The sequence below is a fragment of the Protopterus annectens genome, chromosome 12.part0, assembly GCF_019279795.1.
Source record: "Protopterus annectens isolate FY-2018-M chromosome 12.part0, PAN1.0, whole genome shotgun sequence".
Taxonomy (NCBI): domain Eukaryota; kingdom Metazoa; phylum Chordata; order Ceratodontiformes; family Protopteridae; genus Protopterus; species Protopterus annectens.
In genome coordinates, this window is record NC_056746.1 from 727,597,753 (window position 1) to 727,741,931 (window position 144,179).

Below are 144,179 nucleotides of genomic sequence, written 5' to 3' on the forward strand. Positions count from 1 at the left end.
ACAGTCAAAGAAGTCCAGAACAGGTGAAACCAGCATTATTCACCCTTGTACTAATAGTGCCTGCTCTGAGAGGTAAAACGACCACTGGCAGGAGTAGAACACGCAACCATGTACACAATCACCTACCACTAAGCTACCCGAGATGTACCAATGGCAGGTGTGTATTTTGATAGGTTAAAACACAAAAAGGTGGAGTTCAACAAACAGTATACACCGCCATGTACCCAACGAAAGGTGTGTACACTCTCTCTCCCTCTTCCTGTCTATATATATATATATATATATATATATATATATATATATATATATATATAAAATAGGGATAGAAAGGGTGATAGAGAGATGTATGTCAATATATACAGATATACATATATTTGTGAATATATAGACAGGTTAACGACTTGTACACAACCATGGAGGTACAAATAAATAGGATACTGCCATCTACCGAATGCTTTAAATACCGACACGTGTAATCAAGAGGCTTAAAGACCAAAAGACCACAGTACCGGAACGCTATAACCATGAGTAATATTATCACGATGTTAAGGGACATTTAGTTATTGCTACTGGTGCTGCTGTCCAGGTAGGTACTGTGTTTAAGTGTGGTTCCGATTGCTGTAGTGTGTGCAAGTGCGTGTTGAGAGTGCGGTGTGTGTTTCTGTGGGACTGTAATGTGTGTGTATGTGTGTTGTTTGCATCGTGTGTCTGTTCGTACTAACTCGGAGGTAGATTATTACAGTAGTTGTGGTTATAGCCGGCCTTAGGCATATGGTTACCACCTGTCCCAATTTGAGAGGGACAGTCCCTCTTTGGGCAGTTGTGTCCTGACAACAAATATTAAAAAGGGCAAATGTACCGAGATTGTAGGATATAATGATGTCCCATATATTATGTAATAACTGCATTAAATAGTTATTTCTGTATCTTAAATACGTAAATTGTACAAGAAACATAATAAGCAACTAAAGTGCTACAAGAATAAGGTTTTATTTAGGAATAAGTAAGTTCTATCCTTTGTACTGACAGTGGGTATGTGTCGGCCTTTAAACCCTGATGTGTGCCCTGCAAATGTCCCACTATGGCTATTTGAAAATGTGGCAACCCAAGCCAAAGAGGTTGATTCACCAACACAACTGCAATGAGTGCAAATATCTGTGACAGAAATACACGAGACAGCTTTCATGTAGCAACATTTCATTACATATCGATGTATTTCGGAGGGATTGAAGGATCAACATCACCTGCATGCTATATAGGAACCAATTAACAATGGCTTAATGAATAAGCCTGCAATAACCATAGTATTAGTCTACTAAATGACAGGTCTTCAATTAGGGAAGGGGCCCCCACACACATATAGAATATGTATAAATGCAGTCCCCACAAACCTTTATCTGCTATGTACACCCACCTACATCTCCCCCACACCCGAAACAATTGCAATACAGACTGTAATAACATCACAAACATCCACTCACTCAATGACATCTGCAGAAGTGTTAACATGCCTTGTGAGAGACACATTTGTAATGGCACCATGTGAAATCATTGCTGTTGTACAATGGAACAGACGCCGATTTTACAGGTTTTGTTTGCAATAGTCTTGTATCAGACAGTTGAGATAACAGCTACACTCACATGCAGAACTATATACTCTAGCCGTCACACACAATCCACGGGGGACATGAATTCAAAATATCTGTGTCTCTCCATATAGTAGTTGCAATTCATCACAATAAAATACATCCAGACCGTCTCCCTTGAAGGTAGGGCAAAAGGACAATGGCCAAGTGGAGTATTCAATTATACCCCACTGTTGCCATGTAATTGGCCAATGGAGTAGCTGCACAGCTGATGTGCATGTAATAATTTACTCCAGAACACCAATTGGTGGCAGGATACCACATGTTACAGGTATCCACGTATAAAACGATGGCTTGCCATACATTCAAACCGTATGCTCATACCATAGAACTGTTTAAAGAGGAAAGGAGTAACACAGATATTATCATAAACTCGGACCACTAAGAAGGTATGTAGAACACTCAGTATGTTAGTGTATGTAGTGCCTGTTCTGTATTAATGAATGTGTATGCAATGCATACAGTGGGAAAAGGTATTATGTAGTGATGTCTTGTTGAGAATAGTAAAGCTTGTAGAAATTGTGTGTACTGCTGTGGGCCACAAGGTAAACATCTCATACACCACAGGGGATGCTACATAAGGGCTTTAAACATAACAATTCCACTCCAGCCACTGTCAGTGGTAGGGTTTGTCCAAGAAGTACGTGCCATAACAGGGGATAGTATATGTTGATATACTGTAACAGTAGGCATATGTATGGGCATATAATGAGAATAACATGCCTAAGGTGGTCCTACTGTGCAATTATGCTTTGCATTTTGGGGTATGGTTTCAAAAATGTGAAAAGTATAGTATTGTAGGTAGATATGTCAAATATTTTACATAGCATTACTGTTATATTTTGCAAACATAAGGTATGTCTATTGGAATGTACAATACACAATAACAGGAAACATATGTCTTGTAGTCACCAGACAGTGTAACAGCATGATAGATAATTGAAATGGAAGAGCTACTCAATTATCCATGCACAAAGGACATGTAATAGCTTCATAGGTTCATAGTTAGGTACTATGCTGTCTGGCCAAGTCCATTTGTAAGCCCAAATACAGTGTTTTCACTGGCAGCACCTCCTTAGGTTAGTGTCCTGTGCCTGTGAACAGCACAGCCTTTTGTTTCCTGCACCTATGTACAGTACAGCCACTGCAGTGATCCCTGGCGTACATGTCTGTTCCCCATCCACCCATCGAGGTATCTCATGAAGAGTGCTAGTGAGGGTCCCTGCCTGATGTACATAGGAATCATGTTCCAAAGCATGGTGAGTGTCCATTTCAGGAATGTATCCCTCCAGCATGTGATACTCATCGTTGCATCTGGGTACATATCCCAGAGCATGTTGCTCTCAGTGGCTTTTGCTTATGTTGCTTATGTGGAGCATATCCATCAATATTGTTGTGGACATGGGCCTTGTATGTTCAGCAGAGGTCACCTCTGAGTATGCAGTATGCCAATGACTACAGTTGGGGTTTCAGTAGTTGTGCTGCATACGTCATCCTTTGGAGGTGAGTAATACTGTTGGTGTGTTAATGTTGTGGTATTTAAAGCTGTTGCTGTTCCGTAAGGTACACCCCAAATGGTGTGTTGTACCCTTGAACGTGTTTCATAAGTCAGGAGTATAGAGGTACAATGGCAGCCTTTGTTCCGGCTACAAACCCATTACAGATTAGGGTGGCCATGTAGAAGGATATCCATGCCCCCTTGGCAATAAGGTTATCAAAGGAGTGGGTGCTATCTACGTGATGTACTAAGATCCTTTATAATGTCTTATGTGTGTAGGGGACTACCACCCATGTGATAGTCACTGGATGATTGTTGTAATCCAAAGGGGATGTCTATGCACCTTGTGGCATGCTGCTTGAGGCCATGTTACTGACACCAGGTATCCGTCACAGTGATACCCTTATGGAGGGTGTGTGTATTAGCTGGTGAATCAATCATAGCCCCTAGTTTGCAGTCGTCTGGAAACCTATTCAGGGAAAGTCTTTCTGTGCTAGATTATACCTCAGGGAAGCATATAACAAACATAAGAGGCCCTATGACCATGGACTGAGGTATGCCAATTGTAACTGATGTACAGTAGGAACTGCAGTATGCTACCCTCACTGCGTGTGTCCTGTCTGTGAGCCACTTTGCATAACATCTCAAGCCGTATGGGTCGCTGTGCAGGTGGATGTGTATACTGACAATACCAGAATGGTGAACGATGTTGAAAGCCAATGAGAGGACAAGGTAGGCTGTGTGGACCTCCTTACCGTCATCTACTACCCTGATAATTGTCTCAAAGGACTCCACCAGGTGTAGGAGCCATGGTTTGGCCCTAACAAATCCAACCTTGGTGGTATCAAAGGTTTGGAGGCCAACAATGTCTCTGTGAATGACTTCCATGATGATGTTCTCCATAACCTTGCAGAACAGTCTAGTCAGGCGTATAGGGCAATAGTTCCTCTGGTCCATTGTGGCGCCACCTTTGTGGAGTGTGATAACTGTTGCTGTGTGCCATTCAGGGTCCACAATGCCTGATACAAGGCTATTAGTGAATCTGGTGCCCAAGTGGGGAGCCATGTCATTCTGAGGTTTGTGTAAATCACAGCCTGGGATGTTGGACGGTCACATGGAGTTTGTTCCAGGCTTTAGAGAGAGCAGGTTTGAACCTCGTAGTTGTGACCATAGGGACTCTGCATTGATCCTGTATAGATTTGGGCCCTTTAGGGTGTGAGAGGGGTGTAAAGTTAGCTGCCAGGATGTTGCCAATATCAGTCGGTTCTGTAATGTTTCTGCCTAACTGTTGTATGTCAGAGCAGATGTGGGTATTGCCATCGAGAGTAGTGACATACCTCCATAACACTTAGTGGTAGTCCTTGGAATGCATCACAGTAATGTTTACGTAGCTAGCTTTGGAGGATGTGATAAGGGATCCCAGATTCCTACTGAGGTTGACCAGGGAGCTACCGCACCCATGGGAGTGTACCCTACTTTGCAGTCTCCTTCTGTCATGCATTATGTCCATGGCAGTGGATCCCCAGAGTGGCATCCTTTATCTGGTGGGTACCGTCATGGCTCTGTTTGGGATAGCATGATCCATGCAGTCGTGTAAGTGCTAATGAAGTGCAGTTGTGAATGTTTCTGCGTTTGTAACTATATTGTCCATCTGCACGGGTGTCATGGCGTTTACTACTTCTGTCATACAAAGCATGAAGTTGGCTTTGTAGAAATATTGTACTGTGTTTTCCATGAAGGGTGTGGTGCTGGGATGTGGATAACAAGGGTAATTAGCATACATTCGGAACTGACCAACGAGGGGATAACCCCAGGTGTGTAACACCAGTCACACATGTTGGTAATGTCCAGGTCTAGGATATTGTTGGCCTTGGTGGTGGTGTGTATAGGTTGATCCAGCCAATTGAAGTTTATGAATCCATGAAAGTATTGGCCTAATGTGTCAGTACATGAGTAGGTATCACAGTTAGGTGTGGGGTAGTGTCAGTCTCAGATCAGTAGTTCCTGTTTGAACCCTACTTTCCAGTACACCAAGAAATGAGGGCCGTTAACCATGGAGTATGGTTTGGCATCCATAGCAAGCTACAATTTGCATAGCAGTTCTGGCCACAGTTAGTTGCACTTGGATTGCCTCTGATGCATCGTGCTAAGCAACCAGCATGGAGGTTTGTACATCTCTGTGAAATATGGACATACCTCTGCCGTGGGTGTTCCGGTCCTGGTTACATGACTGAAAGGTGTGGTCTGTGTAATAGCCTGTCAGTGCAGGGGTGCTCTCCGGAGCCTAGAAGCAGGTCATAGTCACTGCAGAGATATCGAAGTGGTCCATTATAAGGAGTGCCTCGGATGAGTGCGTTTGAGATGAAGATGTCAAGCATTGAGTAACATTACCCTCAGGTTTTGCTTGCCTGTACCTGTTCTGGTGGTGAATATGTTATTTGAAATGTGTCTAAAACAGGCAGTATAGGAGCAGCAAGAGCCTTAGATGTTATCCATAATCCAAGGGCTGACAGGTGCAGGCCATCTGTGCCAAAGCATTGTGGTTTGTCGACCATGTCTTTCAAAGCAGACAGATACTGGATACCCTTGGAATGACACCAGAAGCATAGGCAACTGTTGAAGTGAATAATTCTGCTGTTGTACTGTGTCATCAGTCTGGACTAATGCAGAATGCTTCTCAGGACTTGGGTGATACCTGCCTGGGCTACAAGATCAGAGAGCTATTGCATGTCCCTGTACATGTAGTCCAGGAAGTTACATCTCAGGGCATTCACACTAACGTGGAGAATGACAGTCATATTGTACCTGTTGAGGAGTGACCTGCGTGTATAGGTTATGTTGTGGATCCTGTTACCCGACAGCTAGATGACAGTGACTATTACCTTGTGTGGCCTGCTGAGTGGGACATCAGTGTGACCACCTACAGAGTCACCTATGACTAGTGTGTTGGGTATATTATAACACCCTGTTGGCTGTAGTTGATGGGCACACATGAGTCTGTGGGCTATAAGTAATTGGTGTTGTGTTTGGTGATGGGGGCTGCCTCTGTTGCCTACACAGAGTAGTATGGAGAGGCTCCGCAAATGTTGTACTCTTACTATGTGTGGCCTGTGTTGGTGGAGATCTAGTGAGACTATGTGATGAGTGGGGTGTCCTGCAAATGTTTAACATCCCCACATGATTGTCAGGTTAAGTCTGGGTTGGAGAGAGCATTACCTCCAGCATGGCTGCATATGTGCATCTCCCACAGGCTGTAGTGTCATAGATTAGGAGGTGAGCATTGACTGTGTACATGAGACAATTGCTATATTGCCTCATGTTGCCCACATTCATCATATAGACAGGCAATAACACTGGTAATTGACATTTGGACATGTCTGTATATTCAACCATTTCTCACAAGATATGTGAGGTAAGTGTGTACAACAGCTGTTGTACTGTAAGCATGCTGGAAATGTAAGGACAAACAGTGTTTACCTGTAGGAAATGAGTAGGATTGAGTGATATAGTAATTAGTAGCTCATGAAGTGCGTACATGTTCTGAACAAGTGCTGAGCATGAATAAGCAATACAGATAGGGTGTTCGATAATATAAACTCACTGCCTCCCAAACAGGTACACAATCACATATCCATGAACACTACAAAGCCCCTGTAACCATAAATCTGATGGTACAAGTTGCACTCAGGCTGCATGTGACCTGCTCAAATCCCTGGTCGTATAATAGACATATGGCAAAACATTTTGCTCCACACATACACTTCCATGTAAAACATAGGTTCATGGCAGTCTGTGAAAATACTGAATGGATCACACTAACAGTTATCACAACCCACAAAGTGGAGACGCCACTCATAATGGGAGACACAGCACTATTACCCTCCTGAGTATGGTCTGAAAGTCTATGAACCTTAATCAACATAGATGTTAGCAGTACAGATGTAGATGGCAGTACCGATGAATTCACACTGCATAGCATACCTATGACAGGTCATAGGACATCGTCACCCATACTGTGTTCCACCTACACTCAGTATACTACATGTACCTTCGTATGTCACAGGAGTGTTCTACCAGTGGCCTGTTCACAGAAGCAACACTACAAAAGGTGTCTGAGTGACATGTGCATATCACACCAGTGGCAGCTACAGTAAAACAGGGTTAATGTTTTGTACTCCCCGTCATTGTAGCCCATACCACACAAACAAATGGGAGGCATCTGCATATGTGAGTATGTGAATGGCCATGACCTAGGAGCAATAGCTGACTCAGTGTTGTGGACAACATACAGCATGGGCTTTGTGGGTGAGGTGCGTGACATATGTGCACAATCTGACAGCTGCTTATTGCATTGTCACCGCTATGTTAATAACTCTGTACCCATTAACTACCACCTAGGCAGCGGTCAATATTATGGACACTGTGTGTAAGGGATGGTGCTGTGCAGTTTACCTCCCAGAGCTAATGACATCACCAGGCCTATTAGGTAGTCATAAGAGGCAACCCAAGTCATGACAGGGTGCCATCCATGAGCATGGAGATCATTGGACAGCCATACTCAGCACTCAAGTGACCAATATCGGATCACATATCACCTTTAAGGGGTATTGGCCATGCTTTGATGGGCGACACCAGCCTTCAAAATCATCATCTCCACTATGCAGCATGCTGTCTACCCTGCATAAAGACATGTGCAACACTGTGATGTTGGACATGCTACACATACATATCCTGATCTGAAAGACATACGTCATGGATAGCTACCTTCCTAGTACAAGGGTCGCCACATGCTGGACAGATCCCTGTGCCATACATGTGACATACTCCTGCCAAACCATGCAACCTTGTCCAGCAAAGCTGCACATGTCATCTCTGTCATACATGGTGCGATGACCACATGGTAGATGTATCAGTAACTGTCTGGATCAGTAATGTGGCACTGATTCACCTGTCGGTGGGAACATGGCTGTCAGATACAGCTAGAAAACCTTACATCCTATGCCCATACATGGCCCAGGGCATACACACTACTACATGATCTTGGCCGTACATGCTATAGTTGATAACCATCCCTGCGAATACCATCTGGCTAGCCATTGTCCCATGTGTATCACATGTGCAACACAGGCGATATGTGGCAGGATGTTGAACTGCTGTACAGTGCTGTGTAGAAGTATATGGCAAAACACATGCATGTAAAGGTTTCCGTGCGCATTTCTGCATTATCATTGCCCATGTCCGTGAAGGCAGTGTATGCAATGATATGTGACATATACACAGCATCAAGGTCAACAGCATTAATGTGCACACATCCAGGCATGTGCTGATAGGTAAGAACACCAGTACAGGCAAACAGACATGCCCACATCAAGACAGCATTCACATGGAGTATGAGCAATGTAATGAGGTGACACACGTATATGGTGATAATATCCAATCACCATAGGGTGCTACATGTATGTGAAACAAACATGTCAGTCGTGTCAGTGTCATGACGATTTGCAAAGACAACTGTTCATAAGTACTAAATGTAATACACATGAATGTGCATCTGTATCTCTGTGCATCTCTGAGATGCTGTGACCTGTCTCCATCATTATGTCTTACAGATAATGCCTCGATCATGACTGCTGGCATATAGCCGCTTGGAGGATGATGCCCTCATACCATACCTCCAGGATAACTATGAGGTACTGTTCAGCCATGTGCCACAGCATGCCCAGCAGCGTGATGACCTGTGGCAGGAACTTCGCAGAAGGGTTAATGATGTGGGTGGCCATAACCGCACCTACCAGCAGGTGTGCAGACACTGCACGGACCTGATCCGGCATGCGAAACAGCGTTCCAATGCAATCACCAGGGAACAAGGTAGAACTGGTGGTGGGCCACCAACCCAGCCCCCACTCACACTTACCGAGGAGCTACTGGCCATCCTGGAGACCCCATCAGAACAGCATCCACAAACTCTAGCTGCCATTGTGGAGGTGGGTGTCTCCCAACCACAGAGCCTGGAGTTGCCTGGTAAGTCACTACTGCACATATAAATATTATATCCCATTTAGTTGCATGTAACACTGTACACTATGTAATGTAACATCATATGCAAGGTATGTTTACACACATGCCGCATACTATAGTATGCTACCCTGTGTATGCACACATGTGCATACTCCATAGTATAAGCTATTGTACTGTTGAATGTGTTAACATGCAAAGTGCACCCTGTAGCTGTCATACAGTCATGGATAATGATCAAACTGCTGTGTCACCCCTATACAGGTACCTCTGGCATGCTGCAGAGACAGCAGTCCATTGCAGGTGAGACAGTTATCAGTATCAGGCATGTGAATGCACAGATCTATTCACCATGTGGCCAGTTAACACATGTACACATAATGTATGGTCCAGTCACGATATACAGGTCGCAGCTTTCATCAATCACACTGGCTACCCATGTGCAATATATACAAACCAATTGAAACACCAACATTAAACCACAGTAACTGTCATTGCTAGATGTGTGGTCAGCTGTGCATACAACGGTGGAGGCGTTGTTCAATGTAGGAATATGTACTATACATCAGAACAACACATGTGGGGTACACAAACAGTACTACACAGTGAGCTGGGATATGGGAAGCCCACATGATTCACCATTGTGGAATGTGCCCCTGCAATGAGTGCAGACATTGTGATGTGTCATCTGACATGTCCCAGACATGTAGTGGTCCGGCTGCAACATTGTCATACTATCCCATAAAACATACCCCACATACCAAACATACAATCCTTTGTCTGTAAAACCCTGTGGACACTAGAGTATCTGACATCTATGGGTGTATGTCATATGGGACAACACAGACATGTGACATAGATGGCCATCACACACATCTGGCCAACACATGTTCACACATGGCCATGGAGGATGGCCAGAGGCATGTAATAACACACAGTAGATGTGATGTGTATGTGTGTACACCCTGTTGCAGATTGTCTACACATGGTCCAACTATAGCCTTTGTTGAATGGTTATATAGTAGATGTGGAACACTGGACATCCTAACAGCCTGTGCACAGCTTGTGGAGGTGTCACTTAATTCGACCACATACAATGTGGTTGCACATCATGACTGTGTCACAGCATGAAAGTAGTCACCTGTACAGCTTCCACATACATACACAGACACCACATCAGGCCAGAGATACCGTACATTTCCCTTGCTGCTGTTGGACATCACTGTCAGCCATGCACCTCGTGTGTGTGGTACATAAATTTCATGTGGGACATGGTGTATTGACCAGTCTGCCATGTGTGGACACAGTTGCCAGGCAGCTAAGAAATGTTAGCAGTTGTGTAGGGGTGTCATTGGTATGTCTTCCAGTTAACTGTCACACATGACACAGCATGGTTTAATGTGTATACACCTCAGTGACGTGGGTCACAATCCACAGTATGTATGTATTGTGTATGCACGCAGTCATGGCTATGCACTGCATGTGTATTCCACACTGTATAGCAATAGAGACGCCTCATGAATCCATGCAATGGCACTGTGTCTGTACTTCACACTGTATAGCAATATAGATGCCTCATACCACCCTCAATGGTCATACACATCTGCTAAAAGTGCATTCTATCTGAAAGGCATACAGACAACACTGCAATGTGACACCATTACACCGCTGTACATGTGTCAGGACACCATTGTGTCAAACATCCATGCATGTCACTGCACACATCAGCAGATTACATGTCATACTACATGTTAATGTCAAGGACATATGCCTCATATCAGCCATGTGTACTGTTAACCTGTGCTGGTCCACATGGTGTATCACAGGGATGCATGCTTACTACCATGATTGTGTGAAATGCATGGCTTCTGCTATGACACATGCTTGCTGTTGTGTGCAACCCACGGATGTAATCTAACTAACACTATTAATGTCTGAGCTGCATGGCGTCTGCTGTATCACATGCATGCTGCATGCCTTCTGTCATGTCACATGCATGGTTGTCTGTGTGTGTCTGTGTGTGTGTGTGTGTGTGTGTGTGTGTGTGTGTGTGTGTGTGTGTGTGTGTGTGTGTCTGTGTGTGTGTGTGTGTGTGTGTGTGTGTGTGTGTGTGTGTGTGTGTGTGTGTGTGTGTCTGTGTGTGTGTCTGTCTCTATTGTAATGTAGAGTCTTTGTTTGCCTTCACAGGTGATGTATGTGCGTTGCCCTCCTGCGGTCTATCTGATGTTAGTGTCCCCACAGACTCTAGCAGTGATGAACATATGCTTGAGGTACAGGCAGGGTTGTCAGGGGCTGAATCTGTGCCTTTGGTTGCCATCCCACCTATATCCTCCTCTTCCCCACACACAGTTCTCATGCCAACACATACCCCATCACCAGTGGCCATAGTGGAAGGACAGTTACAGTGTGTTAGCTTGGAACAGGAATGTGTGGTGGCTACGGAAGGTGTGTCTTCACACCATGGTGTCAGTGAAATGGCTGCAGATGTGCCACACAGGCATATGGCCAGTGCTGCTCGTAGGAGGACCTCTGGCCGACATACACCTGCACGACAGAGCACAGCAGCTGGTGTCACCAGACACATGTTTCAGACTGTAATGGTGGCACAGGCATGTGCTGAACAGCAGAACAGAGAATGGCAGAGGCTTCAGAGGGCTGCTATCCATTCTTTAAATGAAAACATCCAGGCATTGGCAAATGCTCAACAGCAGATTGCTGACATTTTGGACAGGCAATTGGGTGACGTGGTTGGAATCCTTGACTGTGACATGGCAATCCATGAACATGAGCTGTCTGTGCTGGAACATCTGGTAGGAATGAGGCGTAGGCCACATGGATGTAGGCCAGCTACACCACCTGGTGCAGGTCTACGCGAACAAGCTACCTCACATGCCCGCTCCCATAGTGCCGGTAGCAGCAGCAGTGCAGCTGGTGCTGCGCTGTCCACACCAGGACACAGCAGGCCACGTGGATGTGGCCCTGGATGTTCTCAGCGGGGACACGGTTCCAGTGGACATGTGTCATCAGACAGTACCCAATCTGTACCTCTGTCTGGTAGTGCCTGTGCAACCCCTGGCAGGCACAGGTCATGTGGCCATGGTCGGACACAGTGAGCTGTACATCCTGGTCTGTATAATCTGGAGCTGTCAATAATACCCCTGTGTAGGCTGGATACATGGCAGAACTGTGTGCACACATACATGCACACACCAGAAACATCTGTAGGGCACCAACACCCACATGCATAATAACCACACATGTCCAAGTAGATCACAGGCCTTAACCCACACCCATGATGTCATCCACTGGTGCAGCCTATGCCCCTGGCAAACATTATCACCCTGTGCATATGATGATGCCTGTGCTGCATCCCTGTCATCCACACCATTGGTGCAGGGACATGCTCATATGGTCTGATGCACAGGGTGAACAGAATAGTGAGATAGGTGTATATTACAATTGTTGTGTACTGTTGGCACGGAGCAGACATACCATGTAGTACAGGATTAGAATGCATTGTTTTATGTTCACAGTATGTGTCTTGGTAACAACAGTAACAGCATGTTGGTAATGATGCCCTGCATCCCTCCTTAAGGTCTGATTGTATGTGTCATTATGTAACAGTGTTTGCAGTTAGAGTGCATTGTTTTATGTTCACAGTATGTGTCTTGGTAACAACAGTAACAGCATGTTGGTAATGATGCCCTGCTTCCCTCCTTAAGGTCTAATTGCATGTGCCATTAAGTACCAGTGTTTGCAGTTTCACATGTGTAAATGTGGAGTACTCACAGGCATAAATGGCAATACCAGCATGCTATACGTAGCCACAACCTCACTGTTAGAAAGGCTGACATTCCATAGATCTCTACACATCTACTGATCCAGGAGCATGTGAGCTGTGTACTAGGCTACAGTGGCTAGAGATGTGACATCCATACTGGGTGACATCACAGGTACAGCTACATGGTGCGGGGGGTTTACACAGCGGTCTAGCTGATGTCAAGAGTAGTGGCCAGTTGACAGCATGAGGACTCACTGTGTAGCAGTAAAACACTGTCACATTACAGGATGTGAACACACACAGACATACACAGACACACACAGTAACACACCCACACTCACGGGGTCAACGACACTATAACACACACTTGATAGTGTTGAGGTGAGGACCCCTGCCTATGTGGTAATCACCATTAAAGTACTGTGCACCCACATGATGCGACACAGAGAATGAACATGTACAGGTAGTCAGTAATGCCTAAGACTGGCAGCATCAACAGGGTAGTAGATTGCATCACCTTGAGGGGTTAAGGGCCCTATCTGTTCTCAATGGTAGCATACATCCTCACTCCATGCAGCAGACAGCCATACATACATGCACATACACACACTAGTGTCCACAAATGTCATGCACATACAGATAGCAAACATGTGTGTGATACACACACCACCCCTGCCTATGTCTTGCTTTCTACACTGCAGTATGTAAAGATCTCTACAACAGTGTACAGGGGTGTGTAACAATTGGGATGTATTCCCCACTATACGTGGCATATATGGTCACACAAGCAAACACACATGGCAGTAAGACATGCAGCAGTATTGCCCGCATTACAATATGTACTGACGCTACCTTTGGCAATTGTGCTGCTATATACACACGGAGGACTTAAGTGTTACAGGTGTCAAGTGATTTACAGTCAGTGACACCCTGACCACTGTGTAGGTTGTATATCCTCATCTTCAATTACCAGAAACATAGCTTACTGTTTGCACATGTTATGGTAGGACGGCTTGTGACACACCTGTGAACCATCTTCAGCAAACATCCATCTGCAAAGGTGGCCCACCACTTTATGTACATGCATCCATCCATACCTGATGTACATCTTACCGTACTATCAGTATTTCACCATATACAGGTGTCAATGATGGGGCTGCATTGCAACTGCATGGTGTAGTAAGACACAGATGAACTGCAAACATCAGCTACTGCTCATGCATGGTAGCTGAATGCACACCACTACATGTACATGTGTATAGGTCCTACATTCCTGTCATGTAGCCATGTTTGTATGCATCGCAAATGGTGAACATGTGTGATGACATACATGACACATGGACTGTTGTATGATATGATAGTTGTCAACATTGCTACCTTATGTACTGTTAGCAGTCAACAGCCATGGACTTACCTTCCATGTGCATGCGTGTAATCGCTGTAGCCACGTGTCTGCACGAAGGACAGCATTAGCTATGCTATGTACATATATGTTGTGTGTGTGCGGGGCATGTACATTTCCACGGCGGTTACATGTATGTCACATCCAAACATGGGTGTGTTACCTGGTGTACAGCAACAGTTATCTGTTACAGCTGTATAAGATCCAGGGCCCCTGTTATGTGTACAGCCGACCTGGTTATGAATAGTGGTATCAGTGCATTGCATAACACATGATGGAACCCTGTCAGTATATGGGTAGTCTGCAAAGTTGCTGTAGAGCTAGGTACAGTCCACTGGTCATGAGTAACATGGTGTTGTACTAATGTATGGATGTGTTTTGCTGGTCCAAGGACATGGAGATGTGTGAGGGCTACATACTACAGTGCGGCATTCACCACTGTGATCTGCACCTGACACATCTGTGATAGCTTTTGAAAGTGTACTGGTCAGTACATGTGAGTGGCCTTCATATAGGTGGGGACACTAACACCTGGAGCAGCCCGTAACGGTCTTATGGCCCACATGTCTGTATCTGAGATATACATTGGTAGTGCTATTGTGCACAACTGAGCCTTATGTCAGGTGTTCCTCACTGCACAGATGTCAGTATTCCCCATTGTTTGATCTAGATTGGCAGCTATGATTATGAACGCTACACATCTAGCACTATTTAGCATACACATACAATGCAGTTGTCCTGTAGGTGTCAGGGTGTTTACCTGGTCTCAGGTTCTTCATCTATGTATGGTACTACATGTGTGAAGTACCCACTCCTGCCAGGACAACACCACGGGTGGCATTAGTGTGCCAGGTTTAGATTGGTACAGCTAAGGTGATGGACAGCAGCAGACATTGTGTAGAAGACCAATGTCAGACGTATGTCGTACAGCATTCATGCTAACAATGATGACTATCGACACACTGTGCCCTTCCGTGTTTAAAATCTATGTGCATACAAGACAGCCCTTTGCTACTAAGTGTGTGAGCATGCCCAGTACGCCATTGTGTAGATGGATACATAGTGCATTCCAGACTGACGTGTGCTACTAAGTGTGTGAGCATGCCCAGTGACACCTTCTGTCGGTTGTGTGCCTTTGTGTATGGGCATGACCATTGTTATCCTGTATAGCGATAGTGGTCATCCAAGCAACAGATAGCCATACCCCACTTCAGGCTGGATTCCTACATTTAACACACTGGTTCACAGGTATGTACACCGTAACTGCCAGCTTCCATGTCGATGTCTGCATTCCTAGAAGGTCATATTGACTGTCTTGAAAGGTGTACTGTCTGTGGCGCGTCTTGTATCTATGTAGTTTTGTAATAGTGCTCCGTAGATAGCCAGTTGTCCTGCTCACACCACTGCTGTGTGTTCATCTCCATCTGCCTTGGGACAGTAATATGCTTTTAGACTGATCACACTCCATACAATCCCTATCGGCGTCTTTGAATTTGCTGATGATGTCACCCACATAGAAGTATGCCTCTGGGAGTGCTGTGATTCAGTAATCTCGATAGCGCATTCTGTAACTGCGTAATGCTGTAGTGTGATAAGATAGTCAGGTCTATGTTCTAATCGCAGCCCTGCCACGTCAGTGTCTGTTTCCAGCTGCCTGGAGACAGAGTAATGCTTTTAGACAGCTCACTCTCCACACAATCCCTATCGGTGTCTTTGCCTTTGCTGATGATGTCACCCACCTAGAAGTAGGCCTCTGGGAATACTGTGCTCCAGTAATCTCTGTAGTGCATTCTAAAACTGCATAATGCTGTAGTGTGTTAAGGTAGTCAGATATATGTTCTAATCTCAGCCCTCCCATGTGTGTGTGTTTGTTTCCAGCTTTCTGGGGACAGAGTAATGCTTTTAGACAGCTCACTCTCCATACAATCCCTATCGGCGTCTTTGCCTTTGCTGATGATGTCACCCACCAAGAAGTATGCCTCTGGAAGTACTGTGACCCAGTAACCTCAGTAGCTCGTTCTGTAACTGCGTAATGCTGTAGTGTGATAAGGTAGTCAGGTCTATGTTCTAATCTCAGCTCTGCCATGTGTGTTTGTTTCCAGCTGCCTGGGGACAGAGTAATGCTTTTACACAGCTCATTCTCCATACAATCCCTAGTGGCATCTTTGCCTTTGCTGATGATGTCATCCACCTAGAAGTATGACTCTGGGAGTACTGTGATCCAGTAATCCCAGTAGCGCATTCTGTAACTGTGTAATACTGTAGTGTGATAAGGTTGTCAGGTGTATGTTTTAATCCCAGCCTTGCCATATGTGTGTGTGTGTGTGTGTGTGTTTGTTTCCAGCTGCCTGGGGACAGAGTAATGCTTTTAGACAGCTCACTCTCCATACAATCCCTATCGGTGTCTTTGCCATTGCTGATGATGTCACCCACCTAGAAGTATGCCACTGGGAGTGCTGTGATCCAGTAATCTTGGTATCTCATTCTGTAACTATGTAATGCTGTAGTGTGATAGAATAGACAGGTAGGTGCTTGATTCCAAGACATGACAGATGTGTGTGTTTGGCAGTCATACCCTATGTGTTGGTATCTGTGGGTGGCTAGCTTGAGGATGTGTTGAGTGTGTTTTGTTGCTTTCCTATATAGTGTCCACAAATCTCATAATTGCCCAAGTCACTGGGTTGTCAACACATACATTCGCCAATAGATCTGGTGAGTAAATGTCAGCAGTCCTACTCTTACCCTTAATACAGTCTGACCCATGTGACACAATGAAACACACTTGCCTTGATAGTAACACCACTACATAATGCAGGTGGCACATGTGGTTTCCTTTTCATTCTTGTCTAAGGCTTTGATGTCATGTGGTCCGCTGTTGTGATATAAATGCAATGTCTACATATGTGTGTGTATATGTATATGTGTGTGTGTGTGTATGTATGTATACATATATATATATATATATATATATATATATATATATATATATATATATATATATATAGACATAAATATATACATATATGTATGTGGACATTAGCACTATTGAATATTTGTGCTGGATCATCTGTACATGATCACCTTGGATGTATGTATATCTGCCATGGCGTAGTGGTAAAGCACATCGTCTGTGGTGTGCAGGGTCCTCGGTTCTAGTCATGTAGACACCGGTTATTTTGTTGCTGGGAAGACCAAGGGACATCGAATACGGTGATAGTAAGGCACTTTTAACCAGTTGTGTATGGATCTGAGTGACAGTAAGCAGTGGTTATTAATTTGGAGGGTCAGTATAGGTCATATAACTATGCATTAGAAGACTATACTATACAAATGAGGTTGACAATAGTTAATCCTGTTTATCCGAAGGGTGTGATGCAGATCACAGGAGTGTATGTTTGTAGATAGCCGGGTGCAGGGCTCGAATATAAGTGAAAGCATGGGAGGGGGGTCAGGCATACTGTACGTACATTGGAGACCTGTGCCTCAGGATTGCTCCTGCCTTAGCACGCCTAAGCTAGGGGTGTGTCTATACCTGCCTGGTGAAATTGGGAGGGACAACTGAAGTAGTGGAGTAGTCAATGTGAACAGGCTGCACAAACAGGTGATAATCAGTACAATCAGCAAATTACATGGCCATCCCACCCCAGAACACTATGGTAATGTGAGCAAACATCATACACACAGGTTTCTTCCACATTCTACACCACCAGTGTATACATGTGGGGACATTTCTCAACACAGTCCAAACAAATGAGAAGGGCTGCAGCAGGCAACATAGACCAACATGTGCAGGAGGCTGAGGGTGGTGAGGATGTGTATGCTGCCGAACAACCCTTAGTGAGGTGACATAAGACTTTACAGACCCAGGGTAACTTACCAGGGGCTACTTGAGCTGGAGATAGTGGAGCACTATGGGGTGGACAAAGACCTCCTACAGCAGCTTGTTGAGCTGTGCCGGCCACACCTGACACATCGAACAGGCTGAGGGAAACCCATCACAGTGGATACCACAGTATGTGTTGGCCTAGGTATACTAGCCACAGGTACCTCCCAAAGCACAACTGGGGATATCATGGGGATCTCACAGGCATCTGCATCCAGAGTATTGCACAAGTTCACAGACGCCATGTCAACACATGCCAGTGAGCACGTACATATCCTCAACACACGTGATTTGTTGACCAGAAATATGCGTCTCTTCCACCACATGGCTGACTACCCTGGGGTACTGGGTGCTATAGCCTGCACGCATGTATGCATCAAAGCACCACCCGGTGAGCGAGGTAGGGCTTACATTAACTGCAGGGGACATACCCTCCAACAGCTAGGCCATATGCGATGGCCAGGGCATTAAACTGAATGTGTGTGGTGTCTGCCCTGGAAGCTATGACGATTCTGATATATGGCATCTGACATAGCTGTACCACACCTTTGCCAATATGGACATCCCCTACAGTCTCCTAGTGGAGGATGCTGGGTAACCACTGGAGTCGTGGCTGATGACAGCCGTTAGCAATGCACACACACCTGAACAACCACATCATAATGAGGCAGACGCACAGACAAGACATATAATTGAGCATGTGTTTGGGATGCTCAGGTCACGGTTCTGGTGTCTGGACACATCTGGTGGAGCCCTGCAGTATTCACCAGCTACATGCACCCAAATTGTTATGGTATGTGCTATGCTACACAATCTGATTCTGCGGTAACAGTTGCAGCAGGAACAGCATGGGGCAGGGCCACACAGCCCCCACCAATGCCAAGGCCTGTACAGGCACAGTGTGACTTGGAGGAGGAACTACCTGAGCTGGGCCCAGTAGGTGAAAGGGCCGTGCACAGTATGACCTGCCCTTGGCAAAGAGGCAACACATGGCATATGCACTGACACAGTAGGTACCCAGGGATTTCACCCTCTCTGACTCGCACAGACAGTACAATGGATGCCAGACATGACACTACCTGTACTCAGCCATGTATAGGAAGTGCACTGTGTGCATCCAACATAGGCAGCCCTCCAGCACCATCATCAGGTCTGGAAAACCCCCAAGGTAAGTCAATCGACCTACCAATTGGCAGTTGTATTAGAATGTGTATTTACCCATTGCTATGGTATGGATGTGAGCATACAAGGGAATTTGTTGGCCGACTGTTAGGGCAGCAGACAGTACACATCCATAGTGGCACCATGACATCTGTAGCACATACTGGGGTCACAATAGTAGCCAGTAGTACACAGGGTGTCCTAACCCACTGCAGGTTATGGGCTGAACATCATGTGTGTCCATACAGCCCACACAAGTGTCATACAGCTGGACAGCTGTAGACAATACCGACAAATGCTATACAATGGCCTCTGGATATGCCCAATGAATGACCCCAACCCCCACAGATACACACAGACTACAGCAGGCCAGGCAGTTGGATGTAGGTTGTGAAGGCTAGGACGTCCGACACCACTATGCTGGTAATTAAATCTAGGATCTGACGTACACTGGTATGCCTCCAACCAGCAATTTAGGTAGGTCCACACACTGAAATGGAGTACCTGGCATACCAGTACAGTAGTGGCAAATGTGTACAACTGTCAGCTGTGCCCCCCTTCCAACGTACACATGTGAGAGTCATGTGCGTCACCCCCGGTGCTGTGTAGGACTGTGGATACAGTTGGATGTCCCCCCACACTGTGCAGAAATGTAGCAACTGTCAATGCCACATGACCATTAGCTACCCTGCAGACACAGCATGCCACCTGTCGGTGTACAATGCAGGGGTCGGTACCACAGTACTGACTATCTGGACATGTGACACATGCAATCCAGATGACCATACTTGGCATGCTCAAACACATGAAGGTATGATGGTAATGTCAGTCGACAACATGCATAACAGTCATACTGGGCATGCTCACACACTGAAACACAGGACGGCCAGGTCTGCAAACACCAGTGGTCCGGACATATCTGCCAGTACATTGCTATACTGTTGGATGACTGTGCTGTATGGTATGTGTGTGGTACTGTCTATTGTCTACACATATGCCATGGTGTATTGGTAATTCACATGAGCTGTGTGCGCAGGGTATTGCTACCAATACGTGCAAAGGATGGTTCTTTCTTTGTGGCCAGAATGACGCCTTTGGATACGGAGTGGGTAAGGCACATTCCAGCAGGTGGGAGCAGCTGTGCGTGGGCTTGCACAGTGTTAAGCACTGCTGACCTCTGGTTACAGCTCCTTATACTTGTTTAGACTCCACATTCCTTTAACAGTGCAGTACTGGCATACTGGTAGACAAACACGCTTACACCCACTCGCTCACTCACTTGCACGTGCACCGACATTTGTGCTTACATTTGTCACTCACACTGGGTGGGCACAATCCCTTGTGATGCCTATTACATCCGACTACATGATTACAGTATCTGGTATGTCTAACAATTAGGTGACGGCAGGCGTTCAACTGTACGGACTCGGCGGCCTGTCCAGTGACATAATCATATTATATGCGTGTTCCTCATACAATCTGCTCCCATCTGGCTGATACATGGGAACCGATACTCTGCAATGCTGACATGTAAATGTTCTTTGGGAAACGCAGCTCTCTGCTGGGTCATGCTACCGCATACCTATTGTAGGTTTTCCACCTTTTAGATTGGACGACGGGAGACTCTAGGAGTAACACCTTTCCCACTTTGCATGGGACAGTCCCTCATTAGGCATATGTGTCATGAGACAATACTCTAGCCATTGCAACTGTCCTGATTAGAGGACATTCTTATATTCTATGTGTCTGTAATAGTTGCATGTAACAGTTATTGTATACATGACATGTCGATATGTTATGTGAAGTAGCATAAGCAACTTGACTGCTGCTAGACTAAGCTTTGATTTGTGCTAATATGCATATTTCTGTACTATGCATGGCTGTAGGTATGTTCTGCCCTGGTACGTCTGACATTTCTACAGAGCAGGTCCTACTTTGGCCATTCGGAATGGTGGCAGCCCTATAGGACCTATATGTAGAGCTATCACATTTGGCAAGGCAACACATACCCACAGCCTTTAGTAAACTGACTACTTCACCAGTTTGCATATGTTAAGGTTATTCTTGTAGCATTATAGTTGCTAATACTGTTTCCTATAACATGTAGCTGTTTCTGATACAACAAATCCATTTTATGACACCACTACACACAATATATGACCTCCTTTCCCGAAATCACAGACCATGTGCCATAACATTCATTTTGCAGGACACAACTGCCCAGAGTGTTGTGTCCCTCACAAAGACGAACAGGTGGTAATCCAAATCTATTATGCTATCATCTACCTAAGGTGGTCAGCGGAATATGCACTTTCCATCACTAGCAGACCTCACATTCCAATGGGGGAGAATGAACACTGTATCAGGGACACTGCATAACACCCTGAGGGACACATTTAGATGATTGGTTCTATTAACCAGACACATTGTCAGTCACAGGGCATATGTATTCATTCACGTTTGTCGAGGTACATGCTGTTTATGACTCATACATGTTGTCATCAGTCATTACCTGTATTCCGCCACCTGTCCACCTAATATCACTAGTTCTGAAAGTGTTTAGTTGGACTTTGTTACATTCTGATTCATAAATATGGACATCCATGCTAATTGGGTACACGGCACTGATATAGTCCCTATGTGTTCCCCCAATGGTTTACAGACTATCCAGTAGATGTGCTTTTCAGGTTTGGAAGGTATAGGCGTCTGCTATGCCCACATAGGAATATTAATTACTTCCACTGGGCGGGCCTACTACATCTGTGCCAACCAGCACCTGCACACTTAGGCCCATTATTGCATATGCATGATTCACCTACCTGGCACCCCTCTACAGCACTCATGACAAATACTTACTGTGAGCACAGCTGGGGTATGAGCACACCCCTACACATTGCCCACTCTCCCCATCTCGGGACACATGTACATTTTGTCAACCCATGTGTTATTACACCTGCACAACCTACTGTTCCATGTACACCTACATCCTGCTCGCATCGATAACCATGGGCTCGCATGTAAAGTGAATTTTTGGTGTCCCGCAAGGGACCCCGTTATCCATGTTTAAAGTGTAGACCTTGCAGATCTCTCCCACTGGTACTTTCCTGCTGGTGGTTTGGAAAACAGCAGTGTATTTATCTTTATTGCCTGTCTGTATGTCTGACCAGCCTAGCTTGGCGGTGTGGGAGGTAAACATTTGTTTATTGGACCTCGCAGTAACATATGCCCGGTCTGAACATATGTTACCCATAATTGATGTAAAGTAACCTAGTTATGTGCATGTGTATATCTACAATGACATATATATTTGTTTTGTGTGTATATGTGTATATATCAGCAACTGTTGTATGTGTGTGTGTGTATATATATATATATATATATATATATATATATATATATATATATATATATATATATATTTTTTGTGTGTGTGTGTGTGTGTGTGTGTGTATGTGCATTCGTGTGTGTGTGTGTGTGTGTGTGTGTATATATATATATATATATATATATATATATATATATATATATATATACATCTGTGTGTCCGTTAACCAATACATTTCTCGGACATACCCACTTATACATGCATATTGAGTTTTATCTCTGCTTCAACAGCATACTATTGCCTTAGTCATTATGACACCGACGCTTCACTCTGGTTAACTTGCAATCAGTATACAGCACATTATACAGCGGACAGATGTCACACTTTTTTCATGTATGGAGTACTGCTGATAAGTGTGATGTGATACAGTGTCATTTGACCTATTTCTCATCTGCACAGCCTATTATTCTTGTTACTGTATTTGTTTCTGTGCATATTCATATTATTTATGTTAATAAATGGAGTGCATGTGTTACAGAGAATGTACGTCAACATATTGATGTCTGCATGTTGTTGTGTCTTTCGGCTTTTCCCAGTTAGGGGTCGCCACAGCAGAACTCTGGTCCACTAATGGTTGGTAGATAGGTTTTATGTGCCGAGATGCCAGCCCTGACGCACAACCTTCAATGAAGGTACGCCCATTCACACATGTCTCCACGCAGAAGACACTCTAGCTGGAAATCGCACCTATGTACTAGCTGACCTACATGGGCCGCTCCATTGCAACCGGCGCAACCAACCCTGGCACTCCTGTGTCTATAATCGCATAGCCATAGTTTCTCCAGCCCACCCGTGTTGAGTTTCCACACGTAACAGCCATTATCCACCTGATATCGCAGCCATGACACACCTTTACACATTGCCCTCTCCAGAGCGTTAGGGACCCTACACAAATTTTGTACCACCTCGTGTATTCACAGGGTCTCCCTCCATTTATATTTGCACATACGTGCCTTTCCTAGTGTTATAGATTACGAATATTTTGTGGGTTACAAGTGTAGGTGGTCACAACATGAACTACTTTCCGTCTGTGTGTAATGTTGACGTACCACTTCAACGATATTATGGCCACTGGTATAACCCTGCCTCTGGTGTGAATAGCGGTGCTCTACTCACTCTTGTGCAGCTTTATCTGACATATGCTGCAAGCACTTTATAATACCTTAGTTGCTCTAGATTCCCTTCACAACCCTTGTGTATGCCTTGTCTTTCGGCGTTCATTCTATATATATATATATATATATATATATATATATCTATATATATATATATATATATATATATATATAAATATATATATATATATATATATATATATATAAATATATATATATATATATATATATATATATATAATTGCATATTTCTTTTATGTCTGTGGATATTTATCTATACACACATATCTATCTATCTATCTATCTATCTATCTATCTATCTATCTATCTATCTATCTATCTATATATATAAGTTACATCTGTACAAAACAACATACATTTGCTATGCTGGGAGCTGCTTACACCCGCACAGGTGCACTTGCATCTCCTTATTGTGAGTTACATAGGTTTACTGCCACTTCTTTGTGCTTACATGTGCCTTATTCCTTATGATAGTACCACTTTGATTGATGGAATCCGGTTAATGGCCCCATGCGAAGCACGCATTCTCCTTTACATGTTTAAATGTTGGCTTTACAGCACAGAGGCATTCATTACACAAAAAATGATATGTGCTATAGTCTTACTTGAACCGGGAATGCCTTTACGTTAGGCGGATGCTCTAAACACTACATTATTGGTGTTCTGCCTCATTTATATGTATACCCATGGTTCATAGCTACCCTAACATATGCCTCACTGCTTCACTTGCACAGCAGGCATCCATTCTCCTGCTGGGAAAACCACAGTACTACACATGCGACATTCCCTATTCCCTACTGCTCTGGACCTGTGCTGCATGTTTACTCACTCCAAGGATATTCAGAACTCCAACGCTTATAGTCCTGGCACATACGTGTGTTTGTTTGTCAGGGTGTTCCATGTGTTGCTTTGGGTTTAGGCTTGTCTGACTGGTGATTGGAACTGCTCTGTACCTGTTCAAATGTCAGACGTAGCACATGGGCAGAGTTGGTCCCAATTTTAACATTCTACCTGTGTTTACAGACGCAGGGGTTTGGGCACCTCTGACCAGATTATTAGGTCGGCACTACATAATATAGTGTAGGGGGTGGTTCCACTACATAATACAGGGTGGGGGTGTTTCCACTGGTGCTTCCCTTCACATTTGACTATTTAATTCATTCATATATATGATGAATATTATTCTGGACATCACTTATGAATTCACTACAGGTATGCAATAGTACTGTCAACAAATGTGACAGTTGGTTGGATTACATATGTGTATGGACCTCTGTGATACTCAGGGACTAATTTCAATAGTGAGAGGGACAAGGTAATGACAAATCAGGGACAATCATGGACACTTCTACAATATTAGTACTATTAACGTGGAACGTGTTGACAGATTCGGAGACATATGTATTACTAATTATTTTCTGCAGTTAAAAGCATCTATTACTCTTAATTATTGTCATTAGTCATTTTCATTCAACACCTTTCCTCCAAAGGTCACTGGCTTTGTGAGTGATTAAGAGGCTGGCTAGTTACTGTGCGAATGCTCTGATCATTAGTAGGGTTGCCACATTTTCATATGTACAGGATGGGATATATTCTGGAGACACCAGATTGTTTAGGCCAACACATACCCATGGTCAGTGCAGGGTTTAGAACATTCAATATTTTCCTAGCTGAGAGCCTATTCCTTTAGCACTTTAGTTGCTTATTCTGTTTCTTGTATGAATTACGTATTTTATATCCAGACATGACTGCTTTAGGCAACTGTTACATGAAGTATGGTACATAGTTATTTCCTACAATCACAGGACATTTGCCATTGTATCATTCTTGGTCAGGACACACCTACCCAAACAGTGACTGTCCCTCACACAGTAGGTCAGGAGGTACCCTGTTTACGTCAGTGCCTTAATCACCCTATTTCCAAGTGCCACTATGCGAATGTGTACAATATATTCTCCTGATTATTCATGTGGGGAGATGTGCGTCATGGGCAGATATTTGATCCTGGGTAGTAGGTTCTGCATGACTGTCTAGAGGCTGAACAGTCTCGTGCACCACTACTGCACATTCAACTTGTGTCCAGATGTCTACAGGACTGGACATCTTGTCATGATACCAAGTCTGAAGTTTACACAGGTTACTTATCCCATGACGGATATCCAAAAATTGAACAAGCCAAATACCGTCCATTCTTTTGTATTTACAAAAATGTGTTAGGGTTTTACATGCAAGGGATACATAGTTTGCAATCCTGACACTGCCTGGGGTGACACTGCCTACTACATATGAGTAGTGGTCACTATGTGTAGATATGGTTGCGCCAAGCTAGTAGCCCGAGTATGGCTGGATTTGGTGGACGGTCAGGTATGGGGGTGGGTTGTGTGCTGTGGAGGAGATGATAGGTATTCAATTATGCATCCAGGTGTGTTGCATTTGGATGGGCCATTTCCATCCAGACCATTCTGTGGGTATGTGCCAGTGACGTTTCTGTACATGTGTATTGCACATTTTAATATTCATATGTTTGTGTGATTGTGTTCTACAGTATGGCCTGTCAGGTTGTATTGCAGATGTGTATACTTGTTCTTTGTGTTTCTTTCTGATTCACCCGCTGCTCCCTCATACACCTCCAGTTCATCTATTGTGCATCCAACACAGTCTCGCCTTTGTGGATTATACCATTACCTATCCCCCCCACACACATATTCCTGACACTCCATCCATCCCTTCTTTGATTGATGGCCCATGACACGGTCAAGGGAACACATTGCATACACTACATATGTCAGGTACCTGTATGGTTGTGTGGACTTCCCTGGCATTTTTCACCTTCCACATGCTGTACATCATGCACATAGGTACTCGCACATACTTAACTTTCATGACATGGTTGGTACACCCGGGTAATACCCGGTCAACTGTGACACATCCTGACAAGAATGGCTTGGACCGCATATGGGTGGATTTTGGCTGAATGCTCTGACCATTGGTAGGGTTGCCACCTTTTCATATGTCCAGGATGGGATATATTCCGGACACAAATCACATTTTACTGGACAACACATACCCACAGTCAGTACTACGGATAATACTTTTGTTTTCTGCCTACATGTTAGCTTATTGTTGTAGCAGTTTATATGCTCCTTCTGTTTCGTTGTCTTGCTTATTCTATTTCTTGTCACATGTGGTATGTTACATATAGACTTACCTATTGTATGTGACTATTACATGTGATGTGGGATATAGTTATGTCATACAGTCGCTGGATATTTTACATTTATAATGGTTTTGGTATGGACACAACTGCCCAGCTGTGTACTATCCCTCACAATGTGGGACAGGTGGTAACCCTGACCATGGGCTAGACGTAGCTATTGGTGGCGCGCTAACATGATGCGTTTCACTTCCACTTGGTATAACTATCTACACTGCGTTAGAATACGGGCACATGGTTTTAAATGTCATTTGTTCGAGGGATGGAGACTCGATATTCGCTACCGTGCATTTGTGTTTGCTTCTTAATTTTGTGCTTGCAAGAAATGTCTTGCATGCTTTGCATACGTTTCAGTATCCACGGACACTGACAGGTGTGATTACTATTGCAGGCAAATTGTTATATTCAAGCATTTTAGGTTGCATGTCGACAGCCGACATTTCCACGCCTCCGTGCGGCACTTCGACACGCCCTATGCACTTGCGCTCATTTCCTATGCACGTGGCTGTGGTGGCAGTGCACCTTCATTAATATGCATATGGTGCTACTGCACCATCTACACACTGCACGGTCGGCGCAAGCCTAACGCTGGCCTTGCACCGAGCTTCATGAATCCCGGGCATAGATATAGATATACATGCAGGTAATATAATTCCAAATATGGCAGTGACTTGTTTGGAAATCCCTAGAAATGTTTGCCTGTACTCTGTGTAAAATACATTGAAATAGACTGCTTTACAAATGTTCATGTTGCAGGAGCACAAACTCTGCAGAGATAAAAATAAAAAAAAAAGTAAATAATTATGTTCAAGCTCAATGCCAAACTGCACCAAGTAGGACAAAGGATTTTGTGTGTGCTATCAGTAACTGATACTGTAGATCAAGAATGCTGCCTATCCAAAAAGTGCTTCTGTTTAATTACTCAGGTTTACTGTGGCTTATTTCTCTGTAGTCTTTCCTCCAGTAGCTGTAACAGCAATTTGTGAAGAGGTTTGCAGATCTTAGCACAACTTGCAGATGGTAAGGATAAAGAGTTTTGTAATGATGCTATTAGAATGCATCAAACTAGCACCTGTCTCCAAGAAGTGTACATTTGGTAATTTTAGAAGACAAGATTTTAACAGCTGATGAATTTTAGCATTTTCATCCCAAGTGGATTAGACGTTCCTCCATAAGATATTAGGCCCTTTCTTTTGCTTTGAAACTGCTGAATATTGTGCAGATTTGGAATTCTTCATTTCCTTCTGCTACTTCCTCAGCTGTTTAATCACAGTTCTTTGCGCTTACCCAAAGAACAACCATCCTGTGTCTGATATTCTCTAGTTCATAATTCTTAAGATACCAGATCAATTGTTTTGTGTTATGTTGCCCATTCAGTTCATGAAGCAATTAAACAGTTCTATCAACATTTCATTCAGATGCAAAAGCTATACCATGGAGTCAACCACAAACAAATATCCAGTTCCTCATCTTTAGCTAGACAAAATGATTAGGCTGAGATAGTTATCTGTTGTCACCCTAAAAATCTTCCAACGAAAGTGGGATTGCTGTTGCTTTCCCTCTTCCATTCTTTGACCTGCAAGATAATCTGTGGAAGTCCTGACCAAGCTTTTATTTTTTTTATTTTCTCCTACCTTTATTTTTACAGTGTGTGTGTGTGTGTGTGTGTGTGTGTGTGTGTGTGTGTGTGTGTGTGTCTGTGTATCTGTGTGTGTCTGTGTGTCTGTGTGTGTGCAGTAACCTTTCCAGTTGTTGTAGATGTCTTGTGAGGTACATACCAAAAGGGGCATTGTACTTTATAATGGGTCTAATGAGTGATGAGTAGAGAGGTACAATGACCTCTTTTTTCCTAGATGAGAAACCTTTTGTTATGAGGTGTGCCACATAGAAGGATTTCCTGACTACTGTGGCAATGTGATTATCAAAAGAGAGACTACTGTCCACCTGTGTCCCAAGGTCTCTTATCACACTTTTGCTGTTAAGTAGACTACCACCTATGTGATAACTCATGGATACAGAGTTTTTATCAAAGGGGATGACAATGTACTTTTTGGCATTGAGCTTAAGGCCATGGATTTGACACCAGGCATCTGTCTCAGTGAAGCCCTTTTGTAGGATGTCCACATTGTTAGGAGTTTCAATTATGGATCCTAGTTTGCAGTCATCTGTGAACTTTGTCAGCCAAAGACCTTCTGTGTTATCCTGTACTTCAAAAAAGTAGATACCAAACAGGAGAGGACCCAGGAGTTAACCCTGTGGTACTCCACTTGTCACTGGTCTGAAGTTAGATATGGAGTCTGCTGCTTTAATAGTGTGGGTTCTGTCAGTGAGCCAGTTGGCAACCCATCTTGTGACGTAGGGATTTATACCTAGTTTAGTGAGTTTATCTATAATTCCAGAGTGGGGGATGGTGTCAAAAGCCTTGGTGAGATCTACATAGGCTGTGTGAACCACCTTACCCTCGTCTATGGCTTTGGTGACTGCTTCAAAGAAGTCTATCAGGTTTAGGAGACATGATCTGCCTTTTACAAACCTGAACTGGGTGGGGTCCAGAGTTTAGAGATTACCAATGTCTTTGTTTATAAGTTCTGTGATGATATGTTCCATGGTCTTGCACAACAGACTCATCAGGGTAATGGGGCGGTAGTTCTTGAGGTCCGTGGTGGCTCCCCCTTTGTGGAGTGTGATAACCGTCGCTGTGCGCCATTCAGTGGGCACAAAGCCTGAGGTGAGGCTATGATGGAACATGGTGCTTAGGTGGCATGCCAGTTCATTCTGTAGTTCATGTAGAACTCAGCCTGAGATGTTGTCAGGTCCTATGGATGCCATGTTCTTGACTTTGGGGAGTATAGGTTTTACCTGTGCAGCCATGATTACAGGAATTTTGCATTCTTCCAGTATAGAGATGGGCCTTTTAGGGGGTGAGAGGGGGTTAAAGTTAGCACTGAACCTATCTGCCAGGATGTTGTCAATATCATTTGGTTCTGTATGTTTAGTGTCATTGTGCTGTAACTCAGAGCAGATCTGAGTGTTGCCATTGAAATTTTTGACATAGCTATAGAATGCTTTGTGGCTGTCTTTAGAATCAGTGGTGATTGTGTTTTCATAACTAGCTTTGGAGGATTTTATGAGGGATCTCAGCTTCTTACTGAGGCTGACCAGGGAGTTCCTCCAATCATGGGATTTTACTCTTTTTTTGCAACCGTTTCTTTCTTCTGTTGTAGAGTTTGTTTATGGCAGGAGACCTCCAGATTGGCATCCTTCTTTTGGAGGATAGCATCTTGGTTCTGTTAGGGATCCATGTAATCGTGTAAGTGCTTATAAAGTGCATTTGTGTAGGATTCAGCAGTCATACCTCTATTGTCCATCTGCATGATATAGTTGTCCTTTAAATCACCTTATTGTAAAGGATGTTTTTGAATGCAGTTTTACAAATAATGAGTTTCTGTCAGATGCCATCATCAAACTCAGTTCTTTGACATATAACATTGGCAATATTCATGTTGGCATTATCCACGTTGACAGTAAAAGAAAACTGAAGACAGACCCAGTCTGTCAGGATCCATCTTGAAACAATATAGATTCCAAAAAGAAAAAATATACCTACACTAAATATTTTTCCCGTCTTACACTCCTCCCTTCACAGTATGTATACAGGCATATATGCACTTAAGTATGGTAAAAGAAGATCAGTATGGTTTTAGTGTTTTGGACTGGACAGCCATTTCCTCACTTCTAAACCCTGACACAAAAACCAAGCCTACTCTGTTTCCTAATAAAAGTCAGCTAGATAAAGCCGATCTCTTTAACACCCAGTTTATCAACACTCTATTTAACGTCACATCCAACTTCACCCAACACCACTCAGACTCAAACAGTGCTACTACAGTCCCATCATGTCCATCTACTATGTCCACCGATCTAACACCCACTTTTACCTTAAAGCCCATTTCTACAGTCACTGTAAAATGACTACTCCTCAAACTCAGCCAGGGTGTAATGCAGCAGATGATCTCCACACCGAATACCACAGACATGCTGCTGATACAATTGCTTACCTCATTAGCCTACATATAAATAGATCCATCCTTTGAATCTTACATCCCTAAAACCTGGAAAACACAGACATTTATTTTACCCCTCCACAAAGGTGGTGACCCCGCAGATCGCTCTAATTACTGTCCTATTACTATTCTATCTCCTATCTCCAAGATTCTTGAAAAATGTATACAAACTCAACTTCCTGACTTTCTCACCAGCAGCAAAATTCTATCACCTACACAACATGGTGTCAGACCAGGTCTCAGCCCAATGACTACCTTCATTTCTTTCATGAACATAGTTAACAAGGCTAGAGACTTTGGTAAATCTGTCTCTTCAAACAAGAAAACAGTACCAAAGAAGTCTATGTAAAAGTCTAAAGCCTGAGTGGTCAAAAAACAGAATTTATTAAAATTGTAATAAATTTTGTTTATTGACCACTCATGCTTTAAACTTTTGCATAGACCTCTTTGGTGTTGTTTTGTTGGTTTGTTTGGTGCATTTTTGGTACCTTTTCCTCCTTTGGCTTCTGAAATCTGTCTCTTCCCTTTTTTTAGGCCTTTTAAAATCTTTCAATACAGTTTTTCATCCACTTCTTCTAAATCGATTCTCGCAAAATGGACTCTCCTCCTTTTCAATTAATTGTTTCACAAGCTATCTATCAAAAAGGCAGCAAGCAGTTAGATGGAACTTCTCCCTCTCTTCTTATCTCCCCCAACTCTACCGGTGTTCTCCAGGGGTCTATAGTAGGGCCACTCCAATTTAGCATCTTTAATAATAATTTACACTTATCTCTCATTCATGACTCTCTCATTCAATATGCAAGTGATTCAACAATCATTTGCTGTGCTGAATCCATTCCCAAACTCCAAAATATTAATCAACTCACCTTCTCCTCCATTGAAAACTGGCTTACTAAAATCATTTGCTACTCAAGCCTACCAAAAAAAAATCTTATTGCTTGTCCCCAGAAAATAAACCCTCTTAAACAAAGACTAATTTACCATATTCTCCTAGAGCAATACACCAAATCAAACTAGTCTCACACACTAAATTACTAGGGGTTATAATAGATGAACACCTAAAATTTGATGTACATATTCAGCACAACATTAAAAAAAACTCACCAAAAACTGGACACGCTGTAAAGGAACTAACACTTTCTTAGTCCTACTGGTAAAAATACCCTCACCATCACATATGGACTACCTTCTCTAAACTATGGTGCTCTATTGCTCACCAATTTCTATCTACGCTAAAAATCAAAATTTGAAATCTGTTACAACAAAATCATTAGATTTGCTGCTAATGCCTCCTATTCCACCTACCATTGCACAGCATTACACTCACTTAATTGGTTTGAACTGCCACACTGTTTCTCCTACATACAATTAACTGTACACAAAATAGTATGCAAACCCTTAGAATGTCCTGCCCTCTCCTCAGTATTCAGCAACTACCTACCAAAAAATCTCACTTACATCCAAAAATCAACATCTTCTACAACACACAAACCAAACCTACCTGCAGGCCAATTTTCATACTCTTATTCTGTAGCCGGGAACTGGAATGTTCTTCCTGTAACAGTTAGATAGTTAGATTCAACCTAAATCTTGCATCTTTTAAAACATCCTTACATAACTACCTCTCTTCTATTTGGAGCTGTAACTGCTCCTTACCTCCTACTTTTAAGTCCTGACCACTTCTACTTCTCTACCTCCTCTCACACCCTTATGCTTACTAGTCAATTGCTCTACTTTCCCTCTATATGTAACATACGCCTGACTACCTTGTTCCTCACCACTATTTCACACTTTCAGTTTAGCTGGCATTAACTGTATTAATCAACGATTTCCCTGTTACCTCTACTTCCTAGCAGTTGTGTACATCCAGACAATAAACGTATCTTGAGAATTTCCTAAGATGGTTATTATTCATCTGTGTGAGTTTTGCATGTCTCTATATACACTTATATGTATAATTAATCTCTTGAATTTAACTTGCTTATTCTTCTATTTAGTATACTAATTGTTTCAATATTGTTACATGTACTATGTCTTCAGAGCTTTTTCTCTTGAGGCCACCACTGAAAATGGGCTCTTACAGACCAGTGGACTTTCCTGGTAAACAAATGTCAATAAATAAATAAATAAATGTTGACATCTGCATGCAGTGATGTCTGGTTTCACTGTATTCAGATTAAGTTGTGTGCTATCCACAAGGTATGTTATTGTGCTTTTGCACTCTCTTTCTTGATCTGCCTCAGTCAGTGAAACATGAAATTGATTGGATTTAAAGTTTTTCTATACTGTATTAAACAACTGAATTGAAAAATTAACTCAGTTGTTGATTTTGTACTGAGTGGCATGTGTACATAGCTTTCTTCTGTAAAAGAGCTTAACCAGTAGAAATTTTCAAGCTACCAAATTAAAAAAAATGAATAAGTAAATAAACAAACAATGTATAAGTGTATATTATAATGGTTTCTTCACTTTATTAGAAAAGGCTCCGGGCCGGATTCACGAAACCTCCATGTAAGACTTAATATGTCTTACTCGGAGGCTGCAGTTGAATGGTATGACATCAGCATGCAATGCATATTCATGAGGGCATGCTGAATCATACCCTAGGCTAACACGGTCCATGTAGGAAAGTAGGGGGCGTGTCCGAGAGGCCTGAAAGTAAACACCCACGAGCGAGTCCTTAGAAATGTCAAGGAACACAACACCACACATCCCCACAGACTAAACCCTACTGAAAATGTGTAAAACGTAAAAATAGCGGTTTCATTTTTTTTTTTATAATTTCAAAAATGTTTGCCCGCATTTGCGCTCGTTTGCCCGGGTATGCCCTTCGCTCAGCCACAGTTAGCAGACATTGAAAAGCATATAAGATCTACATATGCAAATTAAGCCAAGTAGCAATAGCGTAGTGGTAGAGAAGTTGGCCAAAGAGGAGGTAGTCACGGTTCGAGCCGCCACAACATCATTCGCCATTTTTATTTAAATAAGTATGAAACAATCCCCTGACATATATATATATATATATATATATATATATATATATATATATATATATATATATATATATATATATATAAAACTATAATTTAAGTAAAATGTAATGAAATGGGCCATGTATTTGTGAAGAAATCCGACAGAATAATTTATAAAAAAAGGATTATAATTGCCCATAGCTGAGCAATGCTTTAGCAAGCTGAATATGAGTGCCCGTAGGTGAGCAGCACTTTAGCAAGCTGCATATGAGTGCCCGGAGGTGAGCAGCGCTTTAACAAGCTTAATATGAGTGACCGGAGGTGAACAGCACTTTAACAAGCTTAATATGAGTGCCCGTAGCTCAGCAGCACTTCACCCAGTGTAATATGAGTGCTCATAGCTAAATAACGCGTTACCCAGCGTAAGCCATTTGTGCGGAGCTGCGCAGCGTGCCAACCAGCTTACCGGCGGGCAACATTGAGCAAGCTGTATCAAAGCCGCCTTTACACAGACTCACCTCCTAGCCTATCTAGACAGTAGTAAAATAAAAAAAAGCAAAGCCAAGGGTCAAACCCGGGATACTGTGCACTATAGCAAAGTACTGAACCACTAAGCCATGACAGTTGTACTGAGAAATACAGTATTAGCATATATATAGGAATGAATGAAAATAGAACCATGGCAAAGCAGGTTTGCTTTAAGCTGATAAATATCCAAAATGGCCAATCACAGATAGGTGCAGGAAAACTGGCATATATAACCCCCATAGGTGGGAATACACACCATAACTGATTGTGGTACCCATTTGCAGTCAGGATGGTAGGTGCAGGAGAGGGAAATCGCTTCAGAGCACAAAGGTGGGGTGTTGAGGAGTCAAAATATATGGTTTGGCTCCTAGTCCATGATCATGAAGCACAACTCATGCAGGGCCAGGTCCAATGGGGAGCGTATAAGGCAGAGGCATGGAACCGGTTGGCACATGATCTCAACAGTGCCACAGGCATTCCGAGGACTGGTGAACAGGTCCGTCACCACCGTGCGGACCTGAAGCGATGTAAGGAGGACCAACTGAACCGTTGGATCCAGGAGGCCCGCCAAATGCCCAATGCCCCACTACTGAGTAAGTATCCATGTAACTACGTATGTAAGAAATGCTATCCTAGCCTATAGTATGGAGAGGTATGTTCCAATATTCCTTTATTTATATTACAGCTGCAGGTGTTCATTCCGTGAATCGGTGAGCCTATTCTGATAGGCTGCTGAGATTGCACCACCAGGCAGGTTAGTAATTATTTAGCTGGTATTGTTACAGAATATAAGTGAGACAGATTGTAAAATAGTTCAGTGTTATAACCCAGTAATAAAGGTGGAATAAGCCTAGAATAAAGATTCTGCTAGTATTGTAAGATTAGATAAGTGATGCAGCCTGGAAAAGAGTGTATTGCAATCCAGTAATAAAGATTAAACAAGTCTCAAATAGAGTTTTCACCTGTATTGTAATATCAGATAACTGCTTCAGCCTGAAAATGAGTGGTAATCAATCAACAAAGGATAGACAAGTGTCAAATACATCCTTGTAAATTCTGCCATGTGAAATAAGTGAGTCAACTGGAAATTATTGTTGTAACCCAGTAATAAATGTTAATAAAGCCTAGAATTAAGTACCATTCTGAAATGTAAATATAAAATAAGTGAGAGAGTGTGAGAAAGACAGTTTGAAGCTACCAAGAAAGCTGTAATAAGTCTGGAATAAAGATATACTGCAGTCACTACATAATGAAATGAATGAGACAGCCACAACCAAAGAGTGTAATGTCTTAAATAAAGTACAGAACCTGGACTGTGTCCGTCCCACAATTTGGATATGTTGCTGTACCCTTGCATTATGGAGATAGTATGGTTGTATGAAATGCTGAACATCCACAGTTGTCTAGACCCATATAAATCAAATGTAGCAGGATGCTGTACCTGAACACAGCCAGATATGAACATATATGAATAAAAATGGAATGTATATTAATGTAGCAGTAACATCTCCATCACCAACATTCCTAAGGTTACATACAGGAAACTCTACTAATACATGTAGGGGATATATATCTGCATCTACTAGGAATGTACAGTATATGTATAGGTAGTGTAAGTTGTTAATGTAATATTTCTCCACCCTACCCTATTTTCACAAATTATGCCATTCCACACCAAACTGGGTATGTGTATTCACAATTAATTCCCATGGACATTTGTCCTGTTGGTTCATACATATCTGCATGTACGTTGATGCATGTGCCCTGTTCACATATCCAAACCTGATGGCCTGTTGCCACCAATCAACCCTGCATGCTGTTGGAATGTGCACTGTTGTTCTAAATATGCATGTGTTATGCTTGCTGCTCAATGGTCAGAATTCATGGGTGTTTGGTTAATGGGAATACTGATGCATGCTGTTACAGCTAATTTTGAATGGTGTTGTTTGTTACTAACCCAAAATGCCATAAAATACTGCTAAACATAGGACAACAGGGAAGGCGGGTTCTAGCAGACCCACCTCTCCCACCTCAGCTGGCGAGTGCACTGGCACCAGTTCCCAGGCCGGGACCTCCTCCTCCGGTGGCCCTGTGCCACCTTCGGGTGGAAGCGCTGCAGGGGATGGGGGTCGTCCCCCCTCTGCATGAGTGGCTGGAGGAGATCCTCCACTCACCCTCCATAGGGTCTGGTCTGTGGTGCGTATTGAGATCAGGCGTTCTGTGACTGATCCCCTATGCCAGCTCGAGGCGAGAGTGGTGCAACTCACGGGTGTGCCTGCCCATCCTATCCAGCCCCCAGCACAGCCCTGGCCTGGGCTGTGAAGGCGCAGTGGTAACTGCCCATGGGTGGCGATCTCAGTTCCACTATTGCCATCTGTGGGCTCATGGGCTTGCAATATCCAAATATCTGTCCCCATCAATTGTGTTTACCCCCCACATGTGTCATACTCCGCCCCTATATGCGTCTTGTTTGTCTTGTCTGTTAACCTCCTTAACCTACCTCCTCAAATATACCTACTTCCTGTACCTCACATTTCACTGTCACCTGAAAAAAAAATAAAAAAAGGGCACTCTGTTCCCACAAAAATATTACGCCCCATACATAGCTGCCCAATTCGCACACATGTCCGCTGGACATGTAAACTGATAATTCTAATTGGCAGTACAACATATTTTGTTGTCCTCACCCCTCTCTCAGGGGTGGAAGGTTTCACATTTCACACCAAATTTCAAACATATGCACAGCTGTTGCTGATAAAGAAATGGGCAGCTATGGACCTTCCCTACACCCAACCTGCACATCCCGAGCTGGTTTCCCTACTGTCTTTCCCTCTTTATGCCCCCTTTTTCACCACTTTCCTATTTCCCCATTTTCTTTTCTTTCAAAGAGATTAGCACAGGTGTTAGCGGGAGTAAGAACTTTTAAGCAGTAGTCATCGGGTGTGCGCATAGCTAAGTGTAGCAAAGCATCGTGCATACTCACGCAAACCCACTTACAACTGCTTAAAAGATCCTTAGTCACTCTGTATGACAAGGCCTGCAGTCTACTCATCAGCAAAATAAAATACCCCTGTCAGTCTCGAACCCTGGACCTTGGAAACACTAGTCTGCATGAATTAGTACTGAGCCACAGCGGATATACAAGAACTTGGTGCTGAAAGAAATATATCATGAAATACAAGGAGTGAATGTAAAGGGAAAATAGGAAGGCCATTACAGAAAGCTTGTTCTGTGTATCTTTACTGGCAATTCTTGTGGAATTGCATTACATTAGTGTGAGAAGACAAACAGCCATGCTAATAGGTAATAATGTTACACTAGCACCTTACAAACCCCACACAGTATCAGAGCAGGATAAACACCGCCATATTTGAATAGGTAAGAGGCCAGACCTCCAAACTGTGACTGATTTACAGGGATGTCCCTGATTTGCAAACAACTGTTACATGTGCCCCACTGACTCCCTGTGAAATGTACTAACAGTAGGCAGAAAGGTGGGGAATCCCACGTAATGGTAACTGTCAATAAGTTAAAGTAGACACTACTTGCATGTCAGAAATACTGTAGTAATACATATGCTCAAAATACCCCACAGTCACAACTGCAGAATATCTGAAATATATCACGGGTGTATCCCACTGATATGTACCTTTCCCTGAGGCTGGTCAAATATATACCTGAGAGTATCTGAGGCCTGCAAGTGTCAGAAACACACAGGCATATCAGCCTGTCTGCTGCTACATACTCTGCGAATAGCTGTAGAATTACTTCCACAAGCATGCCCTTATGTAGGAGTACAACACAGAAATATCAAAGGATGTAGCCATCTAACATACTAATGACAGTATAGCAGTTCACAAGCAATGCATGTGCCTGCTATTCATAATTGTTAGCACAATATACTTAGTTGTCCTCACCCCTCTCTCAGGGGTGGAAGGTTTCAAATGTCACAGCAAATGTCAAACATATGTACAGCAATTGCAGTTAAAGAAATGTGCAGCTATGGACCTTCCCTACACCTAGCCTGCACATCCCTAGCTGGTGTCCCCACTGACTTCCTGCTTCCTGCTTCCTGCTTACAACTGTTTAAAAATGCCTTATTCACTCTGTATGACAAGGCTCTAGTACTGCTCAGCAGCAAAATAAAATACCCCTGTAAGTGTCAAACCCCAGACCTTGGGCTCACCAGACTGCATGAAGTGCCACCAAGCCACAGCAAACATATAAGAACTTAGTGCTGAAAGAAATATATCATGCATTACAAGGAGTGAATGTAAATGGAAAATAGGAAAGCCATAGCAACACATTCCAGTAAAGACAAATATCAGGCATTCAAGGAGTGAATGTAAAGGGAAAATACAAAAGTCATAGCAACACATTGCAAGAACTACTGTTGTATGCCAGTTAATCCTCAAATCCCACAGGTAAGTACATACTCTCATGTAAACAGTGTTAGCATTAGCAGGTGTGAGTTAACATACACACTGAGAAGAGTGAACTGGAAGAAGCAACAGTCAGGTTTCAGTACAACATGCATTTCAGTGGCTACAACACAGCATTAGATATGAAAGATATACCAACCTTCTGACTCACACAACAGTGTCCAAAGCAAGCCAGCATGGTCCCCACCTTGCAAAACTGAAAGGCCTACGCCTACCTAACCTATCATTTTATAGCAGTGTCCTGAAATCACAGTGAGAGCTGCAATTACCACACAGCAGGCTGCATGCAATTACTAAATGCTAGCCACCAATTGGTGCAGAGGCCATCACATGCACATGTGCAGATACCTACAAAAGCAGCCTGTACTGCTAGTCCACACATGTAATAATATCATTGCAGCAACTGGAGGGGGAGAGAGAGAGAGAGACAGAGACAGAGACCAAAAAAAAGAAATAAAAAGCAAGCCAGCCAGCAAGCCAGCCAGCAAGCCAGCCAGCAAGCAAGCCAGCAAGCCAGCAAGCCAGCAAGCCAGCAGAAAAAAGCTGTCAGAGACAAAGGTAATGTAAACTACATAATCTAATAATCTACATACTGTGAACCCTCCATATGTGCTAGCAGTCTGTATCTATATGTATATGCAGATGTGCATAGGGCAAGGGACCTACTGCAACTGTTAGTGAAGGCTGGACATACATATGTAGTTGAAGGTTGCTATGTGCACATATCAATGTAGGTTGTAGTGTGTGGCATTGAAAACAGCATGCAGTGCAGGTATATGTCATGTGGTGGTGAACTTCTGTGGGACTGAGCCAGTGAGGCCTGCTACAGCTATATTGGATGAGGACAGCATAATGCATTATGCACAACACTGTGCAATATCATTACAGAATGGTATGTCTCACAACTGTTTCAGAAGTGATATTCCCACCATGAAAGGTGGGCAGTCTATGTGCCTACATGTGCATGTATATGTACAGCAATGGATGTTTAGAAGTGTGTGTATATATATAGATATATATATAAAGAGACAGTGAGAGAAGGGGACAAGGGGGCAGATGTACTGTAACAGGTACCTGGTGACCAAGGCATGGACTGAACACCATTGTTGATACTGCAGTACCATACCCCATTCCAAAACATGTTACCCACTAACTACCACATAGGTGGTTGCCCGCCTACCACTGGAGGTGTCAGAAGGGAATATGGGACACAGGTGTACAATAGCCTCCCCTTTGATATCTACAGTGGCACACTAGTCTTGTAATCCCTGTACATGGTATGTGTCATCACAAAAGGTGTGTCAACTAGGGAAATGTAAGTCAGTGTACCCCTGTACACCTCACAATGTCCTATGCAGTATGTACCTCCCATGAGAACTATAGCAAGTGGAAAGGCCACAGATATACCTAACAAAGACTGATAATGCCCTGAAACACATTCCCTATGCAGACTGACTCTCAAAACCACAGCTAGAGTGCCTTGCATACTTCCTACACAGAGGTTATCACTGCTGGACATACACAGTTATGTCACACTCATACCAGTTGGCCAACCACCATGGCAACACCTCACAATCTGTCCAGCCTACATGACCTAGGGCCCTAATCCTTGTCACCACATTAAACAGCACATGCTGGAGGTACAGGTTTCTATACACAAATATGCCATACCCTGGAGTAAACCACCCAGCATTAACAAACAAGGCTCCTTATTAGCAGATGTCATACATACCCCTGATGAATGTTATGGAGATAGGTAATATGCCCTGTGAGTCACCTCTGTGTAACCATTTCACAGGAGCAAGTAAAATCACATTACATGTGTCCCAAAGGGCAGGGTAGCATATGGCTAGGCTGCCCTAGGCCCAGGGCCAATAGCATAGTACCTACCTATGACACAATGCACACACACATGTACTCAGTGCAATACCAGCTATGTGATGTTGAATGAGTGTGACACTAATTGTGTGCAAGGTCTGTAAAGGTGTGATAGCTTACTGTGAGTTTGTGTTTGTCATGGTAGTTGGTGTCCTTGGTGTGAGGCCAGAGAAAGATGTGTCAGTTATCGGGATGCAAGCATAGTAGATTGGCATATGCTGTGCCATACTTCCCTGTGTACGACTGAGGTGTCCCATCGTAGGCAGAAGCAATACATGTATGCTCAGTAAGTGGTACTGCTGTTGAATCCAGCTCACATATGAACTGTTGTACTACCTGATGTTGTAGGCCTAAACACTACAGTATGGTGTATGTTCACATTCCCTGGTAACACTGTCTGGTGTGTTTCCTGTAGTCTGCACAGATTACATACCTCATGCATAGGTATCTGTAAGTAGGGGCACACAGTACTATAAGGTACACAGTTAATGCTCATCTGTGTTGTCATACATTTGGGTGTTGTATGTATGTGTAATGTGTGTGTAATGATGCCTGTACCATGGCCGCAATCACATGTGTGTTACAGGGTATGTGTGTGTACCTGGCAGCATGTAGACTCTGTGACAGCAGTATGCTGGCTATAGTAACAACTGTGCACATATGTCAGGTAGGGGTATGGCATCAAAGACTAGGGTGGATTACCATTGAAACTGTAAATGTGCATTGCGTTAATTGCACGGGATGACAATATTCTTCATCCATTAGCTTGATACATACCCCCAGTGTGAGGTTGTGCATTGTATCCCACACAGTGTGCCGAGTGCTTGTGTCTACTAGTTTGTTATATGGAGTGTGGCAGGCACTGTCAGACAGTTGTGGGTTGAGCACGGATATGTGGTATTGAACTTGTGTATCCCCTGATAGACAGACAGATGCTATATATGGCAGTTAAGTGATATCTGTACATTAGAATATTGTGTGCCACATGACTTGCTCACATATTTTTCTTTTCCTTCCAGGGTGATGGTGCATCAGCGAAACCCACCTTATACAGCAGCAGAGGATCAGGAGATCTACCAGAGCCTGGTGCAGAATTACTGTGCGCTGTTTTCCAGGTCCAGCCAGAACCAGCATGAGAGGGCTGCACTGTGGCAAGATCTTGTCCGTCGGGTAAATGACATAGGCATGCATAACCGGACATATGAGCAGGTACGCCATCACTGCAGTGATTTAATTAGACATGTCCGGCAGCGTGCCTCTGATATCCACAGACAACAGCTTGTCACAGGCGGTGGGGTACCTATCCACCCCCCCCTCACCAGTGTGGAGGAGCACCTCCTAAGTGTTGTGGCTCCAGGCCAACAACAGTAACATCCACAAACATGTGTCATCATGGAGGCCGGAGCCACTGAGCATGTTGAAATGGAGCGTGCAGGTAACATGCCATATCTGTAGTTGACTGTTATCTGTACTGGTAGTTTATGCATGTGTGAGATGTGTACTGTTTGTGTAGCTGTTAACCTGCCTATTCTTCTGCAAGATTGATATTCTGAGCATAATCTGTACACCTGTGAAAGCCACCTGTTGTATTACTGTACTTTATCATACTCACAGTATCAATGGTGCAGTTGTGGCCACTGGGAATCACTCTCATATTTTTGCAGGTCCCTCTGGAGTGACAGCAAGGTAGCCAATCCATGCTGGTGAGTGTGTCATAACAATACTATTGCTAATGACATGTGCATGTCATATGGAGGTGTAGTCTGTGCACATGTAACACACCTGCGCATAATGCATGCTGTGCATGTTTGCTGTGAGACTATGCATATCCCATTATTCTCAATAGCTGCCTCACTCACATGCAATACACAGAGCATGACACATGTGTGGCAAAACAGTACTGGACATTGTATAGGCATACCTGATACACATGTACACAACACACCCATGTTTTTCATACACACTACACCTTAGCCTGCTACACATGTCCAGTTATGACACCTGCTGTATGGCCACCCTTCAGTATCCCACTTATCATCTACGCAGCACACATAATATACCTGAGGGGTAGAGGCCTATCATGTCTTTGTGCAACAGTCTTGAACAAATAATACATTCATGTTAGGCAATGCTCACTACTGGCCACCTTACAAACCCATATAACAAGTGGCTGTGTAATTGTGGATGTAGTCATGTTACTGCATGTCAGCTACAGCATGCTAGCTGCCTGTCTGGCACACATTATTATTGTTGACTGACCACAAGAAGCATGTTGATCATGGCTCACGTTACTACACCACATCCAGTTCCGCCGACCACAAAAGTACACATAGCAGTCATTGTGTAGCACCGTCATGTGTTTTGTGTGTGTGTGTGTGTGTGTGTGTGTGTGTGTGTGTGTGTGTGTGTGTGTGTGTGTGTGTGTGTAAATATATGCACCCATAGCTTGTAACACTTGCACAACATTGTTATGTCCTTGTACACATTGTGTCCCAGGGTGGAGACAATCACTGAACAACTACACACAAGCATCAAGTACACGTATACTGTTATTAACAAGGGCTGTCTACACTTGCACTGCATGTTCCTGTGCAACACATAATCTGCATGCTGACACGTGTGCAGTGATGTTTTTCCTTGTGATACTGTCACCCACCCTAAAACAGTATTGTGTATGTGTTGGATTGCAGGTGTGTCTGTGTTTGTATCTGCTGTACTGAGGAGTGTGCCTGTGTGCATATGCACCTGTGTGCCTGTGTGCATGTGTGCCTGTGTGCATGTGTGCATGTGTGCCTGTGTGTATGTGTGCATGCCTGTGCATGTGTGCATGTGCGCCTGTGTGCATGTGTGCATGTGTGCATGTGCACCTGTGTGCATGTGTGCATGTGTGCCTGGGTGCATGTGCGCCTATGTGCATGTGCACCTGTCTGCATGTGTGCATGTGCACCTGTGTGCATGTGCACCTGTGTGCATGTGTGCATGTGTGCATGTGAGCCTGTGTGCTAATATTGTGTACACATTTGTAAACTGGGGTTCCTATCTTCCTCTCACAGGTTCTGATGTTGCTCTGGTGGAATGCAGCAGGGAACCTGAAGCCACTGCTGGGGATAGTGATTATGATGAAACATGTGTAATGGCACAGGGAGGTGTGACAGGGTCTGTCATTGGTCAGCCAATTGACACTACACAGCAGTCAACCCCAGCAATGTGCACAGTCATCCTGCCAATACATCCATTGTCACCAATGTCCTTAGCAGAGGGACAGCATACAGTGGGCATTGACCAGGGTAGTGTGGTATCATTGGCACATGCATCCCCTCACAGCAGCCATGGCCAGATTCCTGACATGGTACCACACAGGCAGATGTCCAGGGGTTCTCGTGAGAGCATCCGTGGTCATACTGCCCCTGTCAGACGTGCCCACAGAGGTCTTTCAACCTCAGCTATGTTCCAGGCTGTAATGCAGGCACAGGCACGTATGGAACGATACACCAGACAGGGTCTGAGGGAGCTTAGAGCACATCGAGCCGCTATGAATGACACTATGCGTGATGTTGCATCTGCCATCCGTAATATCAGCGAAGTCATTGATAGACGTTGGGGGGACACATTAGATCTCTTCCACAACTGCATGTCCAGGAGCCAGGACAGTGCAGGACGGTTGAGGAATGGACGTGGACTTATGCCAGCAACATTATCAGCTTGCAGTCGTCGCGGATGACAACAACCCCGCAGCCGCTCCCATAGTGCCAGTACCAGCCCCAGCAATGCTGGGTCTGTGCTGTCATTAGACCGTCCGAGAAGACCACGTGCACGTGGCTCTGGACAGTCCCAGCAGGGACATGTGTCCAGTCAACAACCCACTACTTCTGATGACAGTACCCAGTCTGGCTTAGTACCTGATACTGTCCGTAGCACCCCTGCCAGGCACAGGTACTGTGTCCGTGGCCAGAGACAGTGATCTGTATGACCTGGCAGGTACAGTCTGTGGCTGTCCACAAACACCCGTATATGGCAGCCATGTGGTGGAACTGTGTGCATGCATACACACATGCATAATGCTAACAACTAGGGCTAACACATACACACATACATTGCAGCAACATTGCCCCATGTTGTACTGTTGTCCCTCATTAACACACACACACACACACACACACACACACACACACACACATACATGTCAATTGGATGTGTCAATGGCAGACTCTGGAAAACCAAGTACACACCCTGTGCATATGATGAAACTGTGCCACCTCCTGCCATCTGTAACACTGATGCAGGAACAGGGTAGCATGGTGCTGATGCATAGGGTGACTACATAGCACTCTAGTAATATTATCATGTTGTTAACAGTACAGTGTAATAATATTGTTGTGGGTATATTCGAGCATGCATGATGCATTACCTACGTTTGTCATTGCAGTTTTGTATACATCAGTGTTAATTCCCAAAGTATACTGTCTGCACATGTGCCACATGGCTGTTGTGTGTACCTGTGCCTGCATGTGTTGGGGTGTGGACAGTACATGTGTGATGTTTGCAGCACTGAGTTGCAGATGTACATTTGTGAACATGGTTAGCATGGAACATGACATGGTTTGACAGTATGCTGTGGGTGATATGGTTTCCAAATGTCAATGGTCTGCATTCTGGTAGTATGCACAGCTTACATAGCCTGACATTCAGTGGTCATTACATGGTGTCTCCTCAACTGATACACAGATGTAGGAACCTGGTGTCAGTGATATCCCTGCAGTACTACACTATACCAGTAGCCATTCTTACTGAGCCCCACACATCCCTGGGAACAATACTCTTTGGCATATAGCAGTCTCACATACATGCCAACACACTACGGATATGTCCATCCATGACTGCAAATACATACAGTGGCCTACAATGCATTCTACACATGACACACCTAACCACCACAAGGGTATCATACAGACAGATACCTGTTGTCCAAGCCATGCTGTATTGCTGTAATGCAACTGTGGCATTGGCATCTGCATGTAGTTAACATAGTATTCCAACAGTACCATGTAGGTGGCAGCACCCATCATGTAGAACAGGTAATGGTGTGTACATGTGGACAAGTGTTATCTTGTCTTTCCTGTGATATTCACATTTCCAAACGTATTCTGCAGTCCCTCAGTGTATCACCTAAGCAAGAAGGTGTCTGTATGCATATCGGCGACAGTTGCCATACACCTACACTGGGTGTCCATCACTCACAGACTTTGCTGTGTTTTAACATGTCTGACATATACTCCAGACATGAACCCTCACCCACATTAATCTATCAAAGCTTTCATGGGTGTGTGTCACATAGTTGGCCTAGGATGCAGATCACTGCAGTAGCCTGCATTGTCATCAACATGCATGTATGGCCTAAGGTCTGGTAAGCTGCGGCACATGCTGACAAAGGTAACAACTGTATTCATATGGGGCAGGCTTCACACATAGGAACTATTAAAGGTCACAGGTACATATCTGTATGTGGCACACACATACCTGATGTGTGCATTGAAATTACTGTTATAATAATGTCATACAATAATAAAAGCAAAACACACAACACATTGACAAACTGTGTGACAAACGCACACATGGCATTTGTAGGATTCAAACCCCTACCTAACTATGTTATGATACTTGAGAGAGACGCATTAGCACAGCACGCTATTCGCATTACTGGATGATTTCATAGGTTCATAGGTTCATAGGTAGGTACTAGGATATCGGCCCTAGGGTCCATACAAGCCTAGCCAAGAAATGTACCCTGGCTTTCGCCACCCAAGAAAATTATTTTCCTGTGCCCCTGTTGAGCAGGGCCACAGAAGTGATCCCCGGGGTAAATTTCCCATTTCCCATCCAATCATCAAGATTTTTCTTGAAGAGTGCTAATGAGGAGCTCTGTTTGACATAGATAGGTAGTCTGTTCCAGAGTATGGGAAGTCTCTGGGGCAGGAAACTATCCCTCCAGCATGTTCTGTTTATTGTGGTGACAAGGTTAAGGTCCCTAGAGCGTGTAGCTCGGAGGGATTGGGATTTCTTTAAGTGGAGCATGTCCAACAGCTCTGGGTTTGACATAGCTTTGTATGTTAGGCAGAGATCGCCCCTGAGTAGGCAATATGTGATGGAGTAAAGCTGTAGTTTTTTGAGACGGTCTGCATAGGGCATCTGTTTGAGGCCAGAAATCCTCTTTGTGAGGTATTTCTGTGATCTTTCCAGTTGTTGTAGATGTCTTGTGAGGTACATACCAAAAGGGGCGTTGTACTCTATAATGGGTCTAATGAGTGATGAGTAGAGGGGAACAATGACCTCTTTTTTTCTGGATGAGAATCCTTTTGTGATGAGATGAGCCATGTAGAAGGATTTCCTGACCACTGTGGCAATGTGTTTATCAAAGGAGAGACTACTGTCCACCTGTGTCCCAAGGTCTCTTATCACATTTTCGGCATTAAGTAGACTACCAGCTATGTGGTAGTTCATGGGTACAGAGTTTTTACCAAAGGGGATGACAATACACTTTTTGGCATTGAGCTTCAGGCCATGGCTTTGACACCAGGTATCTGTCTCAGTGAGGCCCTTTTGTAGTTTGTCCACATCGTTAGGAGTTTTGATTATGGCTCCTAGTCTGCAGTCATCTGCAGACTTTGTTAGCCAAAGACCTTCTGTGTTGGCCTGCAATTCAGAGAAGTAGATACCAAACAGGAGAGGACCCAGGACTGAACCCTGTGGTACTCCACTTTTCACTGGTCTGATGTCGGATTTGGAATCCACTACTTTCACAGTGTGGGTTCTGTCCATGAGCCAGTTGGCAACCCATCTTGTGACATAGGGATTTATACCTAGTTTAGTGAGCTTATCTATAATTCCAGAGTGGGGAATGGTGTCGAAAGCCTTGGTGAGATCTAGATAAGCTGTGTGAACCATTTTACCCTCATCTATGGCTTTGGTGACTGCTTCAAAGAAGTCAATCAGGTTTAGGAAACATGATCTGCATTTTACAAATCCAAACTGAGTAGGGTCCAGAGTTTGGACATTACCAATGTCTTCATTTATGAGTTCCATGATGATACGTTCCATGGCCTTGCAGACCAGGCATGTCAGGCTAATGGGGTGGTAGTTCCCGGGGTCCGTCATGGCTCCTCCTTTGTGGAGTGGGATAACTGTCATGGTGCGCCATTCAGTGGGTACAAAGCCTGAGGTGAGGCTATGATTGAACATGGTACTTAGGTAGGGTGCCAGTTCATTCTGTGGTTCGTGCAGAACGCAGCCTGGGATATTGTCAGGTCCCATGGATGCTCTGTTCTTGGCTTTGGAGAGTGAGTTTTTTACCTGTGCAGCCGTGATTATAGGAACTTTGCATTCTTCCAGTATAGAGATGGGCCCTCTAGGGGGTGAGAGGGGGGTAAAGTTAGCACTGAACCTATCTGCTAGGATGTTGGCAATATCAGTTGGTTCTGTATATTTAGTGCCATTATGCTGTAACTCAGAGCAGATGTGAGTGTTCCCATTTAGATTCTTGACATAGCTATAGAATGCTTTGTGGTTGTCTTTAGAGTCAGTGACAATTTTGTTTTCATAACTAGCTTTGGAGGATTTTATGAGGGATCTCAGCTTCTTACTGAGGTTGACCAGGGTGTTCCTCCAGTCATGGGATTTTACTCTTTTTTGCAACAGTTTCTTTCTTCTGTTGTAGAGTTTGTTTATGACAGAGGACCACCAGATTGGCTTCCTTTTTGTGGAGGATAACATCCTGGTTCTATTAGGGATAGCATGATCCATGCACTCGTGTAAGTGCTTATAAAGTGCATTTGTGTAGGATTCGGCAGTCATACCTCTATTGTCCATCTGCATGGGTGGCATGAAGTTTGCCACTTCTGTCTTAAGAAGTGTGAAGTTGGCTTTTGAGAATTTTTTTTACAATGGTTTCCCTAATTGGGGCTGGGGGCGGGATGTGGATGTCTAGGCTGATTAGCTTGTGGTCGGATCTGACCAACGAGGAATTGACCTCTGGTGTGGAACACCGGTTTCCCATGTTGGTAATGACCAGGTCTAGGATATTGCTGCCCCTGATGGGGGTGTGAATAAGTTGATCCAAGTCATTGGAATTTATGAATTCTAGAAAACGTTGAGCAAAAGAGTTGGTACATGAGTAGTTTTCCCAGTTAATGGTGGGGTTGTTGAAATCACCTATTATTAGGGTGTTGGGTTGTACCCTAATCTTTCCAGTGTATCAAGAAATGAGGAGTGTGAATCCTGGGGCATGGTGGGGGGTCTGTAGCAAGCTACAATTTGGATTGCAGTCTTGCCCAGAGTTAGTTGCACTTGGATAATCTCGGATGCATTATGGTGTGCAACTAGCCTGGAGGTGTGGATATCCTTAATGAATATGGACACGTCTCCACCTTTATTGCTTCTTTATGGATTAGGTGGCCGAAAGTTGTGGTATGAATTGAAGCCTGGTAATGCAGGGGTGCTCTCTGGAGCTTTGAACTAGGTCTCTGTCACTGCACAGATGTCAATGTTCTCCATTTTAAGGAGTTCCTCGAGTGAGTGCAGTTTGAGGTTTAGACTTCTAGCATTGAGTAGCATTACCCTCAGATTTTGTTTGCTTGTACCTGTTACGGTGGTGAATTTGTCATTTGAACCTTGCCTAAAAAGGCAGTATAGGGGTGGCAAGAGTCTTAGCCAGTATCCGGAATCCTAAGGACGACAGGTGCAGGCCATCTCTGGCAAAGCATCGTGGACTGTCGATCATGTCGTCCCAGGCAGACAAATACTGGATCCCCTTAGAATGACACCAGAAGCTTAGCCAATTGTTGAAGTCAATAATTTTGTCCTTGTACTGCGATATCATTCTGGGTGATGGCAGGATGCTACTCAGGGTTAGGGTCATACCTGCCTGGGATATAAGATCGGAGAGTTCCTCCATGTCTCTTTTCATGTAGTCCAGGGAGGTACGTCTCAGGTCATTCACACCAACATGGGCAATGACAGTGTCATATTTGTACTTATTGTGGAGTGACCTGAGTGCATGCGTTATGTGGCGGATCCTGGCACGTGACAGGCAGCTGACAGTAACTTTCTCCTTGTTTAGTCTAGTGAGTGGAACATCAGTGTGCCTGACTATAGAGTCACCTATCACTAGAGTGTTGGGTATGTTGTTATGCCTTATGGGCTGTGGTTGAGTGGCACACTGAGTTTGTGGGCTATGTGTCATTTGGGTTGTGTTGGGGGGTGGAGTTTGCTTGCGTTTATGCTTTGGATGTCCCTGATGCTTGGGCAGGTTTTTATTGAGAGCCTCCATGAATGTAGGTGTGTGTTTTGTGTTTCTGTGTGTGTGTTTTGGTGGTGTAGGTTTTGAGGGACTATGTGATGAGTGTGGTGTGGTGCAAGTGTTTACCTTCTCCTCTTGACTGTCTAGTCCAGTCTTGGGTGAAGAGAGCTTTGCTTCCAGTTTGGCTATATAGATGCATCTCTCACAGGTTGTAGTGTTGGGTGGTAGGAGGAGAGGGTTGTCTGTGTGCATGAGGCAATTGCTGCATTGCCCCAAGATGCCCAGATTCATCAGGTAGACAGGAGAAATCACTGGGAGCTGAACTTTAGACATGCCTGGATAAGTGCTTATTTATTAAGTATTAAAAACTGCTTTCCACTAGACAAGTGAGGAAAGTTGAGTGCTGTAGTAATTTGCAACTTATGTAGTGCTTACAATGAGTTCTGAACAAGTGACGAGTTCAAAGAAACAGATTTGAGTGCTGAAACTAGAAAACTGGCTAGTTATAAGAAAAAAAAATAAGCTTGAAGGCTTCCCTCCAACACAGAAGGGCTTGGGGGCTCAGAAGCCTACAAACAGGAAAGGCAGGAAACAAGCTTAAATTTTTTTTTTCTTTTTTTTTCTTTCTTCTGTTTCCCAGATGCTCTCTTTGTACACAGTAGGACTGCCTGAAATCAGAATATGATCTCACTGCACTCAGTTGAGTGAGCAAATGAGATGGGCCCAGAAAGAGTGTCCAAACACAAATTTACAAGAGGGGCGGGCAGTTTCAAGGCCACTAAGATTAACACCAAAACAAAAACAGGGAGGGTGGGTGAGACTAACTGAAGAGCAGAGTCAAAACTTCCAGTTCAGTTAATATTCCTGCAACACAGTTAAATCAATTTAAATACTCCCTTGTCCTGCTGTATTTATAAGGTGCTGACATCTTCAGTCTTTCCAAAGAGGAATGTACATCTTTTGGTGTGTTATCCCAGTCTTCAAAAAGGCCATTCCTTTCACAGAGAATTGTATATATACACACCCCCTGCCAGTGAGCAAATGAGATGGGCCCAGAAAGAGTATCCAAACACAAATTTACAAGATGGGCGGGCAGTTTCAAGGCCACTAAGATTAACACCAAAACAAAAACAGGGAGGGTGGGTGAGACTAACTGAAGAGCAGAGTCAAAACTTCCAGTTCAGTTAATATTCCTGCAACACAGTTAAATCAATTTAAATACTCCCTTCTCCTGCTGTATTTATAAGGTGCTGACATCTTCAGTCTTTCCAAAGAGGAATGTACATCTTTTAGTGTGTTATCCCAGTCTTCAAAAAGGCCTTTCCTCTCACAGAGAATTGCATATATACACACCCCCTGCTTCCCTCTCCACACACAGCGTTTGCAGGATTCAAACCCCTACCTAACTATGTTATGATACTTGAGAGAGACGCATTAGCACAGCGCGCTATTCGCATTACTGGATGATTTCCCTTCTCCTGCTGTATTTATAGGGTGCTGACATCATCAGTCTTTCCAAAGAGGAATGCACATCTTTAACTATCCCCCAGTATGGGGGCTAACAGTATCTGTGCATTAACAGACGCCTAGTTCAGGGTCACATATGCACACTGGCACTGCCAGGTTATGTTCTATAGCATGCTTCATGACCACAGGACTTGTAGCACACAACACAAGTAGGGGGTGTATCCATATACATCACAGATACACACACCTCTGGGTTGGTACCACTGCACTAAGCATGACAGGCCATACATATACAACTACCATTGTGCAAAACTGCCTTTTGGTTTGGTGTGTAGTTCAGGCCACCCCCCCATACCCAGTAACCACAGTTGGCTTTCCAGGGAACAGTGTAGGATATGAAGGTCTTCACACACACCATTATAGTGGTTGACTTCAGGTACACAAATATTGACTGGGGATACTACTCAGGCCCTCAACAACATCACCCTACAGCCACTACAATTTTTGAATCCATGTGCTATGGCACAACCAGTCACCACACCCACAAGGGGGAATACATATTGGACCTGATCATCACCAACATAGGGACTCTATGTTCCACACCAGAGGTAGAACCATCATTGTTAAGATCAGACCATAAACAACTTTCCCTGGACATCCATATCCCGTCCCCACCCCCAGCCAAGGAAATCACTGTAAAGAATTTCTCAAAAGCAGACTTTGCACTTGTGAAGACTGGGGTGGAATACTTCAAAGGCCCTGTGCTGGAGGATAATACAGCCCAATCTGCAGAATCCTTTACAAACGCATTGTATGAGCACCTGCAGGTATGCATTGATCATGCTATCCCAAATAAAACCATGACTCCTCCAAAACAGGAGACCTGTCTGGTTGACCCCAGCCATATATAAGCTGTACAACAGAAGGAGGAAGCTACTACATAACAGAGCAATATCCCACAGACCCACATAGATAATAACCTCTCCTTTGCTAATCACATTGACAGAGTCATTGCAAAGACCTTTATATAGCCCTCATCACATGGGTGTTTGCATGTAGATCATGGGAGGTCATTGTGGCCCTCTACTAGTCACTCATCAGGTCCATGTTTGACTACAATGCCCCTTTTGGGGTGTACCTTACCCAACACCTGCAGCAACTACAGTGAACACAACAGTACCTCCCCAAGAGGATCATGGGCTACACACAGATGTCCTATGCAGCTCAACTAAAGGATCTCCAGCTCTACTCAGTTGATTAACACCTACTCAGAGGTGATCTATGCTTGACGTATGCAGCCATTTCAAACCCAGAAGTAATGGACATGCTCCACCTCATAACATCCAAGACCCTTAGAGCTACACACTCCAGGGACTAAAACCTCAGCACAAAAATAAATAGGACATGCTGCAGGGACAGATTCATTACCAAGAGGCTCCCCTCACTGTGGAATTGAATCCCAATTAAAGTTAGACATAGCCCCTCACCAACCCTCTTCCAGCAAAATACAGCCGCATGGATGGGAAATTGCAAATACACCCCTGGGATCTCCACTGTTTCCCTGCTTGACAGAGGCACAGCAAACTAGCCTTAAAGCGTGCCTTCTGTGACCTACTTTACAGAGGCACAGTAGGCTACTCTACTGGGGAGGTGGACACCAAATACACTCTGCCTAGGCTTATGAATTCCCTAGGGCAGACAGCCTAGTATTGACCTTTGCACCTAAGTTTATGTTGGGGATGCACAATATTTGTTGCTGCTACTGTTTGCAGGTCTTTATTGCTGTAGCTTTCCCAGTTTCTATGAACAACTTGTGTATCTGCGTAACATGTTTGATCATGACAGGGTTCCAGTATATTAATATATGTGTCTGTTGTCATTTAACTGTGTGCACAGGGTGGATTGCTGGATCATGGGAGGTTCCTGGCTTAACACATACAACTGCCAGATATGTGTGACTGACTGCTATACTCAGACATGGCCTGTGAGCATGCCCAGTGTGACCTTTCCATATGTTGTGATCTAGAATCCACTACATTTCTGGTTGTGTGTGAACATGACCAATATTGACATTTATACTGTGTGTGTTGGATGTCATGTTGTGTTCTTACTGCCAGACTCCTTTGTGTCATAACTCAACAGGGATCCATGTGATAGTTTGCAAAGACTTGGCAACATTCTGTCATACTGGCTGAACACTTAGGTTAGTACTAAGCTAACTGCCCTTGCGAGCCATTTTAAGCCTAGCCAATTATCCCTTGTGAGACTCAAACCCTGCACCTTGTGTTTGTAAGGCAAACACCTTAGCCATTAAGCCACACTCTTGACCCCTTCAATACTGTCATGGTGTAGTGGTTCAGTACTTTCACTATGGTGCACAGTATCATGGGTTTGAGTCCCATCACTGCTTTAAATGTTCATACTGAGCAGACCAAACTGGTTAAGGGCCAGTTGGGCAACTATGAGCATGGTGCATTTTGTTCAGCTATGGCCTACTTAAACCAGGCTTGTCCGACATTGCTGTGTATTCACCAACTTGGGTGGACATTGCCAAACATTACTCCACATTGACCACAGTTGTATTAGTTGGTGTCTGTGATTCTGTTCATAGGTTCATACTACGCTATCTGCCCTAGGGCATTTATAATCCTAGCCAGAGTGTGTTTGGCTTTCAACACACATTTTAAGTGGAGTTTGCCATGACATTTTTCAAGGTTAGTATACTGTGCCTCTGTCTAACAGTGACATAGAAGTGATACCCAGGGTAAACCTACAATCTCCTATCCACTCATCAAGATTCCTCTTGAAGAGAGTCAATGAGGGACTCTGGCTAACCTGGAGTGGGGGTTTACTCAAGAGTGGGGGGAGTCTCTGGGTTATGAATCTGTCACTCCAGCATGTCCTATTTATTTCAGTCCTGAGGTTCAGGTCTCTTGAGTGTGTAGCTTGATGGGGTACTGATTTTCCGAGGTGCAGCATATCCATTGATTCCAGGTTGGACATGGCTTTATACATCAGACACAGATTGCCTCTGGGCAGGCGGTATGCCACTGAGTGGAGCTGCAGTTTCTTTAATCGGGCAGCGAATGGCATGTGTTTGAGCCCTTTGATCCTCCTGGTGAGGTACTTTTGTGGTCTTTCCAGCTGCTGCAGGTGTCTGATAAGGTGCATCCCACAAGGGGCATTGTACTCAATTATGGACCTGATGAGGGCTGAGTTAAGAGGCACGATGACCTCCCCTGATGTAGATGTGAATACCTTCATGATTAGGTGGGCTATATGAAATGTTTTTCTAAAGACTTTGGCCATGTGGTTATCGAATGAGAGATTGCTATCAGCTTGGGTCCCCAGGTCCCTTATCACTTCTTCCATACTTAATGGGTTACCACCTATGTGGTAATTTGTGGGCACTTAGTTTTTGACAAAGGGGAGGACTATACACTGTTTTGCATTTAGCTTGAGGACATGGCTCTGGCACCAGTTGTCTGTTTCTATGAGGCCCTTTTGTAGGATGCTTGTGTCAGCTGGAGGGTCGATTATGGTGCCCAGTTTGCAGTCATCTGCAAACTTGCTCACTAACAGTCCTTCTGTGTTGGCCTGTACCTCTGCGAAATATATACCAAACAAGGGAGGTCCCAGGACTGAGCCTTGTGGGATGCCACTTGTAGCTGGTTTGGGGTCTGACATGGCTCCAGCATTTCTGACCATGTGGGTTCTGTCCTTGAGCCAGTTTGCAACCCATCTAGTGACATATGGGTTTATATTGAAGCTGGTGATCCTATCTATGATGACCAAGTGGGGTACTGTATGGAAGGCTTTTGTGAGGTCCAGGTAGGCTGTGTGGACCACCTTCCCCTCGTCAATGGCCTTGGTGACTGTTTCAAATGACTCAACCAGGTTTAAGAGGCAGGATCTGCCCTTAACAAAGCCAAACTGGGTAGGATCCAGTGTCTGTAGGTCCCCAATATGTTTATTTCTGAGGTCCATGATGATCCTTTCCATAGCTTTGCAGACCAAGCTAGTCAGACTTCTGGGGCGATAGTTTGCAGTATCCATTGAGGCACCACCTTTGTGGAGAGGGACCACTGTTGCTGTACACTGCTCTTTGGGTACATATCCTGTGGTAAGGCTGAGATTGAACAGTGGTTTTATGTTTGTGTTCAATTCTTCTTGGGGTTCATGTTGGACACAGCCCAGGACACCGTCTGGTCCCATTGATGCTGTGTGTTTTGCTTTGGAGAGGCTGGCTGTTACCTGAGCATCTGTGATGTCAGGGGGCCAGCACTCTGCTGGGATAGATATTTGCCCTTTTGGTGGGGAGGGGGGGAGTTTTCACTGAACCTGTCAGGTCAGATGTTGGCAATGTCTGTGGGTTTGGTGTATTGTTTGTCATTTTAGACTACTTCTGAGCATATCTGGGGATTCCCACACAGGTTCCTACCATAAGTAAAGAATGCCTTGTGATTATCCTTGGTGTCCTGTACAATTTTTATCTCAAAGATGGCCTTAGACGATCTTATGTGTGGCCGTAGTTTTTCAGTAATACTGATCACTGATGCCTTCCCTTTTTGGGATTTTGATCTATCATATAGTAGCTTCCTCCTTGTATTCTATGGTTTGTTTATGGCTGGGGTTCACCGGACAGGATGCCTGGTTTTGGAGGATTGGGTCTTGGTTTTATTTGGGATTGCATGATCCATGCATTCCTGAAGGTGTTCATAGAATGCGTTTATAAAGGGTTATGAGGTCTGGGCCATATTTTCCACAGGCACAGGGGCTGTGAAGGATTCCACCTCAGTTTTTAGGAGTGTGACATTTGCTTTAGTGAATCATTTTCACTGTGCTTTTCTGGCCATGGGCTGGGATCGGGATGTGAATATCCAGTGAGATTACTCTCTGGTCTGATCTTACCAGTGAGGGACACACTTCTGGTCTTAGGCATAGAGTCCCCATGTTGGTGATGATCAGGTCCAGTTTGTTTTTCCCTGTTGTGGGAGTGGTAGCAAGTTGTTCCATAGCATTTTGGTTTATAAATTCTGGGAACCTTTGGGCTAGGGAGTTGGGGCTAGGGTAATGCTCCCAGTCTATATTTGGGTAGTTGAAGTCACCCAATATAATGGTGTTTGGGGAGACCTTCATATTTTCATGTGTTCTCCAGTCGGCCAAGTGTGGTTCCTGGGTTTAGGAGGGTGGTCTGTAGCAGGCTATGAACTGGAAGGCAGTTTTAGCTACTGTTAGTTGCACATGGATAGTCTCCATTGCTTCATGCTGTGCCACCAGCCTGGGGGTGTGGGTATCTTTGAAAAATATTGATACTCACCTTCCTTTTGTAGTTTGTTCTATGTTTTGCAGCTGTAAAGAATGGTATGAGATGTAACCTGTTAATGCTAGGGTGCTCTTGGGAGCCTTGAACCAGGTTTCTGTTACTGCACAGATATTAACATTCTCCATGCTGAGGAGAGTTTGCAGTGCGTGCATCTTGCAGTTTAGACTTCTGGCATTGAGTAGCATTACTTATAGTTTCTTATCCCTTGTGATACCTATGGAGGTGGGTTTGTGTTTTGAGCCTTACCTAAAAAAGGCACTATGGGGGTGACAAGAGCCTTTGGCAATATCCAAAAGGCCACAGGTGATAAGTGAAATCCATCCCTAGAGAAGCATCATGTCTTGTTGAACATGTCATCCCAGGCTGACAGGCATTGTATCCCCTTTCACTGACACCAATACTTAAGCCAATTGTTGTAATTGATCATCTTGTCTTCATATTGTGGCCTCGTGTTTGGTGAGGGTAGGATGATACTCAAGGTCATCAAGTTTGCATATACTACATGTTGGTAAATGTTGTTTAGCACTACCTTACATTGCTTAACACATGGCAATCATGCCTCAGGTGGTGCTGCAGTGCTGTCTATGTCAGATGCACATACTGCACTCACTATACATGTTTGGAAACAGGAAGTGTCAAGTTAGGCACCCCTTTTACTATATGTGCGAGTCAGAGAGAGGTATCATTTCCAGGGTTCCTACTGAGCCAGTGTATGTGCTATGCGTTGCCTCTTTGCCAAGGCCAAGGCATACTGGGCATGCCTCCTTCTCCCTACTGGGGCAGGCTCAGGTTGTTCCTCCTCCAAGTCAATCTCTGCCTGTGATGGCCTTGGCACTGGTGGGGGGCTGTTTGGCCCATGCCTATGCTGGTCCTGCTGCAGCTGTTTTCGCAGAATCATATTATGTAGCATAGCACATACCATGACAATTTGGGTACATGTAGTTGGTGAGTATTGCAAGGCTCCACCAGATGTGTCCAGGCACCGGAACCATGACTTGAGCAACCCAAACACATGCTCGATTACATTTCGTGTTTGTGTGTGTGCCTCATTATGGCATTCCTGTTCAGGTGTGTGTGCGTTTCTGATGGGTGTCATCAGCCACGGCTCCAGTGCATAGCCAGCATCCCCCACTAAGTGACCATGTGGGATGTCCCCATTGGCAAATGTCTGGTACAGCTGCGTCAGATGCCAGATATGGGAATCATGGTAGCTTCCAGGGCAGCCAGCACACACATTCATTATTATGCCCTGGGCATCACACACGACCTGGCAGTTGATGGAGGGGAAGCCCTTGCGGTTAATGTAGGCCCTACCCTGCTCACCAGCTGGTGCTTTGATGCATATATGCATGCAATCTATTGCACCCACTACCTCAGGGTATTCTGCTATTTGCTGGAAGAGACGCATATTGCTGGCCGATACCTCACGGGAATTGGGGAAACATACATGATCACCGACATGTGCTGACATGGCATCCAGGAACTGGTACAGTACCCTGGATGCTGATGCCTGTGATATCCCCATCATATCACCAGTTGGTCTCTGAAAGGTACCTGTTGCTAGTATTCTTAGGCCAACACATACCTTGGTTTCCACTGGGATGGGTTCCCCTCTGTTGCTTCTGTGTGTGAGGTGTGGCCTGCACAGCTCAACAATTTGCTGCAGGAGGTCTCTGTCCACTCTATAGTGTTCCACTATCTCCAGCTCGTGTAACCCCTGGTAGGTGACCCTGGGCCTGTACACTCTTCTCTGTCTCCTCAGTGTGGGTTGTCTGGCAGCATTTGCATTGTCACCACCCTCAGCATGTTGCATATGTCTCCTTATAACAGCAATGGCAGACCCTAGCATTTTTTGTCTGAGTGTAGCTTTTTCAGTTTTCACTTCTAGTAGCTTACTCCAGTGTTGCAGTGTCTCTTGAGAGAAACAAACTGCACTGTTGTTTTCAGAGTTTTAAGTGCTGGGCTGGGCTAGTGTTCTGCCTGTGTAATTGCCTGATTCTGATTGTTTGCACCTGCTAGCTCTACTAGTATTCCCTGGTAGCTTCCTAATATTTGTTGTGCTTCCTTTTTCCTTTCTGTTTCCTCGGGGGAGCGACGTGCATACAAACGGAAACACACACAGCAGCTCATAGGCGTGCACACATGCTTAGATGGACTAAAACTTGCTTATTTGGGTTAAAACGCTAGCACACCAGCGCAAACATGCTTACAGGTCTTACAACAGCCTTATACATGCTTACTCCAGCTTAAACGCGTGGACTCATGCTTCCACACGTGCACTCTGTCTTACTCGAGTTTACAGGCATGCACACATGCGCATACCTGCTCAGCAAGAAACTTTGGTTTTATCCACAGTATACACATTCCATTTCTTGGCTTTCCCTGGCCTACCTGTTGACACACCTCTTTCCATGATGTCTAACTGACAGCTAACACATGCCACTGTGCTCCAATGAGCTTCACTACTTTCATACATACCCCCCTTGTGATGTTACCTATCTCCTACTCTGTTCCTCCCCATATCCTACTCCTACACTCCACTGACTGTGCTCATTTGCTATGTAAAAGTGTGATTCACTATCCTAACACTCATTTACATAGGATTGCCTACTAATGCTTGGTTACATGTCTTAGACTGGGCTTCTCCCCTTAGCAACCCCTACTCGGTGACCATGTTGTCTTCAGCCTGCTATTCCCTTACATTGTCATTTAACAATTTTCATAAATTCCACGTTTGTGGCTTTTATTGTCTTATTTTATGATTTTTATAGCGCACCCCATTTGCACGGCACTGCGCTACGCCTAAACATCGGAAATGACCGAAAAAAAAATTCTTTTTATTTTAATTTTGCATCTGAGAAACTTTCCAATGGCCATATATTTGGCCATTGGCATGCTTCCTCAACCATATGCAACCTTTATTTGGAGCTGACAAGGCTCCATTGTGCTATTTGCAGAACGGTACTCAGTTGTTAACTGAGTACATTTCTGCATCTAACACGTCTCCTACTCGGACAGGTTTGTGCTTCCTGGATCGCAAATTTACCTCATTTGCATGCCTTTCGGCTGCAAGTGAGGTAATTTGCATATCCCAGCCCTGTCCGTGTAGTAGACATTTTAGGAGCTCTCTTACACACCCCTACAGGCTGTTCCTGGATCGCTCGTCGGACATGATGGCTGCATGGAGTCTTACTCTACTCGTAGACTCCGTGCAAGCCATCGTGAATCCGGCTCTCCATCTTTTCTATCTTACAATTCGGCTGAAAACTTTGATGTCTCTTTTGGACTTCTTAGCCCACTACTAGTCCTAGAGATTCAACTGATTAACACTTCCAAGAATATCATTCTATCTTTCTTATGCAATGTTGAATATCACTACTGATGTTTGCGGTCTACTTCACCCTGTCGAAGGCCGACAATATGGAAGCTGATATTGTCGGCACCAAAATGTTGAAAGCGAAAGTCATGGTGCATGTAAATGGAAATCTCTGTAATGGGAGATTTATGTTTACTGCAATGTAGTGCAATCTGGGAGTTGGTATATTTAAGTGGTGGGGGGTGTGGGGGGGTGCAGGGGAGCTTGCCCCCCTGCATAGAGAAATTTGTGTTGTGTTTGGGTGTTTTTTTTTGTGTGTGTTCGATGTTTAGGGGTTCCGACATTTTCATGTTGATTATTACACTGTCAACAGTTTGAGTTTTCGACAGCGTAATATAAACGCAATGTTTGATCCCCAAAATTTCTGCTGCAAAGGATACTTTACTGTACCATCATTTTCATTTTCACTGACTTGATTGCACAGTCTTTGGAAAATACTCCTTGGCATTATTTATCTAGCTAGCTTTCTGTCTACATTAAGGAAATTGTGAAGCTAAGCATTGTTGACAGTACTGGAGTACTTATGGTGCCTTACGACTGTTTTCCACTTAAGACCAAGTCAGGAAGCCATTTTCCTATTGATCTTTGAGCTTAGTGAAGGTGGAGAAATGGAGTATTCTAAATTGTTTAGCAAACTAACAACTAATCCTTCAGCACATCCACCTTTCTGGTATTGACACAAAACATGACTATCTGAACAGCATGTGAGCAGTTTAAATCTACTTCAAGGGGAAAAGATGACTGCATTTTTGTAAGACACAGTTAAATATGTCCCAGCACTGCTGTTTAGAACTGTATTTGCTTTCACCATTGCAGCACATAAATTAAAGTGTTAGGCAGACACCTTTTCATGCAAACTAATAATAAAATAAATGAAAATAACAATATCTCTAGGGGCTAGCTGCACCATCAGATGGAGATGATGATTAAACAATATGCTTGTGTCAACTATTTTCTTATGTTTTTTATGTACTTGATAATACATAAAGAAACTAATGGGCTATTCTGTTCTGTAAGGTGTAAAAGGCATTTTCCAGACGAAAGACGACAAGCTAGCAGAAATGGAACATGTGTACCCGAGAATGATAAATATTTAAATGATTAGTATTCCTGTAAACTTTGCATAATTTCCTGAAGCAATTCAGAATACATACAGAAGAATAGCTTCAGTTCCCTAGAAATATTCATAAGGTAAATATCTGTTTGTTTATAAGCAGAAAAATCTTAACTCATAGAGTAGAAATTAGGCTGTTCTCAACATCGTGATTTGCTGCAAGCCTTCATCGGAGAATGGAGAGCAATCAATATTTGATACCAACTGGCGAGTGGCATCAGTTGCAGTACATAATGGAGATCTGACTGAGTCGTGTCAGCCACTAGGCTGAACATATCACTCTTAGTGACACCAAGTAAGCAGTCTTTTAACACAAGGAATGGAAAATAAATGTACTTCATGTATTCAAACTACTAGATCTGCAGAAACAAATACAGTGGTAAGCACTTCAGCAAAATATATTGCAAGGTCTGTTTATTAACTGCCAAACTCTGATAAAACACTCCAGCACTTTTAGCAAAAGAATGAATGCTTACTTCAGAATAATTCCAGTCCTGTACACAGAAAACACATTCATGTGCCCTCCAACTACAAACTAATTAAAATAAACAATAAATTATTTAAAGTCTCCCATTATATATTAAATAGTTCACAGCTGCACAAATTAAGAAAATTGACTTTTACACTTAGTGAAATACTGTTCTTTATAAATATTTTGTTTATAGTACACTGAAAATGGCTTAATTGCAGCTCTTCATGTAAAACCTTATAAAACAAGGTTTTCTGTTACATAAATCAAATTTATTCTTTGTCTGAGATGTTTCCCTTGTGTTCTCATTTGACATTTGTTGGGGTATCCAGAATAAAGCATGATGCCTCTGCACAGTGGTAAATCGCTTGATGAATTTAGGACAATGCATCCCGATGCAGATAATTATGTGTGTGTGCTAGCACAGAGTGGTCATACTGTGGACAGAGCTGCACAATGAAATGTTTCAGTCACAATAATAGCAGCTACTGTGATGCTGGAATGAACAGAGCATGAGCAGTAAAGTGATCCAAAGGAAACAATCAAGTAGGTAGCATGAACGATGCTATGTGCATTTATATGAGCATCAAAGTGCTCGAATACTGAGACACAGGAACTGTAGGCAGCCTATAAAAGGACAGCACAGCAGAATGCCAAGCCATTTTATTATAATGAAGTGAAAAGTAGACAATGTACAGCCAGAAAGGGAGAACAGTAGGCAGATAAATACACGAAAGGACAACAGGAAGGGAAGATAGGTGCAATATTCAGTGGCATAGTTTTTGTGGGTACATATAAACATTTATATGAAGGGAAGAGGAGATGGAAGCAAGGTGAAAGTGTGGACAGAATGGAAGGTAAGGCAAAGGTAGCAGAGGCAGACAAACAAGCTTACACTGCTGATGGGGGGTAGTAGCACAAAAGGGGAAGCCCAATCGCAGGTGGAAGACAACTAGTGATGTGAAGGATTGTACTAGAAACAGGAGATGGGCAGTGATAGTCTGTCAGAATGTCCCGGGGGGTTAATCCTAGATGTCAGTCACCTTTGGGGATGGCATCACAAGTGCGTGCCATCTTTGGTGGCCTGATGCCTATGATCAGATGGTTGTGTGATTCAGCCACACAAAAGGCTCCAAGGTTGCCAATGTATACATCTATCTTCCATTATTATATTGCTGGCAGTACTGTGCCATTTTAATAATATGTAACACACTTTAATATTCAGTTGTATTCATTTTTCTGCCCCCCCCCCTTTTGGTCTATTTTTTTATATTTTTGCCTTTGTTGTTTTTTTTGTTCTGTTTTTTTTTTTTTTTTGGTCATTTATTTTTCTGCTTTCTAGAGGATCAGACATAGTGTAGGCTGTGGAGATGAAGTGGCAACTGCATTCTGCATTGTTCAGTATGTCTACTTGACTTTGAAGCACTGCTCAGACCCAACTCTGTCCAGAGTCAAAAAGGCCACCTTGTGGAAGGTGACCTTGCGTGCTCATTGTTGGCCTCTGTGGCCACCTCTCAAGGGATGCCAAAAGGTCATCGTATACCACTGGTTCAGATAGGTTCTCATGAGTCATTCAGATGAAGTGCAGTGGCAGTTGAAGACCAAGGTGGACTGGTTGCTGCAGCATCAGTGATCTATGCCTAACCTACATGGAATCCTCTGATCCTACACTGATGGATTTGTTGCACATCTACTCTAAGAACCAAAATCGTATCTGCAACATAAACAAGATATGTTGGAGGGACAGGTACATGTCTCAAAGATCACCCTTTCATGGCTTCCCCTTCATGTGATACAAAGCTCATCCCTAACACTGTTCAAATGTTACTTGGACCAATGGATGGGAAATTACAAATGTATCACTGATTTGGCACCTATGTCCCTAATGGACTGGTCCAGGCTGTGAGTGCTTGAACATGCACAAGCCTATATTCTAACCATAAAATTCCAGGACACATGCAAAAATATTTTGGTAAATTTTGGGTAAGCTTTGCTAGAATTAAAATGGTTCTTGGGCCAATTTCCTAGTAACCACCAGTGGATTTATAGGACAAGCATTATAGGACAGGATGGTAGCATGTTGCCCATTAACAGTAGAATTATGTCAATTGTCAGTAATGTAATACAAAACTGACAGTAGCATGACCAGGCTTTGTAGTGGCTGGGCAAGCAAATGCACTATTATGTGTGACCTTCCATCCTGGGAATGGGTGGACATGAGCATCATAGCATCAATACTGTAGCCTCTGCTGAAATACAACACTAAACTGTCTTATTTGCATAAACACTGTGATATGAGGCCTATTTTAGTGTGATAAACATCATGGCCACCATATGTCTGGAGCCGGTATTGTGACAACCAACATACAGAATCAGGCTATAGGGAATATAAGTGTACTCCCAGACAGGAAAACAGACAGCAGTCAGGACTATTAGTAATGGACCTTAAGACTGAAATTGCTACACAAAGGTGATTGGAAGCAGCAGACATAGTAACTAAACTGATGAGTGTATGGGATAACACTGCACAGGGCATGACAGAGACTGATATTATGGGGTTAGCAACCTGACATATTACAACAGAAAGGGCAAAACAGGTTGCAGTCATGATAGCGGTCCAACATAACAGAGCACAGAGGAGAGGACAGATCACTGTCCTGCTGTGGGAGCTCAGCCTGGCAGGACACAACAAGCAGGGCAGAATAGACTGCAGTCTTGATGGGAGGATGAAACTGACAAGGCACAGAGAACACTGTCAGGTCTGGTCACTAACCTGCTGTGTAACATTTGTAACAGTTCTTGTCCACATGAATTGCATCAAAAGCTACAGTGGATACAGGGTATGAGACCTCTAGTATGTAAAGCATTAGATGCACTATCCTCACAGGTCCAATGAGCAACAAGTATGGATAACATACTCAAAGTTGATAGAGTGGTAGAATAGTAACATATAGTAGCATACAGGGCTGTGGCCAACATAAGAGAACCGAGGACAGCACTGAATTAATTATTCAGTAATAGGATAGTCATGCTAACATAAACTTATCCACACGCATAACCCATGTATTGAATTTACATGTCTTCTCATGGGACCAAAGGAATGGCAGTGGCCAGATAAGTCACTATACAAGAAACAGAATTCCTGCGATTAGTCCTTCAAATGTATGTCATGCATATTCTTGAGAAAGGTAAAACAGATGAGGCCTTCCATGGTCAGCTGAGGGATAGACTGGCAGAGGAAATTAATTTCAGTTGGCAGCCATAATAGAACAATAGTACATGTGTATTGCAGGATCACTGATGTTTACTAATGCCACACAGGAAATTGCTGGAGACAGATTGACAGCTGATGGTTGGGCATCACCATGTAGATGTCAAAAAGAGATGGAGGAATGTCTTGTATCCCTCATCAGTTATAATAAGAGAACCATAATACATGATAATGACTTGCATGTTGGAAATGGGCTGGCATGGACTCCCTGTGTATTGCTATGGAGTGCACCTGGTAGGTAGTAACACATGCAATCCTTGTAGTACAGTGCTTTGCAACTATCAATGGTTTAAGCAGACACATATGCATATTTGTTAGCCAGGGACACCAGAACTGCAACAGCAACAACTTGTACCAAAAGGTACATATTTGTCCACAGGCTGCGCATCAACTGGCATGTTTCAGTTTTTGTGTCATATGGTGGCAGGACTCACAAATATGATCCAACATTGCTACAGGTATGTTATGTGTATGCATTCAGAGATTCTACTGGGAGAGGATCCAGAACAACAGGCCAGAGCATGTCTGATGTCAGCAATCTAATGATAGTGGCACTGTCAGCTACACTAACAGTGGAGGGCATGCTCACATCATCCACAGCTGAAATCAGGGTGAATGGCAAGATGAACCTATGGCATTCCCAGTGCTTAGTGCTGGGCATCCTATACCTGTCACCTCCATTTAAGCTGCACAGACATGACAACCTCAAATAGCATCTGAGAGCTGCACTACATCTGAGGTACCCCAGGATAAGGTACAGCCGTTGCCAGCATGAGGTGATTACTACTATGGCTCTATGACATTCTCAGCCCTGCTTGTCATCAATGGCATCAAAAAACAGATTTGCATATCAGTAATCTGGGTACAAATGGCCAGTAATCTCACCAATTCAGTGATGTTGAATATGATGCATTGCCTGTGTGAGGAAGTGCAACCATTGTAGGGAATGACATCATATATGTACCTAGACCAGACATAGTTCCTGAGGATAGTTGTATTCTATCCTTGAGGATGCTGATAAATGCGATGATAATGTATGCCCAAGCATGATCATAATCCAGCTTTACACAGAATGCACACACTTTGCTCGAGATAGCTTCACTCTCCACATTGTCCAATCATGGATGTCTCTACTTCCTGGCATGGACACCCCATGATCATGATGAACACTCTCTTGACTTCACCGATGGCATACCCTATAATGTAAGTTAAACAGAGTCATGCAGTTCATTGCCATCACACTTTACTGTAGTCCTACTGTTCGCCAAATCTATTTTTGTGTATTATTGGGGTTGTGGATGCCAATATTCTACTGCAACACCATGTGGGGGAAGGGGTCACAATAAGGCTACACTGTCTGTTCCCAACATGATATACCATCTTTTGTATTGAATGTCTCCAGTTCTGGCACCATGAAACCACATGGCACTCTCAACCAGTGTTCTAACTATTGAGCTCAACCCCATCACTAGAGAGTATGATTCCTGTCTCCCAACAACCTCCTAGCAGTATGTGTCTACTACATCCACCTCCCAGGACCCATCCACACATGCTAGTGTTGCTATTCTTGTCACTATGGCCTTCTCCACCTGTACAACTGATGATGACCAAATCCTGCCCACCACTCTGGCCTGTGTGGGTATGTATGTAGATCTGGAGATAAGTATGACCAGTCAGTGTGTACTGTAATGCATAGTCTGTGCTTCTTATTGCATGCATCATTTTTATTATGTGCTTGTCTTTTCACTGTCCGTAGTTAATAGCAGATGATGCCTCCTTGTCAGCACCATATATTATACCCTACTCTGCTTCACATGTGATATTGCCGCAATAGGTTCCCCAGGGACTCCTTACTTGAATCCTACTCTACTGCAGCCATAGTTTTACTGGCAGTGCTACAGTGTTTCTACATTAAACCTATTTTCATATAATATAGCATGGCACAGATCACAGATATCTTTCTGCAGGTCTCTTGCAGAATACTGCAGTATGGCACTAGATGTATCTAACATCACCTGTAACACAGGCCAGTAGATACCATTATAAGTGGTTTTCTACCTATGTTTATGAGACTGGACGATTGGGGACACTGTGGGTGGCAATGTATGCACCTGGCAGCTCGATAATCTTACAGTTGATATACTGGATATTTTATGAAGAAGGTGGGTCCTAGATAACAATGTCAGTGCAACCAGTTGCTCTTCAGAACTGCAGTTAAAGAAGTTATGTCACAGAATGCCTTGATTGTGGTAACTCTCTCCTCTACTGTCAATGGAGACCAGATATACTGCCCCACATGCTGCAGCATCTTATCAAAGCACTAATATAGGATTCATGAGGCTGACACTTGTGAAACTCTTAATATGCTCTCTACTGGATGCATAAAGATCCAGACAGCAAGAATGGCTAATTAAATACATACTTTAGTCTCCTCAGGGTTAGGAAGTCCACATAACCCCTCTTGATTCCATGTGAGAGATGTATCTTCCAACTCCTGTGTGGGATCTCTGCCTACATTGTAATGATTGACAATATTTTTTATTTTTATTTTTTATTTTTTATTTAACATTTGTTGACTGGGAAAGTCCGACTAGGTTCCACAGATCCTGTTTTCAGCAGAGGCCCGGGGAGAAATGCTCCAGCTATAAAAGTGAAATGATATCAGCAGCTGGTGAACCCTTCAGCAGCATGAAGTGTGACAATGCACAACAGTATAGACAGTTGTTACTTTAAGAATCTCAGGACAAGTGATACTCCTGTACACCATAAAATCTTGATGTTTAGAATACCTGATCCCCTTGCCTCATTGTATTAATTTTTTAGCATTTCTGAATCCTTCTGCCATGTTTGATTTCATAATTTCCACATATATTGGCTCTCAAAAGCATGTTAGCAATACTTTGCATGTCATTATGTAGTCATGACCATATGATGCTTATGGTACTATTTCTCTGGTAACACTATCACACTACACATGTCTCCGAAGTGTTCCTGCCTGCATTTAACAACTTGACACTCTAGTTCACATAATATACAATGGTATTTTTATGAATATCCCCACTGGCTTCCATTATAGCTAAGTAAAATGAAAATCCTTGTTTCCTGATTGATAAAATTCACTAAACCATGCCTCCAAACTTCTTTCATTTATGTTTATGATAGTTTGAATCTTTTACTTCCAGTTCAGTCCATGGAAGGCCAATTTCTCACAGAGTGAGCTGAATGAAAAATAAAGCAACTATGAGATGGTCTTTTTATGTCAGTAAAATAACATTCATATCCTATTGCAGGAGAATTCATTCTTGCAACCCTGCCTTAATCACCTTTTAGGCAGTTCTACAGTAGGGGAATGGCAAACCTTGGACTCAGTAAACTCCTTCAGTGTGCATGCCTTTTGACAAAGAACTATTATCTGAGCAGTTGGCTGTCATATAAGTAGCACTTTCACATATCTGCTTCACTGAAAAAGCTGTACTGTTGTTTTAAACTTTGTACTAAATTCAGTAAAATTATATTAGGAGATCTAGATGTGATAATAGAAAACAAAATAAAGTCTTTTGGCTTTTCCCGGTTAGGGGTCACCGCATCTAAACTCCCGTCCGCTAATGACTGGCAGTGGATTTTTACGGTGCCAAGTTGCCAGCCTGATGCCCAACCTTCAAAGAAGGCATGCCCATTCACGCACGCACCTACCTGCATGTCTTTAATGTCACTCGACCATGGGGAGGACATGCAGACTCCACACAGAAGGCGCTCCAGCCGAGAATAGAATGGGAGAACCTTTTGCTGTGAGGCGACAACACTAACCGCTGCACCATTTATTTTCTTTTTGTTTTTTTTTTTGTTTTGTTTTTTTTTTTTTATAATAGAAAACAAAATAAAATATAATTATTGCAAAAGAAAAAAACTCATGTTAAGGACTGTGTTAAAAAGACTCTTTTTCCATGATGCACATTAGTCACAATAAGGAAAAGCATAATTATCAACTAATTTGCATGCCAATGAATCAGCGCTAATTACCAGAAATGCAGATCAAAAATTTCCTGCAGTAGTTAACAGTGGTGGCATCCAGATCATGTTAACATAGGCATGCTCCAGTCAATCTCCATCAATACACACACCACACACACACACACACACACACACACACACACACACACACACACACACACACACATACATACACACACACCACTAACCCATCCATATGCTGTGCAAACATTCCTATAAATTATGGATGATTTTAGTCAGTCAGTAATTCCAGACATTAGTGTTTCACATTTTATATCCTTTAGTAAATCCATGGTAGGGGAAAAGCTGTTATACTACTGACTTTCTAAGTTTGTAGGAGAAATAATTCAAATCCATCTCTGATTTTCTCCACCCATTAATTTTGTCTTTGTCTGAATTTCTGCACTAAAAGCTTGAAAAGTATGTTGCAGGCATTGGAGAATGCCTGAGATCCTCACTATATGTTTATATATATATATATATATATATATATATATATATATATATATATATATATATATATATATATATATATATATATATATATATGTGGCAAGAGTGCAGGGATTGAATCCCTTCCCCCATTTGTAGTTTTGTAGGTGACTTTTTTCGCTCATTGCATCCTTGATGTCTACTAGTGATGCAGAGAACTAATATTTTCAGTGATGGGTAAGGCTTACAATCCTTTTAAGCCACTTTAAGGCACACTACTCATCCCTGGTGATTAGTGGCTCTCTGCAACATTTTTTTTTCTTTATTTGTAATTAAGTGCCTTTAAGGCATGCTATATTCAGCATCCCTAAAGTACAGTGTTCTCTCTGACCAATGTCTTCAGTGTTCTCTCTGTTTAGTATTTTCCCCCTATCCTAGTTATGTTTAAGTGCCAGTAAGGCATGAGATACTATCCCTGATATCTAGTTTCTCCCTCAAAGTGTTAAGTATTATCCCTAATGGCTAGTGGTCCACTTGACTCCAAATCTGAAAGCTTCCCTTGACTAATGGCCACACTGAGCCATATCTGAAAAGTTATCTTTGGTGGCTAGTCATCCTCCAACTCAATGTTGCAGGCATTGCTCGTTAGTTTAGGAATGTATGGACTTCCACCACATCCCATGCACACACACACACACACACACACACACACACACACACACACACACACACACACACACACACACACACACACACACACACACACACACACACACACACACACACACACGCACACACACACACACACACACACACACACACACACACACACACACACACACACACACACACACACTCACACACCACACCTACCCCCACCTTACCCCCCCGTACTGTGACCTCCCAGGCACACATTCACACAAACACTCACACATGCAGCCCCTCACAGACACCCACTTGCATGCCCCCTAACACTACCTGACTACTAAACATCCCAGCACATACCTCTACTACCATTACAACGAGTATCCAGGAATGGCCATGATACATTATATAGCCAATCAATTCATAAATGCCTTGCCTCATTCAGTATGAAGGCAGAGCATGTGGCTAATTAGCATATACCTCTCCCCTGAAATGCCTCAATAGCATTTAGCATGGCTGCAGATGCAGACCATCTGGTGTTGCATATCTTTGTGTTATAGCACTATAGTAGGGCTGTCTCTGAATTAGAAATGGTTACTGCACGGTACCCTTTAGTAAAATATACAGTTACAGAAAATATAACTTCTTTTTTATTAGGTAAGTTGTGAAAATTATTAACAGATGTTCCCACTATATTGTCCAAGGTCATAGTGATCCTGGATTCTCTTTTCCAACATTATTTTATTGCTTATTTTTAAACAAATACTGTAACTGTGTGACTCACTCAGAATACAAAAATCACATCACACCTACATGTGATAAACAAGAATATAATCTCACCTGCTTTAACCAGTTTACATGTAACAAATGGGTGTTCAATCCCACCCATTGTCAGTAATATATGTGATGACCAGATGCTGCGATCTCATATAGTGCACTGCTGACCACCAAATAATATGCAGGGAGATTGATCTGAAGAATGTACAGTAAATGCTTACTGATGTTTCAGTAAAAAAACATCACATGCTATACCCTACTAAGCTTTACTTTGTACAGTTATAGATCAGAGTTACTGGATCCTCAGGATTTCTATTATGTCATATCACACCCAGTGCTTTACAATAAAATCTTAATAAGGGTAGTTGAAGCATGCCCTGGGAATATTTTGAACAAAATAGATGCATACATTATTTTTCAGGAAGAATCCATGATATATCCCAACCAACATTCCAGTCTCATAGGTTTATAGGTTGGTACTAGGCTAGTGGCCCTAGGGCCTATACAAGCCTAGCCATATCAATTCCCTGGCTATTTCTTTCCACACTATTTACTTCCCTGAACCTGTCTAGCAGGGTGACTGACGTGATCCCCTGGGTGAATTTCCTTTCTCCCATCCAATCATCAAGGTTCCTTTTGAAGAGGGCCAAAGAAGCACTCTGCTTGACATGTATGAGCAGTCTATTCCAGAGTCTGCGGAGTCTCTGGGTCAGGAACCTATCCCTCCAGCATGTTTTGTTTATTGTGATGACAAGGTTTGGATCCCTGGAGCGTGTGGCTCTGAGGTATTGGGATTTCTTTAAGTGTAGCATGTCCAGCAGCTCTGGGTTTGACATGGCCTTGTATGTTAAGCAGAGATCGCCTCGGAGTAGAAGATATGCGACAGAGTATAGCTGGAGATTTTTTAGTCGGTCAGAGTATTATTGAAGTGCTCTAGCACGCTAAGGACACAGTTACTGCTTATCTTTAACATATGTCAGTCAATGATATTAGTTCAGTAGCAACAGCTTGAATAACAACTCTTTAAAGGTGGAAGACAACAGCTGAGATGTCCTGGGTCTATACACATATGTCTATACATAATAAACCATCAGAAGTAAGCACTTAACTTGAATAATAAAATTTACACAAAATAAAATTAAACAGCATATATTGTAAATTCAAATGTTCAAGCAGTTATAAGCTTAGACAAAGAAAATTCAAAATAAATGTGTTTAAGCCAACATATGGCTTATAGAAAAACTCTTATCTTGATGTACTGCTATCAGCTACTAAACATATACTTGATTTTCCATCTGCTCTGACTTAAAAGTTCAAACAGAAATTAGACAAATTCACAGGCACAAAAATTTTATCTGGAACCTTTTTTTCAAGAATGCAGTTCTTTACTCATACTACAGAGGCAAAGTAGAACTAACTGACTCACAAAATGTCTCTGATGTTTGAGTTCAGGTTCTGTGTTTCTTGTTTGGTTTGAATTTGAATGGTTTATTTTCACAGTGTTATACATTCTGTAGAAGGTAGAATCCAATAAACCAGTGTTCAAATAAGGTAAAGCATATTTTTCAGAAGAGAACACTACAAATGTGTGCATACCTGGGAAGCCAGATTTACTTTCCATTCCTAACATTTCTACTGCATTTTCAGTGAAAGCAGACACATAAATCACTGCACTTTGATTTTTTTTTTTACATTCTACTAGCAACTCGGCACTGTAAAACTCCACTGCCAATCATTAGCGGACTGGAGTTCTGCTGTGGTGACCCTTAACCGGGAAAAGTCGAAAGACATTACTTACATGAAACACACTGCAAAACATTTATTTGTTTATTCTATTAGATCCATTAACCAGGATAAAGGATTGATTCAAGAAGACCTACTTCAGGCTCACCCTTGGTGCAAAATTAAACAAACATTGTTAATAACAAAAATTAACAGTACATCAAACACTGGTGACCTGATAGTGCACACTTAAAGGGTAATATTCACACTTTGATGGGCATACCCAATAAACAAAAATATTCCAATTTACACAGAACTGAATATGATTGACTAGTTAATTTCAACATTCATACTTCAAAGAGCATTGAGGAGATATTGTGATTTAAAGGGAATTGAATGATGAATAACTAATACGAAAACTGGAGTGTAAATGCATGATTTATAATAAGAGTATCAGGGATATAGAGAAGTTCTATATAAGGAGTAAACTAAAGAATAGTATGGATGAAGGGATAAATACAGCTGAAAAAGAGGCATGCATTAAAAGGGGGAGATAGAGCTGTATAATTAAAGATACATGCATACATACAAATATTTAAGCATGGGCATTAATGTCCTTCTAGCTTGCCAATATACCAAAACACTTGTTCCCATAAGTGCCCAGGCTGTTCTTAAAATATCTAAACTAGTACTTGCTTTAGTGTAATTCGGTAGTCTGTTCCATGCATCGACTACTCTGTCAGAGAACCAGTTAGTGCACTTTTCATTCCTATAGAATCTTCTATATAGATTGATGATTTTCTAGTATTTTTTGATAACCCCAAACATTCCCAGAGGTAGCTGTCTCTAAATGCCCTATATGCCTGAATAAGATCTCAACTTAGATGATGGTGAAGACTTATTTATTTTATTGTGAAGAAAAAAAAATAATATTCTTGTTAATATGATAAGAAAAGAGAGTAGGAAAAAGGAAAGGGTAATTCATAAAGGTGATATGTGAGAAGGCTAGATAGGTATAGGTGCTGCATACAGACTTTAAATTAACATACATAAACGATCAGATTGATGTTTGTGAGTATTTAGGTTATACTGTGTTTAATAAAGCAGTAACGTTGTTCTTTCATGAGGTGTTCCATGATATCTTTCTAGACATGCTGGTGATCAGAGGAATGTCATAGTTTGGGGCCTACAACTGGGATGCTGTGACTGCTACATTTATTGCTGGAGAATGTGATGTAGAGAAAGAGAGGAAAGGACAGTTGTCTGATTGAGACCTAAGGTTGTGTATTCACTGCCTAACTGCAAATCTGTCCACCAGGTATAGCAAGGAGCTTTTGTTAAATAGTGTGAAGAAGAAAGAGCTTAACCAGTGTTGAACTCTCTGCTGGACTGGGAAGCAGTCATTTATTTCATGACTGAGCAGTGATACACTTTTCTGAATGTAACTGACATATTTTGTAATATGCTGCTTGTATGGGATGTAAACTTGTTCCATAAGGCATCGGCAGTAATGGGGAGGGCATATTCAATCTCAGCAGAATATGCCTTTTCCTATGTCTCTTCTGTTAATGGGGGTTAAAAAAGTGGGAGATCTAAGGTCAGAAGAAGTCAGAACATTGTTTGACTATTCATTTGGAAATGCTACCAAATTGCTAAGTTTTCTGGCAGACATTTTTTGGACTCTCAAAAACATGAATTTTGTTTTTCTTGGGTTAAGGAACAGTATCCAAGAAATTAACCAGTTTGCAAGGGACAGTGGGCCTTGTGGAAGGTGTAACTACAAGTACAGTTTTTTAGTTTTCCCTAACAAAAATCTTTTGTCTTCTTCTTTCAGCTGTTCCTGTTAGGGGTCACCACAGCAGATCATCTGTTTCCATTTCTTACTGTCCTCTGTATCTTGCTCTGTCACACCAACCATCTGCATGTCCTCTCTCACCACATCCATAAACCTTAACTTGGGCCTTCCTCTTTCCTGGCAGCTCAATCCTTAGCATCCTTTTCCCAATATAGCTAGCATCCCTCTTCAGCACATGTGCAAACCAGTGCAATCTCACCTCTCTGGCTTTGTCTCCAAACCATCCAACCTGAGCTACCCTCTAATATATTGATACCTAATCCTGTCCATCCTTGTCACACCCAATCCAAATCTTAACATCTTTAACTCTGCCACCTCCTGCTCTGACTCCTGCCTTTTTGTCAATGCCATCTCCAACCCATATAACATAGCTGGTCTTACTATCCTCTTGTAGACTTTCCCTTTCACTCTTAAGGGTATCTGTTTGTCACAAGTCACTCCTGACACTCTTCTCCACCCACTCCACCCTGCCTGTACTCTCTTCTTTACCTCTCTTCCACACTCACCATTACTCTGAACTGGTGATCCCAAGTATTTAAACTCATTCACCTTTGCCAGTTCTACTCCCTGCATCCTCACCATTCCTCTATCCTCCCTCTCATTCACACACATATATTCTGTCTTAGTCCTGCTGACCTTCATTCCTCTCCTTTCCAGAGAATATTTCCACCTCTCCAGGGTCTCCTCAACTTGTTCCATACTCTCACTACTGATCACAATGTCATCTGCAAACATCAAAGTCCACGTGGACTCCTGTCTGATCTCATCTGTCAACTTGTTCATCACTATTGCAAATAAGAAAGGGCTCAGAGCTGATCCTTGATGTAATCCCACCTCCACCTTAAATGCAGCTATCACTCCTACTGCAGACCTCACCACTGTCGCACTACTCTCATACATATCCTATACCACTCTTACATACTTTTCTGCCACTCCTGACTTCTTCATACAGTACCACAACTCCTTTCTAGGCACCCCGTCATATGCTTTCTCTAAGTCCACAACGACACAATGCAACTCCTTCCGACTTTCTCCATACTTCTCCATCAACAATCTCAGAGGAAACATGGCATCTGTAGTGCTCTTTCCCAGCAGGAGACCATACTCACTAATCATCACCTCCCTTCTTAACCTAGCTTCCACTACTCTTTCCCATAACTTCATGCTGTGACTGATCAATTTTATCCCTTTGTAGCTGCTACAGTTCTGTACAAGAGCCTTAGTCTTAAAAAATGTACCAAAAAATTTCTTCTCCACTTCTCAGGTATCCTCGCACTTTCCAAGATTTCATTAAACAATCTGGTGAAAAACTCCACTGCCATCTCTCCTAAACATCTCCATGTTTCCACAGGTATAACATCTGGACCAACAGTCTTTCCATTCTTTATCCTCTTCGTAGCTGTCCTTACTTCCTCCTTGCTAATCTGTTCCACTTCCTGATTCACTATCCCCACATCATTCAACCTTCTTTCTCTCTCTTTCTCTTCATTCATCAGCCTCTCAAAGTAATCTTTCTATTTGCTCAACACACTCTCTTCACTTCTAAGTATGTCTCCCTGGTGTACTATCAAAACGTTGAAATTCATTTGGTCTAACGTTCATTGGGTCGACTAATTAATATTAAGTAGTTCATTTGGTCAACAGACAGTGCTGTCGACCTTCTGTCGACTTTATTTTGACAACAGGCAAGGATTTATCCGTGTCAGCACTGTCGGAGTTGTTATATATAAGTAGAAGGGGGTGTGGGGGCGCACCCCCCTGCAAAAACACTAGTGTTAGTTTGAGGTCTGTGTTGACCATTTAAATGTAGACATTTTGGCGTTGATATTATGACCTGTCGATGTAATGAATTTGACCAAATGAACATTGAACAAAGGAATTTCAACCTTTTGATAGTAAACCTGTCTCCCTCATCATCCTTTATCACCTTTACCTGCTGCACATCTTTCCCAGCTCAGTCCCTCCGTCTAGCCAATCAGTACAGGTCCTTTTCTCCCTCCTTAGTGTCTAACTATTCATACAACTCTCCATACACCTTATCCATAGCCTTCAACACCTCTCTCTTCACCATACACCTCATCTCCTTATACTCCTGTCTACTTTCTTCATCTCTCTGACAATCCCACTTCTTCTTCACCAACCTCTTTCTCTGTATACTTTTGTGTACTTCCTATTTCCATCACCAGGTCTTCTTGTCCTCCTTCCTCTGTCCAGATGTCACACCAAGCACCTATCTAGCTGTCTCCCCTACCAGCTCTGCTGTAGTTACCTAGCTATTTGGTAACTCTTCACTGCCACCCAGTGCCTGTCTTAACTCTTCCCTGAACTCCACCTCACAATCACCCAACATTTGATACTTAGCACTGCCCTCACACTCCTCCTCCTCTCCTTGATCGCCAGTGTCATCCTACAGGTCACCATCCTATACACTTTCCCCTGTTACCACTTTATAGTCTCCAAACTCCTTCAGACTGGCCCTCCTACATAGGATATAATCCACCTGTGTGTATCTTCCTCCACATTTGTATGTCACCCTATGTCCTCCCTCTACTTAAAATATGTATTCACCACAGCCTTGTCCATCCTTTTTGCAAAATCCACCACCATCTGACCTTCTGCATTCCTCTTCTTAACATCATACCTACCCATCACTTCCTCATCCCATCTGTTTCCTTCACCAACATGCCCATTGGAATCTGCTCCAATCACCACTCTATCATCATTGGATACACTCACCACAACTTCATTCAAATCACCCCAAATTTTTCCTTTTCATCCATTGCACACCCAACTTGCAGAGCATATGCACTAACAACATTCATCATCACACCATCCATTTTCAGCTTCATAAACATCAGTCTATCTGACACACGTTTCACCTCCAAAACACTTTTGGCATACTGTTCCTTCACGATAACCCCTACTCCATTTTGACTCTCCATTGGCAAAAATCTTTTGTATTTGTTTTAATTTAATACTGTTTCTCTATATTCATCCTTCATTTTCTAGACCACAAGAGAGTTTTGTTGAGAAGTCCACATGACACAAAATTTGAGGGGGTGTAAAAGAGCTTCTCTGAAGACACCGTTTACGTTTTGGCAACAGGGCAGGGCCTTTTTGAAATTTTTGCCTGTCAATTTTCTGTGACAATAGATACAATTCCTCTTTAGATTGATTATTGGATTCCTGAGGCAACATGGGTCTTTAATAGGTGGGCACACCCATGATTAACACTGAAGATATTCCCCAAATATCCATAGATTTGATTAGATTTTATGAATGTGCTCAGGGGGCAGTGGCTGTAATAGCAGTACCTTGTTTACTTCAGAGTCAGTCTGAGCTTCTCTGAGAAGATCAAATACCATATATTGCCTAATTTCATTTTATAAACAACTCCATGTAGTAAGTTCTTATGCTGTTTCTGTCATGCTTATATTTCTTCAAATTTACATGGCAGAATTAATGTTTCTCCTTCCAATCTGTCAGCTCTAATACATTACTGACATCACATACCTTGCTCAAAAGATTGAAAGTACACTGTCATACAGACTGAAGCTTATTCTGCTGAACAGAACTAAACATCATTGCCTTTTGTCTGACTAATTTGCAATCATCTGCAAATTCGGTCAGCTGGAGGCCTTTAATATTGGCCTTGACTACCAAGAGGTGGATGTCAAAAAGAAGCAGACCATGCATAGAGTTCTGATGGACTCTACTAGTGATTATCCTCTCTGTGGAGGTGGTCTCCCTTTTTAATTTCTCCAAGTCTTTTGGGTTTCTAATACCATGATGGGAATAGACCCCATTCCTAAGTCAAAGTACGATTAAAGTTCATGAAATTAGTATTGTTCAATATGTGATGTCAGCCAGAAGTGCTCTTCGTAGCACCCGCAATGTGAACAGTAATGACTCCTTCTGCAATTCATATGGAATTACATGTATTGGTAATATATCTAAATATGACTATAGGTTCTTTTTTATAAGACCTGTTGCTCCTACAACTATTGGAAATGTCTGGGTATCTTTCTTCCACATTGCTCTCGTTTCTAGCCTGCAAATCCTGATGTTTTATGACTTTGTGTTTCTCTGTGCACAAGACGCTGTAGTCACTGGGTGTGGTGATTTCAGTGATCAATGCTACTTTTGTCTTCTTTTCATGGACCACTATATCTGGTTTTCTAGCATATATCTTTTGTACTGATGGCAATGGGTGATCCCATGTGATGTAGACTTCATCATTTTCTACAATATTTTGTGGCTCATGTTTCCAGTATTTTTCAGCCACTTCAATACCATTCGTCGGAAGGCAAGTTATTGGGCTATAATTATTAGGGTTCACTCTTAAGTAATAGTATTGTCTTTCCTGTTGTTAACCAGGTTGGTGTCTGTTCAGAGTGCATATATAAATAGTTCTTACTTATGGATAGATTTTCTTGAAAAGATGTTAATACTTTTAACCAGAAGTTAGGTACTGCATCTGGGCCTGAGGTTTTCCAACTAGAGGCTTTGCTTACATTTTTTTCAATCTTTCTGGCTGTTACTTCACCCCATTTCATATCCTGTACCTTTAAACATCTTATTCTTTCTTTTACTTCTTCAGATCTATATTACCTGCACGAAAGACGTTTTTATTGAACGCCTTTTCATCGACACATTAACAATGAAGTCCCAAAACTGCAAACGGCCACTTCTGGGAATTTTTTCTAAGTGGAAAAAATTGCTTGGCCAACCAAACACCAAACAAACTCTCAGACTCTACAATGTGTGGGGCTTCATCCCCTACACCTTACCTATCTAAATATACCAACTCCGAGATCGCACTACAGTGGAGAAAAGGGCAAATTCCCGATGATGGTCAAGAGTTTTTTCCCCTCTGGAAAAAATTTGCTGAAGTGGCCATTTGGAGTTTTGGGACTTCACTGTTTATGTGTTGATGAAAAGGCATTTGATGAAAATGCCTTTTGACAAGGTAATATAGACCCACTTTTTCTATCCATTTAGCATATTTGTCATGTTCCACAGGATATTCATAAATAGTTGTCCAAAATATATATATTTCTTCTTTTTTGGTGGTCGTTCAATTCATAGGTTCATAGGTTCATAGGCTGGTACTAGGTTATTGGCCCTAGGGCCTATACAAGCCTAGCCATAACAATTCCCTGGTTATTTCTTCCCACAGTATTTACTTCCATGGACCCCTGTCTAGCAGGGTGACTGACATGATCCCTGGGGTAAATTTCCTATCCCCCATCAAATCATCAAGGTTCCTTTTGAAGAGGGCCAAAGAGGCGCTCTGCTTGACATGTATGGGCAGTCTATTCCCGAGTCTGGGGAATCTCTGGGTCAGGAACCTATCCCTCCAGCATGTTTTGTTTATTGTGATGACAAGGTTTAGATCCCTGGAGCGTGTGGCTCTGAGGGATTGGGATTTCTTTAAGTGTAGCATGTCCAATAGCTCTGGGTTTGACATGGCCTTGTATGTTAAGCAGAGATCGCCTCTGAGTAGATGATATGCAGCAGAGTATAGGTGGAGGTTTTTTTAGACAGTCAGCATAGGGCATCTGCTTTAGGCCTGTGATTCTTTTAGTGAGGTATTTCTGAGGCCTTTCCAGTTGTTGCAGATGTCTTGAGAGGTACATACCAAATGGGGCATTGTATTCTATAATGGGTCTAATAAGTGATGAGTACAGTGGGACAATAACCTCCTTTTTTTCTGGATGAAGCCCTTAGTGATGAGGTGTGCCACATAGAAGGATTTCCTGACTGTTGTGGTGCTGTGGTTATTGAAGGTGATACCACTGTTCACCTGTGTCCCTAAGTCTCTTATTCCTTTTACCTTGTTTCCCAGTTCTCTATAAAACTTTTTTATTTATTTTTTATTTTATTTTACATTTATTTACTGTGAAAGTCCGACTGGACACAGGTCCATTTTCAGCGGAGGTCCAGGGAGAAAAGCTCCACAAATATTACATTACATTAGTTAACATTACCATGTATACAAAACATTAGTTAACATTAGCATGATACAAAAAACAGTATTCATGCAGACAACTACACAATTAGTTACATTACATCAGTAATATTCACAAGGTACAAGATATTCAAACTCAGTACAGTATGTTAGTTGAATGCAGTTAAAAACAATAGTTTGATATGAGTTTTATTTGAGTATCTGCTAAAAATTGAGCAAAAGGGTAAGACAGTAGAGAATACTTTAATTTCTAGCTTTGTGTCACTAAACTATTAGAGGTTGAGAACAATGGTGATTATTTGTGAGAGTATTAATAGCAGTGAGTTGATTTGGTCTAGCCTGGGGGAAGACATGAACATAGCCAGTGTTGCATAAAATGGGATTTGATGTTTTTTTTGAAGAGGTAAGGTGAGGATGTTGAGGTTAGGTGATCGGGTAGGAGGTTCCAGGTTTTTGCAATGCAGCAGGCATAGAGTGATTTGCCAGCTTCATTTTTGTGCTTGGTGACAGTTATGTGGTTTTGTTATGTTGATCTTAGGTTTCTGGAGGGTGTATAGGGTTGAATTAATTATTGCAAGGCTGGGGTTTTCAATGGAAGGTAGTAGAGCTTATGGAAAGTGGTAAGTTGGTCGAGTAGGAGGATTTGAGGTAACTCAAGCTAGCTGAGTTGTCTAAGGGATTGGCAGTGATGGGACCTATGAGCAGCTTCATTAGCAAATTTGGCAATTTTGTTGTAGCATGATTCAATTTTGGAAAGTTCTGCTTGGTGAAGGTTTGAAAAGATTGGGGAAGCATAAGAAGTATAGATAACAGATGAGTTCTAGCTATGGTGGCTTTTGTGTGTCTGGTCATGTAGTTGTGGTTTCCATAAAGGAGTCCGATCTTTTTATTGACTTTCTTGATTGTTTGAGAAATATGGATGTCATATTTAAGTTTATTGTCAAGTTCTACTGACCTTCTAATGAGGTCAAATTTTTGGGTCATCAATAAATTGCTTATTTTGTACTTTTTGATTTTATTTATCTGTGGATCTTCTATGTTTTTCCACCTGTGCTGAGATTTTTAGTTTTTTATTTGCAATAGTGCATGATAGATCCTGATCTGTTCTAATACTGTGCATTGCCTTTAGCACATTTATCTGTCTAAATATTTTTACTGATCTGTTCACTCTTCTATACTCTTCTAACAGTGACACTTCTTGTCTTAATTGCTTTATAGTTTTCTCTATTCAATGCTTCCATGATGGTATTTTACTTCTCCCCTTTCTTTCCCTCACTACCCTGTGTTCTTGTGGTAGAACTTTATCAGTTATTAATTTAGCCACACAGTAATATATCCTGTTTACTTCTGTTATATCGCATGGATATCTATAGACCCAGTTTGATATCAACATGGGCAGATCGTGCCTTCTTAATGTGGTAGACGTCTTTGAGATGGTCACTAAGGCAATGAATGAGGATAAAACATTGCATACTGCCTACCTTGACCTGGCTAAGGCATATGAGAAAATACCTCACTTGGGCATTGTAAACAAACTTGACTTGAATAGCAAGAAGTAGATGCCAAAAAGGAGTGGACCCTCCACAGAGTCCTGACCAGCTCCACTAGTGACTGTCCTCTGTGTGGATGTGGTCTCTCTTTTTTTATTTCTCCACGTCTTTTGTGTTTCTAGTACCATGATGGGAATGGACCCCATTCTTAAGTCAAAATACGACTAAAGTTCATGAAATTAGTATTGTTTCAATCTTTGACGTCAGTCAGGAGTCTCTTTGCAGTACCCATAATGTGCCCTGTAACGACTCCTTCTGCAATTCATATGGGGTTACATGTATTGGTAACATATCTAAGTATGATTCTAGATTCTTTTTAATAAGACCCGTTGCTCCTACTACTGTTGGAACTGTCTGGGTATCTTTTTTTCCACATTGCTCTCATTTCTGCCTGCAAGTGCTGATATTTTATGACTTTGTGTCTGTATGCAAGGCACTTCAGTCACTGGGTGTCTCTATTTCAATGATCAATGTTACTTTTGTCTTCTTTTCATGGGCCACTATATCCATTTTTCTAGCATCTATGTTTTGAATTGTTGTTAATGGGTGATCCCATGTGATGTAGACGTTGTCATTCTCTATGATGCGTTGTGGCTCATGTTTCCAGTGTTTTTCAGCCACTTCATTACCATAATGTTTGCACAATCTCCCTATGTGGGATCCAGCATGTGACATAAGGGTCTATGAGTTTGTTTACAATACCCAAGTGAGGTATTTTCTCATATGCCTTATCCAGGTCAAGGTAGGCAGTATGCAATGTTTTATCCTCATCCATTGCCTTAGTGACCTTCTCAAAGAAGTCTATCACATTAAGAAGGCATGATCTGCTAATGTTGATATCAAACTGGATTGGAGTCAGTGTCTGATGATTTTCTATGTCATTGTTAATAGTTTCCGAAATATTTTTTTCTATTGCTCTACATATGACACTAGTCAGACTTATTGGTTTGCAGTTCCTGGAGTCCATTGATGGCAGGCCCCTGTGTAGAGGGATATCCATTGCAGTTCTCCATTCATGTGGAACAAAACCTAACTGGAGGGTATGGACAAACAGTGATTCTAGTCATCCCTATAGGGGGAGTGCTACAAAATCCTGATAGCCCCAAATCTTACAACCTAAAATACTGAGACCAAAATCATGAAAGTTCAAAATACTGAAAACTCAAAATACTGAATCTCTTAATACTGAAAACACACAGGATACCAACACTTTTTATATTCCAGCACAAGTACATACAGAAACATATTATCCTTCAATTATAAACAGGGGGGGCATGTCCCCCTGTAAACCCCCCATGTAACCCCCCCATGTGGGGGGCGCTGTGTCCCCCATACCCTCTGCTACTTAAATATATTGTCTCCGAAATTGCACTTCACTACACTAAGTGCAATCTTGGAGTTGATATATTTAAGTAGCAAGGGGTGTAGGGGGCACAGCCTCCCACATATGGGGTGCAGCAGGGCTTGCCCCCCTGCTTATACTTGGAAAAGAGTAATACTGTTTGTCTTTTATTTGTGTCTGTATGTACTTGTTCTGGAATATAGTAAGTGTTAGTATCCTGTGTGTTTTCAGTATTATGAGATTCATTATTTTGAGTTTTCAGTATTTTGAACTTTCAAGATTTTGGTTTCAGGATTTTGGGTTTCAGGATTTTGTAGCCCCCCCCCCATAGGTCATGTTTCAGTCTATTCAGAAGGCATCCTGGGATATTATCGAGGCCCCAGTGGTTTTGGTCTTAGAGAGCTGATTTGGACCTAATCCCTATGGAAAGTTGGAAGGGAGGTGTTAGATTATAATTCATATGGAGTGGCCAGAGGGGAGAGTGGATTAAAACTGGAACTGGATTTGTTGGTCAGCAGAATTGTTATATCTTCCAACTCCATGTAGGTGGTTGCATTCACAAACATTTCTTCACACTGTTGTTTCTGCCTTTGAGGTTTTTGACATAGCTAAGAAAGCCTTGTGGTTTTCATTTGCTGCGGGGGGGGGGGGGCACCTATGCCTTAATTTACTTTCTTAGTTGTTTGTTTAGATCGATGAGAGTTTTTTTTTTTTTTTTTATCATGCTGGGTGTATTATTTCCTGTGTTTGCTATCATGTTTTTCTTTTGTTGTGCAACGTTTATGTTTGGATTCTACCATGGTGGTTTGTTTTTTGAGTTAGTGCTGGCCTTATTTCTGGTAGGCAAGGCTGTTTCTGTGAATATTTCTGCACAGGTAACTGTGTTCTTAAGGGGGGGGGGGCTTGACATTTTTACAGGTTATTGCGTATTAGTAAAAGTTTGCCTTACTATAGATCCTAAATGTTACAGAGTTAGTCTGGGTCACAGAACTTATTTTTATTATGAAGGAGATGACTTTGTCCTCTGATCTTACCAAAGAGGACACTACGCTATGAGAAAACAGTGTTCACTCATGTTTGTGAGTACCAGGTTGAGTATGCGTGCATCCCTATTAGACATATGGACTATCGGGTCCAAGTTGTTTGTTTTTACAAAGTTCAGGAATGTCTGGGCCTGTAAGTCTGTGGTCATGTAAATATCCCAGTTTATAGTGGGGTAGTTAAAGTTGCCCATGAATGCATTATTGGGTTAAATGATGAGAACCTCCAGTAAGTTCAAGCATAAGTTATTGGTTTCTTGGGTCATAGAGGGTGACCTATAGCTTGAAAGGGTATGATGTGGGACTTTACCTAAAGAAATCTGAACATGGAGAAGCTCAAGCACATCATCTTGTTTGACAAGTCTTGAGTTGAGTTTGTTGTTGATATAGATTGAAACACTTCCATCTTTGGTCACTGTCTGTACAGTAGCTGGCCTAAATGTGTAGAAGGCATTTTAGCCCTGCACTGCTAGGATCCTCTCCCCAGCTTTAAACTGTGTTTTAGTAAATGCACAGATGTCCACATTTTCCACCATGAAGAGAGCCTAGAGGGAGTGGAGTTTCTTATTTAGGCTTCTGGAATTGAGCAGTAGCACCTTTAGATTCCCTTGAGTTGATTTTGCTATGTAGGAAGATTTGACAATTTGGCATTGCCTAAAAAAGGCACTATAGAGGAGGAAAATGTTTTAGTCAGTATTCAAAATCCTACAGGGCACAGGTGTAGACTATCCTTGGCAAAGCAACGTGGTCTCTTGACCATATCATCTCATGCTAGCAAATGTTGCATCCCATTGGAATAACACCAGAAACTAAGCCAATTATTGAAGTCAGTCACCTTTTGTTCATATTGTGGCATCATCCTCTGTGAGGGTAGAGTGCTTGGGTGATTTGGCAGATCCTGGTTCCTGATAGAGAACTGACTGTGGTTTTGTTCTTAGCCAGCCTGTTGAGCAGGCCATCTGTCTCCTATGAATAAAATGTTGGGTAGTGTGTTGCCTTGCCTTATTGGCTTTGCAATTGAAACTCCAGGGGGTGTGGCTGTATATGTTGTGTTGGACAGTGTTTTGTTGGAATGCTTTTGAGGTTGTTGAAGATTCTTTTAGCAGGACAAATGTCTAGGAAGTCTGTGCTGTTTAGGAAGCTGCCTTTTAGATCTATGTGTTGTGTCAGTACTGTGTGTTGCGTATAATGCTTGTGTTACTGACAACCTGATTGTTATTTTGTGTGAGATTCTTTCTTCCATTGACATCCTGTAATTATATCTCTCACATAATGTTTCTGTTTCTCAAAGGAAATTGTGGGCGGTCAGTGAACATGAGACAATTCCTACATTGTTTCAGGATGGCCATATCTATTAAGGTGGCTGGGGAGAAATAGAAAAAAAATGCCCATCAATGCTGTCAGGTCTTTTTTTAGATGAATTACAATGAGGTTGTACAGTAGGGGTTTACAGTAGGCTAATTTAGGGGCTGTGAGGGTTAAAGCTACAGCTAGGCTATATGTGACTGAATTAATGTGGCAGAGCCTGTCAGCTCACAAACAATCTGCTCTTTGAGCAACTTAGAATGGGGTAATGTTACAAGGGAAGTTTTTTTAGGGAAAATTTAGTTTCTAAATGCCTGCATATGTACAAGACACTGCTAAATGCTGCTGTTTGATGAGCAGCAGAATTTATAGACTCAATGAAAAGTGACTAAACCAATTAAAAAGTCCACTGGCCAATGAAACAATGTAAGTTTAAGCCTACCTATGTGTTTCTTGACTCGGAAATACCAGGCTACCTTTATACTGCCAGCAAAATTGCAGTCCTATTCTTCTTAATATAAAATCACACATTAGTTAGCCAAAAGTAAAAAGGCAACAGAAACAAATTAAACAACTAGCTACAACAAGTAATTACAAGGAGATTCAAGGCTCTACAAACAATAAAAGACCTAGAAATGACTTAACTCTTCCCTGATTGTGACTAGACCATAAATACAAGCAATTATTCACTCTGATCACAAAATATACCTATATACTAAAGAAAGGCTATTAAATGATTGGTAATAACGTGAATTTGTAGAAATGGTATATGTGCTAGAAGACTAGAATGTGCAAATTTTAAAAGAGCTATGGAACAGGGGTAAATCTTCTAAGGAGTACTCGGCACAGTCAGAAGACAGGAAGACAAGATGAAGGCTAACTTGAACTTTAACAGTCTAAGGGGAGGAACATTCCAGATTGATTTACTAGTTCCCAGCAGTAAATCAGATGAGGTAAGACTAAGAGGAGTTACCAGAGGTAATTTATGATAGGGGAAGTTTATATGGTCGACACCATATGATTGACATTGCAAAAGACCGACATCCTGAAATAGCACCATTTACCTACCTGTAAACACAGTAAAACTGTATTATGCAGGGGGGCAAGCCCCTCTGCACCCACCATACCTCCTGCTAATTATATAGTCTCAATCTGAGATCGCACTACAGTGCAGGAAAGAGGAATCTCCCAGTCCCGCACTGTAGAGTGATCTCCGCTGTCATTTTCGGCCTTTCAAATGTTCGCTCATATGGTGTTGGCCATATGAGTTTCGTACATTTGAAAGTTCGAACAAATGAAGGGCTCCCATATATATATATATATATATAGATATATTTATTTTTTATCCGAGTCTTTTGGGTTTCTAATACCATGATGGGAATGGACCACATTCCTAAGTCAAGACGTTATATCTGGTTTTCTCTCATCTATTTTTTTGAACTGTTGGTAATGGATGATCCCATGTGATATACACTTCATTTTCAATGATGCTTTCTGGCTTGTGTTTCCATTATTTTTCAGTTACCTCAGTATTATAATGTTTGCATAATATCCAGTGCAAAAGTCTTGCCACTTTATTATTCCTTTCAGCATACAATCCTTCTGCAATTAGTATGTCACAACCAGCAACAAAATGTGCGACTATTTCCAGTTCTGTTTTATAAGACCTACATTTGTCTGTTTCTTCCACATGTTCAACAGACTTTGTAAACCAACATGTATTTAGTCAATTATCTTGGGCCACTAATATTAACCTTTCGTCTTTTAGTTTAAATTCTCCTCTCCTTAACCATTCCTGCATTTGATCCTGATCAACTTGAGGTTGTTCCAAGAGTTTTCTATACTTGCAAATATATTTATGCATTTTCCACATTTCTTGCCTTCTTATCTGATACTTCACCTTTTATTCTTTATTTTCTTTTTTGGCACATTCAGTTGCTTCTTGACTTCTATCTACTTCTGCTTTGATTTCTATTCTTGCTTGACACCAATATGCTTCTGCTAAACTAAGCAGGCAAGTCATCATAGACTTATTCTCCTCATGTCTCAAAACTTTTACTACATTTGGGTCTTGTGAGATCAGCAGATATGTATGCAGTCCCACGATTGCAGATCTATACATGTAATCATTTTCAAGGAGGCCCCTACCTTCTTCAGAATGGGGAATATATGACCTTGATATGCATTGATTTTTATAAATCTTTTGATGAGCATGAGGCATCCTTCTTGTTTTTCTGTCTAACCTATCTAATACGTTTTGGGGCCATACAATCACTCCAAAACTGCAAATTTGGACAAGAAGAGCAAATTGGTTTATCTCTTGGACTTTATTTTCAGATGTCAATGTGAGGGCACATTCTTTGTTCTCCATTTCCTGTGGGCATTATATAGAAAGTTCTAAAGCATCTTCCTTTGCCACATTCTGTTCAGTTTCATCCTTTGCCATCTGTTGCTCTTTCATATGTGAACTTACTGGCCTATCACTCCACAACATTGAGAGCACCAAATTTGCCACAGATTCATGTTCCTTCCCTTGCTGTGCAACTCCCAACTGAACATTTGTACTGGTTTCCTATGTTAGGCTACAATGTATCATCATATGGCAACTAGTCAGATGTTTCTTGCTCTACTGGTTTCTCCTTAATTTGGGGATCAGTTGCCCTATCCTTTTGTCATGTTTTCTGAGTTTGATTTTCTACACAAAAGCCTTCACTTCACAGGTACTCCATAACCTCAGTTTTTATTTCTTTAACTTCTCCATTACTAATTATCTTTTCTAATTTTCTATTTTGTTTTCTTATTTTTTGTATTGTAAAATTTTCCATGTCCAGATGCCTTTGCCAGTATTTCTCTTTAAATATCTTTGCTGCTGCTCTTTTTGTATTGATTAGTTTTGCTTTCTCCTTTGCATAAATATTACACCATATTAAATGTATTTTTCTTTCCCATGTCCATAGTTCTTCTTCATATGTTGTAGATCAGAATGGGTAGTGTACCTTTAAGAAGCATTCCAGTCAGTGGACATGTGCATATAAGTACTGAACACAAGCAAGCAAGAGTGCCATTTTGAGTGAGCAGCCTGAGTGATAGCATGTATGTGTGTAGCAGTCAGTCAGTTGTCGGAAAGAACATAAAAAAAAAAAATAAAATTGTTAAAGCTGCCCAAATCTGAGTGTGTTTTTTTTGTGTGTGTGTGTGTGTGTGTGTGTGTGTGTGTGTGTGTGTGTGTGTGTGTGTGTGTGTGTGTGTGTGTGTATGTGTGTGTGTGTGTGTGTGTGTGTGCGTATGTGAGAGAGAGATCGAATAGTGAAAGCGATGTATGAGTGAATGCAGGTATGAATGAGGAAGTGAGAGTATGTGTGTGTGTGTGTGTGTGTGTGTGTGTGTGTGTGTGTGTGTGTGTGTGTGTGTGTGTGTGTGTGTGTGTGTGCAAAGTCCTCATAAACACTGCATTTAATAACAAGATGTCTTAAACCATCTTTGTTGCTAGAATGTAAGGAAGCATAGCTCACAGGAGGTAAGGAAGCATAGTTACAGTATACAGTATTATATTTAAGATTTTTTTTTTGTTTGGAAGTGTTTCTGAAATTTTTTATATGCAAAGAAAAGTAAAATAAATACTAGACTGAGGCAAACATATGATCAAGTTGCATTTAATAAGAACCATGTGTACGTATTTCAATTTACATACAAATTTGACTTAAGGACAATCTAAAAATCGGAGCTCGTCCTTATCCTGATGACTGCCTGTAGTCCGTTTAAGTTTAATATTCCTGCCATCCATCCTGATGTGTTTGTATGCAATAAACTACTTAAATGAACACCCAAGCTTCTTTGTCTTATTCAGATGCACACGATGAGTGACATGGTGACAGAATGAAATCCAGAGTCAGAACCATGAGGCAAGCAGTTAGAAGTGGAGGAATATACAGGAGTGAATCATCCCTACTGCTCAAACAACTTGCAAACAGATCATAAATGAATACCAGGTTCTAAAACTCATTTTAATGATTTTTCTTGCAATGAATATAAACGAAGCACTCAGAATGCTGAAAATGAATTTCTAATTAAACAAACTGTTTGAAACTGCGACATGGTGACAAAAATATTTAAAATATTATGAAAGTGTTTGAAACAATATCTGAATCGCATAAAATGTATAAAAAAAGGGAAAACAACCGTATTTTTTCTCAGTGTACTACTTGTTTGCATTAACTAAAGCTATTCAAAATATCTGAATTGTGCAAAGTGTTGGCAAGTGTGTGCAGTATTACAGTGCAGTTATTTCATAAAGTACAATCATTTCAAAGAATATTTCTCAAAGTACCTGGTGCGTGTGCATATTTGTACATAACTGCAAGGGTCAAGGTTGCATTGTGTTTTACTATAATTATGGGTATGGCAGGGGGATTTTGTAAAACTGCACTGCTTGTGTTGATAACAATATTGCAGAAAATTGGAGAGTGTTTGAGCAACAATATGATATTTTCATAAAGGCTACTTTTTCTGACAGACGCATGTACAAAAGCATTTATTCTGCTTAATTTAGCTGATTCAGAAGCCACTGAAAGAGATCTTTCATTTGTGTATGCACCTTCTGTGTTTGCAGTGAAGGGGAGAACTGCCATCTTGTGGTACCGTATGAAATGCAGGAAGACCCTGAGTGCTTAAAGCATAAATTTAAAGAAATGTGTAATCCCCAAACGAATATTACAATGGAAAGGCATTTATTTTACACAAGAGATCAAAAGCATGGTGAAGCATTTGCAGCATATATAACCAACTTGAGAAATAAAGCTAAAACATGCAAATCTGGTGATTTAAAAATGAGTTGATAAAAGACAAGCATGTGTGGTATTAATAATCATACAGTGAGAAAGATTTTGCTTCAAGACAGTGATTTAACGTTAAACAAGGCCATTGAGATTTGTCAGATATACGAGCTTACAGAGAACTTTGAGACTAATTTAATGTTGAACAAGGCCATTGAGATTTGTCAGATATACAAGCTTACAGAGAAGCACACAAGTATGCTTACAAATGAGAAATGCCTGCTTACAGTACCTTCCAGAGCCAATGTAGATAGTATGCAGGAGAAGGTTAAAAGATTCTGGCCTAAGAGCGTGGCAACTTCAGCAAAACCCAGTGCAGCTTCATTAAGGTCTACTGCACATCCAGCAAAGCACAGGAATGACTCAGTAAAATCTGTAGCTAGCCTCATAGTCAACTGTTGTAATTGTGGTGGTAACCATGAGCACGAACAAGACAAGTGCTTAGCTTTTGGTCAGCAGTGCCATTCTTGCAATAAGTGGAATTATTTCAAAAGATTTTATAAGTCAAACAAGGCACATTCTTTTATTAAAAGAGAGCATTCAAAGGCCAAGTTGATCAATAAAAGCTGCAACCTTACTTTTTATGTTGATGGTGTGTCTGTGGTTGGTGAAACAGTCAATGCAGTAGATTTATGGACGAAGAATGAAATCTTTTGTACTGTTCAGATTAATGGGAGTCCTGTACATACCTCTCATCCTCTAAAACCAAGTAATCTGGACAAAGCCATATATAATGGAGGAACAAAGGCCCAAAAGTAGGGACAATTTTTAAATATTGCTCTTACAAACTTAGAAAGTTGGTAGAATAACAGATTTTGCATTAGCATGAATTTTCTGAAAAGCATGAAGTCTGTAACTCAAACATCTGTTATTTTCTGACATTAATCCTCAATTATTTGCTAGTGATTTTTCAGAAAACCAAAATTTTATGAGGGACAGACCAAAAATGTGAGGCAAAAATCTGGACATTCTGCAAAAAAATGTACAGATGTGAGGTATGGTCCTGTAGAGCTCAAAGGAGATATTGATTCAAAGTGCAGTGTTATGTCAGGATAAACATTTGCTAGAGTAAGAGCTGCAGAACAACTTAATTTGACAAAGTGTGTGAAGCTTGTTGCTTAAGGTGGTGAATAGATTCAAACCAAAGGCTCAGTAGTGTTTTCATGTTACTCTGCTGGGAACAGCTATGATTTGCAGTTTTACATAGTCAAGAGACAGATGCAGTCATTATTAGGCCTCAGAGACAGATAGAAAATGGGACTGCATTAATATAATAGAGATGTTCACCATGTAGGTTTGAATGAGAGCAGCTCAAATTGCACTCAAACTATTTTTTCTGAGTATGCTGATATTTTTGTAGACAAACTAGACAAACTCCCAGTTGTGTACTTCGTGAAGTTAGACCCAGATGTCAGCCCAGTTATCAGACTAGCACAGAAAGTTCCAGTGGCTATGAAGGACAGAGTCAACGCTGAGCTAGACAAAATCGTACAGCTAGGAGTAATTTGTCCAGTAGAAGAACCAACCGAATGGGTATCCTCCATAGTAGTAGCTCATAAGAAAAGTTCAGATGATATCAGAATATGTATCAATCCAAGAGACTTGAACAAAGCACTAAAAAGGCCTCATCATCCTATCCGCGCAGTCGAGGAGGTTGCTGCCATCATGTCAAATGTCACAGCTTTTTCTGTCTTAGACAAAAAAAGTTAATTTTGGCAAATTTTGCTTGATCAAAAATCTTCATTGCTAACTACATTTGGTACGCCATTTAGGAGGTACGATTTCTGAGAATGCCATTTACAACAAATTCTGCCAGTGAAGTCTTTCAGCGTGCGATGGAACAATTTTTTTTCTTGCTCTCCATGTGCTATTTTAGTAGATATAGGAAGTAATGGTGAAGTCAAACATGATAGAAACCTCAAGAACGTTCTATAAGGAGATTGTGAAGTGAATCTTAAGCTGAATCCTCAGAAGTTTAAATTTAGGCTACGAGAAGTTACTTATTTGGTCATTTCTTTACCAGTTCAGGCTTATGACCAGATCCTTCGAAGCAAACAGTAATTCTTGAGATGCCAGCTCCAGACAATGTTCAAGCCTTACAATGTTTTCTTGGCATGGTCAACAATTTAGGCCAGTTCATTGCAGATTTAAGTCAACTTTCACCACCATTAAGAGAGCTGACACACAAAGATGTTACCTGGTCCTGGTCAGAACAACACCAAAAGGTATGTGATGTCCTGGAACAGAAAATTGCCAGTCCACCAACTCTATGCTACTATGATGTTCACAAACCAGTAACTCTTTCTTGTGAAGTTTCTAAGTTTGGTCTAAGTGCAGCCATTCTTCAAAAGGGTAGACCAGTAGCCTATGCACTGAGAACTCTTACCCAAAATGAGATGCAGTATGCACAGATTGAGAAAGAGCTTTTACAACTGTGTTTGCATGTTTGAAGTTCCCTGATTGTGTTTATGACCAACCTATCCAGGCAGAAACTGACCACCAACCTCTAGTCACTATTTTGAGAAAGCCAATCCACACAGCTCCTGTGAGACTGTAACGTGTGATGCTTAAACTGCAAAAGCACAATTTCATTTTTGTTTACACAAAAGGGAAACTTCTTTAACTTGCTGATACGTCATCCTGATTGCCCAAAAGAACCACAGAACAGCATGAACATCAGGTTGCTAATTTTGAAGTCATGGAAGTGAGAGAATTTTTTCTACATGTCTTGATGAGCTTAGAACTCACGCAGCTTCAGATCCAGTTCTCCAGAAGTTCAACCTCTTTATCAGTCAAGCATGGCCTTCAAAACAATCTTGTTTATCAGTAGATGTGCAGCAGTATTTTCCATACAGAGATGAAATTTTGTCAGACAATGGTATCATCATGAAAGGTCCAAAAGTGATTGCTCTAAACACCTTCCAACAAGAGCACTTTAATATCTTGCATCTTGGCCACCAAGGAATTGACTCTATCAAAAGAAGGGTGAGAGTACTAGTATTTTGGCCTTCTATGTCAAAATATATTGAGAAAGTACTTTCTTCTTGTTCTGTTTGTACTAGTATTGAACAGCATCAACAAAAAGAACCACTTTAGTTAAGCCAGATTCCAGAACTACCATGGTCAACAGTAGCCACAGATATCTTAGAGTGGAATGGTCAACATTACTTGGTGTTAGTAGACTGTTATTCAAACTGGTTCAAGATTGACCTATTCCTAACCTATTGTCCAATGCTGTCATTACTAAGTTGAAGAGACATTTTTCTGTCCATGGTAATCCACAAAATGTAATTTCTGACAATTGTGTACGGTTTACAAGTCAACAGTTCGGACAATTTGTTGAAACATGGGACTTTGTTCATATTCTGAGTAGCCCTGTGTACCCACAGTCAAAAGGCTTGGCAAAACGTGCAGTTCAAAGTGCCAAACAGCTGTTTAAGAAATCTAAATGTGACAATACCGATGTTCTTCTAAAGTTGCAAAATCTCAGAAACATTTCTTGTGATGATAATTTTGGTTCACCTGCACAGAGACTTATGTAGAGACAAACCAGAACCACATTAATGGTCAGTAGTAGTTTATTGGTTCCATGTGCTAAAAACAACAAAGCAGTGAAAGCCCAACTGTTGAAGAAGCATTTATCCCAGAAGTCCTAACCGCTCATAGTGAGGATGCAGACAACAAAAGGTTTTGATCACATTGGATGTGTGAAAAGTTTGTGTCAAGATCCGAGATCATACATCATAGAGTCATATGGAATGGAATTTAGGCAGAATTAGAAACATTTAGTACTGGTGTATAGCCAGTGTTATAGCATCTTGCCTGTAATAAAGACTCAAATTCTCAGAGTGACTTATCCAATGTTCTGGTTCCAGAGGACATTCTGTCAGCTATCCCTGTTCCTGAGAATATTCCTGAGAATCCTGAAGCAGAACATTCCCCAGTGACTGTTCCTGTTGCTAAACCCAGTCCTAACTATTACATTAAGAGATCAGGTCGCATTTCCAGACCTAGTTCTAGATACATGACAGCCTGGACATGACTGTTGTTTTTGTTTATTATTTTCTGTATAATTGCATGCCTATTCAACTGTCATTGTCAATATGAGAGAGCTCAGTAAAGAGGCGGGATGTAGATCAGTGTGTGTGATGTACCTTTAAGAAGCATTCCAGTCAGTGGGTCCATGCATATAAGTACTGAGCACGTGCAAGCAAAAGTGCCATTTTGACTGAGCAGCTGGAGTGATAGCATGCATGTGTGCAGTAGTCAGTGAGTTAGCTCATTTAAGTTTAATGTTCCTGCCATCCATCCTGATGTGTTAGTATGTAATAGACTACTTAAATGAACACCTAAGCCTCTTTGTCTTATACAGATATACAAGACGAGTGGCAAATGTCTCCTGATTCTCCTTTTTCATCTTACTTTGGGGACTCATTCCATCATGCTGTGATATAACCTGTGTTAGAATTTCTATACTAAATCCTTCACGTCACAAGTATTCCATAACTTCAACTTCTATTTATTAACTTCTACTTTACTAATCTGCTGTTCTACATTCCCTTTGTGATCTTATTTTTTTTAGTGTGAATTTTCCATATCTGGATGACTTTGCCTGTATTTCCCTTTGGATATCTTTGGGCCTGCCTTTTTTGTTTTGACTAATTTGACTTTCTCATTAATTATTGCAGCATAACAGATCTTTCTTTCTTTCCCATGTCCATATTTTCTTTTTTATACATTTAAAAAGTCTGTCGAATTTGTTCTTTATATTTTCGCACTTCCTTGGATGGTTAATTTTCCAAACAGATCAAGGTTTCTTGGTCTATATAATGCTTTTCATAAATCTGTCATATTAATGCAGAAAATAATTTATTTGAAGCTTCTGACAACTTTTCTTGTGGAAGTATTTTTCTTTCCTCTAATTTCTCTCTTAATCTTTTTGTATATCTTCTGTCTGGAAATTTTGGGCTTCTTGCATAATAGTAACAATACATAATTTCTGTCTTATCCTCATAAGTCCACTTTATTTATTTATTTATTTATTTATGGCTCTTCTTTATTGCCTTTTTTTAATTTCTCCAAATCCCTTGGGTTTCTAATACCATGACAGGAGTGGACCTTACTCCTAAGTCAAAGTATGATTAATGTTCATGAAATTAGTATTGTTTCACTCTTTGATGTCAGCCAAAAGTGCTCTTTGCAGCACCCGCAATCTGGACAGTAATGACTCCATCTGCAGTTTGTATGGATTTACATGTATTGGCAGCATATTTAAATAAGATTTTAGACTCTTTTTTATAAGACCCCTTGCTCTTAGTACTGTTGGAACTATTTGGGTATCTTTCTTCCACATTGCTCTCGTTTCTGCTTGCAGATCCTGATATTTTATAACTTTATGTCTCTCTGTGCACAGCACACTGTAGTCACTGTGTGTGGTGATTTCAATGATTAATGCTACTTTTGTCTTCTTTTCCTAGACCACTATATCCAGTTTTCTAGCATCTATCTTTTGAATTGTTGGTAATGGATGATCCCATGTGATGTAGACTTGATCATTTTCTGTGATGCTTTGTGGCCCATGTTTCCAGTGCTTTTCAGTCACTTCACAACCATGTTTGCACATTCCCCAGTGCAACAGTCTTGCCACATTATTGTGCCTTTCAGTATACAGTCCTTCTGCCATTAGATTGTCACAACCAGCAATGAGGTGTGCGACTATTTCCAGTTCGATTCTACAAAACCTACATTTGTATGTTTCTCCCACATTCAATGGACTTTGTAAACCAGCGTGTACATAGCCCACTATATTGAGCTGCAAATAATATAATTATTATAATAATTGCCTTTTTTTAATTTCTCCAAACCTTTTGGGTTTCTAATACCATGATGGGAATGGACCCCATTCCTAAGTCAAAGTACGATTAAAGTTAATGAAATTAGTATTGTTTTGCTCTGTGATGTCAGACAAAAATGTTCTTCGCAGCACCCACAATGTGCCCAGTAATGACTACTTGTGTAATTCATACAGAGTTGTATGTATTGGTAGCTTATTTAAATATGATGGTAGACTATTTCATATAAGACTCATTGCTCCTACTACAATTGGAACTATCTGGGTATCCTTCTTCCACATTGCTCTCGTTTCTGCGTGCAGATCCTCGTATTTTATAACCTTGTGTCTGTACGCATGACACTGTAATCACTGGGTGTGGCAATTTCAATGATCAATGCTACTCTTGTCTTCTTTTCTTGGACTACTATATCCAGTTTTCTAGCATCTATCTTCTGAACTGTTGGTAATGGATGATCCCATGTGATGAAGACTTGATCATTTTCTATGATGCTTTGTGGATCATGTTTCCAGTGCTTCTCAGCAACTTCAAAACCATAATGTTTGTACAATCCCCAGTCCAACAGTCTTGCCACACTGTTGTGCCTTTCAGTGTGTAGGCCCTCTGCCATTAGTATGTCAAAAACAGCAACAAGGTTTGCGACTGTTTCCAGTTCTGTTTTACAAAACCTAAGAAAAATCAAACAAACCAGAAAATATTCCCCAGAACAAAGGCCGCAATATTGCAAACTCTGATTTATTGTTGTACGATACAAACACTGTTGAGCACTTTCATCTATCCAACATAGATTTCATCAGAACAAATAGCAACTCAATGACCACACTTTAAATAGTTAAAAAAACGCCCAAAATACCACCTGATCAATTATATGTTCGATTAAAATTTAAAAATACATGCTTCCACGACATCATATTCCTAAATAAAATATGATAGTAATAAAAAACACACTGTTGTATAAGTACATTGAATAATAAAATATACCGTGTAACTTGTCTGACTTGCCAATACATACATTTATGTTCCTGTTTAAAATAATGTAAATATCTATTGTCCATTTAAAATTATACATGCACATGAAAATATGTTTAATATGCCTAATAATGTGTTGTATGATACTTTAATAACTTAATAAGTATAAATTAAATGTGTACATAAAATGTATACATAAAATGTAACAATATTCAAAAAACTTCATATAGCTACTATGTTAAACCATGATGAAGGTTTGTTTGATTTTTCTTGTGTTGGTTTTCCCTGGAAACGTTCTGTTGTTGTTTTACAAAACCTACATTAATCTGTTTCTCCCACATGTTCAGCGGACTTTGTAAACCAGCATGTACATAGACCATTGACTTGGGCTGCCAATATTAACCTTTCATCTCTTGGTTTAAATTCACCTCTCTTTATCAATTCCTGCATTCACTCCTGATCAACATGAGATTCTTCCAGAAGTTTTCTATACTTGCCACTATATTTATGATTTTCCCACATTTCTTGCCTTTTCATTTGGTCCTTTACCTTATATTCTTTCTTTTGTTTTTTTTTTGGCACATTCAGTTGCTATCTGACTTTTATCGACTTCTGGTTAGATTTCCATTCCTGCTTCACAGCGATATGCTTCTGCTAGGTTAAGCATAGAAGTCATCTTAGATTTGTTCTCTTCATGTTTCAAAATGTTCACTACGTTTGGGTCTCTTGAGCCCAGCAGATATGTGTGAAGTCCCACAATTGCAGATCTGTACATGTAATCAATTTCAAGGAGGCCCATCCCTGCTTTGGAATGGGGAATATATAATCTTGATATGCACTGATTTTTATTGATCATCTGGTGAGCATGAAGCATCCTTCTTGTTTTAATATCTAATCTATCCTGCACATTTTGGGGCCAATTACTCCAAAACTGTAAGTTAGGACAGGCAGAGCAAATTGGTTTATAGTTCGGATTATATTCCTAGACTTCAACACTGTTTTCAGGATTAATTGAAGTCTTCTAAAGTACTCCTTACTAAGTTTTCTATTCATTTGTTCATGTTTTATTGTCAATCCTTCATCAATTCCCAAGTATTTATACACTCCCTCTTGCTCAAGCTCTTTTATATCACATTCTTGTCCCAAACTGATGTTTTCCTGCCTTAATGATTGCTTTTGCACATTTATCAAGACCAAATGACATTTTTAGTATCGTTTGAAAAGTTTTAACATCCTGAAGCTGTGCTTTCAGTTCTTCGTTTGATGAGCTATACAGTTTTAAATAATTGACAAAGGGAAGATGAGAAGTCTTTAGACTTTGTTGTTTTCTAGGAGCCAGATTATAGCCATGGCCTAAGCTGTTGAGTAAACAGCTTAATGGATTAAGGGCAAGGCAGAATAGTAATGGTGACAGATAGTCACCCTGGAATACTCCCTTTGAATTTTTATCCCTGGTATAACAATTTGTCCTTTATCATGTCTTAATTGGAAAGTAGTCTGCCACTGTTTCATGGTCACTGTAATGTAATCAATCAGTGTGGGGTGTATCTTATGCATTTTTAAGCACTCTTTTATCCATGAATGAGAGATACTATCAAATGCTTTTTTTGTAGTCAATCCATGCCATACTTAGATTCTTCCCCTTTTTACAGTTCTCCACTATAACTATATTTAACAACAAATGATCTTTTGTTCCATATGACTTTCTTTTATTGCCCTTTTGTTCTACTGCCATAACTGAGTTTTCTTCTAAATGACTATAAACTCTGTCAGCATCAATTCCTGTGTATAGTTTATACATTGTTGGAAGGCAAGTTATTGGTCTATATTTTTTAGTGTAGCTTGCAGGTTCACTCTTAAGTAGGAGCATTGTTTTTCCTGTTTTTAGCCAGGTTGGTGTCTATTCTGGGTAAGCATAAAAATAGTTCTTACTCGTGATTAAATCTTCGTCCAAAGATGTTAATACTTTTACTAGAAGTTAGGTACTGCATCTGGGCCTGGGGTTTTCCAATTAGAGGCTTTTCTTAACTTTGTTTCAATCTCTCTAGATGTTACCTCACCCCATTTCATATCCTGTACCTTTAAACTTCTTATTCTTTCTTTTACTTCTTCTATCCATTTAGCATCTGTGTTATGTTCCACAGGATCTTCATAGATACTTCTCCAAAATGTATCTATTTCTTCTTTTTTTGTCAGTCTTTCAATTCATTTTATCTTATTTCCCAGTTCTCTATAAAACCTTTTTGGGTCCTCAATAAATTGCTTTTTTGCACTTTTCCTTTATATTTATCTTTGTATCTTCTAAGTTTTTTCACCCGTGCTGAAATTTTTAGTTTATTATTTGTGATAGTGCATGATAGATCCTTGTCTGTTAATATTGCACATTTATTTTATCACATATATCTTTCTTAGTATTTTTGTTGATCTGTTCCCTCTTCTATAGTCTTCTAACAGTGACACTTCTTGTCTTAATTGCTTTATAATTTTCTCTATCCTATATTTCTATGATGGTATTCAATTTGTCCTCTTTCCTTTCCCTCACTACCCTGTGTTCTTGTGGTAGAACGTTATCAGTTATTAATTAAACTGCACAATAATATATCCTGTTTACTTCTGTTAAATCACATGGATCTCTATGAACAGTCCTAATTACTATGTTCATTTGTTTTATCAGACTTCTGACTTTTTGGGTTTTATTAACCTTCTGCTGTCTATTTTTTTCATTGATCTTGATATATCTGTACATGTCTATTAATTAATTCTTCTCTTAGCTCATTTTCTTCCAAACTGAAGGTACATCTTTTGTTTTCCAATTCCTGTTGGCATTCTATAGAAGGTTCTATAGCATCTTCTTGTGACACAGTCTCATCAGTTTCATCCTGTGCTGTCCGTTGATCTATCATATGGAAACTCACTGCCCTATCACTTCTCAACATTGACTGCATCACAGTTTCCTGTTCCTTTCCTTGCTGTCTAGTATCAAGTGAATATTTATACTAGTTTCATGTGAAAAGCTCCAAATTATCTTCATATGGCACTTGACCAATTGCTTCCTGTTCCATTGTTTTCCCCTTAATTTGGATATCCATTACTCTATCCTGTTGTGGTGCTTTCTGAATTAGATTTTCTACACTAAATCATTCACTTTGCAGGTATGTTCATATATATTTCTATTGCTTTAAAATCTCTATTAATAATCTTCTTTTTGACTTTTCCTCTGTCTTCTTATTTTTTTGTATCGTAAAGTTTTCCATATCTGGATTCCTTTGCCTGTATTTCTCTTCAAATGCCTTTGGTGCTGTTCTTTTTGTATTGATTAGTTTTACTTTCTCAATTGCATAAATATTACACCATATTAAATCTCTTTTTATTTCCCATGTCCATATTTCTTTTTTTATACTTTTCAAATACCTCTTGGTTTTGCTGTTTATATTTTCGGACTTCCTCAGATCCTTCTTTTTCCAAGCAGATCAGGATTTCTTGATCTATGTACTGTTTCTCACAAATCTGTTGTATTAACGAGCACACATTTTCATTTGAAGCTTCTGACAGTTTTTCTTGCGGAAGTATTTTTCTTTCCTCTAATTTCTCTCTTAATTATTTTGTATATCTTGTGTCTGGAAATTCTGGGCTTTTTGCATAATAGTAGCAATACAAAATTTCTTTCTTATCCTTGATAGTCTAATTTATCATCTTTATGGCTCTTCTTTGGCCTATCAGTTTTTGTGATTTTTGTGGACTGCTACTTCCTTCCACAACAGGGTTGTCATCCTCCCCCTGGGCCTGGCCCCATTGTATGAATGTTTCCATATTTTGAGGGTTCTACACTGTCATCTTTTCCAGTCCTGGCACCAGTGCGCCTACCAGGATTGGGCACTTTTTTATCCTGGGTCTTGTGCACCCAGTTATCTTTTTAAGTTTTTGACCTACTTCTGTCTATGCTACATATCAGTGTTGCCTTGGTGAGATTTTGTGAAAACAGGGTCCACCTCGCGAAGGTACTCACCAAGACTTGAGGATGAATTCAATTTCAACACTACTACTGTCCTTTGCTTGCTGACTTTTTATCTCTCCATCTGGACCCTCATCTCCTACATAGGTTGTCTGATGATTCTCTAGCACTTTTTGTTAACCCCAAACATTTCCAGAGGTAGTTGTCACTAAATGCTCTATATACCTGAATAAGATCTCCTCTTAGATATCTGTAACAGACACTGTACAAGTTTAGGTAGTTTAGTCTTTCATAATAACCTAATTTTTCATATCCATGGATACCCTTGGCATATTTCTGTTGTACTCTTTCCACTTTATGCAGGCTTGTTTTCGTATAGGGTTTCCACATCATTATTCCATACTCAAGTTTGGGTCTAATGTAACTAACAAACAATGACTTTATTATTTTTAATTTGCTAGACTTTATATATTTTTTATACAGCCTACAGTTTTATGACTATCATTAACCACTTGGTTGATATAATTAGAAACACTCATAGCTGAATCTACCCACATACCCAGGAGACTACAGTTTCAATCACTGTGTGTTGTATTAAACAGTCAACTTTTAAAATATGCCTACCAAATAACATATGCTTAGTTTTTGATGTATTTATCAGTAGATTATTCTCCTGTGCCCAAATGGTCAATTTAGTCAAGTTATTTTGCAGACATGCCTTATATAAACACATATTTACCCAATTTCAGGTCATCTGCATATAGACTGTAGAACACCTCAGATGAAAAAGTTAGGTCTGAAAGATACAATCTAAACAAGTTATGGCCTAGGACAGAGCCATCTTAGTCAATATACCCAGTATGTGTCTTGCTATTATACTGCTATAATATCTTTGCCAGTTAGTCATTCTCTTTCATTTTTCTTATTAACTGTGGTATTCTATTTGCATGCCTTTGCCAGGAAATCATTTTCTTTATTTTCCTATAACAATTATAATAATTTGACTGTATTACTTACTCATCTTTTAAGTCATATATGTGTGTGTAACTGGCTTAATATTGTCTTTATTGCAGCTTTTTTTCCCGTGGGCCTCCATTGAAAATAGATACCATTTCAGTTCTCCCACTTAACATAATAAAATGTTCTGTTCACCCCAAACTGAATACCCAACACTGACTCAAAACAGCTAAAGAATCTTTTCAGGCAAGTATCATCTCACTGGAGATGTCTAGTTACCAGGAGATGTCATTTATTCAGAATTAACACTTGACTTCTAAATCATTTTTTTCTAAAAATAAACATTAAAGTAACTTTATCATGAGATACAATTCATGTCTGACCCTTCTTACAGAGCAGCCAGATATTTCTTATTGACATATCTCCTGTATGCTTCTATTGTCTTTACCAAATCAAATTTTATGTTGCCTGCAGAAATCCCACATGCCAACAGTCGGGGAAACATATCTACAACCTGACACAACTCTTGGACCAAATGGTGCATAAATTCCTTGTCTTGATGAGTACAATGTAGGTATACCAGAGAAGCTAGATATGGCTCTATATCCCTGTGAGTCATCTGAGATGGATTTTTTCAGTTTTTAGCAATTCATTAGTATTGTATAAAAGTGGTGTAAAGGTTTTGCCAAATGCCAGAATGGTAAATTTGTTGACATTGAAAACAAGGTTATTTCTACTTTTTCAACTGCTTTATTAGAGTGTGATGTTAGATGACATTTGAGGGGTGGTGGTAAAAGTCTGATTAAAGATATGTAGTCTCAATAGAATTTCAGGTGTCAGTTCTAAAGTCTGACAAAAAGACTGTTAGAAAGAGTGTCCCCAGGACCAAGCCTTGAGTGTCTTCACTAGTGATTGGTAATGGTGAGGAGGAGTCCTTCCATTTTTTTCCTGTTTTGCTTGACAATGTAGCTAGTTGTGTATTCACTTTACTGCAGCCTCATTCATCTTTAGAATTCAGAATTTATATATGATTCTGTCAATGCATTGGCCAGCTTAGGGTGAGCCTTTCTTGAGAACATACAAGATCTACATTTAACAAAGCTGTACTGGGTTAGATCATGAATAGAAAGTACTTCCATGTTTGGCTGATTAAGATAATTGAAGATTATCTCTATCATCTTGTATAACCAGGCAGTGTCATCGGTGTAACAGATAGTACAGTTGCCTGTGGTGCAGAAGATCAGATTTCTGACACTACAGTACACTATAAGGTGATTCTGCACTCCTGACTGAGTTGTCCTTTGGATTAGATGCTAAACTGATATCTCTTCTGCTTGGGTTGGTGGTAGCTCATGTGGATATAAAGATCCCAGATCACCCAGCAAAAAGTGTAGTTTTTTTTTTTATTTTTATACATTTATACAATTCACATTTTTTGCATATTTACACATTTTAACATCAATCAGTACATTGGTATTCCTATTTATTCCTATTTTAAGTATTCCCCTACTCTTTAACCCACATACAAAACCATATTCTGTCCAGTAATTTTGTCAAAGTCCATTCTCTATTGTATTTCATTACATTAAGTCTTTCATTCCATATAACCCATGTTACATAAAGTACTATTCTGTCCATTTTCTTTACTTCATTCTGGGATCTGGTCCCATAAAACCCATACTCTATCATGTCCATGTTTAACATTTCAAAATTTAAATAAATACATCTTAATTAAACCGTGTTTACATACTTCTTTCTACAGTTTTTGAATTTTATCACATGAATAAAAAAATGTTCTGTAGTTTCCAATTCTTTACATTTATTACATATTCTATTCTCTTTTCTCTTCCTCCACAAAAAATATTAAATTCTTTATTTTTTTTTAAATTTTTGAATCTTATGATTATTGCTTTCTTCGTATCTGTTCTTAACTCCTTTTGTGAATCTACCAAATAAAAGGATTTCATAATGTTTACATACCATTTTTTAATATTCTTTTCAATCACATTCTTTTTTAATTTCCACAATACAATTTTGCTGTAAAATTCTTTAATTTCTTCATTACAAATGCTTTTACTTCTTTTTTCATTTCCATTTCTTCCCAAATTTCTCTATATTTACAGTACATTATTGTTAATATCAAATCTTTATTATTTTTATTATTTTTCATTATTCCTTTTGGTATTTTATACATAGGCTGCATGCACAATTGGATTAATCTGCCCCAATCCCCCTTGTTCATCTTTCATATACAAAATTTCAGTATTTACCTGGTTCAGTCTTGGCCTTCAAATAAATGAAAAAAAATATCTGCATAACTCCTTTTTCAGGTTTCATTGGCATCATGTAAACATTTGCTATATAAGCTATTTCACCTATTATTATGTTGTTTATTAAATGTGCTTTCTTCTTGTATAAAAAACTATATGTCTTCCAGAATGCAATCATGTCTTTGATTTATTTAATAATTTTGTCCCATTGTTCATGTCTGAATTCTGTTCTTCCATATACTATTCCTAAAATATATATCTACTTCTTATTATATTCCATATCTCCTATACCTTCACACCCCAATCCTTTACTTTTCTTTTTATTTTTGCATAAGTCAATTTCCTTCAACCATGTAATTTTCCATTATTTTTTTCCATCCAAGCTTTATTTTTGCTATTACTACAATATCATCAGTGTAAGTATATACTATTGGCAACTGTATTTCCTCCATAATTCTGTATCCTCACCTTCTTGACATTTTATTAATTTCCATTACTACTGTGTTCATGATTATAGCTAAGATTATAATGCTTGAAGGGCATCCTTGTTTTATACCACACCGTATTTTCAAATTCTCTCCAATCTAACCATTTACATTCAATCTCACATAATTATTTCATATATTGATTTAATTACTTGCAATATTTTTCACTTATGTTATATTCTTGTAAAATACCTCATAATGCTTCATACTAAATGCCTTACTAACATCCCCTATCATGATTTTTGTTTCTACTTTTTTATTAATAATATCATCAATTATTTCCCATATTATCCACAGTAGGTCTTGACTCCCCTTTCCCTTTCTACCAAACAAATTCTGATCAAATAGACTTTTTATTTTACATTGTAATCTTTTAGTCACTATTCTTACAAAAATTTAATATATTTCATATATTATATATATATGTATTATATATGTTATATATTTCATAAAAATTTCATATATTTTTTCTTGTTTTTTTAACTTGTTCCCTTTTCAATTTTTTAATTCTCTCATTATCTTTCCTTCTTTTACTATCTTACATAAATATTGTGCTATTTCTTCTTTTCTTCCTTGTGAACAATAGTTGTGCTTATTTAATAATTTATTAACTTTATCCTGATTTCTTCTATATATTTTTTCTTTTTCATAAAACAATTTTCCTTCTCTATTAAGTCTTTAAATATTTTTGACTTAATATTTGTTTTTCATTTTTTTCTCTTCTCTTTTCTATTCTATGCATTCTAAAAATACTTTTTTATATTTCTTTGTAAATTGAATCCATCAAATTGTCCAATTTTCATAAAAATCTCTCATACCAACATATCATTGCCATAAATCTCTAATTTATTTTCTTTCATGTGATTCTAACTCTTTTTTCATTTACTCGTTTTATACCTTTTTCCTATTTTAATATACTCCTCATTGTCATAAATTTTTATCCACATCGCAATATGATCAGAAAACCAAGTATGTTTAATTCCTTTTTGTGTAATTTTTAAACTTTCTGATATAAAAAATAATCAATATCTTAATTTAATTTATTTTATAAGTCCAGTGTTTATTTTCCATCCACCAGATTCACAAAGCAAAAATTCCCATGCAGGAGCAGTGCATGGAATATGGCCGGTGAGCGATCCAGAAATGTGCTGTTTTGATGTGCACAGTTCATCTGACACTGTTCCTACACAGAAACCCATGCAGGATGCTAACTACCTCATTTGCTGGTAGAAACCATGCAAAAGAGGTAAAATAGTCACCCAGGACGCAGGTAAGTAGCCATGCAGGAGCAGTGTTTGTTTGTGTCTTTCGGCTTTTCCCGGTTAGGGGTCACCACAGCGGAACTTCAGTCCGCTAATGATTGGTAGTTGATTTTTACATGCCGAGTTACCAGCCCTGAAGCACAACTTTCAACAAAGGTATGTCCATTCATGCATATCTCCACACAGAAGACACTCTAGCTGAGAATCGAACCGGACAGCCTCTTACTGTGAGGTGACAACACTACCACAGCACCACCACCACGGGTCCATGCAGCAACAGTGTAAGCTGCAGAAATGTATTCGGCTACTAGCTAAATACATTTCTGCAAAATTGAAAACGGAGCCATGACAGCTCCAATAAAAGCATGGACCCTAACCTGTAGGCATGCCAATGGCCAAATATATGGCAATTGGCATGTTAAACTGATTTTTTTTTAAATAAAAGTGTATTATTTCTCGACTGATCTTGGCCGTTTAAGCATAGGGAACTGCCATGCAAATGGGATAGTGGGGAAAATAAAAAAAAAATAAATGAGAAAAGTCCATTTTAGGGGAAAGCTGCATTTTGCCATTATAGTCAATGGCAAGCAGAATCAAAACAATGTCAGGGAACACTGGTTGCTAAGGGGAAAGGTTCTTGTGTAGTGCAGTAACTATGGAGTAAGGCAGTGGGGTATGTTATTGAGGGGACTTATACTGAATCACAATATTCTTCTTAGTGTCACACTGCACCTAACTGTGTAGGTGCTCTAAAACCACCATGTAGACAGGAGGAGCAAACAACATGAAAAGGGGATGTGTCATGCTTGCTGTAAGCACATTGGAGCTTGGTTAGCCAGGTTTGTGCTTAGCTAAGCACAGCTAAGTGAGAGGGTATGTCTGAGGCTGTATACACTTATTCCATGAACTAAGGAGTGTGTTTGTACCCAGAGGAAGGCCATTTCTTGCTGTTTACAGTAGCTAAATAGGTCTGGGTGGCATGCCAGGGCTTAAACAAGAAGGCTATAGGGAAAAAACAAAAGAAATAGCAAAACAAGGGAAATGCAGTACAAACAGCAATATGGGATACTGCAACACACAATGGGCCATTGAAAGCACTCAGTAATACAGCTGGCAGGTTGCTGCATAGCTAGAAATGGGAGGAGATGTAAAAAAATAAAATAAAGTTCAACAGCACAATAAAGGATAAATGAAGTAGAAATAATCAATATGGGACTCTTGCAACTTACAATGGGCCAGGTAAAGCACATAATAATACAGCTGGCAGGTGGCTGCATAGCTGAAAAAAGGAGGATATGTAAAAAAAATAAATAAAAGGCGAGGGCACAATAAAGGAGAAATGAAGTAGAAATCACTAATATGGGACTCTTGCAACTTACAATGGGCCAGGCAAAGCACATAATAATACATCTGGCATGTGGCTGCATAGCTGAAAATGGGAGGAGATGTAAGTAAAAAATAATTAAAAAGGGCAACAACAAAATAAAGGCAATAATGCACAAATTACCAGCAATGCATCTAACACTCACAGTGGCCAAATCAAAGCCATAAGTAATATAGGTGGTAGCTGGAATGTATAATAGCCAACCAATCATACAGGCAGCATCTGCAGCACAACAGTATAAAGTATGGAACACCTTACAATCTGTTTTTTCCCACAAACTCTGCACCATTGGTGTATACTTGCGGGGGAATTTTAAATGGAAAAAATGTTAGAGGCTGCCATTGCTTTGGTCCATCAGTATGTGCTAGAGGCTGAGGGCAGAGAGTAGGATTATGCTGACAACCGCCACAGACCAAGGAGGAGGAGAAGAGTGTTCAGACCCAGGGTAACCTACCAGGGGCGATATGATCTGGAGATAGTAGTGCACTAAAAGATGGACAGCGACATACTTCAGCAACTCACTGAGCTGTGCCAGCCTCAACTCAGAGCTAGAACCAACAGAGGGGAACCCATCCCAGTGGATACCAAGGTATGTGTAGCCTTAAGAATTCTAGCTACAGGTACTTCACAAAGACCTACTGGGTACATGATGGGGGTGTCACAGGCATCTGCATCCAGGGTACTCCACCAGTTCCTGGATGCCATGCTACCACATGCCAGTGAGCACATTTACTTCCCCAATACCTGTGAGGAGAGGACCAGCAATATGCGTCTCTTCCACCATGTAGCAGAATACTCTGAGGTATTGGGTGCCATAGACTGCATGCACATCCACATCAAAGCACCACCTGGTGAACAGGGTAGGGTCTACTTAAACTGCAAGGGCTTCCCTCCATCAACTGCCAGGTCTTGTGCAATGCCCAGGGCATTATCATGAATGTGTGTGCTAGCAGCCCTGGAAGCTATCACGACTCCCACATCTAGCATTCCTCACAGCTGTATCAGGCATTTGCCAGTGGGGGCATCCCATATGGCCATCTGGTGGGGGATACTAGCTATGCACTGGAGCCATGGATGATAACACCCATCAGAAATATACACACATATCCACAAAATAATGCCATAATGAGGCACATGCACAAACCAGGATCATTATAGAGCATGTGTTTGGGATGCTCAAGTAATGGTTACACTGCCTTAACATATCTGGTGGAGCCTTGCAGTACTCTCTAGCCACATGTGCACACATGTTCATAGTATGTGCCATGCGACACAATATGATCCTGTGGAAATAGCTGCAATAGAAACAGTATGGGGAAGGGCCACACAGTCCACCAACATTGTCAAGTTCCCCACAGGCACATAAGGGCTCACAGCAGGAGGCACCTAAGCCTTATCCCGTAGGCAGATGGAGGCATGCCCAGTATGCTCAGGTCTTGGCAAAGAGGCAATGCAAGGAACACATTTTGACACAGTAGGGACCCCAGGGTCTAACACTTCTCTCTGACTTGCACACACAGTAAAATTGATGACACACACATCACATTACCTGTAACTTACCATGTACAGACAGCGTACTGTGTGCATCCCACATAGGTGGCCCTCAAGTACTGTCCTTATAACTGCTGCAAGCACAAGGTAAGTCAGTCTTCTTAACAATAAATGACTGGAACAGTATGTTCTGCTAGCATATCCATGGTAATGCTGCAAGCATGCAAGGGAATGGAGTGGCCTACTGGGATAGCAGCACACAACTGACAGCTATGTTGGCCACTAGGAAATGTCTGTCCAAAACTGGCCTCCACACAATATGCAGTAGTACCCAAGGTGGCAAATCCTACCGCAGTATAGGTGTGGGGACAACTATGTGAAGGTCACAGGCATGGCTGTCAGGGTGGGGGTCCCATAACCACCCCTCACACCCACACAGCAAATCAGCAGTAGAAAACCACAGAGAAATGTCAAGTAAAGGCACACAAATGGCGACAATGTTGAATTAACCCCCTACAGGCTTACACAGTGATAGCACAGCAGGACCTGCAGTTGCAGTAAGGCTTTTAAGGGTAAGAAGTCTGAAACTCAAATGTATGCCAGTACAATCTGAGCTGGGATCTTTACTGATATGCCTCCAGTCCCCAAGACAGGGCACAATAGTATGCCAAATGGAACCAATATGTAAAGCAAATACCAGCACAGTCTATGCAAATGTGTACAGTGGACAGGTGTGCCACCCCCCATATACCCACACAAATGCAGTAACATATATGTTTCATGGAAATAGCAGCATAGCACACATTGGCAAGCCTGTACCAATACACATGAAAACATGTTGCCTGTCCACAATATGCAGGTGTCAATGAGCTATGTGTATGTGTGGTTAATACTGTCTGGATCTGGCCAGCATGTTCTTCTGGCAGTCGTCTTGTACTGCCTTATGTACAGTGCTGCCTTTGACAGGGCCATGTTCAGATAACTGCAGTGCCAACTGTTATGCATGTCAGTGACACCCACTGCTCTGCCACTAACATATCTGGAAGTTACAGTGCTATGTGGAATATGCTACACATATTACTGACATCTTGAAGGATGTATAGCAGAGGTGCCAAGGCTTTTGTGAATATAAATCCTGTGTGGTACTGCTGCCAGTGGTCATTTTCAATAATCCTTTTTCTTATGTTTGCTTTTACTAATAATGGCCATGCCTGCACAATTTAATGCACTTTGTACTTACATCCATAACTCACAACCTCTGACAGCAAGATGTATAGACAAGGGCAGAAAGAAAAGTGGAACAAAGGCACAATGATAGGCATGTGTGGTAAATATTGCCTTTACATACTGAGAAAGTTGGTGGGGTGAGGAGTTTGCAGTAGTGGGAATTGTCTGAAGGTTATATATTCAGAAACAGTAATGTCTGTATTATTTTGCCACATCACACTTCAGTTATATGTAACTAAACATGCCATAACAACACAAGTTTATCTAGAAAGGATGAAACTTCTAGCCAAACACATGCACAACTTGCCAAAAAATGTACTTGTCAGAGGTATGCACACACAAGGATATGGCATCTCAGGTTAGAAAGATACCACACAAGCAGAAGATCCCCAGCCAGTATATCACCAGGTTGCTGGACTGTTCACACAGCTGTTTGTCATTACTACACTGGCTGTAGCTGCACCTCACAAATGGCCTTGTTGGGCAAGAATTTACATAGCTGCCCTCATAATATTGGTCTATGCATCATGCAACTACTATTCCTCTGGTAAAACACGGTGATGATCTGTGGATGTCTGGCACTAAGTAATGACACACTACATTGCAGTTTCAGACTACAAATATGTCAGAAAAATGTCTGCTAAACAAAACAAGTACCCTGAGAAAAGTCCTGTGTACACCTGAGGGGTATGGCTGTAACACACAAAACCCTGGACTGGAGCACACCTATCTCTGGAATGGACTCCCACCCTAACTATAGAAGGTCACACTGGGCATGCTCCTACACTTAGAGAATCACAGGACATGTTTTAACCCACATCAGAATATATGACTGCATTGTGTATATATGTCCGTGCATACAGACAGCTATGTACACCTCAACAGTCCACACACATGCACATCAGACAGGATTACACTCAGCTAGGTGACCCATATGTGATATATCTGCATCTGTTGCCTGAGATATACACACACACACATATATATATATATATATATATATATATATATATATATATATATATATATATATATATATATATATATATATATATGGGCAACAAATAACAACATAGGTCAAGCATGCACACACATAGATGTGGGGAACTGAGAGATAGACAGTGATACAGAGAGAGACACAGGGGGCCACAGACAGAGTGAGTCACATACATGGATACCCTGAATGGCATACAGTGATGTCCTGCTATGGACAGTGGCATACCAGTTGCAAACTGTTGCACATGCCAGCATTAAAGGTGGACCCCATTGTGTAACATTACTGAGGATGAGTTTATAATATCACATCACCTGTGTGTGTGTGTGTGTGTGTGTGTGTGTGTGTGTGTGTGTGTGTGTGTGTGTGTGTGTGTGTGTGTGTGTGTGTGTGTGTGTGCGTGTGTGTGTGTGTGTGTGTGTGTGTGTGTGTGTGTGTAAGTGTGTGCCTCCACAGTTACAAGTATTAGGAGACTCTTCCCACTCAGTACACTTCACATTGCCCTACTTCACAAGATCTGCTGCTTTCATTCACTTTAGAAGTACCATTGGACACCGATCACCCGTATAAGCTCTGTAACATGTGCAATAACTGCGTAACACTATAGTCAAAATAACTAGATAGGTAGAGGTTCTAATCTCAATACTGGCAACTGAGTTTGTGTGTTTGTGTGAGAGACATATACTGTGTTTGTTATACCATGTTGAGTTGTGTACCACCCTGTAAACTTCCCAACACCCTACTTTACTAGGCTTGCTGATGTCATTCACCTTAGAAGCACCTTTGGACTAGATGAAATTATATAATCACCATGGCATGTCTAATAACTGTGTAACACTATAGTAGAAATAACTAGATAGGTAGGGGTTCTAATCTCACTACTGGCAACTGTTTATGTGTGTGTGTGTGTGTGTGTGTGTGTGTGTGTGTGTGTGTGTGTGTGTGTGTGTGTGTGTGTGTGTGTGTGTGTGTGTGTGTGTGTGTGTGTATGAGAGTCATATACTGTGTGTGTTATACCATTTTGACTTGTGTGCCACCCTGTACATTTTTCATCACCCTACTTTACTAGGCCTGCTGATGTCATTCACCTTAGAAGTACCTTGGGACTAGGTGAAATTATGCAAGCTCTGTGGTGTGTCTGATAACTGCATAACACTATAGTAGAAATAACTAGATAGATAGGGGTTCTAATCCTAATACTGGCAACTGTGTGTGTGTCTTTGGGTGAAGATCATATCCTGTTTGGTTCATAGCTTTTTGACTTGTGTACCATCCACGCTTATTTACCACCTCGCAATGGCATTACTTTATACAGAGTGGTAACAGCATCTGCCTCACATGCACCGTGATAAACCATTGTGCATGCCATACCAGTCCTCTGTACAGATGGCTATGGAATATCCAGATGTTTGCAAACTATATGTGGTCTGTGTCCCTTGCCAATGCCCATGTATGTGATAGTGTTGTGAAATCAGCCACAGTGAGTGTAGTAACACAAATGTTAGCATCAGGCATCATACCTGACTGAAACATTATGCTGATACAACGTCTGCTACACGATCACTTGTCCAGGCTTGTAGGAGCAATACATGAATCCACATCCTATTTTTGGTGGGTTATCTCACCAGCAATGAAGGCATTCAGAAAATTACGTGTTGTAAGAGGTGGTGTGTTATGTCCCATGCATATAATCTATGTTGATCAGATCATGTGTATGTAGTAATACAGTACATCAAGGTGGAAATGTAGGTTTACTAATCTGTCTATTGCCAACTGTGTTTATGTTACTGTGTGCACATCACCTGTGTCAGTCCTTACTGTGTGTATGCAAAGGATATACCATTTTGTCTCCTTGTTCCATACAGCGAACTTAGGAATGCATACCACAAACCTGTCATACACAGTATTATGCATGCCCTCATCAACTGCATCAGGGTTGAGTGTATGGGAAAGAAATGGCAGGCCCAACAGGTGTCGACAGGTTAATTTGTTGCAGTTAATGTAATGGCTTTGTTTGTGAGGGACCTGCTAACAGTACAGCAGTAACCTGTTCTGTATGGATGAGCCTGTGGTACTACACATCACTGAGCTGACATGTCTGAAGGCTACCTGTCTGTGACAAGGGGTATGTATTCAAGGTCACACTGTCTGACAACAGTGTCCCTCACACACTGTTGCATGCATACACACCTGGTGCATGTACATATAAAGCTGCACCTTGCCTATGACATAGTTGGTGTATTCCCACTCTGCCATACTCCCTCTTGGAAATGACTGCAGGGCCACAGCCAGAAGACACACAGACACCTGAAATACAAACAGAATACAGCATGTCAGACTACATTCAGTCAGTGGTACTAACAGCAATAATGCATCCTGGATAATAAAGTACATACACCTGTATGTGTACCCATAACAAATGCAAGCAGACAGCACCATACATATTATTACATAGCTACACTGTACTATATTCACCCTGTGCATCAGACCCATATTAGCATGTCCCTGCATCAATGGTATGGATGACAGGAATATAGCACAGGTATCATCATATGCACATGGTGTGGTGTAAGTTTACCAGAGGCCTAGGCAGAGCCATACAGTTGATATCATGTGTGTGTGTTTGTGAGGTGTTCATTAAATGGGCTGTGCAGGGGTGGTGTGTGTGTGTGTGTGTGTGTGTGTGTGTGTGTGTGTGTGTGTGTGTGTGTGTGTGTGTGTGTGTGTGTGTGTGGAGGTGACTTGCCTGATGGCGATGTGTGTGTGTTTGTATGCACACAGTCACACCATGTGGCTGCCCCACACAGGGGTAGTTTGAACAGCTGTGGGCTGTACATGGCAGGGTGTACAGTTCACTGTCCTGGCCATGGACACGGGAACTGATCCTGCCAGGAGTCTCATCGGCACCACCAGGGCCAAGTCCAGATGCAGTACTACTTCCCGATGGTGACTGCTGCCTGCTGGATCTGGCCAGGACCACATGCCCATGGCCTGTTGTGTCATGGCGTGGTCAGCATACACCCTTCAGTAGTGCTGGTGGTACTGCCAGTATGGGAACAAGATGGTGCATAGCCACATAGACCCTCAACTGATCATGGTGCTGCCCTACTTCCACGTGGCTTCTGGCCATCCCCCACCGAATGCACAAGCACAGATATTCCATGGTCAAGGAGTGCCAAGGTCTCCCCCCACCATCTATCCATGACATCAGTATGCTCATGGGTGGCCACAGTGAGTTCACAAATATCGCCATGGACACCAGGGATGTGCTCATCCATGACCATGTATATGTGTCTGGTGTTACGTTCATTATGTGCCTGTGCCTCCATGATGGCCCAAAATATGTGTCTGCTGACTGCTGCTGTGGCACTTGCAAAAGGGGCATGACAGGTTGCAATGTTACTCCAATCACCTCTGCCCATCTGCCTGTGTGGGACCTTGCCAGCACTCTGGCTATGGCTAGTGCTTGCACCCTCACTTGCCATAGTCACCACACTAGTCTGTTCCATGCCACCACACGCCAACTGCCCATTATCTGTGGCCACTAGTGATGGCGTATTTGTGGGCATTATGACTGTGTGCTGGGATGGTATTGACATCATTAGGATGCCAACCAATGGCACAGATACAGACCCTGACAAACCCACCTGTGCCTCAATAGGAACATCATCATGGTCAGAGTCTGCAGAAACACTGACATCCGGATCAGAGCGGGAGGGACTGCCACCACCATGTCCACCTGTGAGGAGAAAACAACATATGTAAATTACTACCTGCACTATAAGATTTGCTGGTACACACACACACACACACACACACACACACACACACACACACACACACACACACATATAAACACATTTTAAAACAAAGCTGGTTACTCAAACAACTTCCCAAGCTTACAGTGTATATAGTAACGGTACACACATCTGTTAACATGCCAGGTTTTTGTGATATATCACATGAGACCTCAGAAATCAGGTCATAACATTGCCATCATTTCATATGACATATAACCTGTGCAATCCAACTGAAGAATATACATATCAGTTACAGGTAGCATATGGTAACTGAAATATGTACAATAGGCTGGTTTCATGAGTGTGCACACCCTTAAAGTAATACTCTGTTAAAGCATATTTTGATTTAATCACATCATGCAGTCCTCTTGGGAAGGTCTCTGTCAGCATGGCATATCTTGACTTGCCAATGTTTGCACGCTCTTCCTTGCAAAACACCTCCAACTATGTCAGATTGCAAGGGCATCCCCTGTGCACTGCCCTCTTCAGGTCACCCTGCATATATCCTATTGGGCATAGGTTGGGGCACTGATTCGGCCAGTGCAGAACATTGCATGTGTTCTGGTGAAGCCATCCTTTTGTTGATATGGATGTATGGTTTGGGTCATTATTGTGTGGAAAGGTGGAATTCCTCACCATCCACAGATATATGGCAGACACCAGAATGTTTTGGAGCCACAAGAGACCAGTGTTTGGAGCTGATTATAATCCCCTCTAATTAGCTACAGCCCCAGATCCAGCTTCTGAACAGCAACCCCAAACAGGACACTGCCATCACCATGCTTCACCATGGGGGGTGGTGTTGTTGTCGTGATGTGTAGTGGTGATATTGTACCAAACACATCTGTCAGAATTGTGGCCAAAGAGTACAACTGTGGTCCCATATTACCATAACACATTTTCCCATTTACTTTTTGGAGACCTGATGTATTGTTTTCAGACTTTCACCAGGCCTGGATATTGTTTGGTGTGAGGAACTTCTGCCATCTTCCAACCCTACCCTATAGGCAGGACATATGGAGACCATGGGAGGTTGTTTTGACATGCAGTACACACCCAGTACTTGCTGGAGTTTCCTGCTACTCCTTCACTGTTGCTGTAGGGCTTCTGGCTGTGTCCCTGGACAGTTTTTGGTCTTGTATTCTCATAGACTTTGGTGGGATGTCCACTCCTTTGCAATGTCACTGTAGCCCCATATTTTCACCACTTTTGATGACTGTCTGCACTGTGTTCCATGGTATGTGCAATGTTGTGAAAATGTTTTGGTACCCTTCTCCAGGCTGATACATCTCAAACATGTAGTCCCTTAGCAGCTTCATCAGCTCTATGTGAACAATGGCTGTTGCTGTAGCAGGCAACTGGGTATATGTTAGGATAATCCTGGTAGGACAGGTGACCATTAGTTGCTGTTAATCAAAGAGTGCCTGTAATTGATGGCTGTTGTGTACCCAATAAGATGTACTGTTGTAGTTATATCAAAAGCTGCCTCAAAATAGTACTAGCTTCAGCCTGTGCACACATATGCATCTAGGTTGTTGTACTATTGTTATGTGTCATTATTTTTCTCCTAACAGGTTTGTTTGCATTACAATTGAATTGTACAGGTTATAGGTCACGTGAAAGGAAGGCAGTATTTTGAACTTGTCTGTTGTGCTCTCATTTTTGCATATCACAAATACCTGGCATTCTAACAGGTAATTTCTACAATATGACCCTAGTTTTGGGCCTCCGTCCCCCCAATTTGTCAGTCTTTGTCAAGGTGTCCTGCAATGACAGGTTGTGAGGTATGCTACAGATATGTGTCATGTCCTGCAAATAGGCCCCTGTCATGACCACCTTGATGCAATGCAGTAAACGCCATCACAGGTGAACATGCAGATATTGCCAAATGACTAAGTGTAACATTTGTGTGCATGGTCACATGCATTAACTTTAGCATGCCTGAGGTAGTAGTGAGCCACAACAGGGAAACCCTATACATACTAGGTTCAGGCTGCTGTCCCATGTGCAGACCAGAGGGACCTATGTAGTTGTGAGGAAGAGGTATTGTCATCAGATTCACATTAGGAATTGGTACAAGATGAACCATTATGTTTCTGCACAGGCGCAATACACACTATAATATTATACAATTTGCTGTCCTTCACCATAGATTGTGTGCATTACTACACCCCACCCACTAATCCATTTTGCACTGACATATGCATCTAGGGACTCTGTAGAAGACAGTTTAAATGCTACCTCATTACATTGATATGCACTTTGACCTTACCAGGATGCTTCTCGCCTGTTGCCTGGGTGCCACCCACCTACAAAACTGCTGTTTCCAGTGTTTGAGTTTGTGTGGGAGCTACCCCAATGTTGGCAAGGAGCTCTTCTGTCACAGTAAGTGGGGTCTATGTAGCTAGTCCCCTACTGGTAGCAGTACAGTCCCTCGCTACAGCAGCAGCAGCTCTTTGCCGGGCACAATGTATCAGGTCAGTTGCTCTATGCCTGACCTGATCATATGTGTGTCCATGGTGGCCCAACACATTCACTCTGTGGATGATCTCATCCGACAGGTAGGTCCGCTCTTGCAGATTTTGCCGGCTATGGCCAGAAAGAATGGCATAGTTTAAGATTACAGCTTCTGTGATGGCTGCTGTCTCTACAATGGTGTAAGGCAGTTGCTGCTGCATGGCACATGGAAGACATGCACAGGGAAGCACATCACAGGACCTCAGACATTGGTCAGAGTTCTTTACAGAGCCAGCACATGCATATGGAGTATCAGTAGCCACCACTTACAAACACCTCACACCCCTGTACCTGGCTGCACTGTATGAACATCCATTGTACTCCTGGTACTGATGTGTCATGCTCCCCCCAATGAGTGCCAGTACATTGCATAAACCACCACTCATCATTCACATTTGTATGGAGGGATGTTCCTTGCAGATGGGATGTCAGTGGTGCAAGTTTATATCACGTTATCGAAAGATGAAAATAGTGAATGCTATTTCATCGACCCCAAAACATCTAAACATGAAAATATCGAGCACTCAGAACAGTGAATTTTTTTCCCATGGAAAAAAAATTGCTGTTCCAAAACACATACCACAACACAAGCACATCAAACAAACAGCAGCCACACACATACAACTAAATTCCTACATCTAATGCTACACTAAACTAAACATACACTACTATCTGCCCACTTACCTTAACCCAAACACTAACCCTAAGGTCCGTCACTATCGCACACTCACCTAACCCGCACCCTAACCCTAACTCACTTAAACCGCCCATAACCCTAAAGTCTGTCAATATCGCACACATGCCTAACCTGCACCCTAACCCTAACTCACTTAACCCGCCCCTAACCCTAACATACAAACAATCACACACTTACCTGAACCCAACCTGTAACTTTCCACCACAGCGTTAAGAATAGCGAAGCCACAGAAACGGCCAACCAAATTCGTTCTGCAGCTTCGCTATTCTTAGTGCTCGCTGAATAGTGGTCGATATCACAACATTCAAAGTTTTAATACTTCGATGTTCTGATATAGACCCAATGGTGCTCAGGCTTTGCTTGTGTACGGTGTGTAATGGAGCTGAAAGCATATGCCTGGGTTCATGTAGGATGCAGATAGGAATGTTATCAGGCCCCAAGGAGACTTGCTTTTGTTAACTTTGTTGAGGCAGTTTGCATCTGATCCATGATGATGACGGGAGGGTGCATGTGCTGTGCATATACACCTATACTGATGGTGATCTGGGGGGGATGTTTGCCCTAAACCTATCTGCAGCAGGTTGGCTGTGGGTATGGTTTGTGTGCATGTGCTGTGATTGACCGTCATTACAGGGTGGGTTGGGTTGGTGCCTCTGAGACTGCAGTCATATGTGAAGATGGCCTTGTGATTGCCCTTAGTGGATGTGTCTAGTTTGTACTCATAGTTAGCCTTACAGTAATCCACCTGTGACCTATTATGCTCATTCAGACAAAGGTTGACATGCTGCCCAGTTGATGCCTGCTCCTAATTTGCCCTGTACAACCAATATAGTATCACATTATGTGTTTTGTGCATTGCTGCTGTCCAGCAAAGGGGTTTTCTCTGCTTTGGTGGAGACAGGTTTTACAAGTAAGGTGCTGCTGAGGCCATACAGCTATGTGGGTGGTCATATATCTGTTTGCAGTAGGCATGGACACAGGGTTAGAACACAGCTGGCCACCTCTACAATTTCAACGTGATACTCATGCTTATTATACTACCCATGTGTGTGTCATGGCAATGACACAACCAGTAGCTGTAGAGGTGTAACTCTGTTGGATGCACAGAAACTAAGGTTACACACATGTACTTGTACAGCTTATTCATGTGATGCTTTGCATTCCATGTCAGTTGTTATGAGGCAGCCAAGTACACCTACCCGTACATACATATGCACACGTAATACCTGCTATACATTTCTGTTCTATGTCAGTATGGCACACTGTAATGGCAGTCTTGATGCTCACTCTGCCATGTAAACCTGTTAGGGCAGAACATCTGTAGGGCAACACACATGCATGGTGGGCTATGTGTTAGGGCAGGACATCTGTAGGGCAAGGCACATACATGGTGGGCTATCGGCCACAATTAGTGACACCTTTTCAGGTTGCTGTGACACATATGTCATTTGATAGTGCAGTAGCCTTTGCATTCATAGACATGCACTGGAGGATTTCTGATGCTCATATGACAGGCAGAGAGGTGAAAGGCTAGGTCTGTGGTAGTGAGGGTAGGAACTGTCAATGTTGTGAGTATGACTGGTATGGGGACAGAGCTATCTGATATGCTGGACAGAGGAATGGTGGATATATTGTGTGTGCCAGAGACAAGATGGAAGGGGTGTACAGCTGTGTGCATCAGAGTCGGGTACAAATAGTTCTATCATGGTGTGTATGAGAGGGGAAATGCTATAGGGGTTAACCTGAAGGAACATTATGCCAAGAGTGTTTGTGGAGTTGATAAGAGTGTTGTGTGGAGTGATGTTCAGGAGGCTGGGTATTGATGGTGTAATGTTGACAGTTGTTAGTGCATATGCTCCGCTAATTGCATGTGTGATGGATGCGACAGATGTACTTTGGTGTGGTTGGAAGAAGTGGTTATGCATGTACCCAAGGGTGAGTGAGTGGAGATTTGGGAAGATTTCAATGGGCATGTTGGTGAAGGAGACAGAGGGGATGCAGAAGTGATGTGTAGGTATGGTGTTAAGCAAAGGAATGCAGAAGGTGAGATGGTGGTAGAGCTTGCAACAGTGGTTGGACATGGATGTGGTGAATACATAGTTTTACAAAACCGAGGAGCATAAGGTGACATACCAGAGTAAAGGAAGATGCACACAGGTGGATTATCTCCTATGCAGATGGGCCTGTTTGAAGGGGATTGGTAACTGTAAAGTGGTGATTGGGGAAAGTGTAGTTAGGCAGCTGGAAGGTTGGCCTGTGGGATGACATTGGAGATCAAGAAGAGGGAGAGGAGTGTGAGGACAGCACCATGGATCAAATGTTGGATACTGAGAAAGGGTGATTGTGAGGTTGAGTTCAGGGAAGAGTTAAGATAGGCAGTGGGTGGGAGTGAAGAGTTAGCTAATATCCTGGTAACTTCATCCAAGCTAGTAAGGGAGATGAGTATAACAGGGTTTGGTGTAACATCTGCATAGAGGAAGGAGGACAAGGAGCCTTGGTGGTGGCATGAGGAAGTACAGGGGAGTATACAGAGAAAGAAGTTGGCCAAGGAGAAGTGGGAATGTCAGACAGATGAAGAAAGTAGACAGGTGTATAGTAAGATGGGGTGCATTGCAAAGACAGTGGTGGCAAAGGCTGAGGATGGGGCATCTGAAGGGTTGTATGTAAGGTTGGACACCAAGGATGGAAAATATAACCTGTACCAATTGGCTTGACAGAGGCATGTAGCTAGGAAGGATGTGCAGCAGATAAGGCTGAGAAAGGATAATTGCAGAAGTGAACTCACTAGCGAAGAGAGTGTGTCAAGCCAGGTGGATACAGTACTACGATGGACTGCTGAATAAAGAGAGCGAGAGAGTGAGAAGGTTGGATGATGTGGGTATGGGGAATCAGGATGTGCAATAGATTATCAAGGAGGAAGTAAGAATAGCTATGAAGAGGATTAAGAATGGAAAGGCTATTGGTCCAGATGACATACCTGTGGAAGCATGGATGTGTTTAGGACAAATGACAGTGGTCTTTTTAACCAGATTGTTTACTGTAATCTAGGAAAGTGAGAGGATGCATGAGGAGTGGATAAAATGTCTGGATACTAATTATGAGAATAAAGGTGGTGAGCAGAGCTGTAGTATCTAGTGAAGGATAACATTGATCGGTCACAGCATGAGGTAATGGTAAAGGGTGGTGGAAGATAGGCTAAGAAGGGAGGTAAGGATTACTGATCAGCAGCATGGTTTCATGCCAGGAAAGAGCAGTACAGTTGCAATGTTTGCTCTGACAGTGTTGATGGGGATATACAGAGAGACGTAGCTGTGTTGTGTCTTTGTGGACTTAGAGACAGAATATGACAGGATGCCTAGAGAGGAGTTGTGGTATTTTATGAGGTGGACAGGAGTGGTGGAGGAATCCGTACGAATGCTACAGGATATGTACAAAGTTAGTGCAACAGCAGTGAGTTCTGCATTGGGAGTGGCAGGTGTGTTTAAGGTGGATGTGGGAGTACATCAGAGATCAGCTATGAGTCCTTTCTTATTTGCATTGGCAATGGACAGGATGACAGACATGATCAGACAGGAGTCCCCCTAGACTGTGTTGTTTGCAGATGACATTGTGGTCTGTAGTGAGAGTAGGGAACAGGCTGAGAAGACACTGGAGAGGTGAAGGTATGGTCTAGAGAGGGGAGGAATGATGGTCAGCAGGACTAAGATGGAATATATGTGTGTGAATGGGAGGAAGGATGGAGGAATGGTGATGATGCAGGGAGTACCGTTTTCAAAGGTGCATAGGTGTGTAAATACTTGGGAACAACAGTTCAGACTAATGGCAAGTGTGAGGGAGAGGTGAAGACGTGAGTGCAGGCAGGATGTGGGTGGTGGGTAAGAGTGTCAGGTGTGATTAGTGACAGACAAGTACCATTAAGAGTGATAGGGAAGGTCTACAAGAGGGTAGTGAGCCCAGCTATGTTATATGGGTTGGAGACACTGGCATTGAAAAAAGAGGCGTAAGTCTGAGCTGGACATAGCAGAGTTACTGTTGGTATGATTTGCACTGGGTGTGGCCTAGCAGTGTCACAGTCAGTATTGTGCAACACACACTCCAGTAGTGCTCATATGTGAGCCATCCTTTCCTAGGGTGACTCAGGTCCCTGAGCTCTGTTCTATGCCACTCCAGACAGATCCAGTTTTTATGGCCATAGGTTCTGCTCAGCAATATATCAGTACATCTGCTGTTGAGATATAATATTGTTTGAACTTCCTACTTCCACATTTACATGCCCCCTACTACATTCCATTACAGGCTTAATTGTTTGACATAGCTGTGTTTTTTTGGTTTCAGTTCTGTAGGTATACTCCATCAGTCTCAGTGCGTGTGTCTGTCTGTTTGTTTATTTGTTTTTGTGTGTGTGTGTGTGTGTGTGTGTGTGTGTGTGTGTGTGTGTGTGTGTGTGTATCTCTCTCTCTCTCTCTCTCTCTCTCTATCTTTCTCTCACTCTCTCTGAGACAGATGTAGGATATACATCTGTTTTATATAAGCAGCAGCTTGCCTTTAGTATGTAATGCTCATGAGCAGCTGATGGCCTGTGCACCAATTGGAGTCCCCCACTTGCTTATTGCATGTGGAACAGCTTTGGTATCATTCCCATACCGAACAGCATGGAAACACACTCCTATAACTGACTACTTCATGTGGGTGTTGCCCCTTTTCCCTACCTGGGAGGAGTACTTCATGGAAGTGTGTGATGAACAGCATCACAGAGTGTAGTTGGAAATACATCTTACAACAAACAATGTGGTGACAGCCCAACAAACTGAGAGAGAATGTTCCAGACATAGGGACAGAATGTAAGTATTGCTGCTATACAGTTGAAGTAATGCTAATTTGACAGGGTTTATGTGGATATGGCTGCTCTGCATGCATTTAAGTCTGATAGTGTTATGTGGTTGACGTGACTCTCAACTGTAGGGCTATCTACAGACTGGCCTTAGTTTGGACTCATATATTTGGTGTGTTACTCATGCATGTTTTGTGGAAATTCAGTAGCAGACTCTGAGGATTGCAGTCAGTAAATGGTAACATCTATGTATGTTTCTGACTTCATATCCCTCAGAACAGATATGTTACAACAACCCTGTTACACCAGCAACTTTTTCAGTTTATGACAGCAATATGTCAATAATGCCGCTGGGTTTGGGCCTCTGCCCCAAAGTATGTCAGGCTTTGTCCAGATGTCATGCTGTAAGAGGTGCATATGTATATTATATCATTATATAGTGACTTCATTCCAGATATCATCCCAGTGATGTATCAGACTGCCAGTCATGTTACGTGTAGAATGCCTTATATATGAGGATGAAGTCTGGACATTTTGTGGGACTCTAGACAGTTGCGAGGAGTGTGTATTTCTGGCAATTGTTGACAGACTGTCAGGATTGTGTAGCAGTGTATTGTGAATGTGTTATTTGGACTGTATACGGAGGGGGGTAGATGTAAGTGTTGAGGGCCCTTTTCTATCTGACTTTGCATGCTACTCCAGTACTCCAGCTTCTGGTGCTCTATCAGCTGTGTATGTTTGTAGGGGCAGACTGTGAGACATGTCCCATACCACAGTCAGGTGTCAGACAACACTGTGAATTGGGCCAGTATATATAGGGGTAGTATGTGAGTGGCAAACATGCTGATGATTTTGTTCACACAGTCCACATACTCTACTGTTCCTGTGGCTTACCAGTATGTCACTTTGAATGTGATGAGATTGGTTCTGGATATGCACTTTCACACTGGTGTCTGTTGGTCAGTGCTGTTATATCCCCGTAGTGCCTCATATATTTACAATTACATGTGTATTTCCCCATAGCAAAATTGGGTTTGTATTGTGTCAGTCTGCCTGTAGTTTAGACAATACTTGGTGACATGTCTAGCAGCTCAGTGTAGTTTCCCTACTGTGATTTTATGTCCCAATATTTAACAGATGTACTGTTGCCTGGCCCCCATATGTGTCGTGTATGTCTGACACATCAGTGGGATAATGTGAAGATTTATGTCAGTGAGTAGTGAGGAGTAATTTGGTTTTGGACTTGGGCTATTCCAGTCAATATATGGTACAGCAGACAAGAGGGTGTTATTGCATCAACTGTGCCACTTTATCTACTCCAGTATTTGGGATATGTTCCCAGTTTCATGGCTTTACATCCCCCCTTGGTCAGGCTTGGTCCAGATTTTTTGCACTAAGGGTTATGAGCATACATCTCATCTGGCAGGATTGTTTCAGAATGTCCAGGATTATTGCTCATATATATGTTCTGTTCCACAGAATCATTACTTTCATTTCTGTGGTAAATCATTGTGATGATGTGAGGATTTCTGTCTGTAAATGATGACATACATTTCAGTTTTAGGACTCGCATCCTTCTGAACATGTATGCTGACACGAACCCTGTTACTGTAGTGACATTCTACATTTATAATTGCAGTAGGTACATTATGCCCCTTTTCGTGGACCATTACCCCCCCCCCCCATTTTGACATCCTTTGTCCAGAATTGTTGCACTAATAGGTGTACAGTAATGGTGCTGGTTATGACTCCACTACTCCACTACATATTATATATATATATATATATATATATATATATATATATATATATATGGGTCTACTGCTTTTAGTCGAATTACATTTGGTCGAAAATGATTTCAGGCATCCCACTTCACTGAAATCTCATTTGACTGAAAGCACATTTGGTCAAAAATGGAATATAGCCTCTGCCCCACTGCGGTGTGACCCAAGAGTGAGAATATAAAGTTAGTTGGGGTGTAGGGGGCACAGCCCCCACATTTTGCAACCAGTTTTTACTGATGTTATATGTTTTAATGTATTTTTAATGGATACACATGTATATAATAGTACATAAACTGAAATTATGCTGTGCCCTCCACATCCCCCAACTGTATATTCTCACTCCAGGGTCGCACTGCAGTGGGGCAGGGGCTATATTCTATTTTCAACCAAATTTAATTCAACCAAATGTGCTTTCAGTCAAATGAGGTTTCAGTGAAGTGGGCTGCTTGAAAATATTTTCGACCAAATGAAATTCAACCAGATATAGTAGATCCATATATATATATATATATATATATATATATATATATATATATATATATATATATAAAATTATCTATACATATGTTTATATAACAATATATATGTATATATTCTGTACATATTTGTTTTATATGTATAGCTCCATACATCTGATGTGTATACTTTTTAATTCTTATCTATCCCCATACACATCAATTTGTGTATATTTATATATACTAAACACGACTGATCCCACAGTGTTTGTTCCCTACTATTCTATGCCTGTACTAAATGATATATTTGAAAAAACAGCATCCATTAGTGGAGCTCAGATAGTGTAGTGGTAAATTACTCTGACTATGATGTACAGGGTCTTGGCTTGAAGACTTGGAAGGGCAGATTATTTTTTTGCTGGGCAGAGCAGTGGCTGATGGAGACAGGGTGATATTACAGGTTTAAGCAGTTGTAAGCAGGTTTGCATGGGTTTGCATGATGGTAAGCGATGCCAACACATGGTTAAATGGGAAACTGCTTAATCTGTGTAGGCATCGCTTAGCATTGCACAAACTCGCTTACTGCTGCATATTGCAGCTTATCCCCATGCTAATTTCTTTAAAAGAAAAGAAAAAAGAGGTGATAGAAAAGTGGTGGAAAAGGAGGCATGCAGAGGGAAAAACAATATGACCGATAGCTAGGGATGAGCAGTACGGGTGTAGGGAAGGTCCATAGCTGTCCATTTCTGATACAGCAACAGCTGTGCATTTGTACAGAATTTGGAGGTGAATTCGGACACTCAAACCCTTGAGAGTGGGGTGAGAACAACAGTAATGTGTTGTTAAGCTAATTAGACCAGATTACATGTGTCCAGTGGACACGTGTGAAATGGACAGCTATGTATGGGGTGACTTTTTTTTGTGGGAACAGATTGCCCTTTTTTTTATAATGTGAGAGTGGGATGTTAGAGAGGAATAGTACGTATATTTGGGGAGGTAGGTTGGGTAGGAAGACAGACAAGACAGACAAAACAGCAGCCAGGGGCAGTATATGACACATGTGGGAGGGAACACCTTCGATGTAGAGAGTGGTTGGGAATCAGATGCCCATGAGCCCCCAAATGGATACAGTGGGACTGAGCTCCCCACGCATGGGCAGTCACCACTGCACCTTCTCAGCCCTAAAGGTGGCTGTGCTGGGGTCTGAGCAGGAGGGGCAGGCTGGCCCTCAAGATGCACCACACAGCCCTCAAGCTGGCATAGCTGATCTTCAAACTTCTATTGAAGCTTGCTACACACCAGTCCTTGGACCTGACGATGGGTTATGGTGTCCTGTCCACGTTCGGTCCCAGGGGGGAAGGGCCTCATCCCCTGAGCTGGTTCCATCCGAAGGTGGTGCAGGACCAGCAGACAAGGAGGTCCTGGGTTGGTTCCCAGACATGCTGGGGCATGGTGCCATGGCCAATTGAGGCAGGACAGGCAGATCTGCTGAGATCGTCCTTTCCAGACATGCTATGGTGTTGAGGTTTTACAACATATGTTGATTAGTCATGAACAACACATTCCAGGATTAGTTATAACAGCATGCATGGCTGTTCCCATTAACCCAAAACAACAGATATGAAACAGTTGCATAGCAAACAGAACACATACACATATGGAACCACAGTGGACATTATAATGGCATGCAGGTTACATTGACAGCAACAGGTCACCAATGATAGTATTTGAACAGGGAACATTAATAATCAAACCTTTAAATATTTGTAGAATAATAGGACACATGTCCCAACAGCAGGTTTTATGAAAAATATACCCGTTGATTTATGTATTTAGATTATTGGTGCAGATAGGGTGGGAGAGAGAGAGATGTCAATTAACAACTGTATAGGCTTCAATTGCTCACAACTTTAATGATCATTGCTCTAATCATTACTCTCCAGGTATTACTTTACTTTACATCGACCTATGGCCTTGGGTTGGGCAGTGGTATGTTTGTACACAGTGTATAAATACAGCCTTCTTACAGCTCATTTATACCTTTTCTTACCTGACAGACCTGTGGAGGAAATTACTGTTAACCCTACCTGAATGTTTCTACCCATATTCACATAGTCATAGTTACATAGGTGTGTGAAAATGGGTAAAGCCTGCCAGCCTAACCAGATAGAATTTTGTAGATAATTCTGTCATTTGTAAATTTTAATATAAGCCACAGGCTTGTTCTCTTAAATGGGGAAAAATGGTGTTAAATGTGGAACTGCAAAAATGTAACAACAGTGCAATCTGTTGTAACAAAGCTGATAAGTCAATTATTTGATGTCAAAACTCAGAGCCAATATGACTAGATCAAGGCATTCTGCCTATTGTTTTGAGGCCAGAGTTAATGTCTAGAATTTGCATGTATAAAAAGGGCTTTTAACCACTGAGAGTCTGTTAGCCTGGGAACCATAAATAAATGACATAATCTGAAATGAATCAGTGGTACTGTGTTATCAATTTAAGGACAGAAAGAATGACAGCATTAGAGCATTTGTCTTGAGAACATCCAACTCACCACTCTGCCTGTGTCTATATGTAAGTAGGATTTTAGAACTGTGTTTTGTCTCAAATATAGGTAGGAAATAGGAAGATTAGACTAGTTTGTTTTTCTGTGATGTCAGAACTTTTCTACTGTATTATTTTAAGTATTTCTCTATGATCTCTGAACTCTTGACTAGCACTGTGCAGTAAGAAGTATTGTCTTGTGTTTTTATTATTTATTATTAAATATTTTTAAACCTTTCAACCGTGGCCTTTTTGTGTAGAGATAATTTAAGCAAGGCAGTTGAAAGTGTTCATAGGTTCATAGGTAGGTACTAGGCTTTCAGCCCAAGGGCCTAAGTAAGCCTAACCAATAAGGTTCCCTAGCTTACACCACCAAAGAAAGTTAATTTCCTGTCCCCTGTTGAGCAGAGCCACAGAAGTGATCCCTGGGGTGTATTTCCTATTTCCCATCTACTCATCAAGATTTTTCTTGAAGAGTGCTAATGAGGAACTTTGCTTGACATAGATAGGTAGCTTGTTCCAGAGTATAGGAAGTCTCTGGGATAGGAACATATCCCTCCAGCATGTCCTGTTTAATGTGGTAACAATGTTTAGGCCCCTAGAGCATGTAGCTCAGAGGGGTTGGGATTTCTTTAGGTGTAGCATGTCCGACAGCTCTGGGTTTAACATAGCTTTATATGTTAGGCAGAGATCTCGGAGTAGGCGATATGCTACAGAGTAAAGCTGGAGTTTTTTGAGACGGTAAGTGTAGGGCATCTGTTTGAGGCCAGTAATCCTGTTTGTGAGGTACTAATGTGGTCTTTCCAGCTGCTGCAGATGTCTTGTGAAGTACATTCCAAAAGGGGCATTATACTCTATAATGGGTCTAATGAGTGCCAAGTAGAGGGGAACAATGACCTATTTTTTCCTGGATGAGAACCCTTTTGTGATGAGGTGTGCCACACAGAAGGATTTCCTGACTACTGTGGTGATGTGATTATCAAAGGAGAGACCACTGTCCACTTGAGTCCCAAGGTCTCTTATCACACATTTAGCATTAAGTAAACTGCCATTTATATGGTAGTTCATGGATACAGAGGTTTTATCAAAGGGGATGATAATGCACTTTTTGGCATTGAACTTGAGGTCATGCCTCTGATACCAGGCATCTGTCTCAGTGAGGCCCTTCTGTTGGATGTCCACATCATTTGGGGACTCAACTATGGCTCCCAGTTTGCAGTCATCTGTGAACTTCATTAGCCTGAGACCTTCTGTGTTAGCCTGTACTTCAGAGAAGTAGATACCAAACAGGAGAGGTCCCAGGACTGAACCCTGTGGTACTCCACTTGTCACTGGTTTGAAGTCAGATTTGGAGTCTGCAACTTTTACAGTGTGGGTTCTGTCAGTGAGCCAGTTGGCAACCCATCTAGTGACATAAGGATTTATACCTAGTTTAGTGAGTTTAGCTATAATTCCAGAATGGGGGAAAGTGGCGAAAGACTTGACAAGGTCAAGATAGGCTGTGTGAGCCACCTTACCCTCGTCTATGGCTTTGTTGACTGCCTCAAAGAAGTTGATCAGGTTCAGAAGGCATGATCTGCCTTTCACAAACCTGAACTGGATGGGGTCCAGAGTTTGGAGGTTACCAATGTCTTTGTTTATGAGTTCCATGATGATACATTCCATGGCCTTGCAGACCAGGCTTGTCAGGCTGATAAGGCGATAGTTCCCAAGATCAGTGGTGGCTCTCCCTTTGTGGAGTGGGATAACTGTTGCTGTGCACCATTCAGTGGGAACAAAGCCTGATGTGAAACTGTGATTGAACATGGTGCTTAGGTGTGGAGCCAGTTTGTTCTGAAGTTTGTTTTAAAACGCAGCCTGGGATGTTGTCCGGTACCATGGATACTGTGTTTTTGGTTTTAGAGAGTGCAGCTTTTACCTGCATAGCTGTGATTACAGGGATTCTGCATTCTTCCTGTATAGATATGGGCCCTTTAGGGGATGAAGTTAGCACTGAACCTATCTGCAGGAATGTTGGCAATATCAGCTGGTTCTGTAATTTTTGTGCCATTGTGCTGTAACTCAGAGCAGATCTGGGTGTTGCCATTCAGATTCTTGACATAGCTATAGAATGCTTTGTGGTTGCCCTTAGAACCAGTGGCAATTTTGTTTTCATAGCTAGCTTTGGAAGATCTTATACAGGACCTCAGCTTCTTACTGAGGCTGACATGGGAGCTCCTCCATTCATGGGATTTTACTGTCTTTTGCAACAGTTTCTTCCTTCTGTTGTAGAGTTTTTTTATGGCAGGGGACCACCAGATTGTCTTCCTTTTTTTAGATTATTGCGTCTTGGTTCTGTTTGGGATAGCACGATCCATGCACTCATGTAAGTGCTTATAGAGTGCATTTGTGGAGGATTCAACAATCTTAACTGTATTGTCCATCTACATGGGTGTCATGAAGTTCACCACTTCTGTCTTACGAAGCATGAAGTTGGCTTTGGAGAAATGTTTTACCATGGTTTCCTTAATGGTGGGTGGGGCGGGATGCTGACATCTAGGGTGATTAGCTTATGGTCGGATCTGACCAATGAGGAGTTGACTTCAGGTGTGGAATACAGGTTACTCATGTTGGTAATGACTAGGTCTAGGATATTATTGCCTCTGGTGAGGTTGTGGCTAAGTTGATCCAGGGCATTGGAATTTATGAATTCCAGAAAGCGTTGAGTGAAGGAGTTGGTACATGAGTAGTTTTTCCAGTTAATGGTGGGGTAGTTGAAATCACCCATTATTAGGGTGTTTGGTTGAACCCTAATTTTTCCCATATATAAAGAGGAGTGGGAATCCTGAGGCATGGTGGGGGATCTGTAGCAACCTACAACTTGGATTGCAGTTTTGCCCAGAGTTAGTTGCACTTGGATAACCTTGGATGCATTATGCTGCGCAACTAGCCTGGAGGTGTGGATATCCTTAATGAATATGGACACACCTCCAACTTTGGTGTTCTGGTCCAGGTTAGATGGCCAAAAAGTGTGGTATGAGTTATAGCCTGGTAATGCAGGGGTGTTCTCTAGAGCCTTGAACCAAGTCTCAGTCACTGCACAGATATCAATGTTCTCCATTTTAAGGAGTGCCTCGAGTGAGTGCATTTTGAGATTTAGACTTCTAGCATTGAGTAGCATTACCCTCAGTTTTGCTTGCCTGTTCCTGTTTCCTATTACAGTGGTGAATTTGTCATTTGAACCTTGCCTAAAAAAGACACTATGCGGGTGGCAAGAGCCTTAGCCAGTATCCAGAATCCCAGGGGAGACAGGTGCAGGCCATCTCTGGCAAAGCATTGTGGTCTGTCGACCATGTCATCCCAGGCAGACAGATACTGGATCCCCTTAGAATGACACCAGAAGCTTAGCCAATTGTTGAAGTCAGTCATTTTGTCCTTGTACTGCGGTATCATTCTGGGCAATGCCAGGATGCTACTCAAGGCTAGGGTCATACCTGCCTGGGCTACAAGATCGGAGAGCTCTTCCATGTCTCTTTTCATGTAGTCCAGGGAGGTACGTCTCAAGTCATTCCCACCAGTATGGACAATGACAGAGTCATATTTGTACTTGTTGTGGAGTGACCTGAGTGCATGGGTTATGTGGCAGATCCTGGCACCCGACAGGCAGCAGACAGCAACCTTCTCTTGTTTAGCCTGGTGAGTGGGACATCAGTGTGCCTGACTATAGAGTCATCTATGACTAGTGTGTTGGTTACGTTGGTTTGCCTTATGGGTTGTGGTTTATTGGCACACTGAGTTTGTGGGCTATGTGTCATTTGGGTTGTGTTGGGGAGTGAAGGGTGCTTGCATTTCTCTTTTGGAGGTCTCTGTTGCTTGAGCGGATTATTATTGTGAGCCTCTGTGGATGTTTTTGTGTTTCTATGTGTGGATTTTGGTGGTGTAGGTTTAGTGGGACTATGTGATGAGTGTGGTGTGGTGCAAGTGTTTACCTTCTCCTCTTGACTGTCAAGTTTACCTCCAGTTTGGCTAGATAAGTGCATTTCTCACAGGTTGTGTATGTGATTATGTTGCTGAACTGAGCACTTATTTTCATAGATGGGTGAGTGGATGTCAGGCCACCACTTCTGAAGTGCTGGCAGACCTTTTGGTGAGGGAACAAGCCCTTATCACATTGCCTGAGAACATGAGGATCTGGTTAGCTGATAGACAATGTGCTACTTCAGAGGAGTTGGGGAAGAAGGGAGACCTATACCTAGCAAGCAAGGAATCCCTGCACAGGAAAGGGACCCCCCAGTAAGTCCAAGGAGGCAAGGTAAGGAACAAAAGGTGAGGGACCCAGTAAGTGGGAAAGACAAAATGCCAATAGTAGGTTGTCTTGGGACAAAAAGGGTACCAAACTACCACAAGAGGTTATATTCTATTGTAGTGAATGGCAAGGACGATTGCTAAGAGAGACACAGCCTCTGACATAACCATTGTAAAGCCTGCAATGTTTACAGAGGAGCACTCCTTGCCTGGGCAGTCTACTACAGTCAGAGCTTTAGGAGGTACCCCATTCCAAATACCTTTGGCTAAGGTACACCTTGACTGGGAGGGTGGAAAAGGAAACCAGCAAGTAGGTGTGTTTGAGGATATCCCTGCAGATGTCCTGATAGTGAATGATTTTGAAAATGTAATACCATGTGCTCATGTAGTTACATGCAGTCAGGCTAGGAAACAAGCACATGGGTCTGGTAGCCTGGGGGAGACCCAGACAGACTGCATACTTGCAGCCAGGACTGGTGAGGTGATTACTTCAGGGAGGGAGCTACTCTGTAGCAGTGAGACTGAAAGTGAGCCACAGCAGTTTGTGGGTACTGATGTTTCCTTGGACAGAGTGACTGCAAAGGTAGAGGTGAGTAGTAGTACCCAGGCTAACAGTGAGGCACCACTGTCAGAGTATGCTAGACGTCCTGTGGAATGGGAGCTGGGAAGGGTTACAAAGAGAGAGTTGAGACAGGCTCAGCTCTCAGACCCTACATTGCAAGGCCTGAGAAAGGTAGCTAGTAAGGCACCTGATTCTCAAGGGAAGGGGGATTGTGTATACTGGGACAAAGGGTTACTGTACAGAGAGTGGACCTCTGAGGGAGGGCTAGAAGGTGAGAGGGTACAGCAGTTGGTAGTGCCTAGATCCTACCATCTGAAACTTCTATCCATAGCCCATGATATTCCCTTTGCAGGTCATATGGGCATAAAACGTCCAAAGAGATGTATTATGCAGAACTTCTATTGGTCTGGAATTTCCAGAGATGTAACAGGGTACTGCAGGAACTGTGAGCAGTGCCAAAAGGTAGGCAAGGCAAGAGACAAGGTGAGAGCTCCTTTGATGTTTTTGCCTGTGATTGAGGAGCCATATCAAAGGGTAGCTATGGATATTGTGGGGCCTCTGAGTACCCCAAGTTCTATAGGGAAAAGTATATCTAGTGGTAGTGGATTATGCTACACGATACCCTGAAGCGGTGGATCTGTCCTCCACTGAGGCAGAAAAGGTGGCAAATGTTTCGTTACAGAATTTCAGCAGGGTTGGTTTCCCAAAAGAAATACTGACTGACAGAGGTGCCATTTTCATGTCAGACCTGCTGGCTTGTCTGTGGAAGTCCTGTGGGGTGAACCACTTGAAGACCAACCCCGACCACCCCCAGACTAATGGTCTGGTTGAGAGGTTAAACTCTATGCTCAAGTCCATGCTATGGGCATTTGCATACCAGTTTAAGAGGGAGTGGGACAAATATTTGCCCCATCTGTTGTTTGCTTACAGAGAACTTCCACAGGAATCCACAGGTTTTTCACTCTTTGTGTTGCTGTATGGTTATAGGGTGAAGGGACCTCTAGATTTAATTTAAGATGAGTGGGAAGGCAAGTGTGAACCTCACAAGAAGTCTGTTGTGGCATATGCCCTAAACCTCAGGACAAGGTTCAGGGAAGTCATGAACTTGGCCCAGGAGAACCTGGCAGAAGCTCAACAACAGAAAAAGGTGTGGTATGACAGGAATGCTTGCACTAGAGAGTATGCTGTAGGGCAGCAGGTAATGGCTCTCATTCCTGTCAGTGGGAGGCACCCTACAAGGTGGTAAGAAAGGTAAGTGATATTAACTACATGGTTGAACTGCTAGGCTGGAGGCAGGGGCACAAATTGTATCATGTTAACATGATGAAACCTTACCATGATAGGGAGGCCCTTGTGCTGAGCATTTGCAGTGGATTGCAGGAGGAGTCTGAGGGAGATCTGGTGATTGATCTCCTCAATGAGGCCTGGACTGACACCTCGGTGGAAGGGGTAGCAATGTTCCAGCAGCTATCTCCTACCCAAGTTTGAGAAATCTGAGCAGTGTTACAGGAGTTTGGGGACATGTTCACTGAGAAACCATGGTGCACCCACCTGGTGCAGCACCAGGTGGATACAGGACCCCAAAGGCCTATTAGGCAGGCCCCTTATAGGATGCCTGAGAGAGTCAAACAGAGTCTGAGGGGGGAGATACAGGAGATGTTGGAACTAAGGGTGATTCAAGAGTCTGGCAGTCCTTGGGCCTCCCCATTGGTGCTGGTGCCAAAGAATGATGGTAGCACCAGGTTCTGTGTGGACTACATAAAATTAAATAGTCACACAGAGTCAGATGCTTACCTTATGCCTAGGACAAATGAGGCCCTAGAGAAGCTGGGTGGGGCTAAGTATCTTACAAACATTGACCAAGGGTTACTGGCACATGCCCTTGATTCCCAGTGCTAAAGAGATGTCAGCCTCTGTGACTACTTTTGGCTTCTATGAGTTCATACAGATGCCCTTTGGAATGCAAAATGCCGCAGCAACTTTCCAGAGCTGATAGATCATATACTAGCAGGAGCAGGAGGGTTTGCCTTTGATTCCCTAGATAATATTGACATTTACAACCATTCCTGGCAAGAGCACCTTCAGCATATCAGGGAGGTGCTGGGCAGACTACAGAGGGCAGGGTTGACCATTAAGCCCAGCAAATGTCAGGTGGGTATGGCAGAGGTCTCCTACCTGGTACATAGAGTGGGGAGTGGTAACATCAGGCCAAAACTTGTAACAATAGATGCCTTTCTAACATGGCCTGCACCTGCTACCAAAAAGCAAGTGAGGGCATTCTTTGGACAGAAGGGTACTAAAAAAAGTTCATCCCCAGTTATAGTACCATAGCTGCTCCCCTCACAGACCTGACAAGGAAGAACAGGCCAGATCATTTAGTATGGACCCCAGCATGTGAGCAGGCATTCCAGGAGCTTAAGGAAGTTTTGGGAGGACCCCCTGTGTTAGCCAGTCCAGATTTCAGCAAAGATTTTTTTGTGCAGCTAGATAGTTCAAACCATGGGGTGGGTGCTGTACTTAGCCAGATTTCTTCAGATGGAGAAGGGCACCCAGTGGTTTAACTCAGTCATAGTCTCCAACAGAAGAATGATATGCAGCTGTAGAAAAGGAATGTCTAGCCATAGTGTGGGCACTGCAGAAACCTCAGCATTATCTGTATGGAAGAAAATTCACTGTAGTGACAGATCACAACCCACTAACATGGTTGCACAGAGTCAGCCAGTAAAATGCCAAGTTGCTAAGATGGTGCCTAGGGTTGCAAGCATATATGTCAGTGCAGCATCGTAGTAGGATTAGCAATGCCAATGAATATGGGTTCTCAAGACAGGGAATGGGGTAAGGTATATTCAGATAGACCTAACCCTCTCAAGCAATGTTTCTCAAGGGTCACTTGAAAAACTAGCTTGAGTTCCTCAGGGAGGAAGATGTGTGAAGATAGGTGAAGGCTGCCAGCCTAGCCAGATAGAATTTTGTAGATAATTCTGTTATTTGCAATTATTAATATAAGCCACAGGCATGTTATCTTAAATGGGAAAAACTGGTGTTAAATGTGGAACTGCAAAAAAGTAACGAATATGCACTCTGCTGTAACAAAGCTGATAAGTCAATTCTTTGATGTCAAAACTCGGAGCCGAGATGTCTAGATAAAGGCATTCTGCCTATTGTTTTGAGGCCAGAGTTAATGTCTAGAATTTGCATGTATAAAAAGGGCTATTAACTTCTGAGTGTCTGTTAGCCTGGGAACCAGAAATAAATGATGTAATCTGAAATGAATCAGTGGTACTATGTTATCAATTTAAGGACAGAAAGAATGAGAGCATTAAAGCATTTGTCTTCAGAACATCCAACTCACCACTCTGCTTGTGTCTATATGTAAGTAGGATTTTAGAACTGTGTTTTCTCTTAGATATAGCTAGGAAATAGGAAGATTAGACTAGTTTGTTTTTCTATGATGTCAGAACTTTTCTACTGTATTATTTTAAATATTTCTCTGTGATCTCTGAACTCTTGACTAGCACTGTGTAGTAAGACATATTGTCTTGTGTTTTTATTATTTATTATTAAATATTTTAAACCTTTCAACTGGGGCTGTTTTGTGTAGAGATAATTTAAGCTCTAAGAGTACATTGCATGTATGTAGTGATACTGTACCAAGTCACTCCAAATAAGTCTTGACTGTTCAGTTGCACTTACCATTTGGATAATAATATTGCACAGTGTAATTGGACACCCTTTCATAAGGGCTTTTGAGTAGCTGATAAATATTAGCTTGGTGGTGGCAGTGATTTCTACTGTATAGTCTGGGTAAAAGGGGCACAGCTGGAGAACTTGTGCCAGCCTTCCCCAGGAGTGTCTGTGTGGTTGTATAAACTCTTATCTCAAAGTCTGTGTGTGTGCCAGCTACTTGGGCAGGGATACAAAACACTGGTTGGACAGAGTGGGTTCTGGAAGTTTTAGCTTGCCCACTAAGCTGAGATCTGGACCCTTTAGCTGTGCCAGTTGGGTTTCTCATTGAGGACCTGAAAAAAAGGGAAAAACAGCCCCAGACTGACTGTGATCTCTTTGTGCTCTTAAGGGAAATTGTACTTTACTGTGTGTGTATTTATTGTCCTTTCCCCATCTGGACGCCCCCACTGGTGTTAGTGGTGAGACTTGAGGCTCCTTGATTGCTGGGCCAGTGCACAGGTGTCACAAAGTGCACTCATACTGTGTGTGTGTGTGTGTGTGTGTGTGTGTGTGTGTGTGTGTGTGTGTGTGTGCTACTGCCATACTCCACCTTGATGTCTGTCAGTCACTTTGGGTGTTGGTAGCAGTGATCACTAGCTGTGACAGCGTGACACTTGAGTTACATTTCTTGGAGGAGACTACTTGGTGTATGTACTTATCTTGCTATAATTTTCAGCCTTGGGGCTGGACAGTGGGTGTTGTACACAGTGTATAATTACAGCCTTCTTACAGCTCATTTATACCTTTTCTTACCTGGCAAACCATGGAAGAAATTTCTGTTAACAATAATTGACAGTTTCTACACATATTCTTTGGTGAAATTATGCATACAGCTTAATACCAGTCCCGGGATTCGAACCGTTCCTGTTTGTGCCAAATGGTGGAACAAGGTTGTGCTTCATCACAATGAGCTATTGGGGAACTGTTGTTTCTTTTTTGACTGTTTCCTGCATAATACTCTCTTGTTTGGACAATCTGCTTTGTAATTCTGTCATTCATGTATGGCAGATAGTTCTTATGCGTATTCATACCTTCACATATTACAGTAAAGAAAATGATGGTTAACACAACATTACTCTTCAGGGATCAGATCTTAGTGCATTGACATTTCCTATAGTTAATCTGTTTTACAACTCCACAATCTTTGTCAGATGAGCCTCAATTAATTAATGCTGTCAGAGCCATAGTTTCTGTTCAGAACTGGTACACATTCAGATTCATACTACCACATAGCAAAGTAAACACAACAGTCTGGGGTTTTGATTTTTATTGACAGGTACTGACACTTTTATTGCTATATATCCTGTTTGTCAGTATTACTTTCTAATGTCTCATTTATTCAGTATAAACAATGCACATTTTTAACTACTGCCAGCCTTTCTATTTATTTTCCCTGACTACTGCAAGCTAGATTTGTACTAACCAGCCTTGCAATGCAACCTTAGCAGCTTGCTGGCATGGGCGTCCACATCCACATTCACAACCCTCTCATCTGCAGCTGTACAGGAGATAGAGAAACATTTATGCATACCTATCCATCTCATACTTAGTCTGGACTTTGTTACACATGCTTCAGGTCAGCATAATGGTGCCAGACCTGCTCAACAGTCTGGGGGACACCAGTAGCACTTGTGAGGTCACGTGCAAGAAAGTCCCAGCACCTCCGCTTTGTGTTGGGAGCCCTGCTACTGGTCCTGCAGCAGTCTCCCTTCATGGTGTTTACAAGGAGTCCAACCATGACACTGAACTCCTGAATGCTCCAGTGCTGCACACGAAAGTGCACACATTCCCCAACACCAGCCATAGTGCCTGCAGTGATCAGCTACAACTAGTTATGGTTGTATTCACACCTGTGGGGTTTAAATAGGGCTGGATTCCCACCCTTTGCCCCGATTGGCCGATTTTGAATATGCTGAGCTAAGCTAAGTGACGGTCAAACCTGATTAGCACAGATAAGCATTGCTTAAAGGGATAGATGCTAAACACTGCTTATCAGTCTGCAAATCCACTTAGCTATGCTAATTATTGCTAAGCATACACATTTAAGAAATGCTTACTCTGGCTAAGCATAGCGGAGCACAATTTAGCATTGCTCAGCTTCCATTTTATGGAATATAAGGATTGTGGGGTTGATGCCTTCTTAATGACATCTTATGATATGTATGTTTCCCTTCCATAACATTGTCCTATGTTCTTTCATTACATTATATTATTTTGTGGCTATACTGTATGGGACACTTGTGTTTATATTGGGGTTTCACATACACTGCCACCTCACATTTGGACCTGCTGCACTACCCTGGTTAACAAATATATATTATTCACTACCTATTTATGAAAAAGATACTTTTAGTGCTGTTTTCACATATAAAAATTAATGGACTGCATAGGGGATTGAGCCGTGAATGACTGCATGCTAAGTGAAAGCTCTAACTACTATGCTATTTCACTTTGACTGTGTGGGCTGTATATTTCTATTTAGCTCCTTTGGATGTTTAAGCTATGCTATACACAGCTGTGTGATGCACACACCAACTCAGCTATACTTAAACTTTAGTGGGGATGGGAAAAAAAGTTTATTTGTTTTATTTTTATTAGTTTAGGGATGTGCACATAGCTAACAGTCATACCTCTCCACCTCTGACAGCAGAAAATGTGGACAAAGCTTAACATGATAGGCGGGCAAAGAGGACAGATTTTAAATATTGCTCTTACAAACTTGGGAAGGATGACTAATAGGTTTTGCATTAGCATGACTTACTTGGAGGATGTGGGGTCTTACACTTATGTGTTCATCATTATTTAATGACTTCGACCCTCAGCTCATTGCCAATACATGAAACTGGACATTCTGCAGATATCTGTTGAGTTGGGAGTATGCTGACAATGTCTGCAGACAATGTTTTTCCTTTCAAAGTGTCTGCAGACAATGTTTTTCCTTTCAAAGTGCTGTACGGCACTTTCTGAGTACAAGGGTCATGTTTACTGTGCGAGCAATGCTCAGACATGCCCCTGCACTTGTACAGAGATCATGTCCATGTAGAGAATACAGCAGTGCACCTTCATGAATATGCAAGGTGCGCTGCTGTTCTACATGGGCACGATCAGCTCCATGCAGGAATAGCACTATTCTGGCATGGAGTTTAACAAATCCAGAGGATTAACATTTACTCTGACTTGCAGCATTCGTGAGTTTCAGCATTACAGAATTTCATCATGCTGTGAAATTAAATTAGGATAATTTCCATCTTCCACCATCCAGACAACTGTCCAGCACTCAAGAGCTTAGTGCATCCCTACTCAAATGGCAAGTCACTAAGATCCTCCAACAAACTACTACTCAAAGTAACTAAATCTAATAATTGTTACTGTAACTCTCTGTTCTCCCACCAAATATATAGGTCCTGGAATTCCATGCCTCAGACAATACTAAATTCTAGTAACACACCCATATTTAAACTACTGCTTAAGGAACACTTAGCCAAAAATGGGTTTGCTCCTGCATTAATCCAGGCTGATCATTCTGTCCATCCTTATACTTACAACCAAAATATCTCTTCCCTTACTAAATTCTAGCATCCAAACTATCCCTTCTCTCATGGAATTCCAATGTCTACTACCTGTCTCAAGCTCCCTACTGCTCCTTTGTTTATTTACCTATTTCAAGTTTCCTACAGTTTCATCATAGTCCCTCCTTCTTGTACTTCACCTCAGTATTGCCTTAACTATTATTGTTTAGAACAAGTAACACTAGCATAGCAACAATCAACCATATTCTTGTTCATATACCATACATGTATCTCATAAATATTTAACACCAAACCCATGATATCAGTCATTTCTCCATGATGGCACAAGCTATTTCATGATAGTTGATTTGTTAGCTTTCTTTTTTTTCCCACTTTATATTACTCTCTCAGTTTTTATTATTTATGTATAAACTATTTACTACCTATATTTACCAAAGTTCTGCATTATTGATTGTTATTGATTTCATGTATTGTTTTTAATGTGTTTTTGTAATGGGGCTTTTCTCCTTGGGCCTCCACTGAAAAAGGACCACTGGCCCAGTCAGACATCCCTGGTAAACAAATGTAAAATAAATAAATACATTTAAATACACCTGTTCTCTGAAACAGATAGTATAAATTAAGTTACTGCATTATTTGACACAAAATCCATATGGGTTTATATATTAATCCCCACCTAGCTACTTTTAAATGGGAAGGGGTTAAGGGGAGGCATCAGACCCACCTTACAATTGGAATTTGTGGAAAATGCAGCTTGCCATCAACTGCATATCTTGAAGCACAAGCATTTTATTCAAAAAGTCATCCAAATAGTGTGATGATCCTCATCTTAAAAAATTTAGATGGAGGATAGGTATTTTAAAATTGTCATGAGATTTATGATACATCTGACCAATGTAATATGGCCAGATAGCTATGTCAAGCAGGCAGAAATTCCAGAACAAGCAAACAGCAATGCAGGTCGATTTTTTATACATTTAGCTCACAGGATATGAGTGCCCCTTTTAAAGGCTGACACAGGATCAATGTCTTGCAAAGTGACATGTTCAGAGTAAAAAAATTGATAAATGGAGTTGGAAGGAATCAAATCCTGCACCCTTGACTACAGGACGTAGCTTGCAAAGAGCTGAGAGCATAATCCTCTTCTCTAACTGCCAGACAAATTGCGAAAAAGAGAATAGTAAACCGTGTCATAAAAAGTTATTTCTTGAAGAAGTTAGTTTTTACTGTTGCCTTTCATTTTAGTTAATATAGAATATCTAACATCCTTCCTGTGTTTCTTTTATTATTTAATATTTTACAGTCCACTGGTTAAATTCACACTGTATTATTAAGTATATTATAGAAAAATGCAGGGGAAACAATGTTTTTCTTTTTCTTTTCTTCCTCCATGACAAGTTGGCAAGTGTCTAGACAGTATATAAAAGTAATAATACTCACAGTGATGAAAAAGAGTACACCATCACTTTTAGTCAAAAGACAAAAGTTCTTGATGCCTTGGCCTTCAGTGAACAAATGATGTTCAACATAGCAACATAACAGTATGTTTACAAACAATTATAAAACAAAACTTAAATAAGTGACATGCCTTAACTAACATTTACATTAATACCTACAGCTTATAGGTTTGAGATGTGATAATATAAACTCTTTACATTTCAGAATATTTTTAGACAAGCAGCAAGTTCATTGACAGTAGTTACAAGTTACTGACACAGGGACTGAAGTTGCATTAAAATAATGTTCACTTAGTGCATTGGTGGTATTCATAGCCTGAGTGTTCATGTTTGCAAATATAAATGGTGCAAAGTGTAGCTTCACATTTATATAAAAATGTTCAGCATCGGTTAACGAATGACTACACCAAAGTTAATGGATATGCAGAAATGCCTGCAAGCTTTTGGATTGACTGTAAGTTCATAAACTGGGCTAACATTCCTTTGATCATATGCAAATGAACCACAGGAGTATAAAGTCTTGGTTAATTTTTCATATTTTTGTAATTGACAGCTGAGCATGGGCTTTTTCTAGCCACCTTATATTACTGATGGTCATTTAAGGAAAGTTGTGCTCAGCGCAGCTATGTGGGATTGATTTAAAAAAAAGATAAAAGGTATTATCTCCTGATCTAACGGTGTCCTTATATGAACACCCTGACTGATTTTTTTAATAGGTTGGAATGGGGAACATGGGACAGCTGGAAATGGGGGATAGAGAAGACAAAGGACATACAGAAGGAAGACATCAAGAGGGTTGTGCTGGGATAGGCTGGAGAGGAGGGGGAGAGGTGCTACACTTTTGGTGGGGGTTAGACCCTCCATTTTTCTTTTTTCTTTTTTTTTCTTTTTTTTATTTAGCAAGGAAGCTGGGAAAGGAAGAAGAAAAGACAGTGTTGGAAAAAGGATTAGAGAAGAAGTAAGAAAATTGTGCAACATAAGAAGACAGTCAAGAAAGTCCGGAACATGTGGTGGGCTGCCATTGGTGGGGAACATAAGATATATCGATTGGCAGACAGACACATAAGAGTAGGGGAGAGGAAATTTTGGAAAGGTTTCACCCTGGCCTGGAGGAGATTACTTATCCCCTCTGTGTGATGGACCTGGAGAGAAGGACTGCAGTGTTGTGGGGAAGGGTGTCTTCAGTGGCTCATTGGTTGTAGCTGACCTAGGTAGCAAGTCTTTGACCTGCTGGAATGCTGAAGGAGGTCTTACATCAGTAAAAAGCATCTATCTACTGCAAACTAAACCACATCTTTCATCAAGTCCTGAAGCTGAAGCTTGTTTTTTTTTTTTTTCAGAGATTTTTTTTCTAGCAGAGATGATACAATGGAATGCATAATTTTAGTAAACAATTCAGTAAGCCTGGCTGAACTAATGCAAAATTCTACCGGTAATGACTGCTCTATTTATTCTCTGATGACCTCTCATTTCCTTTTCTAAATTCATTATTTTTTGCCATATAGAAGTGTTACAGGGTTTATACATATTCTGTAATTTGATACATTCAGAAGCACCAGACTGTCTGCTGAATTGATCTTCATGGTAAAGTTACATTTAAGCCTCTCCATTGCTACAGAAAACCACTAAGTCAGAAATGAAAAACAGGGATAAAGCCTGGGAGCACTGGCGCAAAACCAAAACCCCCTCAACTAGACAGAAATTCCTAGAACTATGCAATAGAGTCACAAAGCTAATAAAACAGGACAAATTTCAATACTACCAGTCTGCCCTAGACTCCTCCCAACACAGCCCCAAACAATTCTGGTCCTCCGTAAAGTCCATCTTCCACCCAGGTAAAGTCAGTACCCCTCCTCCTAACATCCCTCACACCTCAGAAAATATTGCTACCTCATTCAACACACACTTCACACAAACCATACTATCACTAGCTAAACAACACAACCCCCCCCTCCCCTCCAACCCACACCTTCAACTAGTAATCTCCCCACTGCCTTCTCTTTTTCTCCTGTACCTACATCCAACACAAAAAAACTCTTAACTAAACTTAAGCCCACCAGATTAGCAGCAGACAACCTCCCAAGTGAATACCTACAAATCACAGCTGATGCTCTGGCCTACTCAGTATCCATCTTTATTAACCGATCTCTGTCAGAAATTTACATTCCCATACTGTGGAAAGTATCACATATAATTCCTCTCCACAAAGGCAGACCCTCCACAGAACTAACCAATTACCACCCCATAGCTATTCTCTCTCCACTCTCCAAAATACTAGAGAGATGCATACACTCTCAGGTCTCAGACTACCTCCTTACTAACAACCTCCTTTCCAATACTTAGC